Source organism: Carassius carassius, chromosome 19 (genome assembly GCF_963082965.1).
Source record: "Carassius carassius chromosome 19, fCarCar2.1, whole genome shotgun sequence".
In the NCBI taxonomy this organism is placed as follows: Eukaryota; Metazoa; Chordata; class Actinopteri; order Cypriniformes; family Cyprinidae; genus Carassius; species Carassius carassius.
This window is the reverse complement of record NC_081773.1, coordinates 9,041,525-9,145,826: the sequence shown is the minus strand read 5'-3', so window position 1 is coordinate 9,145,826 and position 104,302 is coordinate 9,041,525. Positions and strand designations below refer to the sequence as shown.

At 37.5% G+C, this 104,302-nt stretch overlaps 4 protein-coding genes across 5 annotated transcripts; all 4 read left to right on the top strand.

Moving 5' to 3' along the window:
- Positions 1-19,752: 19,752 nt before the first annotated feature.
- mitd1 (MIT, microtubule interacting and transport, domain containing 1) lies at positions 19,753-22,491 on the top strand. The gene is given in 7 exon segments (XM_059499719.1): positions 19,753-19,862; positions 19,945-20,046; positions 20,668-20,804; positions 20,925-21,011; positions 21,138-21,250; positions 21,354-21,414; positions 21,523-22,491. Coding segments are annotated over 7 exon segments (612 nt in total). The 5' UTR covers positions 19,753-19,846; the 3' UTR covers positions 21,619-22,491.
- Positions 22,492-27,465: 4,974 nt separating this feature from the next.
- On the top strand, positions 27,466-35,635 carry cracdla (cracd like a). The gene is made up of 10 exons (XM_059499718.1): positions 27,466-27,613; positions 27,722-27,848; positions 28,425-28,560; positions 28,676-28,837; positions 29,055-29,123; positions 29,255-29,452; positions 30,407-31,892; positions 33,299-34,257; positions 35,217-35,328; positions 35,414-35,635. Exons 1-10 carry the CDS (start codon positions 27,556-27,558, stop codon positions 35,599-35,601), a joined length of 3,495 nt encoding a protein of 1,164 aa, XP_059355701.1. The 5' UTR covers positions 27,466-27,555; the 3' UTR covers positions 35,602-35,635.
- Positions 35,636-38,942: 3,307 nt separating this feature from the next.
- Positions 38,943-42,484, top strand: creg2 (cellular repressor of E1A-stimulated genes 2). The gene is made up of 4 exons (XM_059499717.1): positions 38,943-39,459; positions 40,679-40,848; positions 40,991-41,104; positions 41,687-42,484. The coding sequence occupies exons 1-4, from the start codon at positions 39,049-39,051 to the stop codon at positions 41,826-41,828; spliced, it is 837 nt and encodes a 278-aa protein (XP_059355700.1). The 5' UTR covers positions 38,943-39,048; the 3' UTR covers positions 41,829-42,484.
- A 2,997-nt stretch (positions 42,485-45,481) lies between these two features.
- Positions 45,482-100,560, top strand: LOC132095002 (alpha-1,3-mannosyl-glycoprotein 4-beta-N-acetylglucosaminyltransferase A-like). 2 transcript variants are annotated; one of them, XM_059499715.1, is made up of 16 exons: positions 45,485-45,649; positions 46,028-46,339; positions 62,468-62,635; positions 63,373-63,513; positions 69,804-69,937; positions 77,195-77,241; positions 77,367-77,480; positions 85,645-85,720; positions 90,381-90,495; positions 91,894-92,024; positions 92,329-92,436; positions 92,967-93,160; positions 94,523-94,601; positions 95,060-95,120; positions 96,064-96,176; positions 97,405-100,560. In XM_059499715.1, the coding sequence occupies exons 2-16, from the start codon at positions 46,246-46,248 to the stop codon at positions 97,429-97,431; spliced, it is 1,602 nt and encodes a 533-aa protein (XP_059355698.1). In that variant the 5' UTR covers positions 45,485-45,649; positions 46,028-46,245; the 3' UTR covers positions 97,432-100,560. The 2 variants fall into 2 exon arrangements, with proteins under 2 accessions (XP_059355699.1, XP_059355698.1); XM_059499716.1 differs by lacking the exons at positions 62,468-62,635; positions 63,373-63,513 and having other exon boundaries at positions 45,482-45,649.
- The last annotated feature ends 3,742 nt before the right edge of the window (positions 100,561-104,302 follow it).

The following is a 104,302-nucleotide window of genomic DNA, read 5'->3' as shown; positions in this document are numbered from 1 at the left end:
TGAAACCAAAACATCGTTCTGTGATCTTTGCAGATTTCAAACGTCAACGGCGGGGGGTTTAATCACGCTAGTTTTAATACTTTTGTAAGAACAACAGAATTTACCGGAATTGCCCTTTAATCACAAATTATAATAATGACTAATGTTATTGTCTCTTACGTTTCAGTCAACATGTCTTTTATCTTCACAGAAACACCTTTCCTGGACAAAATATACTTTAGAGAAGAGTAAAGAAGAAGAAAAAATCAAAGGCATTATAAGAACATGACGAGAAGAATGAACAAGAGATTGAACAAAAGAGGAAAAGGCTGAGAGAAGAGATAAACAGAAATAACCTGACACTAAAGGATAAACTTGAGTGAACTAACCCTCAGCACAGTAATATCTGAGTCTATGAATGCATGCGGAAAGTTATAGAAATGAAAGGTATAGCCTGAGTGAGACTGATCAGCGATGTTATATGAGCAAGAGCCAGGTCACTAGTATCGCTCAGCACTCCGGCCCAAAAGCGTACATTCCCGCAGCGCACCACTTTAAAGAGTGTCCCGGCTGCTCTGGTTCGCCACTCCCTGATGAAACTGCAACTCTGAAATAGCAAATATCAATACATTCATTATGCACTTTATATTTATACATTTATACTCATGCTTTTATATAATTCTTGTATTTTGCTGCTAATAGTATTTTTAGAAAGGAGATGCAAGGCCGCACTAGACTGGCAGAGAAACTGTTTGTCGAGTGGGCATGCAGAACAGACTGAGACAGAGAGAGATTTGGTCCCCACTGTGGTTTTCAATAGTGGAAATGCAATGGGCACCCTGGTCAGTTCAGTGCACAGCTGTGTTGGAAACCCATCTCTAACAATCCAATGAGTTTCTCACATCATTTAAAAACTAACCAAACTAATGGCTGGAATAGCATAAGATATCTGTCAGGTAAGAGCCAAATGTCAGTAAAAAAAAGGGCTTTGGTGAGTTAACAACTAGTACCTTTATTATGGAAAAGTTCACCCAAAAATTGTCACGTACGGTGTTACAGATAACACAGGAGAGGGAACCAATTGCAGGTAAGTCCTTTATTTGAAGGGTAATCCAAAGGGGTAAACAGTCCAGGCAGGGTCAAAACCAGAATATCCAAACATAACATAAACCAAACAAGAAGACAAGGCAAGGTCAAGAACTGACGGACATGAATTAACATTCAACAAAGGAACATTAAACAAGGACTCCGTCACACAGACTCAGACAGACCGGGTATAAATACACAGAAGGATAATGAGGGAACAGGAGACAGGTTGGGAACAATCAATTACTAAACAGGAGGAAGGTGACCAAATAAGGGAACAGGAAGTGATAAGGAGACAGACACCGTGAGAAAGGAGGACACCTAGTGGAAACCCAGGGAACACAACCCAGACACTGTGACAGGACCCCCCCTCTACGGAGCGGCTCCCAGACGCTCCACGACAAGACACGACACAGACCAGGAGGAAGGCGGACAGGTGGAGGCTCAGGGGGAGGGACGGAGGGCCAGACTCACTGAGGGGAACAGACAGAAACATAACAGAAACCAAGAAACACAAACCTGAAATCCATAAGGACATCATGTGGCGGCCCCCAGGGCGGAACAGAAGACCACCACAGCCGTGTGGTCAAGGTGGAAGCCCCCCCGGGGCGGAGCAGAAGACCACCACAACCGTGTGGTCAGGATGGAAGCCCCCCAGGGCGGAGCAGAAGACCACCACAACCGTGTGGTCAGGACGGAAGCCCCCCAGGGCGGAGCAGAAGACCACCACGTCCTTGTGGATGAAGCCAGAGTCCTCCAGGGCGGAGCGGAAGACCCCCACAGCCGTGTGGTCAGGGCGGAAGGCCCCCAGGGCGGAGCAGGAGACCACCACAGCCATGTGGTCAGGACCAGAGCCTCCCAAGGCGGAGCAGACCTCCGTGCGGCTGGACCAACGGGACGACGAAACTCTGGTAATTCCCTGGTGTCCTTACTGGACTCCAGAAGATTGGTGCTGGCCTGACACTCTTTATGAAGATCAATGGTGACTTGCCTTTGTTCATGAAGATCAATGGTGACTTGCCTTTGTTCATGAAGATCATAGGTGACTTGCCTTTGTTCATGAAGGGGACTTGACTCAGTCCTTGGGGATCACCGGGGACTTGACTCAGTCCTTGGGGATCACCGGGGACTTGACTCAGTCCTTGGGGATCACCGGGGACTTGACTTAGTCCTTGGGGATCACCGGGGACTTGACTCAGTCCTTGGGGATCACCGGGGACTTGACTCAGTCCTTGGGGATCACCGGGGACCGGCCCTGACTCTGGAGGATCCGCGGTGACCGGCCCTGACTCTGGAGGATCCGCGGTGACCGGCCCTGACTCTGGAGGGTCATCGGTGACCGGCCCTGACTCTGGAGGGTCATCGGTGACCGGCCCTGACTCTGGAGGGTCATCTGTGACCGGCCCTGACTCTGGAGGGTCATCTGTGACCGGCCCTGACTCTGGAGGGTCATCTGTGACCGGCCCTGACTCTGGAGGGTCATCTGTGACCGGCCCTGACTCTGGAGGGTCATCTGTGACTGGCCCTGACTCTGGAGGGTCATCTGTGACTGGCCCTGAATCTGGAGGGTCATCTGTGACTGGCCCTGACTCTGGAGGGTCATCTGTCACTGGCCCTGAATCTGGAGGGTCCACAAGCACCTGACTAGCCTCTGGAGGGTCCACAAGCACCTGACTAGCCTCTGGAAGGTCAACCGGAACCTCACTCAACTCTGAAAATTCAACAATCACCTGACTCGACTCTGGAGAGTTCGCTGGCACCTGACTCGACTCTGGAGAGTTCGCTGGCACCTGACTCGACTCTGGAGAGTTCGCTGGCACCTGACTCGACTCTGGAGAGTTCGCTGGCACCTGACTCGACTCTGGAGAGTTCGCTGGCACCTGACTCGACTCTGGAGAGTTCGCTGGCACCTGACTCGGCCCTGGAGAGTTCGCTGGCACCTGACTCGGCTCTGGAGAGTTCGCTGGCACCTGACTCGGCTCTGGAGGGTCAACTGGAACCTGACTCAACTCCGGAGGGTCAGCTGTGACTCTCATCCTGTGCAGCGGCGCTGGGCAAGCAGCCATCTTGGGCCATGACTCTGGACAGGCGGCCATCTTGTACTGTGGTGCTGGGCTGGCGGCCATCTTGGGTTGTGGCGCTGGACTGGCGGCCATCTTGTACTGTGGTGCTGGACCGGTGGCCAATTTGAGCTGTGGCGCTGGGCTGGCGGCCATCTTGGGCTGTGGCGCTGGAACGGTGGCCAATTTGGGCATTGGCGCTGGGTGAGTGTCCATCTTGCGCTGTGGCACTGGGCTGGCAGCCATCTTATGCTGTGGCGCTGGATTGGCGGCCATCTTGGGCTGTGGCGCTGGAACGGTGGCCAATTTGGGCATTGGTGCTGGGTGAGTGTCCATCTTGCGCTGTGGCACTGGGCTGGCAGCCATCTTGTGCTGTGGCGCTGGATTGGCGGCCATCTTGGGCCATGACTCTGGATGAGCGGCCATCTTGGGCCTTGGCGCTTTGTTAGCGGCCATCTTGCGTTGTAGTGCTGGTCTGGCGGCCATCTTGTGCGGTGGCGCTGGACTGGCGGCCATCTTGTGCTGTGGTGCTGGGCTGGCGACCATCTTGGGCTGTGGCGCTGGCTCAGCAGCTGTGACGTGAACAGTCTTGGGAATCTCTAAGATCCTTGACAGTGTGGAAAAGTAATCCAAGAACGTGTTAGCGGCCATCTTGGGCGCTGGCGCTGAGCTGGCGGCCATCTTGCCTCGTGGCGCTGGACTGGTGATCGCCTTGTGTTGTGGTGCTGTGTTGGCGTCCATCCTGCCTCTTGGCGCTGGACTAGCGGCCATCATGGGCACCGAGGACCACTGTTACATAGGATGTCATGAGGGTGAGTAAATTCACAGCAAATTTTCATTTTTGGGTGAACTACACCTTTAAAGAATCTGCAACATAATATATGGTCAATTATTGGAATGATTGAAAAATTTTATCTTAATCTCTACAAAGCATCTACCAAAGCACCCACCTAAATGTCATCAAAGCAACTTATTACAAGCAAAAACATCTTTGTTTTGTTTTCGCATTTTTTGACAGCTTTTAACCAGAAAAGTACAGCTTTTATCTAAATAACAGAAATATGAGAAAATGTGCCTACTTCCATCATCACAGATACAAAATGCATTTTTTTTTTATAATGGAGGAAATGGAGGAGAACACACTGTTGAATCTTGATCCATTTTCAGTCTCTGTGAAGTATTTCTTTCAATTGACATGTTTGCATCACCTTTACAAGTTCACATAATCAAACAGCTTGAACATTTATTGACAGGTTGTCTGTAAATGTATAACCAGTAGAATAAAGGGAAGAGGGCAAGAATGAGTGAGAGAGCACAAGCAAGCAAGCAGTATAATCAGTGGCTGGACTGGCCTCTCGTAGCCCTTCCTTTCTGATAGCTGCACAGCCTCTGATCCAATGAACTCTGACTTGCAACACAACTTTAAAAAAAAAAGAGCAAAGGAAGGAGAAAAAATATACACAAAACACAATGCAACCAGTTTTACCCCCATTTCCTAGGAACCCAGAGTCAGAAATAGTTATGAGGCAATATAGTCCACAGGATATAGATATAATTTTAAAGGCCTGTTAGTGTGTGCGACAGTCTTATGTACATGTGAGGGTCATTCATCATGAAGAGGTTTGTGAACCTGGAATCAATTATTCCTAGCCAGTACCTAGGAAGACAGGTTGATCGCTGCATAATTGCATTAAATTATGAACTGGTCTCTATATTTGTGTGTAAAGCTTTAAAGTTAGCTTTAAAATTTATAAGTATAATCACTTTGATTGTAGCAGAGTTGATTGGTGAATAATCATCCCAAACAGTACTAAAAAAAACAGTGTTTAAAAGCTTCAGTGCTCACTCTAAACTAGAATGATTGACTCCATAGTCCCTCAAAAATACAGACAGCTCCAGTAGCCCATCAGGGGGTCTGTCCTGCAGAGCACTGGTCACGAGGGGAGTGATATTTACACTCCGAGACTCCAAACATACTCATTCATTGTTCATGTGTTTATTGTGTAGAGCACATAATTACTTTAGCTGGCTCCCAGAGATTTAGCTGACTGTTCATATTGTTTCATTCGATTTAATTTAAAATGGACCTAAACAAGTGGTCAGTGAGTGTATTTGCGTGCTAATGGAGACGACTTTGTGTCATTTGTCAAAAAGGTCACAGGGTTCACTTTAAGCAACACTTTACAGGTCGTCAATTATTTTCTATCCTCTTCTAAAGCTTTGATAATTGTTCATACTGTATGTGGTTTTACATGAATATTATGGCTTAAATATCAGCTATGTTGACAGCATTTGTGGCCAGAACAAAGAATTCATTCCTCAGTCTATGAAAACAGGAAACATCCAATGGAATTCTTATACAGTGGAAATCTATAGGGCACATACAGAACCATAAAAAAATATTATATCGAAAATAAAAACATAAGTATTACACATTAGCATGGGACTGGTGTGATAGAAGCACTTATCAAGCTTGTCTGTTTAAAGTTATAATGTATCCAATCTTGCAACTCATGCAATGTCTCAGAAAAGCAGAGAAACTCAACAACTTCTGCATGACATACTGTATATGCAGGAATACAAAGAAAAGGTTACTATTATTAACACAAGACCAAGGACTCAAAATGCATCTTTCTCTAATGATGATCATTAAAAGTTAGCTACTGTACATATTCTGAGGAAATGTTGCTATATTATACAGTAAATATACAGCATATACATTGAGTCAACATATACAGTAAATAAGATGAGACAGAGGCCTGTTATATGGGTATAGTTTCTCCCAAGGTTTTTTCTTCACTACTGTCAACTAATGGGGTTTTGGTTCCTTGCAATTCTTGCCTTTGGCTTGCTTAATTGGGGCAGAGAAATATAGCCAGAAATATTCTGAAATATCATCAATACTACTGGTTGAGAACTAAACCTAAACTGAAATGAGCAAGATAATGACACTATGTTGTATTTACTAGAGATGCTTCATAACTGATGAACAGTGCAACACTGTTGACAGTTATTTAACTGCATTGAATTAACATTGAACTAAACTGCATGAGATATAATGACACCATTATCTTCTGAACTGCTTTCTTTTTAATTTAATAATTGATTAACTTCTCATCATTTACACTCTTTTTGATCTAAACTGAATTAACATTGAACTAAACTGAGCTGAATGTCTTCTGTAAAGCTGCTTCTAGCTGAAATTGACGTCATTTCATAAGATTAAAATCTAAATCTTTGAAACAATGTGTATTGTATAAAGCACTATACAAGCAAAGAAAAAAGAAGATGTTTTGCCTTTTTTTTCATGAGGACTCTAAAACTGTGAAACTGACATATTTTCCATGCTACATTTGACGTCACATCTCAGGATAATCACTAGTGGAGAGTTTAGGACTGTGTGTTCTTGTGCAATCAGCTTTCACGTGACAATTTTCCTGTGGCTGCAGTGTCAAAACATGGACACCGAACTGAGTTCCCAGTGGTTTAACAGATTTAAAAAAACATACTTTACATTCACGTACTTTAGTGCCCTCACTCTAACCTGAATGATCAGCAGGTCCCGGCAGGCTTTGTCATAGACACCTCAGGGATTCTGTGTTTTTCTGACTTGGCTTAGTCGCAGTCGGATGGACAGCAGCAGCACTGTGTAAAGGAGGGCTGAATAACTTCCTAGCACGTAAGATGAGGCGCCCACAGAGTCGACAAGTCCAGCAGAAGGAGGTGATGAAAGAGGCTGATTGATTGCTCTCATACACCTGTCCCAGGGCCTGCCGAATCCTGCATCCCAACATTGGATTATATGCATTTTTAAGCTTTGGTTATGTTAATCTTCACTGCTCAAGCAAGGCATTTCCTTCCCAGGGCCTGAGCAAATCAACGGCTGTCGAACTTGAAAATAAACGACAATTCCCCGAAATGCCTGTTGAGTCATATGTAGCAGCATATTAACTGTGGCCTTTGTGGAGAAGAAAGTTTGGAGGTGCAGAGCAGGATCAGAGGAGAGGTGCTGAGAGGCCAGCCACAGCGAGCACACAGCCCTGTATGTCCCTCACAGAGCCTGTACTACAGCTCCGAGCAGGGAACAGGAGGGGGTGTGTGTGGTTTTGGGGGGTGTTGGGGTTTAAAACTCCCAGCCTCTAATCCTGACACACTGTCTCCACCAATTAGAACTCCTTCAAAAGGCGAAAGGGGAGGAAAAAACAAAACCAGAAAGCCAGCGAGGGCATATTTAGTAACATTTTGGCAAGCTATAATTACATGTATGGCTAACAGAGAGATTTAACTGCTTTTTACCCATTGATTGACAAGGCAGAGAACTACATGGTTTCAATACATGTCTGCGACAGCCAGACACGCAGAGCAAAGACTCAGACCAGCATTTAAATGATAAGAATCAACAGAACTCTGCTTATAAGCACCAAAAGAGAAATAAATAATCACTTAAAAAACAATCAGCTTCTATCTGTTTGATATAAGTATACTTTTGGTTCCATTTTTGGTTCAGTCCAGAACCTTTAACATCCATTGAACATTTTCAATGCACAAAAGGTTCTTTTAAGTGGGAAAGAGTTTGATAGATTATTAAAATGTTCTTCACATGAAGAAAGAAATGACTCTTTTCAGAACTTTTCACTGAAAGGTTCTTTGAGGAACCAATGGTTCTTGTGCAACATTGCTGCAAAAATTCCTTTTTGGAATCTTTACTTCTAAGAGCGCAGAGGTAAATATTTATGGCAAAAAAAAAACATCCCAGCCTCTTTTGATCATGTAATCTAAATGAAAACCCCTAACACTAGTTGTTGACAGTAAGGCTGTTTTGTCAGCAGTATTCAGAGGGTTATAATTACCATACATGTCAATATTGACCGACGGAAAAGTGTGACTAGGGGATCACAGAGAACAAATTCCCTGGGAATCTATTCCTAACTTATAGTAAACATACAGAAATACATGTTTATAGTTTGATGTGTGTTCAGCATTTTTTTTTAATCCATTCATGGTATTAAAGACCCTACAGAGATAAGCAAAGGAGGACATTTTGATCAAAAAATCTCTGTGAAGTTCCACTGTAAGGCCTGCACGAGTTCATCCTTTTCACCGTAACAACTCATGTAACTATGAATCACTTCATCTCCATCTTTCATCAATCTATAGTCTGTATTCTCAGAATAGGCTGAAGAGCGGTTAAGAGGAAGTTATGGGAAGCTTTGTTTCTCCATGTTAAACAACCTTGAAACAAGACCCCTTTTTCAACTTTTCAGATGAGGGAAATTATTCTCCAGAAATATCTGGCTCTGGACTTTGATGATGAATGTACTGTTTCATCAATCATATACTTGTAAAAATATTGACAGTGACATTGAGCTGTCCGAAATGTCTGTTTGTGTTCAGGTCTGTAGAATGAGAGCAGGTGTATCATTATTACACCAAACGTGATTCAGGATTCCCTGGGAGACGCAGGGAAAATAAACTATGCTGAAGACACCATATTATGGGAAAGTAAAAAAAGAAAAGAAAACTGATTTCATGGAAAGAACGACCATTGCTTCTAAGCTGGTAGAAACAGCCATGAGACTGAATTCAGCATGATTTGTGCCCTGCCTGGAAACCATACGGAGCAACATGCAACCGAAAAAGTTTGACAATGACATTTGTTGAAATGTCTCAGATCAATCAATGACAAAGCTTAAGGGATAGTTCAGTAAAAATTTAGATTCTGTCATAATTAACTTTTTCCAAACCTGAAATTCTTTCTTTCTTATGTGGAACACAAAATAAATATATATTGAGACTTTGTCTTTTTGTTCATACAGTGGAAATCATTGGTAAACAAAATGGTTTAATTAGCAACATTCTTCAAAATATCTTCTTTTAATGTTCTGCAGAAAATCTAAAGTCATACTGATTTGGAATAACATGAGGGTGATCAAATTATGGCAGAAATTTCAGTTTTGGGTGAACTATCCCTATATAGAAGTGATCATTGTAAAGCCAAATATTACTGATATAGGTGGAACCGCCCTGGTTCATCATTATAAAATTTTGACATTCTTTTTTCTTTTAAAAAGTTTAAAAGTGATTTTAATAATCAGCTTTAAGTTTATTGCCCCCATTCTTCAGAGCTTTCAAATCTCTCTGAGCTACATCAGATTATAAATGTTATCTTTATGGGAAACAGTTGACACATACTGTATTCGACTGTGTATGTCACATCACACGGTGTTGTAGAAAACCGTCGGCCTGCACAAGCTCACACACTCGCGCCGGCATTGTCCTGTCAGAAGTGAAACATTTCTAAATCCTGATAAGGGTCAATAAGGAAGTCCGTGAATATCAAAGGCTGCCTGTGTCCATACAGGGTGAGTTGTTTACTTCCCTGGCAAATGCCTGACACCAGCCACCCGTCAGACGACAACGTCAAAACAACAGCACATGCCTCACGCGGACATCCCGTAAACGAGCACCAACACCCATTTAACAGAGAATTCCACAGCTCCCCAACCCCTCATTTCCTCTGCGAGCTGACGACCTGTAATCACACTTGGAGAAACCACCATACTTCATTACTGCAGTGATTACACCAATTAGCAGCATGTAGGGAGTGGCCCACAATGCCCAGCGTCACCGCCAGACTGCTCGCTTTCCCCACATGCCAATATTAGTGGGAAGTTTCTACTTTGCAGTTGATCAGAACATAGTTCTGGAGTCTTTTGTAATGGTTTATGACCAAATACAGTGTGCGGAGTAATGAAAGTAGTCGGTGTGGTGTCTGCCTGTGGAGTGAATGTGAAATTTAATTTCTAGGAAGATAAGCAGATAACTATAAAACATGGGATAGGATCACTTTTGTTGTTGTTTTTTTGTTTCATAGACCTTCTTCCATCTGTTGTCCATTATTTGCTATGACAGATGTGCGTTTAAGGATGTGACTAAATGTGCAATCAAGAATCTGGTGTGAATCACTGTTTATGGACACATTTTCTAGCCACTCATCTTTGATGTGCACTTGTCTGTCACAAAAACATCAAATGAATCATGAAGGAATCTCAAGATCTAAAGGCCCAGTGATCTCCGGCAAAGCCAGAAAGGCTGTTTTTGTCTTTCAACTCAACACATGACATGAATCTGAAAATTTGAGCACAAGATTAGCAGGTTTTTTATGCCATACCCCTCTCTCTTTCAACATCTTCCTCTAAGCAGATGTTAGGCTCAGGAGTGGCATCCCAATAAGCCACAAGTGAGCGTATTTTCTTTCCACAGGCTTGAGAGTGAAGCCACAAAACAGTCTGATGCAGCTCAACATAAAACAAAGCACATGAAAAAGTGGCCAGAAATGAAGCGATTTCTTAAACTTTGGGGAGAGTGGAAACTAAAGATTTTCTAATGCAACCTTTATTGAGGTTCCTGGTTTCAGCGCAGCAACCTTTTTTATGTGTTAGAGGAACTCCCTGTAATTTTTCTTCACCACTAGCACTGGACAGGCTTATAATAAAAAGATGCCTATTCTGGGATTCTCTGTAATAATGGCCTCTTCTTGTCTTCATGCACTTCTGTCTTGTCTGAAGAAAGACAGACAGCAGGTGATAAATGACTGGCTAGATGGATGGATGGATAAGCTGAATGAAGCCATCAGTGGATAAACAATAGTTATCAACAAGGAAGGATAGCTATCAAAATTCTTATTCGGATAACACAAGCCTGGCAATGTCATTATTAGTGAAACTTCATCTAAAAAAATATAATAAATTAACATTTTGTCTACTTTGAAAGTAGACGGGAACCAAATAGGACAAGAAAGGTCCATTAACGCATCATAAAAGCCCTTAGAACTTAGTAAGTCTGAATATAATAAACAGCTTTGTGAACTTTATTTATTATTCACCAAACATCTTAAAAATAAGAGTTCTTTATTGGCATCTATGGTTCCTTGAAGAATCTTTAACATCCTGGGAACCTTTCCATTGCACAAAAGGTTCTCTATAGTGTAAAAGGTTATTCAGATTCTTCACTAAGGTCCTTCACAAAACCCCCTTTGGGACCTTTATTTTTAAGAGTGTTGAAATTTGTGGTCACCTTCACTTTATAAGAGAAGTTTGGACCTTCAACCAGTTTTTGAAAGACTTGATACAATTGTCATTTTTGGGCAAACTGTTCCTTTGCATGACATTTATCATTCATTTGGCTTGAATCACTGATTACAAGTCAGTGAACACATACACACACATGTAAACTGATGCTTGTCCTATAATCACAAAGATGTGTCATGTCTAATTAAGCCTTAATGAAAGTGTCGGACAATCCAAAGCACCATACTATTTCCTTCCTCAATTTGGTGGCGAGGGCCATTTAAGAAGGACTCATGTGCGGTTACCCTGCCTAATGGGGTGGATGAATTTCTCCAAAACGGAGGGAAAAAAGTGAAAAACACACTCTTGTTGCATGACAGAATCCCTCCCAACCAAGACTTGTCCTTTAATACCAAGGCCTTTTCATGTGGCTTCTCCACGATTGCACATGGGGAAATGCAAACCACACTGTTACAGTGCTTATTATACACTAAGAGTATGCGTATGTGTGTTACTATGTGCACAAGGAAAGATCGCTGCAGTTGTGCAGCATGCCTTAAATTGAAATGACACGTCTTAATTTGTCAACACACTTACCCTTGGAAAGAAGAGAAGTGAATGAAATAAAGGAAGCACTCAGTGCTAGATGCTTTAGTGTGTACTACCAATAGACAAAATCTGATGCAGTGAAGGATGCCGTACTTCAGTTATGTAAAACCTGACTGGAGAGATCTTTCTCTTTACATACAGTACCAAGGAGGTCTATAATACCTGGAGAAAACTATCTATTGGCATAACCTTTTTCTTCTCCTTGACAGTTGTATAGCTGGCACAGGACCCCACAAAAGTACGTTTTTGAGCCAGTCACTCAAACCATAATGTTTTGTGACTCACTCTTGGGCTGCAGGAAAATTACATCATGACAATACCAACTGGCTAGTCCCAAACCCTTCACTAGTGACTATCCTGAGCTGTGACGTCAAAGGTGGCTGACAGGGACAAATATAAGTCCATTTCTTGATTTTAAGAGCCTTCAAATGAGAATCAAGCAATGGTGAAACATTTCATGAAGGGGTTCATAGCAGGGAGCAGTGACTAACATCATAAATCTAGTTTTATATTTTCATTGATCTTAGCATTAAATTGGCATACATTATTTTTCTCTATTGATAAGTCACAGAAACATTATAATGGGCTTTTTTATGCTACTGGAGCAAATGTTAAAAAACATATATTTGTTGTAGGCTCCGTTCACCACTACAGAGGTATGAACTATGTTTTCTGTCCATTACTTAATTTATTAATTCACAGTGCACCGCTATACTAGTTAGCTATTCCTGGTTAAACTCGATTAGAAGAACATAGTGAACAAAATTCATTTTTTTTGCACTGAAATACAACAGTGTTTGCTGAATCAAAAGCCCACAAACTTTGAATAATGTTGATGTAAGTGTACAGGCCTTTGTGAACCAGGGAAATATGGTGCATTACATAAAACAATTCAGTTCAGTTCAGTTTAGTTCACACTCTTTACATGTGCCTTTTGGAAATATTAGTTCAGTCATGTAAGCGAATGCATGGCACTGTGTGCACACTGTTTTTTGTTTTAACAGATACTTGTCATCAAGCATCACTGCCATCTCCACTTCTCTTCTATCTTCACCTCTTCTGTGACAGTAAACTGAAGATGGCAGCTTCGTGGGCAGACTAATAGGCTCTAGAGTTGAGTGCTGGGTAAGGTGCCGCCCCCTGGCCGAACTGTTCCCATTGCCTTCTCTCCCAAAATCCGGTCTACTTGCTGCCATGCATGAATTGCCAGCCACAGGAAAGTTAAAAAAGAGGAGTCTAAATTAAGTGCCCTTTCATTCCAGCATTTTCATGGTTTGGCTAAAAACAGGGTGCAAGATGATTCACATTTTATAAGCCCTCTCTTGCGGCCGCCTGCGTCACCCTGGCGCTCGGACTCTACGGCTCATTCACACATCTCTCTCTGTCCTGCTCTTATACTTTGTCTACTCTAGCACTCTCTGCTAACAAATAAATCGCAGGTGATATGGAATAGTTCACGAAATGCATGGGTAACATTAATAATTTCAGAATATTAAATGATAATAATTGCTTTCTCAATATGTTTTTGGACTCTTCGGTGTTTGCGATGTGTCATTGAATAAAGCCTTTATAAACAAACAACTCTGATTTCATTCTGGTTGCCTGGAGAATATGCTGAATGAACAAGACAGTCCATAACACCCCTGTAGCAGACGTAGCCTAACGTTCATGCTTTTAGCAGAACACAAATTTAGTGGTTGGAAGAAAAAGAAATATGAAGGGGATAGACATTTCTCTAAACAAGTCTGACAGCTACTACCATTCTGACCACTGTCCATTATCATTTCCGCACCATGGCTGCTGTTGGCCTGGTAACTGCTGCCAGAAAAAACATAAGAGGAACTCGTATGGGTGAAGTGCACAGATGTGCTACTGGACAATGAGCTTCACCTCAAACTCAGTATGTGCTGTGTAATGCTGCCCTCTGCTATTCATGAGAAGTTTTGCAATGAGCATTAAATAAGTCATTAGATTGTGTCAACTGGTGTTGCATGTTGTGTGATGACTACATTTTCATGTTTAAGACAAATTTGTATGAAAATGGCTTTATACTATATAAATGTACACATTTTCACACAAACACTTTTTTTCTTGGTAATGTGATTGTTAAAGGCAACATTAATGTGTAAGAAGGGATTTTTGCCAAACGATGTTGATATTTGAAAGTACTAATACAAACACACCCATACCCCAACGGGACCTATGACCTCGCCTCTATTTTGTTATCTCCACCAACATGTACAGTCATGGCCAAAAGTTTTGGCAGTGACAAATTTTGTCTTTTGCAAAGATTGCTGCTTCAGTATTTGTAGATTATTTTTCCATGTGTCTATGGAATACGAAAAAAAAGCAGCATATCATAAGTTTAAGGCTTTTATTGGCAAATATATATATAGTTTTTTTTTTCTTTTTTTTTACAGTGTTTTACAGTGTTCTTCATTTCCTATGCAATTTGCTCTGGCATGCTGGATATTAGCTTCTGGGCTAAATCCTGACTGATGGTGATCCATTTCCTTATTAAATCTCGGAATTAGTTCTTTTTGTCCACTCGCCGTTTGAGGACTGACCACAGGTTTTCTATGGGATTGAGATCCAGGGAGTTGCCTGGCCACCGATCCATGACATTGATCTTCAAGCCACTTCTTTATCACTCTTGCTTTGTGACATGATGCTCCATCATGCTTGAAAATGCATGGATCATTACCAAATTGCTCATGGATCGTTGGAAGAAGTCACTCTTGCAGGTTTTGATACCATTCTTCATGGCAGTGTTTTTGGGCAGAATTATAAGAGAGACTGCTCCCTTGGTTGAAAAGCAACCCCACACTGTTGGCACATCACAGGACTGCACATCTGTGGCACATCTGCTCCGAACAAATTCAGATGTGCCAAGGAAGGGAGGGAGCTTCATCTGAGAAAATAACTTTGCACCAGTCTTCTGTTGTCCAATCCTTGTACTTCCTGCAGAATTTCAGTCTCTCCTTGATGTGTTTTTTGGAGAGAAGTGGCTTCTTTGCTGCCTTTCTTGACACCAGGCTGTTGTCCAAAAGTCTTGTCCTCACTGTGCGTGTAGGTGCTCTCACACCAACCTGCTGCCGTTCCTGAGCAAGCTCTGCACTGCTGGAGACTCGATTCTGTACCAGACTCCTCAGGAGAAGACGGTCCTGGTGCTTGCTGGACACTTTGGACGTCCTGAAGACTTCTTCACTGCAGTCGAACCTCTCACCTTCAAGTTCTTGTAGAGCCGGTAAATGGTTCTTTCAAAGCGATGATGGCTGCACGTGTTTCTTTGGAGGTAACCTTTGCTAAAAAGAACACAATGATTGGAAGCATTTCTTCCATCCTTTTTACATTTAGCTGATGCTTTTATCCAAAGCAACTTACAATTGCTACATATGTCAGAGGTTGCACGCCTCTGGAGCAACTAGAGGTTAAGTGTCTTGCTCAGGGACACATTGGTGTCTCACAGTGGATTTGAACCCAGGTCTCTCACACCAAAGGCATGTGTCTTATCCACTGCACCAACACCTCTCCTTTTATAGCAATCAATCTGTTCTTACAATCTAATTAGTATGATAGTGATTTTACCTGACTAGTACTCATTCACATTCCACATGTGCTGCTGATATGATTAGTCAATGAATGTTAGCTGGTCATTTTGTGTCCCCTTATGAAACAAAAATATATTGCAGTATATTGGAAAATATCATGTAATATATTAGGCATATATTCTTATATATATTTATTTTTTCCAATATATTGCAATATATTGAAAGCGACAATCATTTGTATATTTTGCAATATATTATGTAATATATGTATCATCAATATATTATTAAATGTATTCAAATATATAATATAGATATATATATATATATATAATAATATAGAAAATAAAAAGGGAAAATAATATATTACAATATATCACAATATATTTTACGAAATATATTGGTAAATATATTTTCCTTTCGTAAGGGTCAGGATCAAAAAACAGTGAAATATGTTTTTTTGTGAAAAGCTTATATTTTGGCCAATAACAATTATTTAAAATGCATCTGATCACTATACATATAGAAACAATGCAAATGAGCACCACAACCGATTAAGCTGCAAAACACAAACTTCATGTCACTGCCAAAACTTTTTGCCACGAATGTACGTACACAACCATGGCAACGACAAACACAGAAACAAGTGAAGATGACTGTGGCGAGTGGGGCGGGGCCGAGGGACGTGGGAACAAGGAGTGAGGCCGGCAATGATTGGGCAAATCAGTGGCACCTGCGGCCCACCGCCGGTCTCGAGTCCCATGTAGGAGATGGAAGGATATAAAACTGGAGCGACGACAGTGAAGGACGAGAGAGGACCAGGCCTTGGCTTTTAGTTGTGTTTTGGTTTTTATTTTGTGCGCATCAGTCGCCCGTGAGGGGCTGGTGCGCTGTTTTGTGTTTATTTTGAGATTATTAATGTTTCAGTTGATTGTCCGCCAGTTCCCGCCTCCTTCTTGCCGATGACTAGTAAGGTTTAATTCATTACAATGACACCCAAGCATATTCAAACAAAAGCCAACACAGTTAAATTGTGTGAAATGAAGGGCCTGATCTTTCTGAAGTTGTGCTTCCGCGTCAGCTGACAGATAACAAATAAATACACAGCCACACGACACTTCAGAGAAAAACAGCTGTGGCCGCATTGTTCATTTGCACACCCAAAAAGCCCATAGCAGGGCAATTGCTCATATTTAAACTAAAGTTCGGTCTTAAGTGCAGGAACGGAGCAATAAGAAAAGCTCCTTCTTAGCCGATGGGTATTATTCTAATTACAAATAAGTGCAATCAAAAATACTGCTGATTGGCTTCAAGTGTGTTTTGGGGCACATTCCAACAATGTGGTCAAAATCGTTTTTCAAAAATTGCTTAGTGCCCCTTTAAGGGGAATGTTCCATTTTATGATTTTGCATTCATTATGGGAATGCTAGTTTTGTATGCTCTCTAAACCATCTTAAATGAACGTTCAACTAAAATTTTTGAGGAAAAGGTTAAATTGTGCTAACGTTTTGAGAATGCTAGCTATTAAATTCCAACTAACTTTGAATGAAAGTTCTAGTAACATTACTGGAAGAATCTTTATTCAGAACCATGTCAGAACGTTAGCCAAAGTTCTGAAAATGTTAGGCATGTTTTTGATGGGGGGGCCTATCCTTCTGATTAAAGGCTACAAATGCCCCTGTGGAACACATGGTGGAAGTTGTTGGTCACCAAGTGGTGTGAACACAGTGGTGCGATCATGCTACCCCAGAAATGTTTCTGTGAACTGTGGGGACTTTTCATAGATTTCTATTACTTTTATACTGAACAAGCAATATTTTCTATACCCTAACCCTAAACCTAACCCTTACAGAAATCCTGTTTACATTGTTACACTTTCAGATAAACATCATTTACTATTTTTATTTTTATTTTTTTTCCCCTTATGGGGACCAGGCTCCTCACCACAATGTAAAAAATTTCAAGTTTTACTATCCTTGTGGGGACCAAATGTAGACACACTCAAAACGATAGTCCGATTCACAAACAAATTATTCTCAAAATTATTCTTGGTTCTTGTAATCAAAACACCAATTTGAATCAGTCTGATGAATCCTGAATCAGGTATGACTCACTGAGCATTCCATGACAATGCATCATTAGGCTACTTCATGTCATCAAGTAAAATTTCATTTCTTTATTTATGAAAAAAAAAATCACCCAGAATGTCAAGATATTCAGTTAATAATATGACGTTTATAGTCAAAGGTTTAAAATGAACTTCTATTAAACATCTATCATAGCTTCATCCCGATCAGGCCAATCTGCTTTTCGTTGAAAACATGCTATTTTGGACACAGTTTCCTTATACCAGCGGGATGCAGTGAACTACACAAATGCTACAATATTATGACCACATATTTACTAAGGATGCTTTTCCACAGAAAATAAAAAGATCCACCACAAAGACATGGTAATAAATTACATTCCATAGTTACGACTGTACACAGACTGACTGAACAACTCTCCAACCTCCATTCATGCCAAAGCAGGAGGAAGCTCTGGGCAGTTGTCGAGAGGAAATGGCGTGGCTGGTCTGAGGTTTGGAGGAAGAATGGGAAGTATGCTGTTACTGTGGTGCTGGTCAGACAGCAGGCTTTAGGTTTCCTCGCCACAGCTGCCTTGACCACATCTGTCCTTTGGTCTCACTCAATCTTCTCAGCCATTTAAACTATAAAATGCTTCCTCACTAAATGCGGCTCCACCCAACTCTTAAACTGTGTACATTAAAAGAACACCCCCTACTACACCCACATGACAGTGAATAAAACGGGCTTGCTCGGCTGTTAAAACTGTTTGAGCGGCCCGGCCAGCTTTTCATACACATGTTCTGATGTTGTTTGTGGTCATCGTTGCCCCTTTGTGAACAAGCAGGAGAAAAAAGACAGAGAAATGATGAGAGGGAAAATGTTAATGCAGACTGGATTCAGTGAGTAATAGGAGAAGGGCAAAATAAAAACACAATACATATGTTTTTAATTCAATATTTTGCCATTATCTAAATTAAAAATTTTCCAGTTCTTTAATGTTTAAAAATAATGTTTTTTAAATTGGGATTTAGGGTTCCATGAAACCTTTCCAAAAAAAAAAGGGAGAAAGCCCAGGAAAAATTATTAGGCAATATGCAAATTAAGTACTAGTTTACAAACTCTTGAGACATGAAACACATTTAACTAGCTTTTTTAAATATATATATATGTGATTATTTAGATATTATTTAGATTATAGATTATTATTAGATAATACCCATCATTTTAACTACATAAAAATGGCTATGACATGCAATAGTTTTGAATATAATATTATGAATATAACACTATGAGCGGTCAACACCATTACATTTTCTTTCAGTAGATGAGCTGCATCTGTAGCGTCAGTTTATTTATTGTCTCACTGAAACATTTTGTAACCCTGTTAGCCTCACAGTCATGTTTAGATATTTTACTGTATCTGTGATTTACTAAAATTAAAATCTGAGAGAATGTCTGGAAATTACAAGGAATGTTTTGTTTTGTTTTTGTTTTGTTTTTTTCACACAAGATACAGTGTTATGGGAATAATCTTACTATTTTATTAGAATATTCATTTTTCCTACATTAGTTGTATTGCATTAGTTGCATTTATTTAAATCAATTAAAGTTGATATATGTTATCTTTATTATAAGTCCATTTAAGCACAGCATATTTATGCCACATATTTGCATTTTATTTTTCTTAATTACTATTATTATTTACATAAAAGCTCACTAATGTACACAAATAAATGTGTTTAAAATTTAAGCAGGCCTATATGCATTTAAAATAGAATGTTAATATGTAATATAGTTTCTATATCTAGACAATAAATTGCTGAATGATTCATTGTTATAATACGTAACATAAAACATTTAATTGACTTTTAATTTATGGACTTTTATTGTCTAGCGGAAGCGAGAACTGGTCCTTCACAATAATAGAAACCGATGTCTTCACACTTTAGTTCCCTCCGGAAGAATAAAAACACACAACATCTTCTGATTTAAAACGGGTTGTTTTCGCTCCAGAAGTTGTATTCGCCTTCGAAGAAAATTGACACGCCACCATATGGTTAATTTTAAATATGTAAATATGCTTTAATTGATTTAATGTTACTTTGGATTACGAAAGCCCTCCAAAGGCGAGTGTTTTTAAGGTTTATTTTCCTGGAAGGATGGTGTTGACAGTGGAGTGATTCTCATAACAATTCCCCCATAGTTTGGAAAGAGCTTTAACAAGTGCAGAACTGTTTTCTGCTACTACACAATAACACAGAGCACATGTAACTGTCAGCCTGGTTGTAGTCTGCTGCTTCTGCTTCAGAAAGCCTCTATGGCTCAGGAGCTCGGCTGTCTCTGTCTTAAAGAGAGCCGTGGAGCTGGACCACAGCTCGCGCTTTCAGGAGGCTCTGGTGTGCTACCAGGAGGGGATCCAGCTCCTGATGCATGTACTGAAGGGTATGCCAAGAGTTTGGAAATGCTATATTCTTTTGCTGATGGCATTAGATTATGTTCTTTATATGATTTACTGTTTTTCTAGCTGTAAAAGATGATTCAAAGAAGGTCCACTACAGAGAGAAGATCAAGGGTTACATGGACCGAGCAGAACAGATCAAAGACCATGTCAACAAACCGAAAGAAGGTTGGTTAATCAATAAAGTGTTTTAAACCAGGGGCTCCGGGAACCTACAGGGGGCTGCAAGGGGCTGCTGAAAAAATTGGGACTTGGGAGGAAAAGTATAAATAAAAAATAAATAAATCGGTACATTTTATTATAAAATTATTTATTTTTCTAAAACAATCACATTTTATTTTATTTTATTTTATTTTTATTTATTTATATATATATATATATAATGCTGTCAAATGATTAATCGCGATTAATCACATCCAAAATAAAAGTTTTTGTTTACATAATATGTGTGTGTGTACTGTGTAAATTTATTATGTATATATAAATACACACACATACAGTATACATTTAGAAAATATTTACATGTATACATTTATATCCATATAATTGATATTATATATAAATATATTTAAAATGAAAACATGACGTATTTTTCTAAAATATATACAAACGTGTGTGTATTTATATATAAATAATCAATATACACATTACACACACATATATTATGTAATCAAAACTAATATTTGGGACAGCACTTATATAAATTAGGTAATTATGCATGAAAATATATGTAGGGAATGAAGACCCCTGGCTTAAAGCACCTTTGCTCATTGTTGTCTCGTCTGTCAGAGGGTAAATACCACGAGCAGATAAAGGTAGCAGACAGCTCCACTGGTTTCAGCTAAGAATCCCTCTTCAAGCCCTACATCAGAGACGGACTGACTGAAGTCTGGGTGGAGGACCCTTATGTACGGCATGTCCATCAGGTACAGACTACAGTGATGCTCCTGAGTATACAGTACAGCACAACAGACTATATTACAGAGTGAATGATAAGTGCAGAAATATATCTCAGAATAATAAATTACAAATGTTCTCCTTTGTAGTTGTATAACTTCCTTCGTTTCTGTGAAATGCTGCTGAAATGCCAGTGTAAAGTAAAGACGATTCACCTTCTGACCTCACAGGACGAGGTAAGGTTCTCCAGCATCTACAAATCATTTATATTTGCGCTCACTAACACACAGAATGTACAGCGTTTAGCATTTTGTTCATCGGAGGCTTCCATGAAAGTCGACCTTAATCTTGTGGTTTTCCAGGACAGCTCTGCTCAGCAAACCAGTGCCCTTGCGGAAATAAAGCAGTCGCTGCAGAGTCAAAACGTCTGTCTGGACGTCCAGTACTCATCTACTATTCATGACAGGGAGATCAGGTACATCTCAAATCATTCTCATTTACTGTATGTTACAGAAAACACACTGGAGGATAATGTGCCTGTGCTCTTTCTGTTCTATATATTCATTTTGTTTTCTCAGGTTTAATAACGGTTGGATTATTAAAATCGGCAGGGGACTTGATTATTTCAAAAAACCAAAGGTACCACCTAAGTGAAACACAAACTTGTGAAATATAAAAAAAATAACATGTTGTTTGCGCATGTTTGCACAATGGATATATAAAATACTTTTTTTTTCTTTTTTTAAGGGTCGCTTCTCTGTAGGATACTGTGATTATGATCTGAGAGAGTGTCATGAGACTACTGTGGACATTTTTCATACAAAACACACTAAGAAGACATAATCTTGATCGAAAAGCTTCTCCACTGTCTGGCATATCTATGGGGATAACTATAATTTTGAAGGCAATCCTCACATACAAACCTGGACAACTGGAAATGTGCCTTCTGAGCCCATTTACAGCTGTTAAATAAAGCAAAAGGAGTGATTTTATTGCCTGTTTTAAAATGCTCTGATATGAATCATTATTATTATAGTAATTCCAACTATAGTAATTGCTATTACTTCTATTGTTGTTTTTAAACAATTTATCCACGAGTATATAATGGGGTGATTGATATGTATTTATTATATGTTCGCCTCTGTAATCATAAAAAACGAAGTGCATGTGTAAATAAGGTAGTAGTCTGTAAAATGTTCTTCACTAGTAAGTTCCCTTAATAAAAACGTTTTGTAAATATATCGCGTGCAGCAGCAGCGCCACCCTGTGGTCACTGGGAGAACTTCCAGTCGTCGTGTAAAAGGGATTGATCTGTGTTATGTTACAGCATAACGTGAAGAATCGCTCCACCGGCTCGGTTAAAGAGCAAGTGGATGCCAGAGATCACCTCACCTGCTTTTTCTCTGTGATTTACATCAGTATGTGAGTGTACGCGACTACATTATATTTATATTAAGTTTTAGGACAGTCATGTTTCAGTTATCGTGTTAATTTTGATTTAAGATAGTGTTATAATGGTTACGGTAAGTTTGTGTTTTGTTTTTGAAATTGAAACTCATAAATATGCGAGAATTGTGACACGTGCAGACTGTACAAACGATAACCCATATAATTCCATGCGTTTCTGAATATCTTTTTATATAAATTCATATTTATATGGGCCACTTGATTTGGGACAATCATAGCCTACTGTAAAAGGCTTGCTGTTTGTGAAAGGACTGGTGACTGGAGATATCGATTATTTTTAATAACTAAGCAGTCGGTGGTGGTGCTGTATTTGTTTGCTTGGACATGTATGTATGAGTTCTTGCTTCTTTTGCCTGTCATATTAGAAACCATTAGTTGCGATTAAACACGCATGAATTCCCTGCAGGACGAGATTAAATCTATAATCGCCCTTAATCTCGATATGTGCTCCTCATCTCAGTTCATGAAAAATACACAGCCTTGTCTCTAAATAACACAATTCATCTCTCAAGGGAACGGACTGGAGTGATGGTCATGAGGGTGAATCTTATGAAACATATCAAGGACATATTAAGATTTTTTTAATTTGGACATTATTTTCACGATTGCCCAGTAATATAATTTAGGTTTTGTTTGCTTTTTTTTAAACAATTTTACGTTGCATTTTTATCAATTTTGAGAATTGTATTTATTTTTTATTGTGTAAGGTTGTACTTAATTTCCTTAAAACAATGTCACCATGATCCAATAGTCCTAACGGTGCAAAAAATATAATTTCATATGATTTTGAAGTGAAATATTTAACCAACTTTCTTTAGAGGTTTTTGTACGATTCACCGTGATGATATGATTTGAACTGAGGCTGCATGTGTAAATCCTCTGTCATAGTTAGATTAAAGTTGGTAATTTTTATGGGAGACCTGGAGTCTAATGTTTCTGTGTAATTAATAAACTATAAAAAAAAAAAATAGGCTATTGAATTGAAACAAATGACGATTGTCCTGATCATTTATGAAAAAAAATCCCTAAAATCTCCCTCCATTTCATAGTTGAATCTTGTTCGAATGTACCTTAGTGTGGTTTTATTGTGTTCACTTCTTACCCAACAGTTATTAATTTTAATTGTAGTACTGAACACGTAAACTAAACATTTGGAATACACTAGCTGGAAAACTTAAAATTAACTTTAACTGAAATAAACTAAAACACTTGTTTTATTTATACAGTTGTTAAGTAAACAATTTTTAATTTACTTTAACTTGATGTACTAAAATAACTAAAAATAAAACTGAAACACATTTTATAAAAAACTATGTAGACATAGTTGAGAAAAAATTACACGCAGACATAAATAAAAAGACAAACACAACTAAGTTACTAAAACATTAATCAAAATCAAAAAGTAAAATAAAAGCAATTCAGAATATTAAATACTGTATGCACAATACTTATAAGTATAAAACATTTTGCCACAGACCACCAGATTAGGAGGAAATGAAAAGGAAAATATATAAATCAAATCAGATTATGGCACGAATGCAAGCAAGCAGGCCATTAATATCTGAAACAATTCAGCATGAAATATCCAGCAATAATCGGAGGAAAGTGTCCTCAGTAGTAAAACATCCCATCCGTTGAAAGAGGCATATGTGCAGAATACTTTTGCTTCCCTTCAATATGCATGTCTGAATATGAAAATGTAAAATGACAGATAGATTATATTGAAGGCCGGGCTGGTTGAAAGTCACCCAGATTTCTTTTGTCCAGTAGGAGGAAAGGAGAGGGATTTGTGGCCAACTCTGGATCCTGACACAGATTTATGCCTGTATCTGGGGCAAAGCTGCTCTGTGCTTTGTGGAGTGCCAAATACAAAATGTTTAATCCTCAGAGATAATTGGTAGTTTAATGAGAGAGGGACATTTTTAGGGTTAAAAAGTCAGTGAAGGAGATGTACATGTCTAGATGTATGTGTACAATGGAGCCAATACTTTCTTTTGAGAGCCTTTTCTGTCATTTCTTTATCTCACCTTTAAAACAGTTCAAATAGGCTATAGCCTACTTTCACAGTTACTTATAGTAACACAGGAGGGAGTTGAAAGCTTCTGTCCTTGTCTGAACAGAAGGAAAGGAAGCACATCATCTGTTCAGCTCCACCTAAGCGTATGAATATAAATGTGCTTATAATCTTTGCATCACAGAGAGCAGTATCTGCTCATTTTATTTATTTATTTTTGTTGTACACACAATACGGAGAAGTAGATCATGAGTCTGGTTCAGGTGTGGTTTAACACGTGGTTATTAGCTGACTAGTCTTCCTTGATATGGTGAAATATTAATAAAATAGCTAATCACATGTAGTTAAGACAGCTAGGCTTATTATATTTTCATATGTTATTGTTGATGTCAAATTCATCTTCGTCTGTCACTTGGTAATATGGCTAATACTTATTTAATATTTTGCCCCATATTTGTAACATTTGTTACATTATGCACTGCTTTTCAATATATATATTTTTTCTTCTTCTTTTTTCTCTCCATGTTTTTGGAAAAAGGTCACCCAAGGTTGCATGCAATTGATCAGAAATAATGTAAAACAGCAGTATTGTAAAATATTATTTCTTTTTTAAAATAAAACATAAAACATATATAATTTTCAGCATCATTGCTCCAGTCTTCAGTGTCATGTGATCCTTCAGAAACCTTTCTAATATGATGATTTGGTGCTTGAATAGAAAGTTCAAAAGAACAGTGTTTATTTGAAATAAAACCGCTTTTGTAACATTAAAAATGTCTTTACTGTCACTTTTGATTGATTTCATTTCTGCCTTTGCAGAATAAAAGTATTAAACATAAATGAAAAAGAAAATAAAACAAGCTAAATTTAAAATACATGCAAAAAGAAGAAAAAAAAATATCAATGTTTAATTATAATGTAATACAGAGTATGTCAAGTATGTATAGAATACATGATGAATCATTAAGGTTCAGAAAGAAAATAATTTAACCATATATAAAGTTTACGCACATGTTTCGACAAACAAATCCTTACAAAAAGAAAGTATTTGCATACATAGGTATCCACACGAACACACAGAAAGAAATTCAAACCACAATCAAATCACATGAAAAAAGACAATGAATGGGTCCCCATCTCCAAAAATATATATAAAAGTAATAATTTCTTTCTAAAAATCATACTGAGCTCAGAGTTTTGAATGGTAGCATATATACAGTACACAAGCACAGAAGATGGATTTTTCACCCAGGTAAAGTGACCTTTGAGTGGAGCATGACGGTGTTTAAATGATTTGCATACAAAAACTGACCTACTCTGACGTGTGGATGCAAATGCATGACACAACCATAGTTGTTCGGTTAACCGTGATATTTTCAACTCTCTCTTTAACAAATCATTTACAAACACAACATGAATATAAATCAGATGTGATGCTCTGTTCATGTTCATTTTGATCAAATAGCTTCCTTATGCACTTGCTATCAACACACACACACACACACGTGCTCTTGTTGATAGAGTGCTGGGTGGTGTGTAGATGCTTTAGTATTTAGTAAGAAGCTTAGGGATACAGGGAAAGCATGAGTTGCCAGTCAGTGTGTGTCCAACTCCTTACTGCCAAATATCAAATCCATCAATGCGTATCTTTGTCAGAGCCTGCTTTTCCTTTTCCTCTTCCTTGCTTTCTTTTATTCAGTAGTTCCTCTCCTGATTTTGGTTTCTCTGGGCTGTCTTTCGGTGTCTATATCTCTCTGCATGTTTGTGATTGGGACAGAGCTGCCATGTTTCATAGGATGTAAGGACATTGTGTGTGTCTTTTAAAAGGAAGAACAGAAGCTAAATCACACAGGAAAGAGGAAACAGAAGGATTTCAGGGTAACAATAATACAGCATCATTCATAGCAAGTAATCAGTAAGTTATCAAAGTCAATCATTAGTATTAATGTTTAAAATCTGGGGTCAATAAAATTTTTGCTTTTTAAAAGAAAATATTTTTATTGTGCAAAATACTCCGAAATATATTTAAATTTTAAAACCCAAAGGTTTTTAAGCGAATCCCTCAACTACATAAGAGTTCAATCTTGACATGGAAACATGGAGACAAATATTATTTATTAATTTTAACAATTAAGAAACGTGGAGTTTTTTATTTTTGTTTAAATTAGGAAAGTAAACAGATCAGCAAATGTAAAAAAAAAAGAAAAAAAAAAAAAAGGGATGGACTGGGTGGACTTTGCATGTTTTTATTATTATTATTTATTGCATATCTGCATTATCAAGGCATGGTCAGTGATAAGAAAGGTTAGTTGTTATAATAATAAAGGATAGTGACGCCCATAGGTTGAAATAAGTGTGAAGCACATTGTCCAAATCAAAGACACAGTCTCACATATTTCACTTAATGCCAATGTAAACAAGATAACTGGTTCTAAACCACTCTGATTGACAATGAGGAAAGAGTACTAAATAAATAACAATCTAGCTTGTGTGCCAGTGGTATCACACATGCCTGTGGTTACTGACTCCTGATTTAACACAGAAGCACATAACAGATTTTATTCAAGTAAAATAAAAAAATCACTTATATACACTACCATTCAAAGTTAAAATACAGTAAAAACTGTTTTCAAGTAACTATTTTCTAATTTAATATGTTAAACGTTTTTATTCCAAAGTCGTATTCTCAGCAGCATTACTCCAGACTTATTTTTTTTTTATTGTATCTGGGATACATTTTTTTTCAGCGTTCTTTGATTAATAGAAAGTTCAAATGAACAGTGTTTATTTGATTTTTTTTAATGTCTTTTACTGCCATTCAAGGTCATGCATCCTTTCTAAATTAAAGTTTTCATTTCTTTAAAAAAAAAAATTTACTTACTCAAATTTTGAACAGTATTGTATTCTCTAAACTAACATAACATCCATAATTTTCAGTAATGGAAAGTCACATGGAAAATATAACTGTAGATAAACCTTTGGTCTCTGTTGGGTTGAGAGAGCCTTCTGTTATCAGATTTAGAATATAGCCACGTTGCCACACCAGAGATATGACTTTCCTCTAATATTTTGCATGTCAATAAATTACTCTTTTGCTGCTCTCCTTTGTAGAACAACAATTTTACTCTATTGTGAATTTAAGAACAACAATTAACATTTAATAGTTAGTAAACTATAATTGTTATTATTCTACTACATTAGACTAGAACATTCCCTTTGATAATTCCACTGACATTTTTCAAACCACGCCTCATCTGATTTCTGTGTAACTGTCCTCATTAACAGCTGTACTGGTGAAGATGAATGTTCTGGAGGCTTCAGGAGACCCAGAGGGAGAAGGCAGTGATGACTTAACAGGTCAGAAATCTTTCAGTAAAGCTCAATGCTTTCATCAGTTAATCCAGTCTCAGATTTTTACAGTATATGACATAGTTTTCTAAAAGCATTGATATGTTTGGTGTTTAGGACGGAAGAAGTCCAGGTTAAAGTCTAAGTCACGCCTGCTTGGGAAGATAAGGAGGAAACAGGATGATAGTGGCATGAAGCCGAGCCAGTCTGAAAGTGACATCACACGGCGTGTGGAAGACTCAGAGTAAGTGTCCACAGTGTCAGCATGGTGTGATTTAAGAAAAGCTAAACTCACCAATGTTAGCAGCGACAAATTAAAAATGGACAACGTTTGATCATAAAGTAAAACTTTTTTAAGCAAGTTAAAGCTATACATGTTTTGATGATCCCTTGTGAAAATGAAATGTAAGTCATTGCATTGAATGTAGTGTACTTCAAATCTTAAAACTTGTTGATAATATTAATGAAATAAATGCCACTTAGTGTATTTAAAAAGATGAAACCTTTCATGTTTCTTAACACACTAAAGCTCACTTGAAGTAATAATGTAAAGGTAGAAGTTTTGCTTTAAGGTATATTTTACATCAGTTTTTGTAATAGTATTTTGTCAAAGACTTGTTTTTATTGACAAACTAAAGCATAAATTACTCAATTACTTGATTCAAATTTAATATATTTGAAATGTACTAAATTGCAACTTCAACATTGCAATGAAATGCATATAAAAAAAAGTTCTAATAAGTGGGTAAAAAAGCACTCTCATATTTCCATAACAAATGCCCTTTTTTCGCATGGGATAACATGCATCTTTTCTTAAAAGTTGCTCCAAAGGCATGCTGGGATCCCGGGCATTTTCACATGACAGCATTTTTCATGCACAGCACAGTCATTCAGACCCTGAACCACTAAGAATTCTGTCTCAAGAGAACATTCATGGCAAAATCCGAGCTCTGCAGGTGAGTAAGACAGACCACACACAACACACTAAACACTCTTATTATAAACACTCATCAGTGTGAGTGACTGAAATGTTTCATGTAGATTTTAAGATGATTTATTTTGTTTGATCAGATAAAGCTCCAGCAGCAAAAACTGCATTTAGGTCCTCCCCCACTTCTGTTGCCCACTAAACGGCGTGAAGACATGGGTGGAAGTTCAGAAGGTGACAGCCTTTCTCATAGCTCCCCTGAAGTATCCCTTGGAGAAGGACTAAATATGAGCATATCGAACAAGGTGCTTCAACTATAACACAGCAGCATTCCAGTTTCTTTGTTGTGACAGTTTATTTTAATGTATTGTCACTAATACATGTATGTGTTGGTGTTAAATGCATGTTTGAACATTAATCAAACATATTCATGAGTTTGTGTGGCTCATTGTGTGTCTCCATTACTGCTGCTACTTTCCCAGCTTAAATCCGATGTTAACTTTTATGGCATGATGTTTGCAGTTTTCTATCCCTCCCAAAAACCATAGCACCTTGAGCTTAGCTGAAACAAGAAGTGAGGAGGAAGAACAAGTAGCCTGCTGCCATTTCACTGACGTGTTGACATTATACCTGTCATTCATATATTTGATTCATGGCTTAAATTTGAATGTTTTTTCTTTGGTCCTAAATATTGTTTAATGTCCCTTTTCCTTCCCTTCCAGACCTCTTCACAGCTGATTTCTCCTCGGCCGGTCAGCCCAGCACCTGCAACCCTTTCCCCACTTGCCCCTGGCTCAGTGGACTTCAGCACTCTTCCACAATTCACTTCCCTCCTGGACAACTCTGCTGCCCGTCACCGTATGTCCCTCAAACCTAAGAACCAAAGAGCCAGTGCCAAGAACAGGAGGGTGACCACTTCGGTGAGCCTTTTTAATGGACCCTTCTAAACGTATTATCCATTGGTATCCATTAGCATCACCCAGGTTCTCTCGACAAAAAGCCAGTCAGATTTTTCCACTGGCTTTTTAAATATTGTAGGAAGTAAGCTCTGTGACCAACAAAAGTTTGTGATTCTTGTGTGAAGTTTGGTCATCAAAAATTCATCAACCTTTATAAATTTTCAAATCTAAATACAAAAAGCTAAACTTAGGCTATAAACAAACTACACAGTGCACAACTTCAACGTCAACATGCTTATTCGTCTAACAACTCTTTCAGTCTTTATTTTAAATCTACAAGTTGGGAAGCTTGAATTAGCATAGTAAGAAAAGGGAACACAGCGAGGCTGTGAAAGTAGACTAGTTAGTAGATTTATGTGCTTGGCGTGATGATGTTTAGAGTTCTCAACAACCTCTGTAGTCTCATTTAGCCACTTGTTAACAGCCTTATTTTTTTTTAAATGCTTTTAAAAATCACGAGTGTCTGCACCGATAGCCTGGTGGGCAGCACATCAAAATATGACACAGTTGCTCTTTGAGTGTCTTGAGTTTCAATCCGACTCGTGGACCTTTCACAATCTCGTCACTCTCTCTCCCAATTGCCTCTGGTCAGAATCTCCTATCAAGAAAAATGCTAAATCATAAAGTGGGGTATTACTGATGTATTTTATGTTGTAGAATAAAGGTGGAAATATCATGTGCTTGTGTTAACCACAGAACTTATTTCAGGCATTTAGCCAAAAACGGAAACCAGAAATTCAAAAATCCTAATTTCTGGGTTTTAGGGCTCATTCCTGAAACACTCTAATGCTTGTGGAAGATCAGAAATTTTTAATATCCGTTTCCATTTAGTTCATATTTAGTTCATATATTTCATATTCCAGCAGTTCATATTTAATAGATTTTCTATATTTGTACATTGCACTTTCTGTGTAGGCTGGAAGCAGAGCGCGATCTGAGAGTTTGAACAATCTGGACCGATCGCTGACTACTATGGAGAAAGAGACTCTCGTAAAAGAGATACCTCGCGCTTGCTCGTATTCCACACAGGTCTTACGGGGAGAGAGGCTTACGACTTCACAAATCAAGAGTCTAGTTCCAGTTTCACCTTTAATGTCTCTTCAGATTTCTGGAGATAGTAGACAAGTTTCTGCTGAACCTGAGATTGAGAGAAACATCCTGTCCACATCACCTCCAAGCCCTAGCCTACGTGAAGCAACTCCAGCTGCGTCATCAGTAGCCAAACCACCGATCCCAGTGGTGCCAGTTGACATAAAGGGAAAAGGAGAAGTAAGTGAGATGTTTAGTAGCACCAAACTACTCAAGAACACCCAAAGTAACATTGTGTCAACTGTAAGCCCAACTGTAAGACCAAATGTAACTACCACACCAGAATTAAGTGCTGTGAAAGATGAGAAGTCTAATGCTGTGCTAATACAAACCAAGATGGACAAAAACAGTGTTCAGAATGCAGTAAATATAGAGAAAAACCTAGCCTCTACTCATGCTTCAACCAGTGTGATTTGTGGAGTAAATCTGAGACCATCATCTCTGAGAAGAAATATACCTTCCACAGAAGACAAACATGAGTCCAGGACCCTTCAGCCAGTCAGCACAGTGTCAACTTTTAGTCATGAAGATCACACTCAAACAGAATCCATTAAACGCCAAAGAACCGTGTCTGGATCGTTCCACTTTAATGTCTCCTCAGACAAGAGTCAAGAGCGGCCGAGGACTGCAAGCTTCACTGGAGTAGTTGGACAAACTGGACTGAAAAAGGAACCTCCAACTCCTGCCAAACCTCCTTTAAATATCAAGATAGAGCGGCAAGTAAGTTCACAAGTTGAGAAAACAATAAAAGGCCTGTCTGCTAACTTTCCACAAATTTCAAAGAAGGAAGACAAAACGGACACTTTTCCAGTGATACCAACAAAGTTCACTGATCTAGCAAAGAGACATCCTCGGGACCCGGATGTGGAGGAGAGTCAGGACAACGAGAAGCAGGAGATTGGGGTAGAGGCTACTGAAGAAGGAGTACAGGAGGTGGAGGTGGGAGAAGAGGCAGTCGAGGATGTGATGGAAGATGTGAGTGTGGGAAAAGATAGAGAGGCTACAAATGCATTCGGAGTGAAGCTTCGCTCTACCTCTCTTTCGCTGAAGTTTCGCTTGGACAAAGCTCAATCAGAAGACAAAGAAAAACACCACAGTGCATCGATTTCACCTCCAGCCTCACAATCTGATTCAACCAACTGTGTGCAACCTGAAGACCAGTGCACTGGCATTGGGTCTACTAAAGTCCACGAGAAACTCAAAGAACCTCCTCTCCAAACTGATGCGTCCGCAACCTCAGTTCATTCCTCCGGTTCGCCACCTAAGAGTTTCTGTAGAGACAAAGAGAGAGCTGGCATCCTCAGACAGGCTGGTGAGTTTCTTTTTGTGGTTTCCCAAGGTGCATGAAGATTAAGCCTCTGGCCTATTTAGTTGAAATTATGATGAATGTGAAGAGTATGATTGCCATTTGTATTAATGACAAGATCTGTCGTTAAACTCTAGATGCTGATGGGTCCTTAAAGGGTTAGTTCACCCAAAAATGTATATTAGGCTGCGTTTTACTAACCCCTGAGCCATCCTAGGTGTATATGACGGTCTTTCCTTAAGATGAATACAGTTGGAGTTATATTAATGCTGACCTCATACGGAATTCCCCCGGAACTGCTTCCGTTTTCAACAATGTTCACAAGCTAGATTCAAAAAATGATTATGTTTTGAATATGGATATTTTTCTTACAAAAACGCATCAGTACACTAAAAGAGGCCTTTGTTCAACCCCTGGAGCCATGTGAGACACTTTTTTTTATGAAAGGTTGCTTTTTATTTAAAGTCTTTTGGACTGAAGCAATGCAACACCCGCTGACTGCAACGGTAGAGCTTGAAAGATCAAACACAATTTTTCAAACACAACTCTGACTGGATTCGTCTGAAAGAAGAAAGTCAAACACACCTAGGATGCCTCGGTGTAAAATGCAGCCTAATTTTTATTTTTGGGTGAACTAACCCTTTAATGTAAACTGATGATATTCACGGTGTTAAACGACTTTGCACAGGCTGATTGGTTTGCTGCTTTACATTTAAATTGCTGGATAGCATTTAGCAGAGCTGTCCGCAGCAAGCTTTCAGAATTCCCCCAGAAGCTCCCCCAGCTCCACCTGTATAGATCTGCAACAGGTTATTATATATGCTATTTGTGCAGCAGCAGTAGGTCTTAAATACTCACAGCACCGTATCTGGGTATGTATTAGCAGTAGCAAGTTCCTTTACTTGCTTGCAGCAGCGATAATCTACAATTACAGCAATAACCAAAAGCAGCAGCAATTCAGTGGCTTAGCATATCTATTCCAACAAGACCAAATACATTTACATTGTCATATCCATTACCATTCTAAAATCTTCTGAGAGTTGTCATGATAGAACCACAATTTTACTACAAATACCATGATTAAACTATGGTTAGTGTAGCCAAACCATGGTTAATTTGTGATAACCATGGTTTAAATCAAATAACCATGGTATTTTGGTTTTAATTTGTAGTAAATCCATGGTTCATTTTCATAAAGGCTTAACGCTCTGTTACAATTCACTAATTGCCTATTTGTTAATAACAATACCAAAAAAACTTACAACATGCATGCACATTAGCAAAATTTTGTGATAATAAAATGGTCTTCTGTCCATTATCAATAGTATTTTGATGCATGAAACAGCTCACAGAGAAGTTACTGCTTTCGATTGGTCAACTAAGATTGATAAATAAATATTCTGCATTTTCAGAACCTCCTCAGCCCTCATCATCAGCCAGCAAATCCAGCAAGATTGTACCTTTACCAGCTAAAGAAGGTACAGGCTTGCCTCCAGAAGAGACTACAGCTGTATCCTTTCAGGAAAACCCACCAACGTCTACTGCTTCAGAGGTGTCCTGGATGGAGATGGCCAGAGAGAAAACCAGAAGTCTCCAACAGCTCTTTACCAGTAGGCTGCCTGAGTTTCCTAGCTTGCAGTCTCGACCAACGACCTTCACTACAACACAACCACAAACCCAAACATCCACTTCACAAGCCAACCCAAGAAACACACAGAACATTTCAAGCCAGCCTTCGATTACACAACCTCTTTTGAAACCTACTGAAACAAATCCGCTGCCTTCTACACAGCATTCTGGAAAGTCCACACAATCTGCCTCTCAGCTGATGCAAACTCAGACTAGAACAACAACAAACCAACCTTCAGCAAATTCAAATCAGACTCAGATTGACAGTACCAGAGAAGTCCAGTTTCAGTCCAAGACTCAAATGTTTAATTCAACAACAAATCCAACCCAGCCTACAGTTACATGCACATTAAATGTGCAATCCACTGCTGTAAACACAGCAAAACAGCCATCACAAGCATTGGCACCACAGACACCACCCATCCAGCCATCATCACCAATACGAGCATCATCACAGACCCCCACACAAGCTATACTGCGTCCCACAGCACCCCCAGGTTACCCATATCTGTCGTCAAGCCCAAAGTTAATATCCCAACAGTTTCCCAATACTGTCTCAAAGGATCAGCCTCAGAATGAGGGGGGAGAGCCCAGTGTAATCTCAGGGAAAGCTGACATGGCGTCTGCGTCTCAGGGGATAGGGACCGGGCCTGAAGATGGCAGACCAGTGTGGGCAGCAGGGTTAGGAAACAAGACCTCAATCTTACAGCGCTGGGAGAACCAAACAAATGCTGCAACCAAGGTAATATTTTTTTATGAATTCTCCAAACACACGCAGTCTATTCATTCGTATATTAACCAGAGAAAGGACACTTACCCCAGTCTCAGAAAAAAGGAGTGATTGCTTCACACTAGTCAAATTTCAGTCACATTGGAAAGTTCAAAAGAGTGGCATTTATTTAAAATAGAAAATTTTTGTTGCATTATTGTCTTTACTGTAACCTTTCATCAATATAATGCATATTTACTTACTGTACATGGGTAGTTCTCCCAAAAATGAAAATTCTGTCATTAATTGCTCACCCTCATTTCGTTCCAAAGTCATAAGACATCTTCAGAACACAGATTAAGATATTTTAGATGAAATCCGAGAGCTTTCTGACCCTGGATAGACAGCAATGCAACTGAATCATTCAAGGCCCTCAAAGGTAGTTAGGACATGGTTAAATAGTCCATGTGACATCAGTGTGCAACTGTAATTTTATGAAGTTACAGGAATACTTTATGTGCACAAAAAAAAAAACAAAAAAAAAAAACAAAGACTTCATTCAACAATTTCTTCTTCCATGTCAGACTTTGATGCATGTGTGTGTTGCTGCTGACACAGCATGGCACAACATGAGGGTGAGTAATTATTGACAGAATATTCATTTATGGGTGAAGTATCCCTTTAATAAAAGTGAATTTTTTTCTGTCCGAAAAAATATCAATGACCCCAAACATTGGAACAATATAGTTAGTTGGGACAGTTAATATCATAATACAGTCAAATGTCTGCAAATCAAAAATCACAAAATAAGACATTAATAATCCAGACAGATCTAAAGACTTTATGAATCATACATTTATAAATTAAAATAAAGGACTCTTTACGGAGGGGACACATGTATAATTTGCTCATAATATCTAGTACAGTATGTTCTGTTTGTGGTGTTTTGCTTTGTCAGTTGTTTCAGATTTCCTCTTTATTGATTTCAATAGACAGGTGAGTCAAAGTCCACAGCAGAGTCCCAAACAACATCTCAATCTACAGCTCCTCACAGACCGATCGCAAAGCTCTCAGGCACAGGGTTCAACTCAAGTTGGTCAATGCGTAAGTAAGATACACAATATCAGTTTTGCATGACAGCAGAAAGCAGTTCTAAGTATATGCTTATATATGTTGTTGATATTTCTAGAAGCATCAGTCTCTCCTGTTCCCACGAGGTCAGCAGACAGAGAGGATAAATTGCAGCAGGAAGATCAACCTTCGTCATCACCATCATCGTCATCTCCTCTGCAGTCTGTCTGTGACACTGCCCAACCATCCTGGATGGAGCTGGCCAAGAGGAAATCCCTGGCATGGAGTGATAAGACTATGGACTAAAAAACATAGAGTTGGATGCTGAGATTGGAGGATCATCTGATCATTTTCAGGCTAGCATCTCCTGAAGTTGCATCCATGCAATCAGAGGTTTGCTTCATGTGAACTTCTGTAGACTTTGAAGTTGATGTTAAAGCGGTGTGTTCTGGAAGTGAACCACTATTGCTTATGTATATTATTGAGGGAAAGTTGTACAACCCGAATTCCGGAAAAGTTGGGACATTTTTTAAATTTTAATAAAATGAAAACTAAAGGAATTTCAAATCACATGAGCCAATATTTTATTCACAATAGAACATAGATAACGTAGCAAATGTTTAAACTGAGAAATTTTACACTTTTATCCACTTAATTAGCTAATTTAAAATTGAATGCCTGCTACAGGTCTCAAAAAAGTTGGCACGGGGGCAACAAATGGCTAAAAAAGCAAGCAGTTTTAAAAAAGATTCAGCTGGGAGAACATCTATTGATTAATTAAGTTAATTGATATCAGGTCTGTAACATGATTAGCTATAAAAGCTTTGTCTTAGAGAAGCAGAGTCTCTCAGAAGTAAAGATGGGCAGAGGCTCTCCAATCTGTGAAAGACTGCGTAAAAAAATTGTGGAAAACTTTAAAAACAATGTTCCTCAACGTCAAATTGCAAGGGCTTTGCAAATCTCATCATCTACAGTGCATAACATCATCAAAAGATTCAGAGAAACTGGAGAAATCTCTGTGCGTAAGGGACAAGGCCGGAGACCTTTATTGGATGCCCGTGGTCTTCGGGCTCTCAGACGACACTGCATCACTCATCGGCATGATTGTGTCAATGACATTACTAAATGGGCCCAGGAATACTTTCAGAAACCACTGTCGGTAAACACAATCCGCCGTGCCATCAGCAGATGCCAACTAAAGCTCTATCATGCAAAAAGGAAGCCATATGTGAACATGGTCCAGAAGCGCCGTCGTGTCCTGTGGGCCAAGGCTCATTTAAAATGGACTATTTCAAATTGGAATAGTGTTTTATGGTCAGACGAGTCCAAATTTGACATTCTTGTTGGAAATCACGGACGCCGTGTCCTCCGGGCTAAAGAGGAGGGAGACCTTCCAGCATGTTATCAGCGTTCAGTTCAAAAGCCAGCATCTCTGATGGTATGGGGGTGCATAAGTGCATACGGTATGGGCAGCTTGCATGTTTTGGAAGGCTCTGTGAATGCTGAAAGGTATATAAAGGTTTTAGAGCAACATATGCTTCCCTCCAAACAACGTCTATTTCAGGGAAGGCCTTGTTTATTTCAGCAGGACAATGCAAAACCACATACTGCAGCTATAACAACAGCATGGCTTTGTCGTAGAAGAGTCCGGGTGCTAACCTGGCCTGCCTGCAGTCCAGATCTTTCACCTATAGAGAACATTTGGCGCATCATTAAACGAAAAATACGTCAAAGACGACCACGAACTCTTCAGCAGCTGGAAATCTATATAAGGCAAGAATGGGACCAAATTCCAACAGCAAAACTCTAGCAACTCATAGCCTCAATGGCCAGACGTCTTCAAACTGTTTTGAAAAGAAAAGGAGATGCTACACCATGGTAAACATGCCCCGTCCCAACTATTTTGAGACCTGTAGCAGAAATCAAAATTGAAATGAGCTCATTTTGTGCATAAAATTGTAAACTTTATCAGTTTAATCATTTGCTATGTTATCTATGTTCTATTGTGAATAAAATATTGGCTCATGTGATTTGAAAGTCTTTTAGTTTTCATTTTATTAAAATTTAAAAAACATCCCAACTTTTCCGGAATTCGGGTTGTACATTCATCAGTCAGTAAACTTCCTAATTGTGTTTGTCTTCTAAAACCTCACGTGTGCAGCTTGTGTTCTCTCCATGTGAAGTATGAATGTATGCACAGCAGATGGGTACCAACGAAACAAAAAGGAGAAGTAAATACTGTGAGATTAAAGTCATGTTCTCTTGCAACACTGTCTAACAGCTGCTGATAATGTATTTTGTAAATGAATCACAGTGCAGCACAACAGATTTGAGTGAGAAAGGAGATCAGAGATGGAAGGGGATGGAAACACATTCAGGTTGAGACTCAATCAAAAGCACCCTGAGATCTCAGGAAGAGAAGTAGATGGTACTAATGTTTTACCTACTCACACATCTGCAGACACACAAAAACAACAAGGGTCTCCCATGTAATATGCTGCAATATGTTATATGTTTCTCAGGTTTAACACATTGTATCATTGTTTTCCTGTTAAAATTATTAATATGATTATTTCCTTTCCAATGACAATTTTTTTATTTATTTGCATGAATTCTGTCCAAGAATTTGTATGTATTGTAACATTATATCAATTGTTGATTTTCTGACACCTATTAGATTTGAAGATGTCTGTTCATTTGTTTTAAATGTTAAATTATGTAACTGTAAGAATATTTCAAATTACTTGGAGCTTGCTTTTGAAAATACCAACTCAACTTCCTTCACCAATAAATTAATCTTACTAAATCTGGGACATGTGATTTATCATTTATAATGGATATAACATATCAATAACACAACAACAACAAAAATAATAATAAAATAAATGTTATTTGAAAGTAGAAATCAATATTGGATGTACTATACACAATGCAAGAAGCTTTCAGAATATTTTTTTTTTCCAGTTAATCAGTTTATGTTGTTTTATTTTATTTTAGAAAACAAACAAAACAAATTATCATATTTGGAATGGCAAATTAGCAAACTATAAATATATTTTAATCCATATTGACTTGTATTTTTATTCTAGTGTTACCATCACTCACAAATATATATATATATATATATATATATATATATATGTGTGTGTGTGTGTGTGTGTGTGTGTGTAAAATAACATAACAATATTACTTCTTTTGGAATGGCAGATTATGGATATAATGGTTATATTAGCATGAGTATATATAATTAATTGTATTAAAAACTTGTATTAAAATATTCAATTTTCTTCTTTTATTTTATTTTTAATGTTACCCATAAAAAAAATATTGAATGCCAAATTACCACCATACTTGTTTTTATTTCATTACAAATGAAATAATTATCCCACATCTATACAACCATAAAAATAGCAAATTAGGTATGACAAATTGCCAAATTCTTGATACCATGATAATTTTTGGTATTGATTACGATCAATACAAAAATCCAGTTTATTGGATACATGACTATTCATGACTATACATGACTATTGAAATATAAAATTAGCCCAGTGTTTTTGTGGAAACGATGTTTAGTTTACAGTGGGATAAATGTAACATGGTCACGCGCTGCGCTTCTCAGGCGGTCCAGCAGGTGTCGCTGTTTCTGACGCAACAAAGTTTCATTCCACTATCATGTAACGCCATACCTATGGTGGCGAAATAAATAAGCATGCAGTTTGAAAGGCCGCAGCGCGAGTAAATGTGACCGCTATGCTGCTGCTCCATCTCGTCTCTGTCCTGACGACGCTGCGGTGTGTTGGCGAGAGTTACACGATCCGGAGCGCGGTGTCGTGGGCCGTCGCCGGTGATGCTGAGGAGGAGGAAGAGCTGGACGCGCACTCCGACGAGGCGCCCGCTGTGCTCGTCGATAATATCCTGATCTGGAAACCAGCCTATCCGTCGTCTGTGTACCTGGACGCTTCAGAGAAGAAACCCGAGCAGATATCGAAAAGCGAGGACGTGTCCTCCGCGTCCCGTGTGTTTTCGTACCGGATGGAAGAGGTGAATGTGCCGTCTAGCATCGCTGCGCCTCCGCCGCACGAGGAGACGGCGAGAGTAGCGCGATACATGGCGCATTATAGCGACTGGGGTCACCTGGCTACCGTCTCCACACAGGAGCAGGTGCTGCTCTGTTTAATTCACCTTCCTGCAGAGTTCACTTGCTGCTTTGATCTTTTTTTTTTTTTTTAATTCTCAATCCAAAAGGGGCCTCAGCAGACTTTAAAAGGACCTGGAGATGACTTAAATTATGTAAAATAAACATTACAATTTGGTTACTAAATGTGAAACACTCTATCTGCAGTAAAGGTGCAATAATATACACTATATGTCAATGTGTAATACTTAGTTACTAAATCACTACACCTACTCATTACATTTAAAATGTACTTTTGTATAAAATTACTGTGCATATTAATATGAAATGGTCACTTCAGTCAGATCGCTCAATGTGAATATCATGACTCAGTCACTTGTTGTATTTATTTGTAAAATTGTTCTGTACAGTCATATTTATTGTCTGTGGTTAACTTTTATGTTTGTTTTTTGTTTCTAACACCAGTCAGGAGCAGTGCTTCTAATTTCCTTGTATGCAGAAAAATACGAGGACAATAAAGGCATTCAATTCAATACAAATCAATTAAGATATTAATTTGAATTAATCTCTTCAACAACTGCTATTTTTCTTTGGAGATCCAGTGGCGGGTTTCATAAACTGCTTAGACTAGTCCTAAAAGTTTCTCATCTCATTTTTTTCTAGTCATATAACTTTAAATCAGTAACATTAAAACGTATATTGGTCTAATTTGAATTCTGAAAGTAAGATTGATGACCACTTGGTTAACTACTAGTTAGTCAAACTAGTTGTTAATTATGTTTATACAGCTGGCCACAGGTTCTTGCTTTCTTGGAAAACCTGGATAATATATGAGGAGGCCTAATTTTAATAGTGATTTCTAGACCTGGAAAAGTCATGTAAAATATGAAATCTTAAACCATTGGCTTTTTAAAAAAAACAAATGTAGATTATTTTTATAGTTATGCCAAAATCTAAAAATAGTTTATTTTAGAAACTAAATAAAATGTAAAATGCTATACTGCATATGCTGTAAAATGCTTTGGAAAAAATCCTTATCCAGTAAATCGTAATAAATCTTAAAGAAGTCATGAGAGTATTTTTGTGGACAAAGGTTGAGAACCACTGTATCTTAAGGAATAAAGTACGGTACATTCGGACAGTCATTATCATTAATCAAGTACATACATTTTTTATTATTATTATTACAGGCATGTATGAAATGTCTTTAATTTAGATTGTTTTCTTTCCCCATCATCTTTTTAGATTAAAGGACTTCCTTTTGGAAATATTTTCTCCGTAAGCGACGGTCCAGCTGACAACAGCACTGGCGTTCCTTATTTTTATGTGACACCGACGGACAACACTGTAACGGATCTTCGAAGCTTCCCTTTTGCCTCTTTAACGTTTTCTGAGGCAGAAGGAGATTTCTGCAGGTATGTCTCTGAAATAACTGGAGCAAGAAGCCTTTACGTTTCAGTCATGTTTACATATCTAAACAAAAATATCTTTGACAGAGATCATTGTATAATGATCATCTAGAGCATTTTGTCTTCTGACTACATTTCCCCATGACAGGAAGCAGGTTTATGACCCTGAGGACCCCAGGTGTGCTCGACTCACTTTGACTGGTAAAATGGTGGAGGTGGGACCAGAAGAGCTTGACTTTGCCAAAGAGGCCATGTTCTCCAGGTACTTATGCAAATGATAAATCATGCACACCACACATTTCTATTTCAGTGACAGCAGCTAAACACACTTCATACTTTTAATGTTGAACATAAGGTCTTTGTTCGTTTGTGTCTGTTGGTAAAGTATGATTAGCTGTTTTTGCTTAATATTATCATTATTGTCTAGACTGTTCTCTATTTAAATGCTGCGTTTTGTATCTGATGCAACTAAACTTATAGCTGAAATGTATTGCTAATAAACAAACAGTCTAGTCTGAACCTTGCCTCTGCATTAGAATTATGCAAATATACCAACAGCAGATTATTCTCTCTGAAAAACAAAGAAAGCTGTCTCTTGGGCAATACCCTAAGGTGCAAAACTAATAGGTAGAATTTTATATCTTATTTTTCCCTGAAAGGTACATATTAGGATTATGAAGGTAAATATAAGTATTTTAAACCTTCATTATTCATTATTAGTGAATATTAGTATGTTTTGAAAAGGTAGCACCCCAATGACAGTTCTGATCCTTTTTGAGAAAGTATCAGGTAAGCAATATTTCAAATGAATATATGTGTCAATTTTGGTGTGTGTTTTGTTTAGGCATCCTGTCATGAAGAAGTGGCCCCCTGGACTTGACTGGTTTTTCATGAAGCTGGTTTTGCAGCAGGTTTGTCTGCAGGACTGGGTTGGAGGAGTCTCTGTCATTCCACTTGAGGAGTATTTCAAAGCAACACCTTTCTGAGAAAAAAAGAGCAACATCCTAAGAGCAACAAGCAGAATTGACCTGATTGTGTACAGAAGGTGGTTATGGTTTTGTTACAAACTATTTCAACTAGGATTTTTTTTCTTTTTTTCTGGCCATGATGCTGGTTCTGTGCCTCTGAGCATATTCCTGAGGATTTATTGAATGCATAAATTATGTTAAAGGAAGCATAACATTATCTATAAATCAGTTTCACAGTAACTTAAGGTTGGAGATCACATATAGACAACGTATTGAAAAGAAAGCTATTCATTCATTATAAATAAACAAATCACTCATGCTAAATAAATCTATCACAGGCCTTCATACTTTACTACACAAAGAAAAGGTAGATATTAAATAGTTGTAGAACTCTTGCATGTTTTCTCTGAAACTACTGTATTGAAAGTCTGAGATTTCATTAACAGCTGAAATGTGTTTGAAAAAAAAAGTTTTTCATTGGTATTTATGGCATCTAATGCTTTTCAAGTTCAGTTTCAGGTCTGCATTTATACTTCTCAAGGACCGCGACTTACGGTATGGTACATGACTTCATGTTACACTATCTTACGCAATTACAGTGTTATTGACAACTTCATGAAATATCACAAATATCAAATATTTGTGCCTTGCATTACCTCTTCACAAATATTTACATGTGCTGCACAATTAAAATAAAAATACAAACTGTGTAGAAAGAGTAGTCATTGCTGTTTTTTGGTTAGTATTTTTAGTCTTTTAATGTAAATGAAGAACAAATAGCAGATTACAAAAGGGATTGATTAGAGTTATATGATTATGTAATACAGAATTACGCTTAAAATAGTATTGCCAAGAGACTTCAGCTAAAGTGTCTTATGTAACGGGGTATCTGGCTCAAGTGAAATTAAAAATGTGCAGGTTATACTTCTCTCCATTTGAATGATTTCAGCTTTATCTTCAACTTTTCTGTGAGACGTATAAGAGGCAAAAGGAAGCTTTCAATGTGAGTCACCAGTGAATAAAAATAATCACATAGGCATCACAAAGTAGCACTGCTTGACAGTATGACTGAATTGCTGGCTGTAAGCAATGTTGAAATAGAACAGAAGAGCATATAAATAAAAATAGATTGGGGGAAAGAGCTCAATCTGTGGAGTGGACCTCAAATCCAGATGACTGTCAAATGAAGATGAGATTCAAAAAAAGGAAAGACAAAATCAATTCATACTGGTTGCAGTAATACCACTATATTTAACTTAGGGGAATTAGGGGAAATTAAATGAAAAGATATGATAGATGTTTGGATATAACGGGTTAGCTATCAGTGACAGTGAAGGTCAGAAAATCCAATCAATTTTTCATTAAATGTGCATTCCCTCTGCCGCCTTCCATTTCAGACAGCATACATTTTTGTCCCAAGTTAGTATAATAATTATATGAGTAGTAGAAGTCCTCAGGAAAATGGAAAGCTTTTACATTTACTGTGCTGGGGAAAAAATAAGACATAGATATGATAGGAAAACCTTTTAAATAAAAATACAAATCTATATCCAGCCTTTGTTCAAATTCGAGGGAGTTGTGTTTTCAGTGCAAATTATTTTTATTTATTTATTTATTTATTTGTATTATGCATAATTATGCACTATAGAGAAATGTACATTCACATTATATAATGTTACATTGTTCTAATAGTCTTTTGCTTATGCATCTATGCAAAAACAAACAGTAGTTTTAAGCAATGTAAATAATGAGAAACATTATAATTACTTTGTATGTAAATTTCCTAATAATATTAATAATAAAATCACATAAAATTTTAAATAAATCATTAAGCCTATACCACTTTCACCCAGTGGTAAAACTATTTCTGTACTTTCTTTTAAATGTGAATTTAAAATAATTGAATGACTGACTACTCTTATTCCAATCAGTGAAACTGCTGTAAAATATGACACCAATGTTTCAGGAGCTTAGGACACAGAATAGGATACATGCTTATTTGATAACTATTGCTATTTGGATTTATGCATATGCTTTATTTTTTAAGATTAACTGTTTTTTCCCCCAAGGCATTGTTATATGCCAGTGTTTTCTGTCATAACTACTGTATACTACTTAATTGTTTCTTGTTATGGTTTTAAATCTGTACTTATCCTCAGAATGACCTCAAAGTAAGTCTTATTTTGTGTTAGCCGTGCTTTAAAATTAAATTATTAAAATCTTAATTAAAGTGATGGACTAATCAGTGTACTGCCTGCTTATATGTTTGAAAACATTAGAAATTTAGAGAAGTAAGCAAAAGTAAGCAAATGTAATCAGTTACATTACTTTAGTAAAGTAACTGAAATAGTTAACTAACTTATTAGATTTTAGATAGGCTAACTTGTTATCTATAACCTATTACATTTCAATAGTAACTTTCCCAACAACACTGCTTTCCAATATAGTATTTCATAGAAAAACAAGTAGTCTACAGTACATGTCAGTCTCCATGAAATGAGTGCTTGTTGATGAACACTTTGACAAGGTAAGAGTATTTCACCCGGGAATTTATCTTATGGACACAAAATTAAGAGTCTAAACCAGGGATCAGCAACCTTTTCGGCATGACGTGCCATTTTTTATTTTTATGGTTAACCACTGTGCCAACACAGCCCCCCCCCCCCCCCCCCCCACATCCCGATATAATTCTGTATTTAAACGGTACATACACAATTTTTTATTATACGATAAAAAAAAGTTTTTTTAACGTTTAATCAACGTTAATGCACTGCTTTAATTGATGAACGTGCACACACAGACACACACACACACAACACACACCACTCGCACACAGAGATCTGAGATCGTGCTGTGCAAAAAGTAGCATTCAGAAGCTCATAAACCTATGAGTGTTGTCACGCTACTTTTATTAATCGATACTGAATCGCTACATTATATTTCTCAACAACAAAGGGGCAAAATCGCTTCATTGTCTGCAGAGAGAGACAATTTACCCCCCCCCCACTTTCTTTCTCTCAAAATGGCCATATTTCAGAAAATTTTTCATCACTGGATATAGCTTTAGGTCATTTAACATTTCTATGGTAAAACGTATTATTAAAAGTTGACTAATGTTAATTGATTTGCAGCTTCATCTTACCTCACTCTCTTTAACGTTAAACTGACGCTTCGCGCTCTGCTTCTGTGAACAGTAAACCCCGCCTACTTTGATCTGATTGGCCATCTCAGTCATTTTGACATTGACGAGTGCTGTTAGACCGAGGCTTTGATCTGAAGCACCTAGTATGTGCAGTGTTTGCACGTGCATCCATGCAAGTTAATTCTCACACTTTAATAGTATTTGTAGCTCCTAACAGGCTGTGTGACTATGAGAAGTTATTACATCAAACTGTACGTCATTATACAGTTTTCCTTATCGCTTGCGTGCCAGCGATTATCCCTCTGCGTGCCACTGTTGGCACGCGTGCCGTAGGTTGCCAACCCCTGGTCTAAACCCTTACCGTCTATGGTCTAAACAGAATCGCAATTGGTTCAGTCCGCCGTGTGGCGGCAGACAAGAGCTGCGCGCAGACTCCAGCCAATCAACCTCAGCGGTGGGCGGGGTCTGATGACTCCAGCCAATCATAGTTCTGGGTGAGTGATCATAGTTTCTGTAGGTGTGGTCTTTAACAAAGCTTGATTGAGAGATCACAATCACCGCTGACTACTCTGGAAGGACTCTCCGTCAAATCTGCTGTTTTAATGAACATCAAAAAACGTTTTTTGCTCGTTTTTTGACTGGATAGTTTAGAAGAAATCGAGCTGCGCCGGTCCGCTGTTCACTAACAGGCAGAAAGGTAAGAAGTGTTGCACTCGGGGTTGTTGCTCATGCCTGTCTGGCATGTTATTTTGGGGTCCTCTGACAGGTAGTCAACTGTTTATTTCACAGCCCCGCAATTAAATGGCTGTCTTTAACATTTTCTTTTCTTTTTTTTTCATTTATTTTCTTTTCTTTTTTTCTAAATTAATTATTCTCTGCAGTATTTTGTATGTCTCTCGATGATTCATTTCCTTAGAAATAAGGTTGCATACATATAAACAGCTAACGTTATCTGTTTAACTGTTGTAGTCAGCGCGGACCGCAAAAAAACCCCCCCAAAAAAACCGGAACCAAACCAATATGATTTCATTAGCTTCTGTAATTTTTTGTTTAATCTACTCACGATCTCTTCCAGTAACAGGGCAGGCATGAGGACTGCACATCTTTCTCTGGAAATGCATCAGTTCCGCCGGTCTGCCTCGTGACTCCAGCAGCGACCGAGACCCGAAAGACCGCGGCGCAGACAGCAGATGAACCCGGGCCCCCGTCCGCTCCGGTCCGCTCCCTGAAGCGCTGATGCTCGCCTGGATCCGGAGGACCAGAGGCAGCTGCAAGGGGAGGCGCTGAAATGAGATGAGGCTCAGACATGGAACTGTTGCCACTGCGATTGTTTTCTTTACGTCGTTTCTCAGTCTGTCCTGGTACACGGCTTGGCAGAATGGCAAAGGTGAGTTCATCTCTGAGATTCATTCATTTATGCTGTATCGTAAGAGCAGGAAGCTATTGTTTCTTAATTCAGTACTGCAACACAATTGTGAGTGCAAAATGTATACATGATTTTAATGCACAAGTTATTCATATCAAGCAATTTTGGACTTTTAGTTTGTTAGTTTTGCCTTTCATCAAGCATCACAGAGTGTGAAATCTGGTCTGGAGCAGTGTTTACATGTGAAACGGATCTCAAAGTCACTTAAATTATTCTATAATAATTTTGCTCCAGGGTTTTAATTTGACACGCTCGAGTGAGAGAATAAATAATGAATAAATGAGTAAAATAAGTAACAAGTAACACTTGCTAAGTCTGAAATCAAATACTAAGTAATTTGACATTTTTCCTTGGCCTCGGGATTGTAAAGTGTCTATTGGATGCACATACACTTTGTATTTTTTTTTCTGCAAGTATAAATTCAGCCATGCTCTTTTCTGAAACTCCATGAACACTGTCAAATGGAGTGATACAAATACCCATGAAATGCCTCAATATTGACTACAGTAGAATAAGGACCAGAATTGTTGCATAATTAATTATGCAAGTTCCTTCAAAACTGTTTAAGAAACTACTCTTTTTGTTAGATTACATTTTTTTTGATGGCACTGGTGGGGTGTGCAAATTTTATCGAAGCCATTGATTGCGGTAACTATGGTATTTTGGCCAAAGCTATTGAATACTGTGGTAATATTTTGCAAGGTGCTTGATGGTTAAATAGCTGGACTGGTGACCAAAACGTTGCAGATTCAAACCCCCCATGAGGGGATCAGAGAGCTAATATCAGGAGCCGCTGTGGGAACACATCCAGTCGGCTGTACTAGATTACATTAATCTATAAGAACTTCATATTTTCTGTCCATAAAGTTTGTAAAGCGAACACTTAATGTGGGGAATTTCAGGTTTAGGACAATACCAAACCACCCTAGTTGGAAATCAATAGTGTCTGGAGCACATTGTGACAGCTCATTGCTCTATGGTCGATCATTCTCTAGTTAAATCCATCCGTGTGTTGATTAGAGTTGTATAAAGCGGAACACACAATTCTGTTTGCTTGCTGATGATGTTTGTCAAACTCCGATCCTTGCTTCCGTCATGCAAGTTTTCTCCTTGAGATTTAGCCAAATCTAGAGGTTGACCCATTTGCATGCATTCAACCTCGTTTGCATTCCCAAAGCAAATAAATGGAAAAACATTTGTAATGGCTGTGAGATGTAGTAAGATATCAGATATTTTAGATATTTTATTCCATTTTCATGCAAGTTAGGGTTGCAGTGACATTTTTGGCCTTTTGCAAAATCTGTTTTTGTCATTTGTTTTGGCTGAATGTCATTCTCTAAGAATATCAAAAGTCTGTATTTTGTCTCTGTTTTCCACGCATTCACATTATACATACTTTTACTGTACATTTATTCATACTGTGTAAAGTTATATGGATTTTTGACTCTAGGTTAATATAATAGACTACAGTCCTGGTGAGGAATCGGAAAAATCCCTCTCCCCTCAAAAACCTGTTTTCTAACACCATATTCAACCTGTCGTTGAGAAGCTGTTGATCCTGGATCTGGTTGAGGTTAATTTTGTTGAAGGTTATGTTTATAGCTTTAAGGTACAAAGAGACACTTGTGTGTCAGCTCATTGGACGGATCTCAGAAATGTAAGCTAAAGCCTAAAAAATGTGACATGCAACTTAAGCAGTTGAATATCAGAGTTAGACGGGAAAATCTTTGAGAGAAAGGTCACTGTATTCATTGGCATAAAACCCTCCCCCATATGTACAGACCTCAGACGCCTGGTCATCGAGGGCGTATAGTGACTCATTATTACATAGTTTGATGCCACTCAGTCGTAGGGATGGGACGGTATGAAAATTTAATATCACGATTATAGTGACTAAAATTATCACGATTATCAATATTATCACGGTTTTGTTGAAACGAGATGAAAGTGTTCAAAAATAGTTGATGCTCACACTGAAAACATTTTAGCAAGTTTTATATTTAATAATCAACAAACAACTAATAAAACAAGCAACTCTATGCACTTAATTTAAAGAAAGATTAAATTCTGTGGCATTTCCTTCCTTACAATGAAAAGTGTAGACGCATAGAAAAGCATAGAAAAGTCACTGACTTTTGCCATTCCTTCTCGAAAAAAAACAAAAAAAACATTGTGCGCTGCCCTTGCGTCAGACTGTTGCTGGCTGGACATGATTTAATAGTGAGTTATTAAAACCGCGATAATCAAACACGGTTTTAATGATAATTCATTTTTAAACGATATTACTAACCTTCAGCACATTTTATCACGGTTATCAATAAAACCGGTTATCGTCCCATCCCTACTCAGTCGCCTTGACTTGCTGCTCTGTTGCCTTTTCTCTGTCAGGCCTGATATGCATGATATTGAGTGGTGTTTGTATAGGGAAACAAATTTATGATATATTCAGTTCAACCTGATTGCTTCGTTATTGCCTTCTAAGGTTCAAGGTTCAGCCTGGCCTGAAGAATTGTTTTTTTTTTTATGGGTGTTCTTGTGGCCTAGCTGAGCATGCTTTGCTCATTTTCAGTTGACTGTCATAGTAATTGATTTGTACATGTTACCTGTGAATGTTTCCTGAAAGCTAAATATGGCTGTGCTGAGCCCTTTCAAGATTAAATATTTCCACTTTATATAAAATATCTATTTCATTAGAAATTCTTTATATTTGAGATCCTTTAATTAATGAATTTGAATGTAATACAAACTCACAGTAGGGCTGGGCGATATATAAAAAAAAATGATATCTCGATATTGTCAAAATTTTTACGATATTCGATATCGATTTGGGGAAGTCGTGGCCTGGTGGTTAGAGAATCGGACTCCCAATCGAAGGGTTGTGGGTTCGAGTCCCGGGCCGGCAGGAATTGTGGGTGGGGGGAGTGCATGTACAGTTCTCTCACCACCCTCAATACCACGACTGAGGTGCCCTTGAGCAAGGCACCTAACCCCCAACTGCTCCCCGGGCGCCGCAGCATAAATGGCTGCCCACTGCTCCGGGTGTGTGCTCACAGTGTGTGTGTGTGTTCACTGCTCTGTGTGTGTGCATTTCGGATGGGTTAAATGCAGAGCACAAATTCTGAGTATGGGTCACCATACTTGGCCGAATTTCACTTCACTATATATCTCGATATGTTTGCATTTAAATAATAAAAAATAAAACATGATTTTCTTTTGCCCATTAAAAAAAATTATTTAGATTAAACAGCTAATTTAAGCAGTTAAAAAATCTAGACCAAGAGATCACTTACTGCTTTTTATTAAATGAATACATGTAGGCCTATATGTAACTGAAGCAGTGCAAATTAAGGAACAGTTACAGAAAGTGCATTCTGTCAACTTTTTAGTGCATGCAATTCACAATTTAAACTATGCAAGTGGGATAAGTATTATATATTAATTTTTTAACAAGTTTTTAAGATAAGAACACAAGTCTGTCAACTGTCTGCGGTTTTAAGAGAAGCTCTGTGGCATGAAACTATGTTCCTACTAAGACTAAAAACCCTCTTAGATGGGGAGCTAGTTGCTGAAGCACATAGCTATTTCTTATATATAAATATATATAAATGAATACCAAAGACTTTTGCATTCTCTCTATCTATATTATGGAAACTGGTAAAAATATATCAGTGAAATTCCCCAATAGTAATTCCAAATGGCCATAGCCTATGTTTCTCTATTCAAACATCAGCGGTCGAGTAAGTGCATTTATTTTGCGATCACAAATGTAAACAATACAGTTGAGATCTCACGACAGAACACAGACCCGCTGAACGACGCTTTCATTAGATCGCTCAATTCCAGCTTGTTAGTGTTTTCAGATTATCATCGGCGGCTCTTCCGCGATGAGGAGTGAGCACGTGCGCATGGTTGCCAGATTGCTTAAAATAAGCAAACACCGGGCAGAAAATGTATCCTTGTAACAATGGAGCTCTGATTCGGAGATTTTAACTTTTGTTATCTGGCAACCGCTATCATTACAGCTCTCGTAGTAGAGGGGCGTAGAGCAGTCAGCAGTTACAGGTTCCTTTTTTGGACATTCGGCGCGTTCTTTTGGGAAAGTATGCTTGAATTTGAAATATTCGATATTCCCGATATATTCAAATTGTACATCGTCGTCAAAATTATTCCGATATTATCGCTAATATTCGATATATCGCCCAGCCCTAACTCACAGCATTTCTTAGTGTGGTCAAAACCACTTCTATGAGGCACCATACTGAAGAGTCAATCAGTATTCAGTAATGATATAATGCATCATGGTGTTAAAGTCACATGTTAATATGTGTTTAGATTTAATAAAAGAGGAAGGGTGTGCCCTTTAGTCAACTTTACAATTATTGCTCCGTTATCAATAACAATTGCAGAACCACTGCAGCAACTTACATTATTTGTCAGTTTTTTTAGTAATTAATATATAATATTAAACAAATGTACTATGCAGTTCTCAGTAAAACGATTTGAAAGTAATATTTTTTTTATTTAGCAAGGATTTATTAAATTGATTAAAAGTGACAGTAAAGTGAAAGTGACGTGACATACAGCCAAGTATAGTGACCCATACTCAGGATTTGTGCTCTGCATTTATCCCATCCAAAGTGCACACACACAGCAGTGAACACACACAAACAACAAATCGGCATATTAGAATGATTTCTGAATGATCATGTGACACTGAAGACACAATGCATGGCATGGTTTAAGATTTGGCGTCTTAACTGAAAGGGTCTATATTATTTAGAGCTCATAGGGCTGATCTGTGACTCTTGACCTAGGTACTTAACCCTAGCTTGCTATAGGGGTCACTTTAATATGCCTGCTAAAAGCTGCTTTGGATAAAAGTGACTGCTAAATCAAACGAGTAATTATTAGATGGCACCTTAAATCATTCCACTGCTCTCCTGTTATAGGACCAGAGATTAAAATTAACGGCACCGTTGCCTTATTCCTCCAATTTTCTTTTCTTCTGCTCCGCTGAGCCTACAGAGGCTTTGCGTCCTCGGGGTGAAAGCACAATGGGCCAAAAATAGCAGGCAGGAAGTTGTGATTAGCCTAGGAGAAGCGGTTAATAAATCCGCAGTTTTCTAATGAAGCTCGCATAGAAGAGAGACTCGGCACTCATCACATACTGCTTGCGCTTTTGTTGGGGCTGGATTGTTTTTCTTCAGGAGGAGCCCACGCGTACACCGTCAAGAGGAGAGCAGGAGAGTGAGGGGGTTGTGTTAAGCTCACTGCTGAGAGAGCAACATAGAGATTTACAATGGAAAGCAAATGAACTCTGATTACTTTGAGAGCGAGAGTTTCACCATGCCAAGAGAAGGATCTCTCTGACTTGATGATGCTCTCACTAATAACCATCATCTCGTTCTGAATGATGCACAGTTCCCTATTTTGCCTCCAGGATCATTCCAGATCATTCTGCTGTCAGCGTTCCAGACAAGTCCTCATTGAGTCACCACTACACTCTTATCACTGTGGCATCCCCACCATTCTTCCTCCATATTAGGCTGAAGAACGCATTCATTGTCGTTAAGCCCTTGTATGTTTCTAGCCCTCGACATTTTTTCAGGTTCATCACCTCACGCGCTCATGTCTCCAGTCACAGTGCCAGCGGCTGCTGTTCTCGAAAGCCGTCACTTCAATTCCTGTGCTGTCATTCCTGGCAGGTGTTATTGGCTTTTGGTGTCTTTCTCTCTCTCACACTCTTATGTCAGGTGGTATGAAGTTAAAAGTAAAAAAAGTAAAAAAATAAAATAAAATAAAAAAGTGGTACAATATTTCTCTGGAATTTGCAATCGAGATTTGGAATCGAGAACGAGAAGTTTGGTTTTCGTTTAATAATTAGAACCTTTTATTTATATACTACTGGAAGGGCCAGTCTACAAAAAGCATTTGTTACCTTTTATTTAGATGTTTAGAGCCAATACACACTTTTACTGTTCACACATGAGCAAAAACACCTTAAACTTATATATGGGAATATATGGGGATGAAAACTAGCTTTAGACTTTGTTCTCTTTGTACTGTGTATATATTTTTTTAGTTAATGTAGACTGGTATCATCATATTATCCCCTTTATAAGAAATTAACTTTTCCATTAATAATAATCTTCATAATGACAATCAGTATCCACTTCGAGGACAATCTTTTTTATCACCTTATTTTACAACAATACTGTTCAAATGTTAAGAGGTCAATAAGATTTTTTTAAATACTTTTAAATTTAGATTTTTTTTTTTTTTTAACAGTGATTCATTTCCATTATCAAAAGTAACAGTAAAGGCATTTATAGTGTTACTAAAATGTTTCAAATAAATGCTGTTTCTTAAAAAAAAATTATAAGTTAGAATCTTGAAAAAGAAAACAAAAACAACAACAACGATTTCCACAAGAAAATATTAAGCACCACAACTGGTTTCATCACTGATAATAATAAATGTTTCTTGAGCATTTCAGAATGATTTCTGAAGGATCATGTGACACTAAAGACTGGAGTAATGATGATAAAAATTCAGTGTGCCATCACAGTATAAATTAAGATGTATTAAGATATATATATTTACTTTAAATTGTAGCCATATTTTACGGCTAAAATAAATGCAGCCTTGCAAGTGATTCCTCATAACTCCCATCCATGTTCTACTTTCAGTATAATTGTGTCCCATATTACGCTGACGGTTCACAGAGATGTTTAATCCAATCAAAGCGCACGGCTAATGGAGCCAGGCATTAGTTCTCGAGATCTAAACCTCAAAATGGGAACAAATTAGAGCCAGAAAGCACTGTAAGCAGAACCAGGAGTGCTTGACAGCTTGTGTGTCTCATTGGGCCTGGCTGGATGATACTGCATTGGTGTGTACACTTAGATTTACAGCTATTTGATAATCTTCCATTCTCTCATCATATTTCATCATTGATCTGCTTATGTTATGGCCATTTTTGTTTATATTAATTTTGCTCATACTGATTGCAGAATCTTTAAGATGCATGCCTTTTGTGTTAATAACATGGATCATAATAACCTTTTTTTTTTTTTTTTTTTTTACTGTTTTGATGAAGCTATTTGAGACACCAGATATTTACATGCTTTCCACAAGACAGAACACTGAATTTACGTAAAATAAAATTTTTGGTTCTTTCTTGGGTTTCTCAAAAGAGAGGAACTTTTAACTGATGAATACACGGTTACACGAAAAATATAACATTTTTATCATCTGATTTTTTTGACACGATGCCACTTCTTTGTAAGCTTTTACATATACCTTGTTTGAGGATTAAAACCGAACTATATTTAGGTGTTTTCTTGTAAAAGAATAAAGGGTTTCCATCATTCTGTACTCCCTGCAATTAATGAATGCAGCTTCTTTCTTTCTTTCTTTCTTTCTTTCTTTCTTTCTTTCTTACTTTCCCAGCATATATGCTAACTGGCAGAGAGGGGAAAGATTGAGTGACTCATTCATTGTTTGTAGGGTCTGAGAACTGCATTTGTATCCCAGCCATTCCAAACCCCTACCTTTCCCTTTGTTCTTGCTCATGGCCCTTTCTTTCTGCCAAAACAATTCACCCACATGTCATATGACCAACACAGTGACCGTGTCACACAATGGCTTGGAACATTTCCCTTGTCTGCATTCCTTATTCCCTCATTCATAGTCTATTTAGGTTTAGCTTCGATCATTTAAACAGGCACAGCGGTGATGAATTCAAACATGATGTGAAGTGTATTGATTTGGAGATTTCACTCTGCATGTGAAAACTGACACCATCGGTTTGGTTTCATGGCTGGACTGAAGATTAAGTAACAAACTTTAAAAATAAAAAGTCACCATGAAACGGAAGTTTCGGTTTTCTTTTCTTCTCTGCTGTGACTGGTTTGAATGCCAGTTTGCAGTTAGTTGTGGGGGATTTATTTCCACTAGGGTTGTAACGGTGAGGACATTTTCCCACTGGTTAATCAACGTGTGACAACAGCGGTCCCTCTTTTCCTCGCTTTCCTTTGCTTTAGTGCTGTGGCTGTGTTTGGAATGATTTTTTGGCAAAATTGAGCAAAAACAGGCAATATGGTGACTAAAACTTCTATGACCTTCAGGTTAAAAGTCCAATTCTCTACCCATTAGGCCACAACCACCCCCAGAGGTTTTGATAAAGACCATAATTGATCATTACTAATATGGTATTACTATAATTTTTATTAACCATTTTATTATCAGTAGTAGTAGTAGTAGCAGCAGCAGCAGCAGCAGTAGTAGTATTACTACCATGTGATCCCATCTGTGCTTTCATTCTGTGCTTCTGGTAAGAGGTTTCTGAAGGTTATAAAAGTTGAAGTTACTGTAAGTGAGCATGAAGAGGGTGGGTTCATTTCCATGGGTGAGGCGATCTTGACTGCAATCAACAGCAACTCTTGCCTGGTTTCTTATTTATTGTATGTGGGACAGAAGGAACATGTTGTGAACTTTCCATATCCCTTTGGGTTTTGACCTCTGCTGCACTCTGTCCTTGTTGGTACCATGTGTTAAAAGCATGTGACTTTGTCTGACACACACACACACACACACATACTCCCTGAAGACTGTTGTTCTGCTGTGGACTCTTGTCCCATTGATTTTCAAAAGTGTTTGTGTGTATTCTGCAATTTTCTTTTTTTTTTATTCTTTTTTTAGCTTCCCGTTCCTCTAATACTCATTGTTCATTGAAAAATAGTGAAATTTAATTTTCAGTCTCAAAGGTGCAGTGTGTAAATTCTAGCAACCAACGGCTCAGTCCTCCCTTTCGAGTAGCTACAGTGGCAGACACAGGTAAAGATGTCGTCAGTAAAGACAGGAGAGAGCAATGACATTTATTTTTAAAGATAAATTAAGGAATTATATTTACTCAATAAATCAATGTTATTGCAAATGTTAATGTACTTGTTAATCATTGTGTCAGTGTTTTATTCGCAAGAACGACAAAGTGATGAAACGCACTCTGTAGAGCATTTTGCCCATTTAGGGCTACTGTAGAAACATGGTGGCGACTTCCATGTAAGGGGGCTTAGAAAAAAAAACTAGAGGCATCCTGTTGAAAAATGATAAACTCTTCCGTTTTTAGAGGTTATCTGTTTCCTGCAGGGTTAGGCTGATGTCTAGTGCAACATGCAATCAAATTTGACCATTTTAAATTTCTTAATGCATACTCCTGGTCTAATTGTGAATGATTCATTGGTGCATGTTGCTCTAAAGAAGCCTATTTGGAAATGTTTGTTTTAAATGTAATTTCAAAAAGGGATTTGGATAATGCTGAATATTGGTTAAATGGCTATTTTTCCTTTATTTTAGCTTTCCATTTAGTTTGAACATGCATGGGGTCTGGCCCATTTTACATGAAGTGGCTAATTCCTGATGGACTATTCACACAGAATGTGTTTTTACATTGAAAAACACAAGATGCAGACAGTAGAATGAGATAAAACGTTAAGTGGAGACTCAACTTTTAACTTGGGCACTGTGTTTAATGTGTGAGACACTACGCAAGACGCGAGCGCAGTGGACAAACACATCCAAAAAACACATTTACGTAGACAAAGCTGTGAATGATTACTACTGTATGGTAGAAATGTAATGTTTGCATGCAGGTGACTGCTTAAAGCTTGCTGTTATTGTTATTGGTTAAACACTCATCCCTCTGATGATTTGCTGTAGCTCACCAGATAAATAGTTTCAGATTAGGCCTATAGGAGTAAAATTGGTTGCAAACACTGTTTCGTGTTGACTTTCCAGGAGTTTCACCCAAAAACCTTCTGCTTGTGAGACGAGAGACTATCTGGATCTGCTGGGCCCGTGAGAACATCAACTTATATTCACATAATGGAGCTGAACTGCATTTCGGCACTTTGATTTATATTTTATGATGCCGTTTGAAAGTCGTCTTGGCTTCACCTTGTTTCAAGGGCTTAAGCAGCTTTGTTTGTTCTGTTGCTGATGTGGTTGCCTATGAACTTTCATCTTTTGTTCTTTGTAGTGCGTTTCTCCATCACACGACAGAACAAAGCCAGTCCTTCTGAAGGAGCTCGGTTCTCTGCGCTGTTCCACGCGTAAAATTTTTCCACTGATGTCCTCTGTTTTTTTTTTCTCATGACAAATTTCATTGATCATCCTGAGTAATCCCTGAGGGGCAAGAGTGAAAGGCTGGAGCAGCGCTCCTGAAGTGCGTTTGAGTTTGAGATGGCTCGGGAAAGAGCTTCCACAGCTGCAGAAGAATAAAGAAAAGGTCACATGGTCATCACTACACACTCCTCACATAAAACCAGAAGCTATGCCTACAAAAACAAATTTACAGCGCATGAAATTGATACCCCGGGCAAATATGTTAAGCTACTTGTTGCTGTGGTCCTTTTAAAAAAATTCATACTGTACTATACATGTGAAAAAATGAATTGATTTTCATAATCTTCTTTAAAAATGTTATGCTTTTTCTGTCTCCGAAACAACTCTTTTTAACCAAGGACCCATAGCTGGGAAAAAGTACTTTTTTGGTGCGAAATTTGATAGGTGAAATCTAGTCATCTAAGTAGGAAGCCGCACAATCCGAATGCTGCATGACTGGACAAAAAGTTCCTCACGCAGACGTTGCTTGTGGTCAAGATGGTCATGTGAATTTGGCACATTGATTGACAAAGTGCTTTTGTTTGGAAGTGATTTTCTGTGTGAGTGTTGCTTCATGCAGTCGTGGACAATGGACTTTTTTTGCCTGTAAAATTTCCCTGTGACTGCACCTTTAATCAACAATCAAATACTTGTCAGTCACGGCATTCATCAGCCAAGCAATTTTTCTAAAATAGTATTTTTCCTATAATAACTATTGTTTGTAAATAACTGTGATGGTTTGTCTCCCATATCATTCCATACTCTTATTCTTGCATATTTAAGTAGCATTGTAATAAGTGGACTAATGTAAAGTCAGCCATTCGTTGTAGGGAACACATAGTTTATTTTGCGATTTAATATACAGATGACTGATTTCTTATTTCATTGCATAACATATTTCATCTCTTTAGACTCCAATCAAATCCTGATGGATAAAATAAGCTCTTGCCCTACTTAATTTGCACCTCAGTATTCTCTTTCGCTTGTGCATATGTCACATTACATAAGTTTAATGGGTTGCAGATGTTTTCTGTTTTTAAAATACAGTGATTTTTATGATGCCTCCCGGATGATGACCCAAAGCATATGTCTGCATTTTGGTGATATAAGATATTGCACATCAAGACACATCAGATATGTTTATTAAGTGTAATAAAATACATATACTCACACCCCAGTTTAAAACCCATTTGGTTCAGGGTTAAGGTTATTTTCCTTAGAGTGGTTCATTAACATAATGCTGGCAAGGTTGTTGACAGCGTGCTTTGAACAATGTGTCCATTTTTTGTCCTCACTATGTAAATCAACAGCTCTTAGTAAAATAAGCCTAATCCAACACCAAATGTATTTTAAAACTAGGTTGGAACTTTTGTATACTTCTGTATTATACACAGACAGGTTCGACGTGCCTTGAAACACAATCACCAAAATTCAGAGAATGTGCACCCACACTTTGGCTCATCCATCACATGTACTTTATTTATGAACATCTGGGTAGAGGCCTGAGAGGCGGGAATGGAGGAGCAGGGGAAAAGATAACAAGATTACTGGGATATGCAACAGTTTATGTGCTAATCCATTTAAAGTGGCTGCAGTATGTCGGGATATTGAATGGACTTTCTGTGGTTGAGAAAGACACTAGGGTAATGGTGATTTAAAGGCTGAATGTCCCTCATGGCTGGTTGGTAGATTCTTGCAAAATTAGCTATAATCTGATGCTGGCATGATGTTGTAATGCAGTAAAGAACTATTAGAAAAGTCATGTATGCTAGTGTTTGTCATTTTCAAGAGGCCCGATCCCACTTGGGGGGCTACAAGATGGCTTATAATTATTTAAATGTAAACTTTTTTTATTAAGATATTGCATTTTCTGTCTCTAAATCTAAAAGCTAAAAGAGCAGATAAAATTGAAATAAATAATTTTATATATTTTTCCCACTTCTCAGTTAAAAAAACATGTTTTCAGCCTGGTTAAAAAAATATTTTGGTCTATATAGCTAATTGTGCCCTTCATGACAACTGTGAGGGGGTGAATTTTTTTATAACTCATCCTTTTAAATTATATTAAGCCTTAAAGTTCTGCATAATTAAGGGCGTGGCCACTTGAGTGACGGGTGGATTGCCACCGCCGTCGAGTTAGGTGGGTGTGGCTTCAGCTCCTGGCTTTTTGCCCATTTTCGATTGTCTGGTAGAGTTGAGCAGTGACGCACTGCCAAGATGGCGACGTGTGACGTCACGGACACTACCCTTGTTTTTATACGGTCTATGGTTAAAGCCCTTTCACACGAGCACAGCATGCGGTAAACAGACCTGCGCAGTTTAAAACATCTAGATTTGACATCTGCCCTTTGAACACAAGAATCTCCAGATGTAGGGCTGAATGGGAAAGTTGTAATGTAAAAGCCTGAAATCATATCAGTCAGTTTTTGTGAAGTCTGACTTGTAATGTGATTTTGTAGCTCTGTCTCGTCCATTATTTATACAAGTTATTTACATTTTCAAACTACAAGATTGTTTTATTATTGAATTGGCTAGTTTCATGTGAAACTGTATTTCACATTGTCGTTCTTCGGGATGGTGAAATTGCTAAATACTGCAGAGGCGTTGATATGTAAACACAGGAAGTGAAGTGCTCCGGTTCTGACCTCCAGTATCATGAAAATTTCCAGAAGGAGCTGTTTAAGGTGTGGCATGAATGGTCTGAGTGTACTTAGGAGGAAGCTTTCGGTTGACAAAGTGAGAATATTCAGGTTATTTGATTTTAGTTTTTAGTAGTTTTTAGTAGGTTTTTGAAAGACTTTCTGCCTTATGTTCACCCAGGCTGCATATATTTGATCAGAAATATAGTATTATTACAATACTGCAAGTTAAAATAGTGTCACATGATCCTTCTGAAATCATTCTAAAATGCCTTTTTGCTACTCCAAAAAAAAAAATCTTGTTGTTATCACTGTTAAAAACTGCTTGACTGTTACATTTTTGCTTAAACTGTATTTTTTCCTTCTTCTCACAATTCTTTGATTAAACAAAGTTCAAAGGAATAGCATTTATGTGAAATGGAAATCTTTTGTAACATTATGAATGACCTGATCAGTTTAATTGCTGAATGAAAGTATTAATTTCTTCTGTCTAATGTAGCCCAGTCTGCATAGATGTTTTAAAATGAGTCCTGAGCTGTTCAGTATGTATTCTTGTTTGAGCCAAAACACCTTTATCATCCTATGTGTTGTGTAAAGCCCTTAAGGATGTTAACAGCTGCATGTGTACACATCCATTCTCTATTGTAAATCACCCTCAACAAGCTCTCTGCCCAGGGCTGCTGCACTGTGCTGCATCTTATTTAATGTGTGTGTGTGTGTGTGTGTGTGTGTCTGAGACAGACTTGTGTATATATAATAGGCCTGCAGCTCTTTAGGTGTGCCTTCTTAATTCGGATTAAAACCTAGAAGCTTGAACACACAATCAGGTCAGTGTTGTATTCTTTATAGTCACACAGGCCTAACATTTACATTTTTGTTTGCCGATGGTGTCAGATGTATTAAGAAAATCTGATGATCCGCTAACAAACGTGTAATGTGATGCTCTTGTTATTGTTGGATGGAGTGCCTTTACTCTCCAACATACTAAAGTCATTATCTTTGGGAATATGAGATTTTCCCTATAGCACTGTCTGATTGCCTGGCCAAACCACAGAGCAGTTCAGGAACAGGTCAGCGTGATCAGTTATATAGATTTGAGCACAGTGAGCTGTTGTGATGCCATGTGGCTTTAGATGGCTGTATTTTGATGGAGTATTACAGCATGCATGCATTAATCTTCTTTTACAGATCTAAACTGGTTTAGAAACCGCTACATTTCTGGAGTTTTGCGTGTAAACTGCATCTGATTAGCGAAACTGCCTCAGTTGTTTTTTTTTTTTTTTTCCATTATAAACGTTTTTACTGTCACTTTTCATAAAGTTAATGCATCCTTGGTGAATAAGTGCAATTTCTTAAAACAAAAAACAGCCATAGCGGGAGTTCTTGGGCATTTTATTTGCAAATATATTTCAAATTTGAGATTTTTCACATTTCATTTGATTTTCTTACACTGCTGGACAGTTTTAGTATACAATGACTAGTTAATTAGTAAGAGTGCAAAATGTATGTTAAGAGTCCAAAAGAGCCAACAGTTGAAGAAAGCCCCATTTAAATCCATTCAAAAAAAGAAGCGGAGAGACCCAAAATGCAAGCCAAGAACACAGGATGTAGCTGAAGGGGAAACGGAAATGCTGAGATGCTGGATCCTTACAAACCCCCTCTGTGGTAAGATGAAGAGCTTGTTGGGAATGTAGAAGCTTAGGTTAAAAGAGAGATCAAGAAGAAACCTGTGAGAGACTTGCTGAGGTCAAACAAGCAGTCATTCTTCAGCTGTCATAGCAGAAGTACAAAGCAATCAGGCTCCTGTCTGTGTGAAGAGAGTCTAACATTTCTATGTAGACACAAATTGATGTTCTTGTGGCAAACTGGATGGGAACATCCTCACAGAAAATGAACTGTAAGCTTTTGGATTCGCTAAAGAAAATCAAAGTTGATTGACTGAAAGGTTTTGTTTCAGTCCTATACAAACCACCAGTAAGGTCTCCTTTGTGCATAGACCAAAACATTGAGAACATTTCATGAAACCCTGAAACCCTTACAGATGCATTAAATGTGAGGTCTGACTCACAGCATGTTGAGTCTGCAAATAAAGTAGGCGGTGTGATCCAAGGCTAATCTGCTCTAGCAGAGTGCACTTCCCACATCTCTCTCTCTCTCTATTCTTTTCTCGCTCCTCTTCATGCTGAGCAGAAAGATAACCTTCCTGGAACCCCATGTCTCAGAGAAACTATGATGCACTCAGGAAAAGGCAGGCAGGTCTGGTTCCTGAAAATAATGCTTTTGCTGACTTTAGATTATGGACAGTTCAGCTGTAGTTTCTTTACATTTAGGAGTTTTTTTATTATTTTTTTTAGCCTCAAACTTATGACAATTTCATGTTAATGTTCATTAAGCTTTTTTGTAGCCTAGCAGCAGTTTTATGCTAAAATTTCAAAACGATTCAAAAGTGTCATTCAGCAAGGGGATTTTCATCTTATAGTTACATGATTTTCATGCAAAATACTTCTTAATTCTTTTAAAAGTCGTAAACGAAATCAATTTTATGTCCAAACGAGCTTATACAGGTCTAGATAAATAGGCACATGTTTCAGAAGTGTCACTGGCTTAACTTATTGTAAGCTTTGCCTCCAAATACTGTTTCTAAAAACACTATTATAAATGTTCAATACATCCAGATATTCTGAAAATTAAACCTTGTTTTGGCTGGTATATGAAAATAAAACGTTAAATAGTGTGCAGCACAAGAAGAAATAGGGTTGTGGATTCATTGGTGTGTTGCCGTCTCTCTTGGTCTCTCATTCAAGTTTATATTTATATGTAAATGTAAGTTGTTTGCATATTCTCCAGTGACTCAACTTCTACTTTTGACATCTTACCCCTGATGTTGGTTAAGTACCGTCATTTGATATCACGTTTTTTTTTTTATTATTATTATTAAAAATTCTTTTTGGTTGATCAAGAAATAGAATTCTGAGTATTAGTTGTATCTCATTTTTATTAGAATCAGTTATTCATATTATTAACTTTTTTTATATATTTTCAGTTTTCATTTGAACTTTTGTTTAGTAGTTTATGTCTGTTTGTCATTCTTTCTGTTTTTGCATATTTCCATTTAACAAAAATTATTTTATTTGTTTTAGTTTCAGTAATTTTAGTTTTTCAAATTAAACTTGTTTGTTACCAAGGCTTTCTAATTTTTAAGTTCTTCATATACTTCATTTTAATAACCTAGGCACTGCATGATTCTGACCTCACGTTGTGTCCACCCTTCCTCTCCTCTCTGTAGAGAAGCTGGTAGCCTATCAGAGGGAGTTTCATGCCCTGAGGGAGCGTCTGCGTGCGGCGGAGCACCGAACCCTCCAGCGCTCCTCTGAGCTCAACTCAATCCTCGAGCAGTTCAGACGGGCCATCGCAGAGACCAACGGCAGCAAAGATGCTCTCTCCAACTTCTCAGGTTACTGAATGTTAACATGGATCTACACAAAAGAGTTAATCGCCGTATTATTATCTGTCTTGCAGTGAATTGGCATATGTTCCACAAATTAGTGGGGACAAACATACTCTTTGCTTGGTTTTCTAATTAGCAAGCAGTTATTTAATTATTTACCTATACGTTACTAAAGAATGCTGCAGTTTCTGTTCACTTTTTCAGTTGCCTTGGTTCCGGAAAAATTTTTCCCATTTGTTTTTCCCATAGGGATAAAAAAAAAAAAAAAAAAAAAAGTTATAAGCCAACTATGAGGTGAATTCTAACATTAAACGCTTTGAATCAAAAAAAGTATTTAATTGAATTTGAATTGTTACAGGTTTGTTACGTTTCCAAGGAACAGCTGTCTTAGACTTCAGTTCATAATGCGCTTGTGCCTTAAGTTTTGTTTGATTTGCCTTTTTGGATAATGTATTTAAACTGCTCTCGCCTGCTTCTAAGTACTGAGGATCAGTAATTGAGTGTACAATATTTACTTGGTGAACAATAATTATTTTAGCATTAGAAACACTCTTTTGACTAAAGATTTGACACCTACTGGTGTGTATTAACCACTACAGAAACATAAAAAAATATTGTGTAATCACCAGTAGTGTTAGTTTAGGGGGGCTGTGGCCCATCCTTACACTGGTTGGTGGTCTGATAAATTTATTAAGCACTGTGTATTTATTGTAAGAAAGCTGAAGTACCCTGGTTTCTTACAGATGAGACACAGAAGCTGCTGAAGGAGTTGGCTCACAGGAAGCCCCTCCAGGTGCCAAATATCTACCACCATCTGCCTCACTTGCTCAACAATGAAGGCAGCCTGCACCCTGCCGTACAGGTGGGCCAGGGACGTACCGGAGGTGAGCCAAACAACATGCTATTCATCAGCAGTCACAGTAGATCATTATCAGAAATCTGAAATAGCACTCTCTTCAAGATAAATTGGTTTGAATGTCCTTTGAAGAAGACCAAACATTGATTAATGACTAAACTGTGCTGGTTTTTACTGTTCTTTAGCCAAGTCCACTAGACAAATGCTAATCACTGTTTATAGCCTTGTTAAGAATCAGAGCTGTCATGAGAGGTTTGTTTTTCACCCTCTATTACTCACATTTTCACCCAAACAATGAGGTGTTGCTGTCTGCCGCGTCCTTGCTTGTGGTTTTATGTTACACGGCTGTTATCCACGGGCTGTCACAGGCCCGGTCAGTGTGTCGGAGTGGGAGCTGCAGCCAGCAGGCCTGAGACATTTTGACCGTCCTTCACACACCCACAACAGGCCTATCAGATTCTCATTAGAGAAATCAAACCCTCCTGGGTTCGGTGAGGGTTATATAGAGGATAGTTATGGGGACATGAATGCGTGGGAACGTAAGGAATAGGAGCCACTTACCAACATTTTATTTGGGGGAGGCGGCACAGTTGTGAAATCTTTTGAATTATGAAACCATTATAATGTATTTTTGGTTTAAATTAAGGTATTAGAATTGCTTATCATATCTCATATATCCTAGCATATCATAATTGTTTATCATAAAGTAAGAAAAATATTAGTTAAATTTGACAAAATTAAGGATGCATGAAATAGCAGATAATTCATTCGTTCATACATTTACCATATTTTTCGCACTATAAGTCGCACCTGAGTATAAGTCGCATCAGTCTAAAAATATGTCATGATGAGGGGAAAAAACATTTAAGTCGCACCGGACTATAAGTCGCATTTATTTAGAATCAAGAACCAAGAGAAAAACATTACCGTCTCCAGCCGCGAGATGGCGCTCTATGTTTTCAGTGTAGACTACAGGAGCACTGAGCAGCATAGAGCGCCCTCTCGCGGCTGGAGACGGTAATGTTTTTCTCTTGGTTCATGTCAAATTAATTTTGATAAATAAGTCGCACCTGACTATAAGTCGCAGGACCAGCCAAACTATGAAAAAAAGTGTGACTTATAGTCTGGAAAATACGGTATATTCATTTATTCAATATTAGATACCACATAGGCTGATATGAGGTATTTAACTGCACACACTCTTTTCTTTGTTTTACATTTTGAACATAATTGAACATTATATATTTATTTTCTCCTCCCTCTGAGCTGTTGAGTTTATTCATTTTTTTTCTGAACTATGCCCGGGTATGTGGTTAGTTGTATTTTGCATTGCTTTTTTCTCCTCCTGCTTCCTGCAACATTACTGGTTATTATACATTTTGAGGTTTCAAAACATAAGTAATACAGTTGGAACTGGACAGGAAAACTGGGGATTTTCAACACATGAGCAAACACTGGGCAAAATATATAAGTATTTTCTCTTCCCTTTTCGTTTTCTGTTCAATCTGTGCATGAATATGTGGTTAGTTGCATTTTTGCATTGTTGCTTCTCTTCCCCTTGCTTTCACAACCAGTGCAGACATGCAGTGATGTGCAGCACATTTTTGCTTCACTCCCTACCAGTTAAAAACTATCGCATTAAAATACTGGGAAATACCTCAGGTAAATTCTCTGAAGGAAATGAGACCGAGAAAAGAGGAAATAAAAATCCTGGTATATTTCTGCTGTATTTGATGTATCCATAAGCTGACCAGAACTAAACATAGTGGTTGTGATTGTGGCAATGTAAACAAATATTTATCTCTTGTAGTGGTCGACCGATATATCACCAAGGCCATGGGCTTTTTTCAAATTTCGGCATTGGCCGATAAGTTTTTCTGTTTGGCCGATGTGTTTGAGGTGGGACTTTTATTTTGACGGCGCTGAGAGCGACAGTGCCTGAGCGCACACAGTGCTCACACTCTCTTTTGTTCACCGTCGTCTTTAACAGTTCTGTTTAACACGGATAGAAGTCTGTCAAAACATCTGATAGAACGGATAACAAAGGAATTATTGTAAACGAAAAGTATTATAATGATTGCTTCTATATTATTAGTAATAGAAAGACAAACATTATAATACTCTCTCATTTTCCCATCAGCATTAAGCAAATACGCATTTACATCATTTAAAAAAATCTTTGTATTAATAATGAACATTTAATTTCACAAACCTTGCAAACTTAGTCGAATCCAGCGGTGAGCTCTTGTGTGTATGTGTATCCAGCATGATCACGTGTTCTGGGTGTGACGGTCGGTCCGTGTGAATTGAATACTTTAAACTTTAAACTCATGATTTCAAATTATGCTGCGCTTTATGCATTTGCCCACTGTCATAATAATGTCATTTTCTATGTGTTAAAATGAGTGTTACCCTGGCTTTATTTGAAAAATATGATTCCCAATGCACACAAATTTCACATTAATTGTTTTAATTCATTCTAAACAGGAATTCATTATTATTTTTTAATTATCGGCTTTATATTGGATATCCGCCATCTGCTTTTCAAGATATCAGCATCAGCTGTCAAAAAAACAATATCAGTCGACCACTAATCTCTTGAATCTCTTGATAATTTATTAATGTGCATATTGTAAGTCAAAGTCTGTAGTGCGTGCAGCCCTTTTTGATTGGTTGGGCTTTTTTTTTTTTTTTTTTTGCCATAATGACCAATCCACTGATCTGGCTAATTGACACCCTAAGCCTGGAGCTGTCGTGCTCTTTTGTGGTGCTTTCTATTTTGTTCTTGTTTGTGTGACACATTGTACTGCACTATACTGTATCAGGCAGTATGTGGGTTAACGACAGATGAGTTAAGGCAACGGCTAGGTGGCTTTATTACAAGCGACATCCTATGCTGGGACAGACTGCAGTAAATGACAACAATGACGTTAGAGAATGTCAAAAAAACCTTGTGTGACTGACCCCTGTCACACGAGGAGGTTGTTTTTCTGAGCGTATGGGAAAAACAGAGAGAATTCGTTGTTTTTGGAAAGCTGAAGCCCACCCGTGCTTTACGCCTGCCTCCTCCAAACCCACAAATGGACCTCTCCTGCTGGCTACAGTAATCTCAGCCTCCTGTTTCCAGACTGTCTGTGGGCAAGACGGTGGCCGGCTCTGACTCTTGCCTGTGCCTGCGGTCCCTCTCTTCTCAATGAGATCGTGACTTAGAGGGCTATTTTTAGAGCTGTAAATGGGGACATCATCTTCTGCCCAGACCCTAGAGACCGTGCACAATATCTCATGCTCAACACCACCCCCTGATCGATGTAGACTCAGGTTTGCAAACGGTTGTTTGATAAGATTACATTGAGAGGATCTAAAATAATCATGCCAGTTGTATGTCAAATAACCGATGACCTAATAAAAAGCATTATACAAGGAAACGTTTTTGAAAAATATTTATACCACTCATATTTAAATGTAATTACTCTGAATGTCATGTGGTGTAACCATCATGTAAAAAAAGTTAGTTGTGAAATATATATATATATATATATATATATATATATATATATATATATATATATATATTTTATGCTAAAAAGTTTCTATAAATTTTATACATTTTAAATTCAAAACGTTTTGTAGAGTTTCACCACTATTTACAGATGACTTGGTCTCATTATAAAAAGATCAAATTTTAAGAGACGTCTTGTCATTTTACATTTTTTTTCTTTTTCTGCATATTTTTGCATTCTTAATACACCACATTACTTTTTTGGTCGCATCACATGTTAATGTTAAATGTAATGGAAATGTTAATGTTTTTAAAATAAATAATAATGGGATATGCCAAAGGAATATGCCAAGTTACTTTAGAGTTTGTATTTCAAGAGTATCATTCCTGTAATTATTTTTTCTTCATTATGATATCATGCAAGTTTTACCACCCTGATTTTCTTTATGCCCCTAAATGTATAACAAAACGAACTTTGGTCACACTTTATTTTCAGATCTTATTCTCACTATTAACAAACAATAAACTCAACCTCCTAATTTGCTGCTAATTAATAATTACTAATGTAGTTTAGGTATTGGACCAAATTAGGGATGTAGAATATGATCATGCAGAATATGTGCTTTAGCAGCACTAATGAACAGCCAATATGTTAACAATAGACATGCTAAGCAACTAGTAAATAGTGAGAATTAGTCCCTATACTAAAAAGTCAAAACTAAAAACCTATTCAGTTATTGAGCATTATGCAAAATATTATGTAATGCTGTTAATGTATTTAATGAAAGTTATTATCAGTTGTAATGAGTAAATCTAGCTTTACCTCTCATTGGGGGTCCCTAAACCTGGAAAGGCTGAAAACCCTTGATATACACAATAAAAAAACAAGTCTGAGAGGATTGTTTGAGAGACGCTCTCATTGTAAAAATGTTCAACAACATAAGATTTCAGTCTCAAACACGCTGTTTTTCTCCCTCAGTAAGGAACTGTAACATCCCTAGAAGACCGTCTGTGTATAAATCTGCTGTGGTTTAGTCTCAAGGCACGTTGAGTGGTTGTCTCAAAGAGAAGCATACAGACTTCACATACTGCAGATGAAGAGTGAAGAAAGAGCATTCTGGGAGAAAGAATGCAGCTCAGCGGCTCTTTATGTAACTGAGCACCTGAAGGCCAAATGCTACTTTTGTGAAAGAGAAGAGGTGGCGTAGGAGAGGATGACTTGTGTTGAATGCACATTAACTTAAAAACATGCTTTTTTGGGGGGGGTAATGTGCCACTTTTATTTTTTTTCTTTGTCTCAGGTGCTTTACCTCTCTGTCTGATACACATCATCTCTTTAATGTGCTCTCTCGATCTCTCCCTGTCTCTCTTTGATCCTCAACCTACTTTACTCCTTACTCATGTGGTGTTACCTCTCAAAACACTTTGTCTTTCAGTGGCAAGCCGTGCAAAACGAGGATTTTTTTACTTTCTTCTGTGTATTGCAGATGCAGTGTGACAGAGCTTCTCTCAGTCTGTCACTCAAATTGAACACAAACGCACATACACCGGTTAATCGATGTGACCGCACCGGTAATACCGGTTTCACTGTGGGAGCATTCCCTCTTTTTCTCGCTTTCCTTTGCTTTGAAATTGCTTGTAAAAGCGGCATGCACATTTTACTTTCACTTTCAAATAGCGACAATTTGGTATGAGGCAATTGTTCATTTTTAATTTGTATGGTATTGATATAATGATATTTGATATATGATATGATAATGATATGATATTTGATATAATCCAAAATATTGCCATACAGGAGCTTAGCATTCCCCTTCACCCTAGCATGCCCCTACACACACACACACACACACACAGCAGTTCAGCCTAAGCACCTGTGTGAAAAGTGCTCCTGTCCATTACAGAATAAGTTAAGCATGCATGCATATCACCAATATGATTTCAGGAACTCATGGATTTTCATATTCAAAGATTCAGGTTTGCTATTTAAATCATGTCCAGATTTGTTAGTGATTTGTATTTTTATAATTATTATTATTTATTTATTATTATTATTTTTGTAGAAGAGGATGAGACATTTTCTAAACTCATTAAGATATGCATGAAGGCTGTTATTATCAGTGTGTCCTACTGTCTGTACAGAAAAATCTAAGAAAATAAATGATATTTATGATAAATGTTAATAAAATGTTTATTAAAAATAATAGATAGAAAGGAACAAATTTATACAACATTGCCATGATTTTTACTAATACAAGGAAACAAATTAATCAAATATGGCATTGACTTTATAAGGCAAGGTAACATAAAATTTTTTTTTTTTTTTTTTTGGTCATAATACATTTTTAATGTTCTAGTCGCTACTCACATGCCATTAACACTTGTTATTGGTCCCTTATTGAGGGTCTTGTTTACTCATTATGTTCTGATTGTATCAGGAGTCTGTTCTTGTGCTTTGCTTTTCTTTCTTCCTGAAGGGAAGCTGAATTTCATTGCTTTTCTGATGCTCAGAGATGCAGTACAATAGAGCAGAGTAATGCGTTTGCCCTGGGAACCTCCTTGTGTGTCTTTCATATCCGGACTTTACTCTTGTGCTACTCTGCATGCCTCTTCTATTTCAGATATCAAGCCACAATAATGAAGCCACAGAACCTCAGTCAACTTCCATGTCACATATTCATCTTGTATGGCAGCCTCTAAACAAACCGGTTTCATGTTATTTAGAGTAGTTTGTCTTCTGCCAAGAGATGACTGTATGATGTGCTGGTAAATTGAGTTTATGAGGCAGGAATTGAGGTTTTGTTCTCTTTTCTATGCAGTTTCCATGGTGATGGGCATCCCCACGGTGAAGCGGAAAGTAAAGTCATACCTGTCAGAGACGCTTCACTCACTCATCGATAAACTCTCGGCAGAGGAGAAGCTCGACTGCGTCATTATAGTGTTCGTGGGAGAGGTAAGCGTTTTTCTCATTGGTTTGAGAAAGTGTGTTTGTTTGTGTGTGAGGATTGCGGCTGCCTGTCTTCCTGTTTGTGCAGATTCATCATACACAGCTTGATATGATGGAAATGACTGTGCGGTGCTCACACTGACTAAACAAGTGCTTCTCAGTGAAGATCTAAGTCCACTCAGATGTCAAAAGCACACTAAAAACATTCAAATAATGTTGGTTATGTCTGTGAATGTAAACAGTTGGTGAAAAAACTGCATGTGTATCAGTATATTAAATCTGTGAAACCACTTCTCTTGGACAGAGTGACAACAGTCTATGTATAGACTGTGTATAGAAATTAACTCTCTTTGGAGAGGCTTTGTGTTTTGTACCTTTGCAGATCTTTTTGGTCCTCAAACATCAAAAGAAAGTTTAAAGTTTACAATTTTGGTACTGTGTCATATTTACTTCACGTTCGGTGTAAGAGTCGTGAGACCATCAACAGCTTTGTAAATGGCTGAGTTGGGTCAGTGGGGTTTGTTTTTTGTCGTCTTGTTACCACCCGTTGAGGGGTGTGGGTGGTTCTTGCTGAGAACAGGGGTCTCTTTGATTTTATGCTGCTGTCTGAAGGTTCAAACAAGAGGAACAGACATGCAGACATACCCCGCAGGATTAGTCTCAATTAGTCTGAATTTGTTCTGAGATTGATTGGAAGGGTTATTTTGGCCCAATGCCATGTTGAAAACCAGAATTGAAAGTAGAACTGTATTCACAAAATGCTTCTTTTCAGATATTTTCAAAGATTTTCAAAATCCACAAATGCATATGGAAAAAGTGTGTTATGTTTACATTTTCTTTGCCCAGACTGTAATTTATGCTTTTGTAATTTAAAGTACCGGGAAGATTAGGCAAATAGACTGGTGACGTAGGTCTGCGCGCGTTTCTCAATACAAAGTACGCTGATTTTGGACGTGGATCCTCGGTAGTGCGGATTTTGTTCATTCGACTCGGGAGTGTGATGTCCGCGATGACGCAAGTCCAGTAAATCTGCAAACAGCAGCATATACTTGATAATTCAGTCAGCTGACCATGGCTACTATTTTCCTCTCTGTATATTTACAATAAAACGAAATAGGATATCAAATACCACTGCCTCCTTTCGTTTTCATTTAAGCATAATAACAGCTGCAGAAATGTACTTAGTTCAGGGATATACAGCCATTACAATAAAACGAAATATTATATAGATTTGCCTTTTTTATTTTCATTTTAACATATAGATAAATTGAATACAGACCAAAGATAACCTGTTAGATTTACCCAAAACGAATTATATTTTATGTTTAACCACTAAAGAGACATCAGAGCCAGCGGCACACATCAGAAGGTCTAGCCGAGGAGAGGCTGCTTCTCGGCGGATCAATGAGGAATGAGCTCCCGCTGATCGCGTGGAGTTCACCGTCTCTGAGATCGGCGAAACACATTTTTTAATAGGCGCTGTCTTTAAAAATAAACCACAGATTTGAGTTTTAAACAACTACATTCTCGCCTGAAATACTTTTAAAATTACATTTCATGACACAATAAAACAGTAATATTTTGAACATGATCTGAATAAATGGTGGTTGAACTCAACCAATGCTGCGTGAACTCAACTCGCTTTGGCTACTGCAATTTTCCTCTCAGTATATTTACAATAAAACGAAATAGGATATCAAATACCACTGCCTCCTTTCGTTTTCATTTAAACATAATAACAGCTGCATAAATGTACTTAGTTCAGGGATATACAGCCATTACAATGAAACAAATTATTATATAGATTTGCCTTTTTTTTCATTTTAACATATAGATAAATTGAATACAGACCAAAGAAAACCTGTTAGATTTACCCCGCAGCTGAATTATATTTTATGTTTAACCACTAAAGTTCTGAGGCGTTCCAAATGGCAATTCAAAGATGGGGTGATTTGGATGTGAGGGATCCAGAGTGATTTTCTGAGCCCTTTTCCTCACTCTGGATGTATACAGTTATTGAAGGGTGGGCAGGGGAGCACCAATAATCCTTTCAGGAGTCCGAACAGTTCTCTGTAGTCTTCTGATGTCTGATTTTGTTGCTGAACCAAACCAGACAGTTATTGAAGTGCACAGGACAGACTCAATGACGGCTGAGTAGAACTGTTTCAGCAGCTCCTGTGGCAGGTTAAACTTCCTCAGCTGGCGAAGGAAGTACAACCTCTGCTTGGCCTTTTTCAAAATGGAGTCAATGTGATTGTTCCACTTCAGGTCCTGAGAGATGGTGGTTCCCAGGAATCTGAATGACTCCACTGCAGTCACAGTGCTATTCATGATGGTGAGTGGGGGGAGTGCAGGGGGGTTTCTCCTGAAGTCCACGATCATCTCCACTGTTTTGAGTGTGTTAAGCTCCAGGTTGTTGAGACTGCACCAAACAGCCAGCTGCTCAACCTCTTGTCTGTAAGCAGACTCATCACCGTCCTGGATGAGGCCGATGACCTATAGTGTCGTCTGCAAACTTCAGGAGCTTGACAGAGGGGTCTTTAGAGGTGCAGTCGTTGGTATACAGGGAGAAAAGCAGAGGGGAGAGAACACATCCCTGAGGGGCACCAGTGTTGGTGGAGCAGATGTTTGACATGAATTTCCCCAGTCTCACTAACTGTTGCCTATCTGCCAGAAAGCTGGTGATCATAGACAGATAGAGCTAGGAACAGAGAGCTGGGTCAGTTTGGTCTGGAGGGTTGTTGGGATGATGGTGTTGAAAGCCGAACTAAAGTCCACAAACAGGATCCTCACAGAAGTCCCTGTTTTGTCCAGAAGTTGCAGGATGAAGTGCAATCCCATGTTGATTGCATCATCCACGGACCTGTTTGCTCGGTAATCAAACTGCAGGGGGTCCAGTAAGGGTCCAGTGATGTCCTTCAGATAAGCCAGAACCAGTTTTTCAAACGACTTCATGACGACAGACGTTAGAGCCACAGGTCTGTAGTCGTTAAGTCCTGTTATCTTGAGTTTCTTTGGAATGGGGATTATGGTGGAGCGTTTGAAGCAGGAAGGCACTTCACACAACTCCAGAGATCTGTTGAAGATCTGTGAAAAGATGGGGGCCAGCTGGTCAGCAAAGATTTTCAGACAGGCTGGTGTAACGCCATCTGGGCCTGGTGCTTTTCTTTTGTTCTTCCTGAAGACCTGGCGCACATCATCTTCACAGATTTGAATAGCAGGAGGTATGGAGAGGGGGATTGCAGGAGGTGTTAATGGTTGTGTAGGGAGATGGTCAAAATGGGTGTTGGGGGTTTCAAATCTACAATAAAACTCATTCAGGTCATTAGCAAGTCGTTGATTGGCCTCAGTGCAAGGGGGTGGTGTCTTGTAGTTTGTGATGGCTCTCAGTCCTCTCCAAACTGAATTTGAGTCGATGGAAGTAAACTGGTCTTCCAACTTTTTGGCGTAGGTCTTTTTAGCCGCTCTTATCTCTTTGTTCAGTGTGTTCCTGGCCTGATTGTACAAGACTCTGTCCCCATTTCTGTAGGCATCCTCTTTGGCCCGACAAAGATGTCTGAGTTTTACTGTAAACCATGGCTTATCATTGTTGAATGTTAAATAAGTCCTGGTAGGAATGCATATATCCTCACAGAAACTAATATAGGATGTTACAGTCTCTGTGAGTTCGTCCAGATCGGTGGTAGCAGCTTCAAAAACGCTCCAATCAGTGGATGTCAAAACAAGATTGTAAATCCTGCTCTGTTTCGCTGGTCCATCTCTTCACAGTCCTTACTACAAGTTTAGCAGATTTAAGTTTCTGCTTGTAGGATGGTAAAAGATGAACCAGACCGTGATCAGAACGTCCCAAAGCTGCTCGTGGAACAGAGTGATATGCATCCTTTATTGTGGTGTAACAGTGATCCAGTATATTACTGTCTGAAGTCTGGGTGTTGTTGTTCTGTCTCTGTGATCTGATCAGCAAGTTTTTGTAAAGCTGAGCTCACATGCGCTTGTGGAGGGATGTAAACACTAGAGATGTTCCGATACCCTTTTTCTTTTCCCGATACCGATTCCGATACCTGGGCTCAGGGTATCGGCCGATACCGAGTACTGATCCGATACCTGGGTGTGTATCTGTATATACAGCTGTATATACTACTAGCCCTGTGTAAATTTCTAGAATTATTTTATGGTGTGCTCCAGACTTATCCCTTGATAAAACATGAACAATTACATGGTTAACTACTGTATTTATTACAGTATTTTTATTATCTGACATGAATTTGACAGTAATCTTATTTAATTTCTTAAGCGAAAAAGAACTTCAAATGCAGCCAAAAATCTAACACCGCAAACTAAAAAAGGTATTTTAGTATTTTATTTTTACAATATTGGTGTATAAAAAACTGCAACAAATAAGTCTAGGAATATAAAAAATTCTATATTAATCAGATAATCTCTTTACAACAAAACAAGTAAAAAACAAGCAACCGTCTAGGCATAATTATTATTATTAATAGAGACGTATTATTACTACATAGAGACGTAGCTAAATCTACTGTAGGCTACAACAGTAGCTTAATATATTGTCAATTTACTCGCCATGAAGATCTTTGAGTGTCTGTGTTTGATATGACAGTTTTCTCAAATGAAACGTTAAATTCTCATGAAGTGACGGTTTATGCGTTCAAGTCCTCATATAGTGACACACAGCAGAGGCCACAAAACAGCGAGCTCCCGTGCATCTGCGTATGTCTCCCACAGAGATGTAGACTTTGCAGGAGTAATATTTAAATAGTATTTTGCAGTTTAATATTCACAGACACTAGTATATATATTCGGCTACAGTCTGGAGCCCTGCGCTTAGACTAACACGGAAGCGACTGAACGCAGCTGCGGGTAACGAATATACTCAAACTTACTTCCGGTTCTACAGAGACGCTGGTATCATCACATTTTAAAATTTTCAGCACCGTCTTGGTCCCTAGTCGCCGTTTTACTGTCTGGTTGGTCCAGTCTGAAATACTGCTAAACAGCGGACATACTGCTAACCACTGATCTATAATATAGAAGCGGCTTCACTGTCTGTTGGCAGTTTAGAACGCGATGAGCGATCCAGTCATATATAGATCAGTGCTGCTAACGCGTTTTCATTTCTTCTTCGCTGCTCTACACAGGGGTTGCTTGTGGCATTACAGCACAACGTCCTGTGTTTGCAATGCATTCTGAGCAGCGAAGAAGAACCGTGCAGCGGTTAGGCAAAGCTAGCATTCATAACTAGGTCTTGAAAATGGTATCGGATCGGTATATGGGTTCATGTACTCGCCGATGCCAGAATTTGTTGTGGTATCGGAGATATTTCCGATACTAGTATCGGAATCGGAACAACTCTAGTAAACACTCACCAGAATGAACGAGTGAAACTCCCGCGGCGAATAGAACGGCTTGCAGTTGACAAACTGCATTTCTAGATCAGGACAGCACATCTTCTTTAACACAGTTACATCTGTACACCACCGTTCATTGATGTAAAAGCATATCCTGCCGCCGATTTCCCCGTTGATTCTGCCAGATGGATGCTAGGCAACGGCGTTCGAAATCTGCACTTCCTGAGTCTGACGAGTGCTCCCGCTCGCTTTCCCCGTCTGCGCGTCCTGAAGCGTTTGATCAGCGCCGCTGTTCCTCCGATAACAATGTTCAGCAAAACGTCTGAATAATTTAAATCCGGTAAAAGATCTTGTGGTGTGTTCTGCCGAATGTTCAACAGTTCATCCCTGGTGAAACTGATCGTGTTTGTTAAACAAAAAACAGGAAAAACGAACAAAAACAGTACAAACACTGGAGAGCCAAGCACTGAAGCAGCCATGTGCAGCGCCATCTTGCTTCCTTTCAACAACGTTGAAAGCTCAGCCAAGATGAAGGAACAGCTGACCATAGCTATATATGGATTGCCATTTGAAACCAATTTAGTAGCAGAGCTACTAAAAGCATTTTTTTGTGCTGCAAATCCATTTATCCTTTGCTGAAATTTCCGCGTCTTCATGGAGAGAGCGCGTCATTGTTGCTTAGCAACAGCAGACGCCTCAGGATTGCTTCTGCCCAGAGCGCTTTGGAAAGAAGGAGAAAGCGGCGCGCCTAGCGTTTTCCACGTGTTTTTAGGCGCAATATGTGAACGGCCCCTTATTCATTAATTAATTATTTTTTGCTTGCATACAATTTCAAATATGCCGTGGAGAATCACAGAAAGTGACCAAATTAGGTTTTATTGTGAACTTTTTTTTTTTTTTTTTTTTTTTTTGAAAATTCGAATATCATTTTTATTTATCGAATAATTATTCGAATGTTCTACTATCCGTGCCCACCCATACTAGAAATAAAAGCATTTATACTACATTACAAATAACAAGCTGTATATAATTTTTTTTTTTTTTTTTAAGATTTGTAATGAAATAGGAATTTTGAATAAGGAAAATGAGTTTGCTTGTTTTACTCATGAGAGTTAGAGCCATTTAAAGAATAAACTGCATTTTCTGGGTTTCATTCCTGGGTTAAAAAACGGAAAAATAAATGGAGGCAATATGTTGTTTTTTTTTATCATTCTTAAGTTACAATATTTCTGCATTAAATATTTATAATAGGAATATAGTTACTGTGTTACAGTGGGCTGTTATGTTAGATTAATTGACTGATTAAAAAGGAGTCTGTATAAACAGGAAAAAGGTTAGGTGCAGCTTAACCCCTAACAGTACAGTGTTTTCTATACATCAGCAGACTTGGCATAATAAATGTAGTAGTTTTCCTCCAGCCTGCGCTACAGTGTTTTTGTACCTGACTCAGTGTCTGTGGGCTGTGGTTATGTCTGGTAACTGATGTTTTCTGTGTGATCAGTCATCAGCTATTCTTGTGGTTTTCTGTAACAACGGTAGTACAGTAATTAGTTGGAGTGCTTTAATAAAGCGGAAACAACCAGTGGCGGTGCATCTAAAGACCCTCTAATGAGGCTCTTGTGTCACCCCAGCACACGTGTGAGCCAGGGAGAGAGGATAACCCTTCCCACATCACGCACTGCAGTTTTACAGCACTTGCATCCACAGATGTTGTAGGGTGAAGAAAAGACGATTCGTCCTTCTCACCGAGATAACAAACAGCCCAGAGCAGAGTCACTCCAATTCCCATATTTTTCCAGGCTGTCAGGAGCTGCTGGTGTATTTACTTAGTAGTTACTGCACCTGTATTTGTGCCGAGTCTGTGCTAACCAGTGCTTTGTTTGTTTCCTCACAGACGGACATAGATTACGTAAACAGTGTGGTTGCAGGCCTTGAAAAAGAGTAAGTTGCTTTTTCTTTTGCCACACTGAACTTCCTCAAGATTAAGTTATGATCTCAGTTGTACATTTAACCTTGTGGTTCTGATGCCTTGTTAACTGTTGTTGTTGACTGTCATTGTCCATCAGGTTCTACACAGAGCTGAATTCTGGGTTACTGGAGGTCATATCTCCCCCTGCCAGCTACTATCCAGACCTCATCAACCTGAAAGAGACCTTTGGTGACTCAAAGGAGAGGGTGAAGTAAGTATTTAGGAATATTATGCTCTTCAGGAGCCACATACTTCTACAAAACACTAATAGACTGTGTGGGACAGTAAATACTTCTGGGTATATAATAAAACGGTAGTAAAATGTTAGCATAACGAAAAATTTATTATTTACAAGTGACCTAATTTTCAGCATCACTTCTTCAGTCTTCAGTGTCACATGATCCTTCAGAAATCAATCTGATATTCTGATTTGCTGCTCAGTAAATATTTATTATTATTAGCAATGCTGAGAACAGTTGTGCTGCTTAATATTTTTGTGGAAACCATGATATATATATGCACTGTTGGGAACGTTACTTTAAAAAAGTAATTTAGTTATAGTTACTCACTACTTGTTCCAAAAAGTAACTGGGTTAGTAACTGAATTACCCTATAATAAAAGTGACTCGTTACCAGGGAATGTAACTATTTGCGTTACTGTAAAAAAAAAAAGTTGCTATGTGTCAAAGAAAATATTTATTTTTTTTTTAGCAGTTTTCACAAGTCAGTTAAAATGAGTAGAACAGACAGGTGTTCGTACATAACTTTGGATATTTATTGCACATCAACAGACAGCAAGAGTTTTATCCTGCACTTCAAGTATTATCTTTGTAAGAAAAAGTGTTTTTGGCCACTAGCTTTGTAGATAAGTGTGTATCACATTACATGCACGTTCTTTCCTTTGACTACAATGAATTTGAAGTAGTGCTTATATTTCCACCTTGAAAATGCCAACATTTCATCGGATTGCTAATAACTTGCCTTTCTGGCGCTACTGTGAATCTCTGTTTAGCTAGCTGTGTGTGTGTGTGTGTGTGTGTGTGTGTGTGTTTGGCGCCGCTAGCGTAAAAACACTGGCGCATAATCGCATAAACATAATCGCTTATCTCGTTATTAACCCACCTGCTCACTCGCTGTGTGAGCCAGGGGTGCGTTCGGATTACATAGTATATTAAATCAATGCATAGTAATGCACCGTATTTAACGTCCAGTAATATTAACGGCGTTGTAATGACGGGAAAAGTAATTAGTTTACCCCGTTACTGAAAAAATAACGTCGTTACCTAACGCCGTTCTTTTAAACGGTGTTATTCCAAACACTGTATATATGTATGTTGTTTTTTTATGTTTTTTTTAAGATTCTTTAATAAATAGAAAATTCTAACCAAATAAGTTTGAAATAGATATAATTTGTAGCAATATAAATTTCTTTACTGTCACTTTGATCAATTTAATGCATTCTCACTAAATAAAAGTATTAATTTACTTAAAAAAAACAAACAAATCTTACTGACCCCAAACTTTTGAACAGTAGTATGTTTCTCAAAACACACACACACACAGACACAGACACAGACACACACACACACACATATATATACTGTCTAATCAGCATGTTGATATGCCACTCCTGTGAGGTGGATGGATTATCTCTCCAAAGGAGAAGTGCTCACTAACACAGATTTAGACATATTTGTCTTAGACCTTTGAGTTCAGCTCATGAAAAATGTGGGCAAAAACAAGTGTTGCATTTATAATTTTGTTCTGTGTGTGTGTGTGTGTGTGTGTGTATATGCAGTGTTGGGAAGGTTACTTTGGAAATGTAATAGGTTACAGATTACAAGTTACCCTGTTTAAAATGTAATAGTAGTGTAACTTTTTCAATTACTTTATTAAAGTAATGTAACTAATTACTTTTGAGTACTTTTTGATTACTTTTCTAAATTTGAAAATTAAAGAATAATAAATAAAAGCATATACATCAACTGAAATACAGTTATCTAATAAGCATGTGACGTATTCTGTGTACTAAACTCCTGAAACATTGGTGTTTTTTTAAACTGCTGTCTCTTTGTATATGATATGATGATAGTTTTCTCAAAATAAGTAAAATGCACATGAAGTGACACAGAGCAGTTCTAGAAATTATGTTTATGTGCTCGTGTACTCCTATATTGAGGCAGCAGAGGTTGAAAACACTGCGAGCTTCAGTAGGCCTATTTGTAGTAAATGAAACCATGTCTTTGCAATTAATTTACAGAAGGGGTGGACTGGGAAAAAAATTCAGACTGGAAAATTCAAACTCATATAAACAAATTCACGGACAAAACTATTTTTGGTATGGATCTGACATAAAAAAAGGTTTAAATCTTTAATTTGGGGACATGCAAAATAATTAAAAGTTCTCTCCTGAACTGCACCTTCACTTCCATTTTTCTCTTCAGTCTCTTTATTTTGCCCTGTTATCCATCTCTCTCATGACTTTAATACTCAAGATTGAACAAAACTATACTTTACAATACAATACTCTACAATACTACAATATCTTTATAGAAAAATCCTAATACTGTACACGAGTCATGTTTTCCTTACAAAAATTGACCGTGCTTTTTTTTAGCCTATATACAATAACCTTGTTTTGTTTTGTTTTTTGCAAATGGATTTGTATTTATTTTTAAATAACTCAATTTGTAAAATCATTTTAAATTTTTGGTTATCACAGTTAAACAATAGTAACTATTTTCTCTGGATTTATAGAAATATATTAAAACATTAATTTTCGTAAGGGTTGTGTTGTTGTCTGTCCGTAGCTCCCCCTAAACCTATAAAAAAAAATCTGATCTGTTTTTCAGCCAAATTACTACTGTAACATTACAACAGATAATAATGATGTCCTTTATATAGTATTTTGAGTGATGACTGATGAGCAACGTGCTGCTGCTTGATTAAATAAATAAAAAAACAAAGACAAAAAAGCATCTTTACAGATGAAACTGACCTGAAACCCTGAACACTAGTTCTGCTTCTCTGCTCCAGCTGTGCGCTTCCACACTCCACTCTATTCTCGCTCTCTCTCTCTCTCTATTCTCTCTCTCGCGCTCTCTCTCTCTCTCTCTCTCTCTCTCTCTCTCTCTCGCATTGATTACTCTGAGTCTGATCCAAACCGTTTAGCGGAGGCGCGGAGAGCGCGCGAGTCATGACTAACAATTCATGATTTATTAGAGATTTAATTATCAAATGGTGGATTCGCAAATGATCGCTTTAGTACATTCGGCAGGCAATTATACAATAATGATATTAAATAGCGGGCAAAATCGGCTGCCAGGCCACCGGGAATTGTCCCGGTTCTCCCGGTGTTCAGTCCGCGCCTGATTTCCACAGACACGCAGAATGTGCAAGTCATATATTGCATTTTTGGGACTTAATATTCACAGACACTAGTCCATGTCATGTTTTGATTCAAGTGTACTGACCTACTTTTGATTTAGTCATCCAAAATGTGGCATATTCCGTCCGCGTTAGGCATTCCGTTTTTAAGACTGGATTCTACGAACCAGACTGTGTTTCCACATCCCGGAAATTATTAGGGCGGTATGTCTCAGAATAGTCAGTGCAATTTGGGAAAGAAATACGTTAAATCTGTATGTGTGTAAATATTCAAATGTAATCCCCTTTGTAATCGTTAAAAATTTCATAAGTAACTGTAATTTAATTACTCATTTTTTCTTAGTAACTGTAAGTAATTACAGTTACATTAATTTTGTAATTAAATTCCGTAACGCCGTTACATGTAACTAGTTACTCCCCAACACTGTATATATGTGTGTGTGTATGCATACTTAATTGAATATTGTTTGCTGTCTGGACACTTTTTTTGGCATACTGTACTCAATTTACTTTTATTTGAAACAATACTCCGATATATCACGCAACACATGAAATCCCACGAATTCCGTCAACATACCGGCGTGCAACGCGTCAAAAAAAAACAGAAGAAGAAGAACATACCGGCGTGACCTGCACCGAGTGTCTTCGCTTTTGGATGATTTATTTTGAGAAGTTACAGCAAACATGGTTATTACCTGCATAGCAAAAGGTTGTGAGAACAAGCAAAGGACATACACGAATATAATGTTTCACAGAGTTCCATCTAATGTGGAACTGAGAAATAAATGGCTAGCAGCTCTGGAGATCTGTAGTTCAACGCCTCTCAACAAAATAAAGCAGTATCGTGTTTGCGAAGAACATTTTGCACCAGAGGACTACTTTGAAAACACAGGAAGAACAAAGTGCACATGTAAGTTTTTTATTTCTCTTCCTATATAACCTATATTGCCTGTGAAAACATCAACTCTATGTGAATACAGCTATAATATGGGTCGATCTATACATGCGTCATGATTAAAATAATCACTTACTCTGTGGACAGCTGTCCATTTGGTCCATTCGGCGTGGGGAATTTTTTTTCAGTTCACTTTGTCACACTGGAAAAAAAATCGAATACTGCAGAATGGATCAGCGCCGTGAAATCCTCTGTAGATGTGACACAACTTCGGGCACGCTCATCTTGATCTGACGTGTTGAGCCTGGTCATCAATGGCAAAAACATGTCCCACTCTCTACAGCATAGACACTCTATTTCCGTCGGCATAGATTGGCATATTCCCCCACATTCACACCACCAGTTCATGTTGGCTCTCATCACGAGCGATCGCAACCTCCTCCTCCTGTCGTTCTATTTCCAAAGCACGCAGTTCGTCTTCTGTAAACTCTGGTTCAAATAGGTATGGTTCTGGTTCTTGACTGTCTGAGAAGTCACCCTCTTCGTCTCTCTCAAAATCAGCCATGTTCATCGCCATTCGTGTACTGTAAGGAAAATAGCCAGGTAGCTACTATTCACGCCGGTATGTTGATGGAAGTCGTGGGATTTCATGTGTTGTGTGATATCTCTGCGCCAAAGTAGCAGTGCTTCGCCTAAGCAGCAGTGCTTCGCCTGTGCTTCCCCATAATATAGTCCCAAGTCAATATCTGCCTAGGAAATCGCCTAGTGTTAATCTGGATCGCTATTTGTACTCGTTATGAATACGCAGGCCACAAGAAGTAATTAGGTGTTTTTTTTTTTTTTTTGATCACTTTTACTCAGGCCATGCTAGCTGGCAACAAAGGATTCCATTCATTGTGCTAAGCTAAGCTAACGCCGACCCAGTCAAACTAAAACAATGCATGCACTGACGCAAAAAATGCATTTGCCCACCTATCTAAATGTAGGAAATAATGTGAATAAGCCCTATTTCAAAAAACGGTGGAGTGTTCCTTTAAGCCCATATACGCTTCCAATCAAAGAATTGGACACATCTATTTATTATTACTGTTTCCGTATTTTAGGATATAAGGCAAATAATCAAAACTATAAGTGGGGAATTGTGTAGGCCCTTAAATATTGTAACCATTTTAAGCATACTTCATGTAAAATATCTTGATTGATATCTTGATATCTTTCTACAAAACTAATTCAAGCATTTATCTTCAGTGGAGCATGTTCAAGCGGTTGACAGGTGGTGTGTGTAGGTGTATTGATTGCAGTCTGTCATATGGTTGTGCTGGCTGTTGCTGTGGTGAGTTGATGTGCTCAAAGAGATTTTTGTGGTGAAGCTGAAATAAAGTTTTGATTAGCCCGGATCTCATATTTCAGTGGCTGAGTCAGAGTTGATTTACTGTCACAAATGTGATTAGAGAGGGAGAGATGTCAGTGAGATTTTCTGGAGAGAAAGACCGAGCGAGAGGCATGGGAAGCCAGTAAGCTCAAGGTCAAAGACATCGACTCATTCCTTCATTACTTCCTTCCTCCTCTTTCTCTCTGTCCTAAAAGAACCTCTCTTCTCTTCTCCTGCTCTCCATAAATCTTTCATCCACAGCTGTCTCAATTTAATCTCTATCACTCTGGGCATCTCTTTCTTTCACTGCCTCTTCTGTCTTTTGGTATCATGCTCTCTCTTTCATAACTCTGATTCTGTCCTAGGGTTGACACAACTGAAAAATAGTCTTTGCCAATGCCGAATATTATTATTCTCAATACCAATTTAAATACCAGAGAAATATTTATAGATATGCTATTCAACACACACCTTTGTTTAACATATTAAATTCATTCAGAGCCATGCAGCCTTCAGCAATTTCTAAATTCTGTATACAAGTTTTTACGAATGTAACTATATGGCAGTTAATTTGTAAAAAAAAATGTTAGAGCAGTAAGTAAACAATATTTTACAAACATACACTACCATTCTAAAGTGTGTTCTTATATGTTATTTAAAACAATTATTACTTAATTATTCACTAAAAAGGCAGTTACAAATGTTTTTAAGAAAACTTTGTTCATCAAAAAATCAGGCCAACTGTTGTTAACTCAACATTGGTAATATTCAGGAATGTTTATTTTAGCAAATCAGCGTATTAGAATGATTTCTGAAGAATCATGTGACTCTGAAGACTGGAGTCATTACTGCTGAAAATATAGCTTTATCTTCATAGAAATAAATAGCATTTTAAAATGTTAAAATTAGGGGTGTGACAAGACACTTATCCCACACGAGATGAGACATGAGACTGGGTTCACGAGAATAAACGAGACAAGATTTTAACTTTTTAGACTTTTTTTATTTTTATTTGAAGAAATCCTCTATGATGAAATATATATATATATATATATATATATATAGGGAAAATTTGTATTTTATTGAACTGAAAACAAAATGTAAAAAATGAATGTGCATTTTAAAATCAACTTGTTCTATTTTAATGAATTATATTATGCAGCAATAAACAACACGTAAACTAGCGCTGCAAGATTCTGGATTAATTGAGAATCATGTTTTTTTTATGTATAGGCCTATACATTGGTGATCACGATTCTAAAGAAAAAAAAAAGATTAGAAAACTAAACAAAATAACAATTTACTAGTGGTTCTGACAAAATGTTTATTGATTAAGCCTTTTTTAATGTATTCATTTGAAGAAAATAGAAATAATTAAATGGAGTCCGTGCCTTAATTCATAAAGCCCTGTTTCACAATTATAATCTTTTGAATGAACGATTCCATGACAAATAATTATTTTCCTAAACTGGCAGTTGTCTCAACCTCGTGACGGAAGAGGATATTGTGTTAATACATACACGTGTTTAGTGTGTTAAGATACTTTTGTTTTGATTGCTACTTTAGAGAGAATAAGTGTTTATACCCATACTATAAACATTTATCCCAGTACTCCCATTATCTAAATGTCTGTAACACATAAATGATGTGTGGTTGAAAAGATTGTTTGTGTTGCTCTTTCTGGATCACCTGCAGCATGAATGATTCATTAACATGGGTAACGTTAGCAGCTAAACGTGCTTCTCACGCTCCACTGACACTCGCGATGTTAAACAGTCATAATAGACATAGCTGAATCATTGTCATTCAGGAATAAGATCGCGTGGGTGTTTAAATTGAGATCGCCGTCCTTAAACGATTAATCTTGCAGCTCTTATGTAAATACTGTAAATTGTTTTGGGAGGATTATCGTCACGTTCTCGCGAGACCAGTCGATTTCGTGCCACAAGATCTCGTCACATCCCTAGTTAAAATAGTAAACAGTTCTTTTAAATTGTAATATTTCACAATATTCCTGTTTTTATTGCATTTTTTTATCAAATAATTAAATAATTGATTTTTTTTTAAGTAAGGTTCAGCTTATCTTTCTTACAGTTGTTTAAATTATTCATTATGTTGCAATTCCTTATAAAAATTATTGCCTATTTGACTAAAGTTAAATTTTTACTCTCGTTTGGTTTTTGTGCTTTAGTGTTGATTTCGCACAATCAAGGCCATTGCCAGTGAAACCACTTGCTATAAAGTTGTTCCCAATGATGCCATCTGACGTGTGTGTGTGTGTGTGTGTGTGTGTTGAGCATCTGAGTTCTTATTCTGTTCCACAAACTCTCTCTACTCTCATGCACTTTACAAAGTCAGTTTGATCAAAGGAAATGAGTGGCTTTGATGCCCATAATATTTAATATTCTTTGTCCTTTTTGAATATTTATGTCTTTCTTTTCTGAACCCTTTACCGAAAGGACAAATGAATAACAATGCTTATATTGAGTATGTGTGAGTGATGTGTTTTTGTTTATAGACTCATCCAACCCTTATTTAGCGTTCCGGCTGTGTAGGTTTCTGTTTTCTGTCAATGTCAGGCACACTCGTCATATGCTTGACATCTAGAATTTCACTCCCAGTCAGTTAGCCGACTCATCAACCCGTTAACTTGTACATTAAACCTTTGCTTTTAGATTACTGGCGTCTCCCTTTTCTTAACATGTTTTTGTGTCTTTGTAGATGGAGGACCAAGCAGAACTTGGACTATTCCTTTCTAATGATGTATGCTGTGAACAAAGGGGTCTATTATGTCCAGGTAATCAAATTACAAGTTTAAAGGTTAAGCGTGTAATGTCTGCACCACTAGCATTACTTAACATAATTAAAAATCAAATGACTTTTCACTCCCCTGTCTGCTATTGGTCGGTAAACTCACACCATTGGTTGAGTCAGTGTGGCTGGTCAGGATACAAATAGAAACAGAGCAATGTTTTGAAAGCGTCAAAGTGTTTACACTTTGGGTAAAGCGACCTACGCATGACTTTCTCATAGCCTTTTCCGCATAATAAACAAACTAAATATTGCAGAAAGAATTTTAACTCTGAAACCGTTATATCACCGATATGATTATCAAAACGTTTTTGAAACTAATGTCTATCCATTATCTTACATTCTCTTAAAGTTAATCTTTTCAAAAATTACTTATTTAATAACAGCAATAAATGTGCTCTTTAGCGAATCTTAAAATGAATATGCATTTTCTTATGTTACTTTACAGTTCAATTCACACGTGGCATTTAGGACTATTGGTTTAAGTGTTGTATTAGCTCATGAATAATTGTAACCATAGTTAATACATTATAACACTTAAATAACATTGCATTTTAAAGTTTGGTTATTAACGACAAGATATAATGAATTACAATGCATATTATGGATAATTTTAATGTATTATACACTGCAATAACCCTATATAATGTATTATACATAAAGGCTTTAAGTGCTATCAAATATAATTATCTTTATTTTAAGCAGTTTATTTTAAGCAGTTGTCAAACTTGAAAGTATTATAAAATAATTTTTGTTCATTAAAATAAAGCTGATATAAACATACATATTAAATGAAAAACTCAAAACACTTAAATGGAAATTAGACCTGGCAACTAACGTAAAAAAAACTAAAGTGTATATAACAGAATTACAAAAACATCAATTAAGATTAAAACTGAAAATATGAAAATAAAAGCTTATAGCTTAAAATATAATCATACATAAATAATGCTAAAATAACACTGAATTCTGTGTTGTTGTTTTGAAGTTTAAAAGTGCTTTTACTGATGTTACTTCTCCATTCATGATATTCCCACACTGTTACCAAGTTAACCAAGTTTACTTCCAGTAGCAGTTAAAAATGGATATAACTTTTCTTTACAATACGTTAATTGCTGTAAATGCATACTGCATAAATGTATGCAGACTGGAGAGTCGAATCGAAAGTTCTGCATTTGCTAATTAACAGCATATCACACAAAGACATGAAGTTGAACAGTTAAGACCAGTGTTAAACCTAAACCTAAATTTCAACCTTTGATTGAATTGTCCGCTTTCAGTCGGCTTCCCAAGCGGTGTATATTTCAGTGTAGGTTTCCAGCAAGTGTGCCAGATCCCCACTGGAAGCTCTTCAGACAGAGACAAGTACCCCAAAAGTTCTCAGTTTAGGGTTTGCTGTGGTTCCTCGTGTATCTGGATATACCCTAAAGACACACTTTGGCTCTGTAGCAGTTGTCATGGGAACATGGCTTGGTTTTGTGATTTCTGTTTTTATGAAGTGATAATGATTTTACAGCTGGGAATATAATCGGGGGAAAGAATTTGCGACGGTTAGAGCAGCTGTACATGGTTGCAGCAGATTGAATGCGGCGTAATGCTAAACTTGACACCACTTATTTGTTTCTCTCTGCTGGACAAACAAACATGAAAAGCATTAGGTGAACATGTTGGTATTCTTGTGGGGAAAAAAAAGATGCAAGCTGTCACCAACAGCCAGTTTAGTTTTACTTTTCTTTTTGTTTTCATTTTGAAAAGCTTTTCACACTACGCTATGAAGGATTTATTTAAATTTTTAATTCATTTATTTGATTCCTCAGTGTTTGCTAAACATTCTGTAATTTATTAGTCGGCATGTGGTGTATACCATGCCTTGTATTATTCGTTTTTGTCAATAAACGTTATGTAAGATATAGGGCTGGGACAACGCGTCGAGGTCATTGATGACGTCGACGCAAAAAATACGTCGACGCAAAATATGCGCATCGATTCGTCGACCTGTTTTTATTTCTCTAAAAAACGTTTGCAAAACCTTTACCTTATGTGCGCTGAATATACGCGATGGCCGGATCAACATTCTGTCCAACGTTATATAACCAATCCAGGGGTTTTTCTGCATTGATCTTTATTTTTTGGCGGCTGTCAAAGCCTTATTTGATCGGTGAGTGACAGTGACAGGGCGCGTACGAGAGAGAGCCCCGGCTGCGGGCGCACTCACAGTCTTCAAACAAAACGAGCGCTTCTTGCTCTCTCCCTCCCTTGTGCATATTAATCAAAATCATTAAACACGATAGAAAAAGGGCGAAACACCAAAGTTACACGCGCACTCACAGTCTTCAAACTACACGAGCGCTTCTTGCTCTCTCCCTCCCTTGTGCATATTAACCAAAATCATTAGACACGATAGAAAAAGGGCGGAACGCCAAAGTTTCACGTGGAGCATTCGGAGATTTTTTTTCTCTATGACAGGCTGCTGGCTCCCACTGTTAATTTTTTTTTTTTTTTTTGTAAAAGCACTCTCTGTATTAGCTTAAAGCCCTCAAGTTTACATTTACATACTGTATTCTTTCAATTGCTCTAAACAAGTATTTTGGGTGACCTTTTTTATTGAATTCTAGACATCAAGTTGTTGTTATTTTCATCTGAAAGAACTTATTTTTTCAGCAAGCTAGGCCCTATGTGTTCAGTAAGCTTGTTTCAGTAAGCTATGTGTTTTCAAGGCTTCAGGGTTTTATTGAATGCTATCTCTATACAAGTGCAAAGTAATGCATTCTTAGTCAGTCTTTTATTTTGTAATTTTAAGAGCAATAAACATATATTGCAATGTTAAGGAATTTGTTTTTTTTTTCATTCAGATTTGTAAATCAACATGTATAAATTGTTAGTAGTCAATTAATGGGGAGATAATCGAAATCAAATCGGTCCGGAAAATTAATCGTTAGATTAATCGATGCATCGAAAAAATAATCGCTAGATTAATCGTTTAAAAAATAATCGTTTATCCCAGCCCTAGTAAGGTAGTTTGTCATTGTAGCCTACAGTTTTATTGTTGGTCTTCAGGAATAACAATGAATCCATAAATTATCATTTCTTGTAAAACATGACATTAAGATTGCGAATTCGAAGGTGAAAGCATTCGAAGCCTGGCTTATAACACAGCAAAAGAGGAATTCCTATTCACAAAATTCTAATCACAAATACTACTGATGAACAAGGACGTTGAATGTTAACCACTTTCGTTTTCATATAACTGTAAACTATGCTGAAAGTTAACCAGCATGCATTGATTAATCCTGTTGAAGCAGAAAAAAAGGCGACCAAATTATGTGCTCCTGCAACCAACTGAGAAAGTTAGTTGACCGAGTTAGTCGAAAGTTAAAAGAGCGACCAGTGGGTAGAATGAGTCTAGAGCCCTGTTTCAGCAAATCTGTTAGAGTGAGCATAATGGAAATAATATAAATTAATAAATGTGGTTTTCTATTTATACTGGTTTCAGATTGTTAAATATTTATCCTTTCACACAAGTCTTTTAACCTGTCATTTAACATCACGCTTGTGAAGAGAGGCTGATGGGATGTTTTCCTACTTTTTCAGTTGTTCTTGATGAAAAGCTTTATTTTAATTTATTTTATTACATTTACACTATCTTTCAAGTGTTTGGGGTTAGTAAGATTTTACTTTTTAGTTATTTAAAAAAAAAGAGAGAGAAAAGAAAATTAAAACATTTATTGAAGTAGTAATATGATCAAAAGTGAGAGTAAAGACAGTTGTAATTTTACGAAAGATTTGTTTCAAATAAATGCTGCTCTTTTAGCTCTCTGTTCAAATTAGCAGTTTTGTCATAGCGATATTAAGAAGTGAAATCGTTTTTAACATTTGAAAAGATTCATAGCGTGACAGTGATCGACTAATGATTTATCATGTGACACTGAAGACTGGAGTAATGGCTGCTGAAAATTCAGCTTCATCATTACAAGAATAAATTACATTTTAAAATATATTGCAATAGGACATTTTAAATTGTAATATTATTTCGCAATTGTATTGATTTTACTGCATTTTGATCAAATAAATGCATAAGAAACTTTAAAAAACAACAACAAAAAATTATAAAATAAAAATCGTACCAACCCCAAACCTTTTTAACAATAGTCTATTTTGTGTATTTTGTATCTTTCTAATATTTCCATGTTTCCTAAGACAGAAACGCATCCAAATAATGTTCATTTATGTCATTCCATGTTCATGTCTTTCTCATTCTCATGTGCTTCTCTCTGTCTGTGGTGTAGGACTATACTGAATGTTTTCATTCTTTTTTTTTTCTTTGCTGTGCCAATAAATCTCTCTAGTGTCTCCATGTCTTTGTGCTCTCAATACACGCTGTGCTCTCTTAGGAGAGGGGAAAGGTATTGCTTTCATGTTTTTCAAGAGTATAGGACAACATGCTTTAGCTTTGCTTTAGTGTCTGTCTGTACTTCTGTTGGTGGTAAGAGTGTCTGTGTGTGAAGTGTGATTTTCTTTTTCATCTTTCACATTCTTCAGGTTGATTGTTGGATGTGGTATTTTTAGTAGGTGCGGCATGTGTGAAAGTTTATCTGGTTTATGAGCTGTTCTGTGTGATCGATATCTGTTTCCTGTTGTTTTAACAGTTAGAGGACGACATCGTTGCCAAGCCCAACTATTTTGCCACCATGAAAAACTTTGCCCTACAACTCGCCACTGAGGACTGGATGATTCTTGAGTTTTCACAGCTGGGCTTCATTGGTGTGACTTCTGTATTTTTAATATCTATATTTTTAAATGTATATTTTTCATACTTGTCCAGCTATTCAAATATCACTTTGATTATATGAGTTACTGTCATCATTTACTCATCTTCCTGTTGTTCCAAACCTGTATGACTTTTGTCCTTCCATGAGAGATTAAAAATGTTCTTACTGATCTTTTGAAATACAGTGGAGTCACAGAATAAAAGAGCAATCAAGCCCCCAAAAAGCACCATAAAATTAGTCTCTATAATATTCTTCAGAATTTCTCCTTTTGTGTCCCTCTGAAGTAAATGATGACCGAATTTATATGTCTTTGTTTAAAGGGATAGCTCACCAAAAAATGAAAATTGTCATTAATTACTGACCCTGATGTTGATCCAAACCCGTAAGACCTTCGTTCATCTTCAGAAAACAAATTAAGAGATTTTTGATGAAATCAGAGAGCTTTCTGACCCTGCATAGACAGCAATGCAACTGATACATTCAAGGCCCAGAAAGGTAGTAAGGACATGGTTAAAATAGTCCATGTGACATCAGTGGTTCAACTATAATTTTATAAAGCTACTCAAATTTTTTTTTAAGTTTAAAGAAAACAATTACAACTTTATTCAGTCTTCAGTCAGTCTTTGATGCGTGTTCACGAGAGTACCACCATGTTTGTTCATTCCTGTGCTTGTAAACAAGGCGCAGCACATCCATGTCAGAACGCCGGCTCCTGTGTTAGCAGCATCACACGCGTGTCGCGCTGTTGTGAACACCGAAAGGGAAGTGAAGAAATTATTGATTTATAGTGGGGGGTTTTATTGTTTTCTTTGCAAAAAAAAAAAGTTTTTCAGTTTTATAACATTAAGGTTGCACCACTAATGTCACATGGACTGTTTTAACTTTGTCCTTACTAATGTGTCTGTGCCTTGAATCGTGGTAGTTGTGTTGCTGTCTATGGAGGATCAGAGAGCTCTCAGATTTCATCAAATATATCTTCATTTGTGATACAAAGTTAAACAAAGGTCTTACAGGTTTGGAATGACATGAGGGTGAGTAATTAATGACAGAATTTTCATTTTTGGGTGAACTATCCCTTTACGACTTTCTGGTTATATATACTTTTACTCGGCAAGGATGCATTAACTCATTTGACACTGAAGACTAGAGTAATGTCTGCTGATAAGTCAGCTTTGCCATCACTAGAATAAATTACATTTTGAAATATATTATAATTGAAAACCTTTATTTATAATAATATTTCACAGTACTACAAATTTGTCATATTTCTTATCAAATAAATGCAGTCTTGGTGAGAATAAGAAACCTATTTAAAAATCTTTACAACCCTAAAGTTTTTAATGGTAGTCTTTTTAATTTGTGTTTTTTTTTATTTTTTTTTCGCTTTCAGGTAAGATGTTCCAAGCCCCAGATCTAAATCTTATTGTGGAGTTTATCTTCATGTTTTATAAGGAAAAGCCCATTGATTGGCTGCTGGATCACATACTCTGGGTCAAAGTATGCAACCCAGAGAAAGATGCCGTAAGTTAATACTAAAGACTGCAAGTGTGTGTGTGTGTGTGTGTGTGTGTGTGTGTGTGTGTGTGTGTGTGTGTGTGTGTGTGTGTGTGACTTGAACTCTCCTCGGCTGTGGTGCGTCAGGCATTAAGAGGCTTTTCACACCTCTTGAGTGAGAACACAATGTGATCGTGTTTTTCAGATCTTTCTTCCTCTCTACAGACAGCCACGTTATGTCTCTATCTAGATTTCTTTTTTTTTAACTATATTTGTTACTTTTTTCTCACAATCTAACGTAATTTGGCCTCCTCATTCTTTTTCTCTCCAGAAACACTGTGAGAGGCAGAAGTCGAGTCTGCGCATTCGTTTCAGGCCCTCTTTGTTTCAGCACGTAGGCCTGCACTCCTCCCTTGCTGGGAAAATCCAGAAACTCACGGTAACCTTTAGTTCATGAGGGTTGTTTACACTTGTTATAAACATCCTCCTTGGGTGACCTAACCAGCACATTTTAAAACCCTTAGATGTTCAACAAGCTAGTCATTCATTTGTTATTTGGGACACATTATGGTTTACACTAGAAATGTAGTTTTAGTGATTTTTGTCCAAAACATGTTGGATCCCAGTTACTCCTGTATGTATTGCTAACCGCTTGTGATCAGATCATCTGAGATGAGGATGTTATTACTGGCTCTTCATGACTTTGAACAACTGTCAAATCATTCCTCTTACTCTTAAAAGTACTCTAGGAGTTTCTGATTCTCTTCCACACAAACTTGCTACAGCTTCCTATTATCTTATAACATCTTGTTTTACCCCCCATCCTGTTTTCTTGTACCAAAGAATCTTTTTTCTTGAATAACTGACCTTTTAATTAATTTTGCTTGCTGTTTTTACTATTAAGTAATGTTGTAAATCAGGCCAGCCATCAGCTGCACTTCCTGTTAACTTTGTTTTCTGCTGTGTTAGGATAAAGATTTCCTGAAACCTCTGCTGCATAAGATTCACGTGAACCCGCCGGCGGAGGTGTCCACCTCTCTTAAAGTGTATCAAGGTCATACACTTGAGAAAACCTACTTGGGTGAAGACTTCTTCTGGGCCATTACTCCAATGGCTGGAGACTACGTCCTGTTCAAGTTTGATCGGCCCGTCAACATAGAAAGGTCAGTTTGTCTCAGGACGACTGAGAGAGAAGTGCGCGCACACACACACACACAGACAGGGATTGATTTATAATTATGGCCCAATGACCTAGAGCCAGTGTGAGAGGACATTTGAGGGACCAGTATTGAATTTTTCTCTATTTATTTAATAAACTGTTCACATGCACCTACAAACACACAAATGATTTCTTTCTGTAATCTTCACCCTCTCCTAAAAGTGATGTTCGCACGCTGTCAGAGAGCTCTAACCAGAAGACATCATTCACACATCTCCATGTCTCACTGTCCTCACAGGAGAGTAGAGGTGGCTAATGAGAAGCTTCTAAAATAAGCCTCTGCAACCAAAAACCTCTGGAGAGGAAGACAGAGAGAGAAAACAATGTTGAGCAGATACACAACTCTAGAAGAAGACAGAGAGAGATGTAAAAACAGCCATTCCTGTATCCAAAACTAGACGTCTGCATATGAGAGTTTGAATCATGAACTTGTGGAACGTTATCCTTCACCACTTCACAGACAATGAGTGGAAAGAGAACAACAACAACAACATCATCATTTGTCATTGTCATTTCTTCATCATTGCACATGCGCAAAACTTTCCAGTTTGTTTTTCAATGCTGTCAAGTGTTTATATGTCCTAGTGAATGGATTAGACCAGGTTTATCCACAATTTCAATCAGTTTGGGCATGTGTTTACGTGGAACATTGTCATTCAGATTGGACTTTTTTTCTGATTTTGATTGGAATACAATGCTCTGTTAAACAGACACACAACTCTAGAAGATCTTTTTTTTTTTTTTGCAGGTCCAATCCGGGTCAGTACATTGTATTTTTAGTTGGACTGCCAGAATGACCTGTATTTTTAGCAACAAATCTGTATATGTCAGAAAATATATTTATAATTTTAAGTTGCACTTTATTTTAATGTCCAGTTTTCACTATTAACAAACCATTAACTATCGCATTTGCTTCAATAAACTACTCATTTGCTGCTTATTAATGTAAGGTGGTTGATACGTTTTGGTTATGGGTAGGATTAGGAAATGATGACAGTGTGTCCTCTATGTACTTTTTTTTTTGGTCGTCAAGTGTCTGTAATTTTAGTAAATAATAAGCAGCACAACTGTAGAGTAGAAACAGTGCTAACAAGATGAAGTGTCAATTTACTTACGTGTGACTGGATTTGATTAGCAGCTCAAGTAGAGGCCTATTTAGAGACCCCTTATCTGTGTGTTCTGGATGCGCTAAGTTTGACTCAATCTCGTCCATGTCCTGCCAGTGTTTGCACATGCGTGTTCACGAATATTCATGAGTTTGTGTCTGTACATGCATATTCACTAAAAATCAGCCTTTGATTGACAGGTTCCTCTTTCGCAGTGGAAACCAGGAGCATCCAGGAGATAAAATCGAGAACGCTACTGTCGAGATCCTGCCCTTTTCGGTAAATAAAAAACACACATCCTCAATTAGATTCATACGGTTTCCTCTAAATGTCCAAACAAGGCCCAGGGTGACAGGTTTGTCAGAGTCTCACCGCAGGCTGACAGGAATATCTGGCGTAGGTCTCTGGTGTACGCTGCCACCAGGGCTAATTTTAGTCAATCACAGGTTGATCTACCACGGTAATGAGGAAGCGTACTGTCATCCTGCTGTGATACAGAGCTTAAAAAGCCTTCGAATGGGCTTTGATGTTTGTTCGTGAAGACGTTCCTCGAATAAATGAGGCTGGTGATGCATCTAAATTTGTTTAAATGGATTTGTGAGTTTGGGCTTACTTATTATTTTAGGTATGTATGCAAACATTACTCCTACAGTTGTTTCTAACATTGTTAGCATAGTGCTAGTGCCTTTCAAACAGGCTCTTGAAGTGCTTCTAAATGAGGATGTTATCTCTTGCAGGACACTGAATTGAGGACCAAAGAGAAATACAAACGAACAGAGGACCGCTTCTATAAACTTGGTGAGTTGTTACATTCATGCTCAAATCAGCAGTTTTGCACTTTAAGCAAATGATTGTCATGTCTTCCTTGCAAATAGGAGAAACCAGTGAGCTGTAACTCTATAAAACAATGATGGCACTTATTCAGCCACTTATGCTCAGTACATTTTTCTTGCTGCCTGAGAAAGCCACTTTTCAACAAACACTTTTTTTTAGTTATTGGTTAACTTTTTTTTTTTTTTTTTTTTTTTTTAGACCCTGTGTGTCTTATGATGCCTTTTGAATTTGAATCTAAACTTGTATAGATTTTAATTGACATTTAAGATTCTTATGCTTACCAAGACTGCATTTATTTGATCAAAACAAGTAAATACAATAGCAATGTGGAATTTTATTACTATTTTAGTGTATTTTAATGTTTCCTTTAGAAATCGTTCTAATATGCTGGTTGTTGCTCGATACATAAAAATTTACTGTTATTTTTGATAAATGTAATTCATCTTTGCTGAAATTAATGCTGACCTCATGGTCCTAGTAAGAGTTACACTTTCAAAACTAAAAGCTATAAAGAAATATACATGTACACACACAATATAGACCATTACAATCTGTGTACAACTGTAAAAGACACATTTTCCGTTAAGTAAACCACAATCAACCTCTCTCTCTCTCTCTCTCTCTCTCTCTCTCTCTCTCTCTCTCTCTCTCTCTCTCTCTCTCTCTTTCTCTTTTTCTCTTTTTCTCTTTTTCTCACTGCGTTTTCCTGTACTGCACTTGTAGCTTACCTTCAAAACATGGCACTGAGGTTATAGTGATTATTGTTCTCTTATGATTAATTGTTTTATTCAGAAGTCCCTTTGGAGAGAAGTGTCTGGCAAATAACTGAATACAAAATGTTACAATCTCTTCTGGTCTCCCCTTTAGAGATACATATGTTTTTTTTTTTCTTTGTGTCTGTCTTTAGCTCAGTTTGAGAAAGGAGTGGCGGAGGGGACGGTTGACCCTGTGTTTAACCCTGTGGTGGCCGTTCGTCTGGTGGTCCAGAAGGACTCCGCCGTGTGGGCAATTATTAGCGAGGTCTGTATGCTGCCTTTGGTTTAGTCCTGTCTAGGGCTGGACAGGATCTATCCTAGTGTATAGTAGTGGAGATTTCACTTGTAGGCCAAATTTATTATATTATTCATTAGTTTTGTTTAGATTCAGGAGTTGTATATGAAGCTTTGTCACTTTCGGGAAATACAACAGGAAAGAATAATCTTAATAAATAAAAGAAATACCTTTAATAAGTACCTTTAATTAGAGTTAGTCATAAATATTCAGTACCATGTGATTGTTTACTACATAAACTGTTTTTGAATTGAATTTCCAGCACAAGTAACTATTATTTTAATATATTTGTGTTTGTGTGTGTGTGTGTGTGTGTGTGTGTGTGTGTGTGTGTGTGTGTGTGTGTGTGTGTGTATATGTATATGTATATGTGTGTGTGTATGTGTGTGTATATATATATATATATACACACACCATTACGGTAACATTTCAGCATAAGAATCAGTTCTCACTATTGACTAGTTGCTTATAAGTATGCCTACTATTAACATATTTTGTTTGTTTTATTAGTGCTTATAAAGGACATATTCTGCATTACCATATTCTACATCTCTAATTCTACCTAATACCTAAACATAATAACTAACTTACTAACCGAAATAAGCAGTAAATTAGGAGTTTGAGACAAAAGTAATAGTTAATGCTGTTAATAGCGAGAATTTGATCTTAAAGTGTGACTGAAATGACACATCATTCAATGCTCTCTCCCTCTTAACTCCTTTACTGTGAATCATTTGAATCATATCTGCAGTTCCTGAATATCTTATAAACTTGATGTTGTATTTAATGCATTCAAAATTGCCAACACAGTCTGCATTACGGTGAAATGTTTAGCTTATAAAAGATCATATTTTTCTGTTTTATCCACTCAAAACTTCTCATTGATAAGTGACGGTAGAAGATTTGGGTGGTATTGTTATTACAATGCTATTACTAATTCAGTGCTATTTTGATAAAGCATCAAGCCATACACCAGCCATAACAGTCAACATTGTCTGACACATAAGGACATTTTGATGGATGCCTGGTTTAGTTTTGACACTGAAATCACATGTGTCCAAAATCGGAACACCGTTGACTGGACAGTAAAAAGTGTTGCTTCAGACTAGACATGTTGTGTTATTTTATTTGGTGGTGGGCATAGATGATGTTCTTTATTTACCTGGATCTTGACAGATGTTCTTTAATCTCTTGTCAGATCCATATCAAGAGGATACCTGGGTAACTACTGTATGTCTCCAGTGGACGAGGCCTTCTGGTCACCAAGACAGGGTTGTGCTGCTCGCATCTACAGCGGATCAAGAGTGACCCTCACATTATCAGAGTGCGTGAAGGAGCCCTGGCTTTAAGTTCTTCACCTGTTAAACTTTACTTTTTAGTCTTTTTTTGTCATTTCATCTTCCTCTGGTAGATTTGCCAGTCTCTTCTCTTCTACTCGCCTTTGCCTCTGTCGTCAGACTTTGAGTTACTTTTTCCTGTTCCCTGAATTCTGTTGTGTGAATGTGACTACTACTGTACAGAAAAAACAACAACACTTTGACAATGTTTTCGGACACTAAATTTGTGTTGTGGAGAATTGCAATCATCGCTGTCATTAAGGTTTGAAGTTCAGGAATCAAGGCTGCACCAATGCTGGAGAATATGTCCCCTTCTGATGAAGATTGTCCTCAGCGCTCTGCCGTCAAGGACTGTAACTGACCCTGGGTCAGATAAACACGGCTGGATTTCAGCTGAGAAATGAACGAGTGGGACGACAGATGTTTTTGTTTCAAAGTATTTTTTTTTTTTTTTAGGTTTTAGGCTGTTGATTTTTGAAACTCTTTTAAGAACATTTCGAGACCAGTTTATTATTTTATTGACTGCTTTGCCGAAATTTAAAAATCATATTTCTAAAAACAAACAGCATATCTTTGGGCCTTTACTTGGTCAACAGAAGTGGCTTTTCTTCCTCTGTGTTGGTTTAGGGTCAACGAATCAGTCATGGTTTTTAATTGCTGTTGTTATTATTATTATTATTATGACGATCTATGAAAGTTAATTAATTTATTTGAAATAAATCTTTAATTTGTACAAAAGGTAAATGCTCTTATTTTATATTCTTTGGAAGTGTATGATGTGGCAGCGAGTTTATTGTGGCTTAAAGTCGAGTGATGGTTGATGTTTGTATCTTTGTGTAGTTGAGAAGGGTGCAGGGCCGCCCACCTCTGTGCCTTAACATCCAGCGTCCCAGGACTGCCTTGCGCCCCTGTGACAATACGCTTAAATCATCAACAGAACAGCTTATTCATTGCTTGATTTAAGTGAGACGTTCAAGTGTAGAGCATGGCATGTCCATTTTTATGTTCCCAAGTCTTTCATGTCATTCATTGAGCATTTTCCATCTCAAATAATCTGCTTTCATCATGTTAGTCAGAAAACGTTCTCCTTTCTATGCTGTATCACAATTATCTGAATGTTCAGTGAGTCATGATTAAGTCCAGATGGAATCTGCAGATTTTGTTTCTGCACAGAATGAATTTAAATGTGGTGAAATGATTAATGAAGCTACTACATTTTAATGGTAGCTGAAAGCACAATCTACAGAGTCCCAAAAGAGACAAGGAAATAAAATAAGTTGATTTTTCAAAGATCTTGCTTCCCTCAAAGTTTGCATTTCACCAAGAAACGTTGTTCTTTCAGAAATGTTTTGTGTTCCCTGACAAACTTTGGGTTAAGCCAAGAGTTTTTAGCAAAAATAAATAGAAGAAACCTGAAGTAATTCAGCCATACATTTTTCTTGCCATTAAAATAGCCACAGAAGCTGGCGTGGCATTAAACACGAACAAACTTTGTGTTTGCTCGCAATACGTTTGTGATGAAAATATGAGGTAGAACCACAAACTATATTTCAGTAATTTGCGAGAGAACGCAAAAGTTTTGCTAGATATTGAAAAGTTTTTGCAAGCGAATGCAAAGTTTCTTGGGGGAATCGCATCACTTTCTGGGAGTCGAATTTTTGCAAGAGCTATGCAAAGTTCCTTGGGGGAGTGTAGTACTTTTGCATGTAAACGTAGAAGTTTTGCGAGCGATGCAATGTTTCTTGAAGCAACGCAATACTTTTGCAATTGCTTCCAAAATTTTGTGATTAAAATATGAGGTAGGGAAAAGAACGGTTTCATAATTCTTTGTGAGAAAACAACATTTTGCGAGCCAATGCAAAGTTTCTTGGGGAAACGCAGTACCATTTACAAGTGAACGTAAAGGTATTGTGAGCAAAAAAAATAATTCCTTGAAGTAAACACTAAAGTTTTGCAAATGAACACTGAGTTTCTTGAGGCAACATAATGCGGTTACAAACTAATGCTAATGTTTTGCAAGCAAACTTAAAAGTATTGAAATGTTTGTTTTTCATCACCTTGTCTAGGGATTCTGTAACAATCAAATAAGCCACAATATTTAAAAACGCAAAGAACTTAATGAATGACTGCAGTTCAAAGGTTTCTATAGAGTGCTGCTGGTGCCGTTTTAATGTGGACCTGGTCGGCAGCAAAATATGACCATAAACAGATTTATAATAGAAATTGAATGGAACGGCTACATTTCCAGCTATTTCGCTGGTTTTGATACCTGGATTTATTACACTGTACATTTGTTATATTGTTACGCTACGGTTCGTATTTATTTTGCTTGCAGCTCCTGACATGGAACTTGATGGTGACGTAACTGCTGTACAGATTTCCGAAGTGTTCTCATCTCATGTGATTGTATACATCTTTAAGAAGATGAAAGTTGTAGTTCAGTCTGTACTTGTATAATTTCAGAAGATATTCTTTTTAGATACATACTGTACACCCTGATTTTAGTGACTACTTGGAGCCGGATTTGTATCGCAGTGTGTGTTTTGTAATAGAAAGCCAATGTACTGTCACACATTTGTTTACAGTTTGTTTATGATCTCTCCTGAGAGGAGAGATGGAGATACATTCTTGTTCTGTGTGTAGAACACTGTATCATCTTTCTCCTTTACATCCTCATATGACATGACTTCTGGAGAATGGACTCATGAAACCACAGTTGAGTGGTTTTCATCATGTTTTCCCATATTGCCTTTAGTCAGATTTGTGCTCCATGATTTGTTTAGCACTGAAAGATGGATTGTTGTCTGTTGCCCTCGTTAAACTCTCATGGGCCGGATCCCCATCAGTGCATGTCCATCTTGAAATCCTCCCTTCGTTCTTACATTGAGATGAATCCGACATGAAACGTGCTCCTCTTGTGTGGTGCATTCTTGACTTTCATGTGCCTTCATCTGTCTTTCTCCAGCTCTGACATTGATTTGAATAAACTGTTCCAAAATAAACCAGTCTTGACATAATTCATCATTTTATGTTCCTGCTGTGTTCCTTCATTGCTCATTTAATTCATTTATCTTACATATTTAATCATGCAACTGTGAGAAACATTTTCAGGTTTTGAGGAGGTATGTTGTGATGTGATGTTAATAAAGAGTGCTGAATGTATGAATTATGCAATTTTAGGGCCTAAAAAATATTTTCCTACATTCTTAATTATGATTTCACTAACTAATAAAATATAATAAAATGTGCTAATAAAATGAATGCATTTTAAATACACAATAACCAGGGTTTTATAGTTACGTACTTGTTAACCGAATACATTTAATTGCATTTCATTTGAAAATGTGATTATTTCAATCAAATAAATACAAGAAATTTTAAGTAAATAAAATGAAACCACAATGCATATATGCATCACATTAATTCATTTGTTTGTTAAAACTTTGTAATTCAAATCGGTAGTAATTTTATGCAATTTAAATACACAAATCTTAAATTTAGGCCTAAATATTTCTGAGTGTACAGTTACAATTAAATCTGGAATGGAAATGTCCAACCAACCAGCATTTACCAACAACACCAGTCATTTTTACAGTGAGACAACTGGACTAACAAACTATTAACTAACTATTTCCCTGAAAATACTGTATTTCTTTAAAATAACTGACAAAATGTAGCCCATCTAAAGCAATTATATTTTTAAGTGTTTCTCAAATCTCTAGGGGCCAACGTAAACTTGATATACGACAAAAGCATTATTTTAGTGCCATCTTTTGGTCGATTTAAATGCTTCACACTGCTATGTGACAGTCAGGTACTGTGCTTAATATAATAAATGACTGAAATCGATGCATAATTGTCGGCATTATAAATTCTGTCATTTAACACTATTTTTAATAAAATCTTTGCAGCAGTGCTGAGGTTTGTAATCATGAAAAATGGCACATTTGCAGACTACAATTACCACAATCCACCTCGTTCCACTTCCTTACATACGTCAACGTAACATCGCCGCTTTCAAAATAAATCCGCATTGGATTTATCTGCGCTGTTTGAGAGTAGATTACAAAGCCTGTCTCCTTCAGCATGACTGTGTAGTGAAGGTAATATGTTACCATCAGCCTGACAGATATATCGTGCCTCTCTCCCAACAACACTGATTGTTGTATTTTTAGTTACGTGTAATAACTCATCGATTTTACCAGAGCGTATTTATGATGTCTGCACTTAAATACAAAAGGTAGCCTAATATTGCATAGAAATAATCAGAGGCGGACAGAGAACACAGCTTTATTACTTGAGTAAAAGTACAGATACCCCTTGCTCAATTTTACTCAAGTACAAGTAAAAGTATTACAGTCAGTTGTGTACTTAAGTAAAAGTACTGAAGTACTTGTTTTTAGAAGTACTTGAGTAACAACAGTACAAGAGTACATTTTCTAAATATTGCATTACTACTGCCACAGTGCTTACATTTATGTACAGAAACGTCCTACATGGAGTTATGAAAAATGTTAATGTTAATACCTTGGAGAATGTAAAAGGAATTGAAAGTAAAATCAAGCCATTACTATGGAGTCAAAATAACGCCTTATATATACGCAAAAAAATTACGATTTTCAAAAGAAAATAAAGTTTTGCAAACGAAAATTAAAGTATTGAGGAAAATAAATTTGCTTTTTGCAAACAAAATTAAGAATTGCAAAACATAAATGAAACAGCGCGAAAGCAATGATTTTGCGATACATATTTTCCATTGTCATATCTATTAATTTATCTGCAACACTGCTTTTATTTTGCGTGTCAATCTAGTTTGAGCTTGCGATACCGTTTTCCCTTTGCGGCACTGTTTTGACGTGGGGGTGGAGTCAAGGGACGGGCGCGTGTACAACATGCCTCCCTGGAAGTGACGTCATCGACTCATCGGCCCGAGACGCAGCTCACCAAGCCAGGTCCTGTCATGATGAGCGAGACTTTCGAGTGGATCGTTTTTTTTTATTCAATCAGTATCATTAAAACATTCATGTTTTCGTTTTATTAACTTTATTAACAAATGTATGTGTATTAGCAGCGTTTGCTCAAGTTAAAGAAGTTGTTACCGTGAACATGTGCTGTTTATTTCTCTGGATGTGCACACTTTTATAGCATTAAAATGTGTATTGTTTCATTTGGTTAACTGCAAGTGTTTGTTTAAAATCTCTTAACTTGTGGAGGACGCCAAGCGCACAGAAGCGTTCTTTGTTTACATTAGTTCAGAGAAAAACGCAGCCCTGGAGAGTTTTGTAAATAATAGCCTATACTGTAAAAGCCCGACATGCCAACAAAGCTTTGATTATGCTATGTGACAGGAATTTTTACTGGGAAGTGCACTTTAGAGGATGAATTTAACAATAACTATATAAATATCCTAACCCCATAATAATAAATAGTAGAATTATAAATGAATAATTCACTAGTTTCATTTGTTAATGAAAACACTCATTTATCACAGAACGTTAATTAGGTACGCAATACACGAATTAAAAGGGGAAGTAAGCATAACAATAAATATAAAAATATAGCCCTAATTAATATAATATTATTATCAATTATATACGGTTAGCATATATGAATAAATGAATGATGCATTTATATAGAGCTTTATTGTGTATTGTTGTCCACCCAAAGCGCTGTACAATCATGTGTGTCTCTCCTCAACCACCAGCAGTGTGCAGTATCCACTTGGATATATTATATATGCCGTATTTTCTCGTCTATAAGTTGCACTTTTTTTTCATAGTTTGGCTGGTCCTGCGACTTATAGTAAGGTGCAGCTTGTTTATCAAAATTTATTTGACATGGTTCTAAATAAATATGATTTATAGTCCAGTGCGACTTATATATGTTTTTTTCCTCGTCATGACGTAATTTTGGACTGATGCGACTTATACTTAGGTGCGACTTGTAGTCTGAAAAATAATAATAGCCTTATATGAACATATATTACATAAAAAGACACGATCAACAGACTGTGGGATGGATAAAAAATATTTTATTAATTTCTGATAATCTCAGGTTGCTCTGGTCACTCCGGTTTGTTTATTCATTAAACTCGTGGCCACGACATTATCACGTTCCCAAGAATTAATCTCGTGGCCACGACAAAACTAAACCAAAAAGACTCGAGTAAAAAAAAAAAATTATCTTACACTGACAGTCATTTATTAATTTATGCCAGTAGTTATGTAAATTAAAAATTAATTTGCGAAGTTATAGTATATATGTAAGTTATAGTTTATGAAGTGAATTGCATTATTTTACATTAAAACTAGCAATAACCCTGAACTAATGTAAACAAAGAACGCTTCTGTGCGCTGGCGTCCTCCACAAGTTAAGAGATTTTAAACAAACACTTGCAGTTAACCAAATGAAACAATACACATTTTAATGCTTTAAAAGTGTGCACATCGAGAGAAATAAACTGCAGATTTTCACGGTAACAACTTCTTTATTTTGAGCAAATGCTGCTAATATACATACATTTGTTAATAAAGTAAATAAAACGAAAACATGAATGTTTTAATGCTATTGAATAAAAAGAAACGATCCACTCGAATGTCTCGCTCATCATGACAGGACCTGGCTTGGTGAGCTGCGTCTCGGGCCGATGACGTCACTTCCAGGGAGGCATGTTGTACACGCCCCGTCCCTTGACTCCACCCCCACGTCAAAAACAGTGCCACAAAGAGAGACGTGCAGAAAAATGAAGCGCAAAGGGAA

Excerpts from the sequence above, each read along its gene's own strand:
- cracdla (XM_059499718.1), top strand. The coding sequence starts at position 27,556 with ATGAATGTTCTGGAGGCTTCAGGAGACCCAGAGGGAGAAGGCAGTGAT. Across the intron at positions 28,561-28,675 it reads GCAAAATCCGAGCTCTGCAG|ATAAAGCTCCAGCAGCAAAA; the intron begins GTGAGTAAGACA and ends TTGTTTGATCAG. Across the intron at positions 31,893-33,298 it reads TGGCATCCTCAGACAGGCTG|AACCTCCTCAGCCCTCATCA; the intron begins GTGAGTTTCTTT and ends CTGCATTTTCAG.
- creg2 (XM_059499717.1), top strand. The coding sequence starts at position 39,049 with ATGCTGCTGCTCCATCTCGTCTCTGTCCTGACGACGCTGCGGTGTGTT. Across the intron at positions 39,460-40,678 it reads CCGTCTCCACACAGGAGCAG|ATTAAAGGACTTCCTTTTGG; the intron begins GTGCTGCTCTGT and ends TCATCTTTTTAG. Across the intron at positions 40,849-40,990 it reads GCAGAAGGAGATTTCTGCAG|GAAGCAGGTTTATGACCCTG; the intron begins GTATGTCTCTGA and ends TCCCCATGACAG.
- LOC132095002 (XM_059499715.1), top strand. The coding sequence starts at position 46,246 with ATGAGGCTCAGACATGGAACTGTTGCCACTGCGATTGTTTTCTTTACG. Across the intron at positions 62,636-63,372 it reads TGCTCTCTCCAACTTCTCAG|ATGAGACACAGAAGCTGCTG; the intron begins GTTACTGAATGT and ends GGTTTCTTACAG. Across the intron at positions 77,481-85,644 it reads GACTCAAAGGAGAGGGTGAA|ATGGAGGACCAAGCAGAACT; the intron begins GTAAGTATTTAG and ends GTGTCTTTGTAG.